The 124,059-nt window shown below is 41.5% G+C and overlaps 7 protein-coding genes across 15 annotated transcripts; 3 read left to right on the plus strand and 4 right to left on the minus strand.

The window, feature by feature from the left end:
• The first annotated feature begins 28,766 nt into the window (after window positions 1-28,766).
• Window positions 28,767-43,037, plus strand: mapk13 (mitogen-activated protein kinase 13). Its single transcript, XM_080468934.1, has 12 exons — window positions 28,767-29,000; window positions 31,030-31,159; window positions 31,248-31,306; window positions 32,246-32,351; window positions 34,239-34,268; window positions 35,798-35,845; window positions 38,312-38,426; window positions 39,038-39,109; window positions 39,615-39,694; window positions 40,874-40,952; window positions 41,254-41,427; window positions 41,586-43,037. The coding sequence occupies exons 1-12, from the start codon at window positions 28,789-28,791 to the stop codon at window positions 41,669-41,671; spliced, it is 1,191 nt and encodes a 396-aa protein (XP_080325060.1). The 5' UTR covers window positions 28,767-28,788; the 3' UTR covers window positions 41,672-43,037.
• A 1,339-nt stretch (window positions 43,038-44,376) lies between these two features.
• Window positions 44,377-54,762, plus strand: brpf3b (bromodomain and PHD finger containing, 3b). Its single transcript, XM_080470314.1, has 13 exons — window positions 44,377-44,697; window positions 45,748-47,342; window positions 47,596-47,752; window positions 47,836-47,967; window positions 48,230-48,358; window positions 48,785-49,097; window positions 50,600-50,884; window positions 51,555-52,142; window positions 52,699-52,780; window positions 52,867-52,955; window positions 53,043-53,137; window positions 53,238-53,392; window positions 53,491-54,762. The coding sequence occupies exons 2-13, from the start codon at window positions 45,772-45,774 to the stop codon at window positions 53,672-53,674; spliced, it is 3,780 nt and encodes a 1,259-aa protein (XP_080326440.1). The 5' UTR covers window positions 44,377-44,697; window positions 45,748-45,771; the 3' UTR covers window positions 53,675-54,762.
• Window positions 54,763-55,846: 1,084 nt separating this feature from the next.
• nr1h5 (nuclear receptor subfamily 1, group H, member 5) lies at window positions 55,847-71,019 on the minus strand. Of its 4 annotated transcripts, none has more exons than XM_080469642.1 (11): window positions 70,896-71,019; window positions 65,824-65,959; window positions 60,181-60,579; window positions 59,956-60,096; window positions 59,738-59,862; window positions 58,587-58,685; window positions 58,412-58,505; window positions 57,985-58,101; window positions 57,714-57,794; window positions 56,536-56,649; window positions 55,847-56,322 (listed from the first exon to the last, which is right to left on the minus strand). In XM_080469642.1, the coding sequence occupies exons 2-11, from the start codon at window positions 65,918-65,920 to the stop codon at window positions 56,120-56,122; spliced, it is 1,470 nt and encodes a 489-aa protein (XP_080325768.1). In that variant the 5' UTR covers window positions 65,921-65,959; window positions 70,896-71,019; the 3' UTR covers window positions 55,847-56,119. The 4 variants fall into 4 exon arrangements, with proteins under 4 accessions (XP_080325768.1, XP_080325771.1, XP_080325769.1 ...); XM_080469645.1 differs by having other exon boundaries at window positions 57,714-57,791; window positions 70,896-70,971; XM_080469643.1 differs by lacking the exon at window positions 70,896-71,019 and having other exon boundaries at window positions 65,824-66,497.
• Window positions 71,020-74,056: 3,037 nt separating this feature from the next.
• On the minus strand, window positions 74,057-80,121 carry slc66a1 (solute carrier family 66 member 1). Of its 2 annotated transcripts, none has more exons than XM_080468601.1 (8): window positions 79,944-80,121; window positions 78,288-78,481; window positions 78,067-78,196; window positions 77,762-77,849; window positions 77,286-77,440; window positions 77,085-77,177; window positions 76,796-76,981; window positions 74,057-74,836 (listed from the first exon to the last, which is right to left on the minus strand). In XM_080468601.1, exons 2-8 carry the CDS (start codon window positions 78,476-78,478, stop codon window positions 74,753-74,755), a joined length of 927 nt encoding a protein of 308 aa, XP_080324727.1. In that variant the 5' UTR covers window positions 78,479-78,481; window positions 79,944-80,121; the 3' UTR covers window positions 74,057-74,752. The 2 variants fall into 2 exon arrangements, with proteins under 2 accessions (XP_080324727.1, XP_080324726.1); XM_080468600.1 differs by lacking the exon at window positions 79,944-80,121 and adding an exon at window positions 79,209-79,314.
• Window positions 80,122-80,902: 781 nt separating this feature from the next.
• trim33 (tripartite motif containing 33) lies at window positions 80,903-106,840 on the minus strand. Of its 4 annotated transcripts, XM_080469127.1 has the most exons (21): window positions 106,230-106,840; window positions 102,191-102,309; window positions 99,112-99,304; window positions 98,012-98,144; window positions 97,349-97,465; window positions 96,765-96,879; window positions 95,417-95,563; window positions 94,296-94,413; window positions 93,794-94,155; window positions 92,248-92,445; window positions 90,421-90,477; window positions 89,993-90,193; window positions 89,231-89,363; window positions 89,067-89,130; window positions 87,968-88,121; window positions 87,042-87,457; window positions 86,770-86,881; window positions 86,613-86,687; window positions 85,557-85,709; window positions 83,501-83,551; window positions 80,903-82,097 (listed from the first exon to the last, which is right to left on the minus strand). In XM_080469127.1, the coding sequence occupies exons 1-21, from the start codon at window positions 106,807-106,809 to the stop codon at window positions 81,864-81,866; spliced, it is 3,732 nt and encodes a 1,243-aa protein (XP_080325253.1). In that variant the 5' UTR covers window positions 106,810-106,840; the 3' UTR covers window positions 80,903-81,863. The 4 variants fall into 4 exon arrangements, with proteins under 4 accessions (XP_080325253.1, XP_080325251.1, XP_080325250.1 ...); XM_080469125.1 differs by lacking the exon at window positions 90,421-90,477 and having other exon boundaries at window positions 106,230-106,839; XM_080469124.1 differs by lacking the exon at window positions 83,501-83,551 and having other exon boundaries at window positions 80,909-82,097; window positions 106,230-106,839.
• Window positions 106,841-108,415: 1,575 nt separating this feature from the next.
• Window positions 108,416-111,478, plus strand: bcas2 (BCAS2 pre-mRNA processing factor). The gene is made up of 7 exons (XM_080469062.1): window positions 108,416-108,599; window positions 109,476-109,568; window positions 109,655-109,725; window positions 110,349-110,510; window positions 110,594-110,644; window positions 110,729-110,809; window positions 110,893-111,478. The coding sequence occupies exons 1-7, from the start codon at window positions 108,507-108,509 to the stop codon at window positions 111,017-111,019; spliced, it is 678 nt and encodes a 225-aa protein (XP_080325188.1). The 5' UTR covers window positions 108,416-108,506; the 3' UTR covers window positions 111,020-111,478.
• otud3 (OTU deubiquitinase 3) lies at window positions 111,382-119,718 on the minus strand. 2 transcript variants are annotated; one of them, XM_080469060.1, is made up of 9 exons: window positions 119,595-119,718; window positions 118,725-118,867; window positions 117,944-118,246; window positions 116,035-116,183; window positions 115,192-115,304; window positions 114,983-115,105; window positions 114,422-114,551; window positions 113,935-114,122; window positions 111,382-113,823 (listed from the first exon to the last, which is right to left on the minus strand). In XM_080469060.1, exons 3-9 carry the CDS (start codon window positions 118,147-118,149, stop codon window positions 113,659-113,661), a joined length of 1,074 nt encoding a protein of 357 aa, XP_080325186.1. In that variant the 5' UTR covers window positions 118,150-118,246; window positions 118,725-118,867; window positions 119,595-119,718; the 3' UTR covers window positions 111,382-113,658. The 2 variants fall into 2 exon arrangements, with proteins under 2 accessions (XP_080325186.1, XP_080325187.1); XM_080469061.1 differs by lacking the exon at window positions 118,725-118,867.
• Between the last annotated feature and the right edge of the window lie 4,341 nt (window positions 119,719-124,059).

Raw genomic sequence — 124,059 nt, forward strand, 5'->3', positions numbered from 1 at the left:
CCTCCTGAAGTGTATAAAGTGATGTAGAAGATGAATGGATGTTTATGTGTGTCGCACAATGTCTGATTTGCATTTGCGTTTTTGGCAGCTATTGTGGACTTTTAACACAGACATAAAAAGTTAGGTCTTGCATATATTGGTAGACTTCACTTTGTTGAGTGAACTGTCTCGCTTGAAATGAAGGGATTTCATCACGGTGGTGGCATACCAGCAACGAGCCAAGATGTAAGAGCACCTCCCTCTTAAAGTTAATGAGAGATAGCACTCCACTGGGTTTCAATTATGATGCGCAAAAAGAAAAAAAACAACCCCAAAACACTTGAGATAAAACAAGTTAATAAATACAGTTTTAAAACAGGCATGTAGCATACTCTACAGCCATATACTGTATGTGCTGGTGTAAACTTGTATCCATAAGCTATTTTAATTGATGAAATATATAAAAATAACACGGCCTATCGAAACCAAATGACAAGTGTAGATTGGCTCCCACCGAGCAAATACTCAGCTATCCAAAAAAACAAACACTCTGTATTTCCTTCCAGCAAACTTTATTTGAGCCCTCCACTTTTCATTGTGATGCATTGAGGCACTGTTTGGAGAGGTGGTGGGAGTGTATGAACCACAACAAAACTCTGGAAATGGCTCAGATGAGCCGGATGCCAGCCTGCGTTCAGTAATTGAGGACTCCGGGTCTGCTCCAACAGCCGTTTCAGCAAGAACTGAAAGACTGAGGCTGGAAGGAAGGAGGAGGAGAGGAGAGGAATTATTTGTTCTGGTTTGTGCTGTGCTGCCGCAGCCGCAGCCACGGCCTGCTGTTACCTGTGTCGCCTTGAAAACCGTAGGGCTGCAGTTGATAGGATGTGGAGACCGGTGTTTATTAAAAATCTGTGGTCATAAATTGATGAGAATCCCGTCGGTGCAGCATGAGGTCACCATATGCTGCGTCCTTATAAGGAAAAGTAATTGGATTTTACATACCGATATGATTTCACAAGTTCATCACTGGCTGCGAGTCGAGTTCCTACAAACTCAACTTGCACTCAAATTGTGTTTTTAAATGATCATACACATAATAGCAGGTAATGTTCAGCGATGTCTGTGGAGACTCCAAATCAGGGGTGTCAAACATAAGGTCCGAGGCTGCAATCTGGCCCCCCAAACAAACGAGTTAGTGGTAAAAAAATGTAAGAAAACATTGATTTTTTTTTTTATAAGAACAAATTTCTCAGGAGTAGCGAACATGACACAACACTGAGACCTGAGCTGAGGCATCAGGTGATGCCACCGTGAAACTAGCCTCAAAGCCATGCTGTCAGGGTGAGTAATGCAACAGCTATAGGACAAGGTTTTTGGACATTTCACTGTATTTTACACCAGAAAGTATCATTAAAATTGCCTTAATGTTGAGATTGGAGTCATTTTCAGTAGTAATTATTGAATTATTCTTAAAATATAGACGTTTTCATCATGTATACTCTGTGCCACAGCAAAGAAAATCTCTACATTTTAAATTTAAATGTTATTATGGCACTATTTAACTGGTTCGGCTCACTGAAGATGAAATTGTTTTTTGACACTGGACCTGTTTTCATCCAAGAGGTTTCATTTGTTATATTGTTCCGTGATGTTTCTCCTCTGGGAAAAGCTTCTGCAGCAGTGGATTCTGTTCATCTTGCTGATGATGAATGTGCTATCGATTAATTTTAATAAACATAATAAAACAGAGTATGATATAATATGTGGACCTCACAAAGTGGCTCGTATCGGATTCTCCAATCCATCCGGGAGCTGTATATCAGCTCCTCGCTAATACTGGGCATTCCCTTTGGAGCTTTGCTCTTGCATCAAATACCTATTTCATTTGCAGTCAAATGAAAGAGGAGACTTTGAAACCCATAATGAAAATAAGATGAAAGATACGTGCAGTCTATAAGATTATGTCACCTCGTAATATCTCCTTGAAACTAATTCTACTGTTGATTGTCCTGGCATGGGTAGATGATTTAGTTTTTTTTGTTTGTTTGTTTTTGTTAAATTCAATTCAATTCAGTTCAACTTTATCTGTATAGCACCAAATACAACACAGTCATTTCTAGGTGCTTGTAACAGAGAAAAACCCAACAAATCCACATGAACAAGCAGATTTATTTGCGACTGTGGAAAGGAAAAACTCCCATCTAACAGGAAGAAACCTTTGCAGAAACCAGACTCAGAGGTGGAGGCTTTCTGCTGACCGGATGGGGTGAGGGGATAGAGGAGAGGAAAGGATAGGATAGACAGAGAGATAGATTGGGTAGGGGGCAAAAAGCAGACCCTGGTTAGGGTAGGGGGAGGTAGAGAGAGAGGTAGAGAGAGAGGTGGGGGGAAGAGAGAGTAGAAGAGAGGAAAGGATAGGACAGATAGATAGATTAGGGGAGGGATATAGACCCTGGTTTGGGTAAGGGGAGGTCGAGAGAGAGATATGTGATTAACAGTTCTTTAAGATATGATTGAGCCTGGTTGTTAAAAGCTTAATAATTTAAAAGGAGGATTTTAAATTCTATTCTAGATTTAACAGGGAGTTAATGAAGAGAGGTTAGTATTGGAGTGATGTGATCGCTGATGCTGGTTCTTGTCAGGACCCTCGCTGCAGCATTTTGAATCAATTGAAGACTTTTTAAGCAGTTATTTAGACACCCTCATAATAGGGAGTTACAATAGTCTACTCCTGAAGTAACAAATCGTGGATTCGTTTTTCAGCATCACTCTGGGTTAATATGTTTCTTATTTTGGAAATATTAGGTTGGTGAAAAAAGGCAGTTCTGCAGATTTGTTTACTGTGGGAGTTCAAGGATCAGTCCTGGTCAAAAATAACTCCCAGGTTCCTCACAGTGGTACTGGATGACAAAGTAATATAATCTAGTGTTCCTATATCTTTAGATAATTTCTCTCTCAGATGTTTTGGGCCAAATATAATAATTTCAGTTTTATCCGAGTTCAGAAGCAGGAAATTACGGCTCATCCAAGCCTTTATGTCTTCAAGACAAGCTTCTAGTTCAGAAAGTTGGTTATTATCGTCAGGTTGCAAAAAGGGAGGAAAGGTCATTTTTCATGTCACTGTTTGTGCAACTCTTGTTTCTTTTTCTTATTTTTTGCACAACTTTGCAAATGTGAGGCCTTGCCCTGGGTTGTTTTCCCTCCATCACTCTTCCTCTGTCACTCTCCTGTCCTCTTCTTTCCTCATCTTGCTCTCAACTCTTTATCTCTGGCAAGATCTCACCCCTCCAGGTCTGTCAACCCCACCACCACCACCACCACCACCACCCTCTGCGCAATCCCCTCCCTCTCCCCGCTTTCCCTTTTCTTTCTCGGTGTGAAATGTGTAGCTCATTAGTTTGCTCGCCACACCGTCTCACGTCAGTCTGTCCTTCACATCTCGCTGCACTGCTAAGAAGTCATTTACGCTGCTGTGTAGCCACCTCACCCCCACCCCTACCCCCACTCCCTTCCCCCTTCCACCACCAAACCCACCATCGCCCTATCCCCTCCCTTGCAACGCTCCCCACCACCAGCCCCCATATGGTTTCATCATCATTTTGCGAAGACATTCCAGCAAAGACATTCCAGCCCCTCCTCATCCTCCTCCGAACACCCTGTAAAACATAAGAATTTGAAGGGTGAGGCTCGAAACTTGAAGGAGGAGGGAGGGGCGAGGGAATCAGGATCATCCCGAGCGTAATGATACAGCACTTTGATAAAGGAGAAAAGGGGAAATGCAGAGAGGGGGGAAGGTATGCAGGAAGGGGTGGGGGGGGGTGTAAAGGGATGGGTGGAGGAGTAAAGCTTAAGCTGCTCCCGAAAATCATGTAAATGCAGAGATAATAAAGGAACTGTTTGGCATTCACGGGAGTGGGTGGCGCTTCAGTGGGGAGAAAGCTCAGTGAGAATGTTGACTAATGCCAACTCGCTCACACTCTCTCTCTCTCTCTCTCTCTCTCTCTCTCTCTCTCTCTCTCTCTCTCTCTCTCTCTCTCTCGCTCTCTCTCTCTCTCTCTCTCTCTCTCTCTCTCTCACCCTCTCCCTCCTGCTTTAGAGCCAGCAGGATGTCTGTTTTTCAATTTTTTTTTAAGGAGGCGGTGGGCACAGGAAGGGAGGAGGGAGGGTTTTAAAATGGAGACACTTTGCATGAAAGTCAGATCTGTGTGCAGCGATGAGCCAAAGTTGTAACATGCTTCAACATTTCACTGTAGTACGAAGAGAACTATCATGTATGACTTATAATCAGACACTTATAGCACTTCTGCTCCACATCTGTTTGCAAATACCAACTTCAAAAGCCCCCTTATGTTGATTAACACTATATAACAAGATGCACACTACATTATTATCATTGTATAACTATATATAATTATGATATACACCCCACTATATAATTAACTCCAATTTTTAGAGATTAAAATGCTGCCAAGTCTGACACCAAAAGGGTTATTTTGCTCTCAATCACTCAAAAGCTTGTGTGTGTTTTACTGAAAGCTGAATTAACAGATTTTCTTTAGACAACCATGTTTGCCTTTCTTTAGTCATGATTCTAACCATCTGATGAATACAGGTTGAACATTCAGTATCTGTTTTAGCTATTTATCACCAACGTATACATGTTCAGCAGTTTATTAGTTTTCTGTTGCTGTGTCTGTTGTATTGGGGATGAGGGTGAGACCGCTGTGAAGACAAACAGAAAAATATCTAAACAGTACTTTTTTTTCAGTGGGGAGGGACAGTGCTCAAATTAGATATTAAGGATGACAATCATCAATGTCTTTTTTTTTCTTGAGATCTTTTATTATTTAAAACTGTATTTTCCAAAAGTGTAGTCTATTCATTATTTGCTATTTTTTCTTGTAAAACATAAAATAGTGCTATTATGCTATTGTTATTGTTATATTTAGTTTCTCTATGCAGAAAATGCATTATTTATATCATCTATTTTTGTTACATTGATTGTCAAAAAGAGATTAAAGTCTTTAGTTACACAACAAAATGTTCTATTCATACAGAAATGGCATACTTTGAATAAAATGAAATCACAAGACATCTTTGAGAATGATTTAAGTTTCTTGAGGCCATGTTTTATTTGGAAATCAAGATACAGTCACGATAGGAAGTCATGAATTAGCTCCATATTACAATGACAAAATCACTTTTGGTGTTCACCTCATTATTCCTGAAGTAATTTAAAACAGCAACATGGAAGATGTCGTAACTATTAGGGACATTGACATCAGCATGAACCCACAGTACCTGTGATACATTTATATTCAGCTGATCTTAATGAGCAAAACAGCTTTCACTACAGTAATACACAGTGGCCCAGCAGCACTACAGTAATACCACTCAAAGTGATCAGTCAAGACAACTGGACTTGGCCTTGGAAGATGTTTCCCTCCATTTTCCTCTTATCTTATAGGTTGCTTAGTCTAAATGTCCTACAAGACTTAAGACCTAGTCCAGTTGACCTGAATCATTTCTGCTTCTGACCTGGACAAATGAGTATATCATTATAGCTCCATCAAAGTGGATGTTGTACCAACTATATTCAATGTCACAGAGTGGGAGGTTGAATCAGGGCTAACGCAAACTTTACTGCCACATTTCAGGGTTCATTCACTCGTGATGTTTTGTAATTCACAAACAGATCCCATGCCTTGTGGCTGTTGTCTCTGAGGTTGTCTGATAAGTGTTGTGCTCTGGTGATACTCAATAATATTACATAATCCCCAGTATAACTCCGTCTAATTTACTCCAGACTAGAGGTCTGATTAAAATCAGATGCAGAGCTCTCAAATTACGAGACAACCAGTACCTTTAACTGTGAAGTGTCTGCACTTGAATGAAAGTAGAAAATAGTATGTGATACAAATACTTAGCAATATGGTGCCTCATTTATACTTGCATAATTCTTTAATGCAACTATTCTAACGTGTTCATCCAATTAAAAATAAGGTTGATTTCTCACTATAATTAACTACACCCAGCTGTAAAACTCGTTTGGACTGCAGTTTTCCAAGGAGAGGTTTTTAACTTGTCATGGGATTTGAATTTGGCTTCATCGACTGTCGAAATCTATGTATAAGTACCACCAGCACAACAGCGTCTGCACTGATCCCTCATCACCAGAGCTCATTGAAGACTGAAGGAGGTGTTCAGGGTCATGTACACAGATCCAAACAAATACAGAAAGTCAGGTGTTGTGATAGATGGGGCCTGTTCAGTGAGGGGGAAACAGGCTGTCTGAGATTTGCTTGAAACTGCTTTTTTTCCAATTTGCTTTACTCGAACTCTAAAACTAGTGTTGACCGAGTATCTGTAGAGACTTTGCACTTTATTTGAATTGATATCACAATTTCTGAAGGCACGCATTTGTGCTGATTACTGGTTTATTGAGCAAACTGATGCTTTATTTCAGATATTTTTTATACAAACAGATTTGATTTCCGTTTGTATTTTTTTCCTGAGTGGTTACTCATTATGAATGCAATGTTCAAATAATCAGAGGATTTTCATGCAACAAGAAAAACATTTGTTTATGTCCTAAGCATGTTGTGTCTCGAGATAATATCTGTAATCAGGATGTAATTTTCCAAGGAGGAATGAGGAGGGGTTGATCGACGCCCCATTGTGTTCAACGCATCCCCATTCTGTTGAATTAAGTGTTGCAGATAAAATCTATCACCTTCTTACAGTGATTAATGCCACTTCACCAGCAGAACAAACAGAGCACATACAACAAATGTTTGTAGAAATCCAAGCAAAGCTGAGCTCCCACCTTTCAGATATCAGAAGTTTAAATTATGTTACCCACAGTAAAATCACAGGGACTTCGATGATGCAGATTTTGATGTTAACAGTTGTTGCTATGCTTGAACAATTAAAAGTAGGGAGGACCTAGAAGCGTTAACTTAGAAAGTGAGAGTTATTTATGAAAATCTTTATTTAAAGGCCTGCAACCATCATACGCGTTACTGTTCTGGTTGTTCACTGTAGCATGTTTGTTCATTACCCTTCTTTAATTTTCTAAGAAATGCCACTCTACTGTAATATTTATGACTTTATCAGTGAAAGTTTTTAGTGATTTTAGAAAGGAGCTTCAAGTCTTTTTACTGAAGGTAGTTTATTCATGGTTGCCTTCAGCTGAACAAAACAAAACCTTTCGAAGTTTGACTTTTGCTGGAAAATCAGATGTATGATGGTCCCATCCGCGACTAAATTGATCACTATGGAATATTGTTTACTGGCCAATCTGCAGCATATTCTAATAATCTCATTTCTCACTTCTCGGGTGAAATCATTAGAGAGAAAATCTTTAAATCCTCAAACAAACAAGAACTGGGCTGAGTGTGGTCGCAATGTATCACCACTTTCAAGATCAGAATTCACCCTCTACCGCTTCTAGTATGACAAATGTGAAGCAAATAAAGATTTAGTCTATTTTTATATGTTTGTTCAGCACAGAGGTGAAATAATTACAAAGAAAAATTTCATTGGAAGACAACAATTATAGTTGAAAAACCTGAAATCTGACAAAAGTAATTTTGTTTTTACATCATGACAGGTTTTGCTTCTATGCCTTCTCCTCCCTTCCTGCAGCTTCATTCTAGGATGAGAATGATTTGTTTAAGATGGAGATTATGTTAAATAAAAATATGTTACACTTTTTTTTTTTAAAAAGGATCAAGTTATTTCATATGTGAACCTGAGAGTACTCATAGCACAATACATAAAAAATATTAAATCCTCTCACATTTATAGAGAGTTTCATTTAGTCCACATGTTGCGTTCATCGTCCAGAAGGATCTCTGACAGAATTCCCCACAAATGATCCTTTTGCATCAATCAAGAATGACTCCTGACGCTGGCTCGACATGGAAAAGGGCATTACTCATCTCTGTTAAAAGCACCTAGAAATGACTGTGCTGTATTTGGTGCTATATAAATAAAGTTTGAATTGAATTGAATTGAATTGAATTGAATTGAATTGAATTGAATTGAATTGAATTGAATTGAATTGAATTACTGACAACAGTGTTTAGATAAACATTTTTTCTGACATGATATTATTTTTAACAGTAAATCCTATCCTATCTATTTCTTTTGGGGGGGGGGGGGGGGGGGGGCTGCAGAAAATGTGTGGTTACAATAGTTACAAGTTTGTTTTGCCATAACTCTTAAACAATAATCACAGTGAATGCGAGTGAAAATCGGATGGTTTAAACTTTCTCCAGACACTAATAAAATAGTCTTTCAGTTTCTGGAGAAATGTATCTGGAGTTGATGGTGATGGTAGTTGGTTGTCAAATGTTGGTGTAGAACTCTTGCATAACTCTAACTAAGTAAAAGAATCCAATTCAGATCAAGCCAAAAACCTGTGCCATGACTTTGACCTGTGTACCAAAGGCATAAACTCTCTAACCGTCTTTCGCTCACTGGAAACTGTGATGCTAGCACAGTCTGGACATCATAAAATATCTTTTTTTATTACACCTTTGCTGATGTGGTCATAACAGAGTTGGTTTATAGCTGCAACACCGACCATTCCATCCTCTGTATCCGTATCTCATCTTTTGTGTTATTGATTTTACAGAGATTTAAGCGCTTGTATTAAGAGAGTTGATTCACCAACCTGACTCACTCCGAGTTGTAGGAAACAGAGGATGGAGCAGTGCTGAAGTGCCGTTACAGCTCATGCTCGTTGTTTGACCTCACACCTTCACACTTTATTCATACGTGACTCACTGTCTGGAGCGAGGAGCATCACTCCTAAATGATGAGGTGCACCTATTAAACGGGATACTTGGTGCATTGCAAAATGTCAAGGGCAAGTTTGCCTTAATGTGAAAATGAACCTGCCTGTGTGCACACATGGTGAAGCTGACATTTTAGTAGAACAAGGTGACCGGTCAACCCCAAATAGCAGCCCTTTCACTCTTTCAGCAGTGCCAGCGTCCAGCCACATGTATGGTTATTTTTATCTTTTGCTCTTTTATGCAATCACTTCTTTTATCAGTCAGCCAAGAAACAACCTTTGGATGCCAACAACACATTACATATTTCACTTGCACACTGGATCTGCAGAGTTCACACGAATTTCCATTTTTCTCAATCCATTGCTGTCTATCATGGGGTGCCTTTTCCTGGCTTCTGACAAGGATACCTTAATGACACCAGGGCTTGTACAATAAAACAATGAGTTACATATATACTACATACCATTTTATGTAGGACATTGTGTACTAGAATTACCTTGACTGTGACAGATGATCGTTACTCTGCTGCCTACCTGCTCAACAAAGAGGAATGTTTATGGCTATTGGTGTGTATGTGTGTGCACTCAATCATGCATGCTTTCTTGCCTCTGTACGTGAGAGTGAGTCATTCAAAGCGACAGTGTGTATTAGAAATGAGAAATCATGAAAGTGGGGAGCACAGTGAGAGAAAAGACTGAGAAAAAAACCAAAAAACTAATGGGAAATCTGTCTTATGTGGAGTGTGTGTGTAAGCAGATTGCTATATTTTATGTAAATCTTAACCTTTCTAGCAGTGCTGGCTATCAGGCTTGTTGACAGCATGGCGCGTATCTGTCCTGTTGACATGACAAGCGGGGAGAGAGGGAGAGGGGGGAAGAGAGAGAGAAAAGACCTGTCACCGCTGACTAATTACACTGCAAGCTAACAGTTGAGTCCTCTGTTTACATTTGGACAGCCAAGGGAGGCCGAGATGAGCATCATTAATCAGATTTTTCTATCGCATACTACCGACACACAGACAGACACGCACTCGCGTGCACACACATGCACACACAAACTCATAAGATTACAAATATCCATCAGTCATGTTTTTGATTTGACATGAAGGACGGTCTTTCTAATTACCAAAGAGTTTGCAGTGATGAATCCCAATAAAGAGCTGGAGCAGATGTGGTTAATCAAAACTCTCTGGGGTTTCTGGGAGCCGACGCCGGGCTGAAAAGCTGCAGTCAAAGTCAATGGGGATACGGGCCATTTCTCCCAAAATCGTTTGCAAAATGTTCCATCAGGCTGCAAAAGATATCATGGGATTGGAGCTGGACACCAAATAAATAGATTTCCCATGGACTCACACGAGCATTAATAGGGGCGTGCAAAGCTGTTGACTACCTTTCTAAAACTAGATTATTTCCAGAAGGATTATTTACTGAATGCGTAGCTGTTTTCATATGAGACACACTGTGTTGTTTGTGAAAGAATAAAGAGGTTCGGAATGTTAGAAAATATGTAAATTGCAGACATTTATCATCTGGTTATAATACTCAAAAACACTCATTCAAAAGGACAGAAAACTGGTTTTGAATTTACACAAATTGAAATAGACCTGAAAATGTTAATGACATGTTTCTTCACTGCTGATTTTCTGAAGGGTAAATCACGTTGTATTTGTTTATTTGGATGTCATTTGTTTTGTTTTTTCCATTTTGTATTCAGACTAAAGAGACAGTGATTTATGAAATGTTGACATAAGCATAAATTGATAACGATCTTGATTTTGAATATCCATTAGGTTGAGGTTGACACAAAAAGGGAAAGAAAAAGAAAATGGGGAAAATGAGGTGGTACGGAGAGGCGGAGTCCTCTGCCTTATCGTTTTAGCCCTGGACCACTGGTCATGGGTGGCTTCAGGTCATCTGGCACTAAAACACTGGGCCTCAGAGAGAGACACATATACACACTTAGACAAGGGTCAGTGGACAGGAGAGAGTGAGGAAGACGAGGATGAGGATGAAATGTGTGAGAAGGGAGATGGAGTGAGTCTGGCTGGGCGCATCTGCTCCGAGGAGAAAGACAGAGGATTGGATCAGGGCCATTCATGACGGTGTGGGGGTGGGGGGATAAAAAAGATAAGATGGGATCTTGTTGGGTCCCATTTGGACTTGCTGATAGTTAGATACAGTGAAGCTACACCACAGAAATAAATAAAAAAAAGATTAGACTTGATTATAGTTCACAGAGAGAAGAATCCAGCATGTTGATGAACACAGTATGAATACAGGTATTTTCAACTGTGAAGTTTGCATTGTATTGCCGTTGTTATTTTAATCAAATTATAATAATTTTACATAAAAGTGCTTGATACATCAACAAAATGTTGAGACCTTACAAACTTTTAGATGAAATACAACTTCAATAGTTCCTTTGAGAGCAACAGACAAGCTAAAACCTGTTGTTTAATAAAAAAGAAACTGCAGACACTCTCAGGCCCATAGCAAGGCTGCCACAGGTCTTTTGTGGTCAGACGGGAGGAGATGAAGAACAATAGAGCCAACTGCAAAAACGGATTAAGTCATTTAATAACACTGACTGAAAGGATCCTGTATAAAACAGAATGTATCAGTCCCAGCGCAGAACCCTGAGGAACTCCATTCCAATAGTTGCTTCATTGCCTGAAATGGAAGGCACCGAAGGACTGAGAAAGAAAGATTGTTTAACAAATAATTAATGTCCTAATTAGTTGTGTATCTATGATGTTATGGACATAATAAAATGCTTGTAGTTTAGAGTGATAAATTGTGTGGCAGTCGGGTATCTCACTGACAGAGGTTCAGGTAGAGGTTCAAAATGAAAATATCTCCCAAAAAAAGCTCTGGATTAAGCTGCCATGACTAAAACCAGGAGAACATAAGGTGAATGTGTGTGTGTTCAGGTCAGGAGTGTCACAGTATGGGAGAATGAGCCCCCACATAACAGATGTTGAACCACCTTGAGTCCCCACAGTCTCAAAAGGAATCTTCCTGACCACCACTGTTTTCCAGCTGTTGCAACCTCCCCTGACGAAGAGACCTCCCCCCCTGTACGCTTTGAAAACCACTGAGTCCGTTTCAAGTTTAAGTTTCACGTCACGTTTGAGTTCAGGGTTAAGTTTGGCCAAGAATCAAGCCATGAGAACATTGAATGAAACCAACGTCTAACCATTAAAATAATGCAATTCCCAGTTGTGTGTGCGGGTGTGTGGGTTTGCGTCTGCGTGTTGACAGGTTGCAGGTCTTCTGGGCCACTGAGCCGGACAGACAAGACGCATCATTGTCACCTCACGGCTGGTCTGACAGGCAGTCAGGACAGCCATGACAGGCGTAAGTAACACGTTTTAGCCGGGACGCTAACACACTCTGACATATGCTCTCTAACACACAGGCTGCCCACTCACCACTTACAGTTTGTACACTAATTATAGGCATCGTGCAGTGTTTTCAGTGAAATGCCAGTGATTTGGATGAAACTTGTTGGAACGATGCTGCGCGCACATTTGTCAGTGATGTACAGACAGTTTGGTGCAGCGGAACTGTTTCCGTGTTTCCTCCTCCGAAGACCCAGTGAATATAATGAACTCATAAAGCCATTTACTGAAATGACAAATGAAGAATTTGGAGTAGAAATGTATTACAAGCCATTGATTTCTCTTAATCAAATTTCAGTTTATGAAAAAACAAAAGCAAAGAAACAAAACAACTACACACTGATGTTGATGAACACATTCAACAAGCATAATGAGAGCTAATGGGCTCCATCGTCATGCAAATGCAGGCCAGTTAAATCAAGGAAATCCACACTCGCATATTGTCATTTACGGTTTTGTGTATCATCAATCTATGACTTTTAAAATATGCTTGGAGTAATAATGTCTCACTCATGCCCTCTTTCCTCGACCTGCCTTGTCCACTCATTGTGTTTTAGATGGTTCTCACATTGAGCAGGAAAGCTGACGGCGACTCGAACTGAGTGAACGTGTAATTTATGAGTCCAGAATAACCCAGCCATCATTCTGTGAATGATTGATTGACGCGTGCATAGAAATAAATTCACAAAAATGCCAACAGAATTAAATTGGACCAGCAATAAAAGGTACCAAGTAACTATGAGGATGGGCTGCTTTCTCTCTTTAGGATTTGACATCTGAGACAAATGGGGTTGTTCGGCCTTTAAATAGTCATTTATTAGACGGTTCATCTCCATTCAGAGCCTCAGCCACACGGTGTTCTGTGCACTATAGCCATTTTTTCCCCTGTGATATCTGAATTATCTTTCACTGCTGTGTAAGCATTACTCATACAAAAGCTGTTGGCATTGAACTTTTCTGCAAACCATGGAGACATATCAGTGTTTCTGAACCTGAAATGGATCAAAGCTGCAGTTCTAAGTGCCAGCAACTACATATCAGCTCTTAATCATCGTCATGACATTTCACAAAATTGTTGTGCCTTGGAAGATTGGTCAGGTTCACATGATTAAAGTAAATTTCAAATCAAGGCATTCTTCATTGTAAGAACGGCAGTCTTGGGTGAAAACAACAATCACTTCTTCAGTGTAAAATCTCAGTTCTATGAACATCTGAATTTTTTAAAACACACAGTAAACAGTACATTTATAATGAATAACTTCAGATAAACTGTGCAATCAAACATCTGATCTACCTGTTGACACGACACTGACTGATACATGACTGGAAGAGCAATACAAGTACAGTGGTGCAGTGGTTAGTGCTACTGCCTCACAGATTAAATTAGTCTGATTCTGGGCTTGGGAGCCGTTCTTAGAGTTTGCATGTTTTCCTTGTGGTTTTCTTTGGATTTTCTTTCTTCATGTTTTGTTGAGTTGGTGTGTCTAAACAGACCAAAAGAGTGTGATTATCTGCCCCTCTGTATTTGCCTTGACCACATTGCATCAAACCTTTCACTTAATTCCTGCTGGGATTGGCCCCAGCCCCCATTTCAGTAGAAGATCAAGGGATGATACAACACAAGACGAGGCCTTATGTTCTGTTTGTCGTGTATCATGACTTCCATTTGATTCAGTCAAAATGCCATGCTGTTTTTCCATAAAACAGTTGTCCAAACCATTAAATACTCAATTGTTTTCAATTACTTAGCACTTTCTTCACTGCTTCAGCGATCCCAAAGCACTTCACATTAGTCATTTTCACCCAGTTACACAGCGAGTGGGATGGCAGACAAAACCGACAACCCACCAACTGAGCCACAGCTGGCCCTTGTTGTAAGACATATTTGAAAAACATGAGTCTATATAATGAAAAACACTGACAATTTGATAACATACAAATGGCTTCAAGTGATAACAGCTGCATGCATAAGGGACATACAACACATAAACACATCAGTGGCCAAACATGATGTGGGAGCACAAAGTTCTATATGAGGTTCATTGATAAAATAGGGAAATTAACCTCATGCTGCTGCATGCTGCTGTTTCAAGGCTGCAAAACAAAAATCCTTTCTTGTTCTTGAGTTGAAGATTTGTGAGACTAAATTAGTTCACAGCTGTACAGCTGTTACAATTACAGAACTGCAACACTGGTGCTTTTTCATTGACTTTGAATTTTACTCAACTTGCTTTGGGCCGACAAAGACAAAACCACTCCTTTAAACAGATATAGGTTTTAATTTACAAAACCATTCATCTATCTGAGGATCATGTGTGATCCTAAATGACTGTCTTAAATGAAACAGACTTAAATGGTCTTAAAGATACAAGATATACCTTTTCGATTTCAGACATTCTATAACTGTCTATAAGTATAACTGAGAGTTGTGAAAATGCTTAGCCAACAAGAACGAGGCTGCTGCCAGAAACGCAGCATGGCAGATATTGTTCTGACACTGTCTGTGTCTCCTCTGATAAACACAACATGACCATTAAAATAAGACAAAATCAGCAGGAAATCCTTCCTGTTACTCGTAGCTGTTTGACAGCTAAAGCATCGTCTGTCAATATGGAGACAACTCCAGATAGGCGTGATTATGACAGCCAATATAATGATTACAGAATCTGTCTTTTAGACTACAACTTGAGTGTCAGTTTTGTAGCTTCGGCCATGTTTTCTGCAGTTAATTGAGCAACTGAAGGATTTACTTGTAGATTGTTGTCTTGTTTGAACCATGTCTGAGGATGTCACTGTTTGTACTTCTTTTACTTTATCAAGAAATCAATGGGGGTATCATACTGACTCATAACTTCTAATTTGTCCCAAACTAAAAGTATTCAATATAGAATGCCTGAACTCTGACCAAAGTCAAACTTATCCAGAAGTCTTTGAGTTTAGAGGAACGTTGCAGTCTAGTTTCACTTCAACATCAGCCATTTCTGTCTTTCTCTCACATTGAAAATTGCAACCGTTTCTTCTCCCCCATTACTTCTCCTTGGAAATCTGTCTAACCCGGCAGGTTATGTTCAGATTACAGTTTATCCAGGATTCAGCAGCTGCTTTCCTGATGTGAGAAGACAGACTAATACTCCGTTTTAGCATCGCTCCATTGGGTACCAGGGCAATTTAGGATTGATTTTAAAATTCTTTATTGATCAGCAGGAGCAGCTCTTTTCTCCTCGAGCCAGCCTAATAACATCAAATTGTTCTGCTGTTGCTTCAATAAAATGGCCATTTAAATCTGTGTTGAATATAGATACAGAGACACTTTGCAGAGAGGTACAACTGTCTTATTATGTCCCTTCACTCACATCGTTGTGTAACCTGTGTCACTATTTGGGTCATCTTTCACTCAAATGAGTACACTAGGCTTGTTAATGTTCATTATTACCTCCTTTTCCCCTCAGCCTCACGCTCATGAATGAAAAGTCAATGTTCTGAATACTTTATAAGGCCGAAGTTGGGTCATTATGCTGAGGGTCACCCAAGTAACAGCTTCCTATAGCCCATAATTACGGTACGCTCCAGATATGCTGCAATTACTTGCCATGTATTCCATTAGAACTGGCTGGCTTTGTTCGGGAGGCAGCCAGCAGACAAACAGTGGTAAAGCTGAAGTCTGTCATGAGCTAGCCAGTGAACCTCATTAATGAGTGGGTGAGATGAAACATGGCATAGAGACTCGTATGCCTCCAAGGCTCTGTAAAGTGGCACCACGGGGACTTCTGGTGCAGCACGAGGAGCCCTCATTGTTTGGGCAATGCGTCAGGTTTTAGCTGGTAAGCCATTGATTGCACTGTTTGTGTGCATGCGCATGCATTATCCATCTGTTAGCAAAGGTTAATCTGCAGAAAAACAAATGCAACATCTGCAAGGCTTGGAGAGTTACTCCCGCTAATGTATTATTCTCCTCATGCTCATTAGAGGCTGATGTGCACTGACCTGTTGCTGGGTCAGATGGGAGGAGAGTCAGGTGGCCAGCTGAGTGGAATGGACACATTTACCATCCACGATGCGGCGACTGAACATTACAGATGATGCGAGTGATTATCCTCAATGGCTTGGCCAAATCCAAATCCTGATGAATGCTATTGCAGCTCATTGTCTTCTGGAGTCAACTGCCAAACAGCATATCGGCCTCAACAACTGTGCATTGGCAACACACTTTCAGATATTGTGCATTCACTATATTGTGCAGACGTCTGCCCTCTGGCCAATCAGTCACAGTTCTATGATTTCATGATACGCAATTATTGATGATAGAAATTTTATTGTATAAGTTTGAGGAGAACAAACTTGTCCCTGTGATCCTGCAATTGGCACGGTCATGCAAATAGAGTGCACAGATAGAGGATGTGCCAAAGACATAGTATGTGTCATTTGGTGCGTCTGTCTGACACAATCCTCAATTAGTAGATCAACTTCTGCATGACTGCACCCAATATCACGTTTTTATACCTGGAAATCTTCAGTTGATCAGTCCCGTTGTGTTTCTAGAATTGCTTCCTATAAGGAGGAAAAGCTTCAGAATAACAAAAACAGAACGTTGTGGATTTGCCTTATAACTCAGATGCATAGACAAATTTACTGGAATATATATTAATCCAGGGATGTACACGGTATGGTGACGGGTGAAAATCAGAGTGCCAGAAGAGTCTTCAAGATAAAATGTGTCACTTGTGAGAAATTAGGACATTAACTGTAAAATATTTATTTGCCCACCAGGTTCACACAGGGGTATAACTTTCTTTCTTTCCACTTTAGTCTGTATTATGTGGTGAATCATTTCAGGTGATCGGGATTAATACGCAGATGTAGAAAAGTTATTCTGATCATTAGCCCGCAATATTTTTGAGTTCCAGCTACATGTGGAAGATGTCAAGAGTGTCATAAAAATGTACTGTGATGTAAAGCACATGGTGAACTGAGGCGTAATATTAATAAATCTGCAGTACAAATTTCAGGATTGGTATTGCAAAAGGATATTTCCTTAAATGTGAACTTCTAAATCATATATGAATACTTTGTTGCACCAATACAAAGGCAAATATTTTGAGTTCTAATTACTTACTGTAGTATGTTATAATGTAATTATATACTGGTCCGGCCCACTTGAGATCAAATTGAACTGTGCGTGGCCCCTGAAGTATAGAGTTTGACACCCCTGCATTAATCTACGCCAGTAGTATTGAACCTGTGGGCCAAAACCAGCCCAGTGAGATGCCATGCAAAAACTCTCATGCAGAAGCAACATGATTTTAGTTTGAGGAGAAAAATGTAATTTCAGGTCTTTCAAAGCTTTGTAAAAACTTAGGGGGAAAAAAGGAACAAATAAAGTAATTAGTAGCATTTTGGGATGAAATAATAGTCAAAGAAATAATTGAGCTGCAAATAAAATACCTATTTTTTCTGTTAATTTTACTGTATTATGGCATGTTGTTAAAATTTAACAAATATTTATTTTAACTTGTTCATGTTTTCTGATAATATTCATGATGCTATCATTTTATTGGTTCCCCCTTTATTGTACCCCTTGTCTATTGCCTACCTCTTCCACCGACGTCTTTTTTCTGAAAACCAAGCTTTCATAAATAGTAATGTAAATAAACTTATTGACATAAAGTGTGATTCTATTATAGCCAGAAAACTATAATCTCTCTCATGTTATGAAGTTCAAAAGGCATGAAGCAGCCTTTCATAAAATGATTAGAATATCCATACATTTTTTTCCAAGTATGAATATAATGCAAGGGTTGTGTGGCTTAAAGGAAAAAAAGCAACAACAACAAAAAAAACAATGGAGTTCTAGTACAATATGTTCTTCATTAACTTCAGTTTTGTGCTTGGTGGCGCCAAAACTCAAATAGAGAATTTAATCGATACATTTATAGCATAACCTCGCATGAAAACAGATAATACAATCATATAATCAATTGCTTATTCTGATTTAACCATAATTAAAAAAATATTTTTTTAAATATCTGAATAAGGCGTGTGACTGACATGCATTGTGGTCTGTTTATAACCTTCCACCTGCTTTAATGACTTTTTTATGTGAATAAAGCCGTTCCTACCTCTCTGTTTTCTAATGTCAAGATAGCCTCCATGTCTGACTTGTCCTGTTCTATTGGGAATGTGAAAAATGTGAAAAATGTTAATGTCACGCTCTGCCAACTGAGGCCCGTGGGACAAAATATGTAAATTCTTGAGAAGTCTTTGGGCACCCATTAATATCATTATCATCTGCCAGCATCCCATTTCCATACCAGTGAGTGGTGGGTTGGGGAACTATAAGAACGATGTCAGCATAGCGTGCGACGAAGACGATTGTCACGGACAGTGAGGAAGCTCAGAAGTGACACCTTCTAATTTAAACTGTTGCCTTTCTCTGTTCACAGTGAAGGACACGCATGTCCACGTGTGTGTGTGTGTGTGTGTGTGTGTGTGTGTGTGTGTGTGTGTGTGTGTGTGTGTGTGTGTGTGTGTGTGTGTGTGTGTGTGTGTGTGTGTGTGTGTGTGTGTGTGTGTGTGTGTGTGTGTGTGTGTGTGTGCGTGTGTGTGTGTGTGTGTGTGTGTGTGTGTGTGTGTGTTTGGAGTTCGGATGCTGAGTGTATGGGTGTTCGTGGCAGCCTTCCCCTCCAGGAGGTCACTTTGGAATGGAATAGATTTTTCTAGATCTCAGCCTCGGCTGTAGGGAAGGTCACTTCATTAATCACAGCTAAATGCCACTGTCTGCCCGTCTCCCTTCTTAACCAAGTAACACCCACAGATAACATCATTGATTGATACTAATAATTAATTCTCCTTCGGTACAGAACGACACAGAGTATCATCCAGTGGGGAACCTTTAATTACTATGTAAAGACTCATTAGGTTAATGCCATCGTGAGCTCCGGTGGCATGGGGGGGCAAATGGATGTCTTCCTCACGCCGTGGCCTTTTGCGATGATTTCCCCTCTCGCTCTCCTCCTGCCTCTTCCTGTCTTTCTATCTGTGCGGTAGCCTACTTTATGTGCTGATTCAGTGTTGGGAAATGTCAAGTCACATTTTGCCGGATGGGATTTTGGCAGATGGGGGTGAAGCACATGATGTTTGGTAGTGAGCTGGGCTGCAAAAGACACGCAGGCTCAGTCTGTTTGACTTGGAGACCGCGCGGCATTGCATACGAACACGGCTGTGTTTGTGTCAGGGCGGCTCTCATGTACGCCACCGGTGGTGCAAGCGCATCTGCATCACAAGCAAGAACATAGGACATGCCATGTTATTTTGCCATCTGCAAATCTACGCTGCATGAAAGGAGCTGATGCAAAACACCCACAGGCTCAGGGTTTCTGAAATAATACTCTGTGGCATGTTCACATAAATAAATGTGTCATCTACTACTATCTCATTCAGTCCCGTTGTTTCTGTTGGCGATAATTAAAGCAGAGTCATGATTCAATCCATGAAAGCTTTTATGTTTGCTCCTCAAACCAGTCAAGGTCTTTCCTGGGACTCAGAGAGAAGAAACATTTACTCTCCAGATTTATCCTGAACAAATAAAACATGAGGGTGCTCAGCATTCACAGTGAAATTCTCGGCAACATCTATGAAATAAAACTGATGGGCAAAGATAGGTTTATAGACAAGTCAGGATTTGAAGAATAAACAACCCAGGCGTGACTTTGGTGTTTGTTTGTTTTTTAGGAGATTTAAAGGGTAAGAACACACAGCAAGCTAAAAACAAAGCCACACTGCGCCCCAATCTGATTCAATGGCCTAAATGCACCATTCAGCTCGTCCTGTGGCTCACTGCAAGGCATTAGCTCCATCTGGTGGGCTATATTTAGAAAACTGAGAGCAACAACACAGAGCTGCATCCTGTACATGGCATCCTGTCGCAGTTCCACATCCACCACTTTGTCCCACACGGCCAAACCGAAGTGGATTTGGAGCGGTGGCAGGTTTTATGAGTGGGTGACGGCGCCAATCTGTTACATCTATCAGAGCCATTTGAAAACAGGCTTAAAGCTTTGAGGAAAACGTGATGCTGCCTTCTATGAAAATGGGATTATTTCATTGTCTAAAGCATGGATGGAGATTATTCTATCTTGCGTTTGCTGTCGTCATCTCACTGTATTCAGTGTTGATGTGTGGGTGATAATAAGTCTGCATAAGTATGTAATCATTTAACTTAATCCACTTTGCATATTGTGAGTGACAAATGGCACGAGCGCTATTTGATTATAGTCTGAAGAACTTTGAATGGAGGCTGATTACCTTTTAGCATTTGACATGTCACAGCCAATGAGTCTGACTTTTGGTCTCAGCAGTGTATGATTTAGTCCTCCTGCCATACATTTCCCCCATTTGTCCTCCCATGGTGTCATTAATTCAGGAGAGCTTAATCAAAATCCTCTGTGTGGTGTCTCACTCTGAAAATATCTCTGAAATCTGGCATTTTGCTGACATTTACTCAGAGAGAGTGACAGCAGCCCACTCCGAGCAGTTGACGGGAACTATTTTTGGAGATGACCTCAAAAGATTGACAAAGTGCAAATAAATAGAGAAGAGCAAATGGATTTATGATCAATATTGGCAGGAGCAGACATACAACAGATGTCTGTCAAATTTGGTTCCTCAATTTTGGATGTATTAGCCAGCAGGCAGCATGTAAAGCAATTACTTAGAACAATGCGAAGTATGCACCTCACCTATAATGCGCCTCTATGGTCGGGTGAATCTAATCAGTCAAACGCACATCTTCAGACTCCACAGGAGGACAAAGGGACGATGCGTCTGCCAGATTGTGCTCAAAGTTTCAGGCCTCCGGTTAAGGTGGCTTTCAAGGTGAGCGAAACTTTCCGCTCATTTGGTTCATTTTACAGTTTGACTATTAAATGAAATATGTTCCAGGCGCTAAATTGTCCTTTAAAGCTCGTTGGTCCCAGGCAGTTGGTAAATTATTCTGTTAAAAGTCGGCTTTATAGCAGTGATGCCTCTGAAAGTTTGTTTAAAGGTGCTATTTTTTGCACTGTTGTCCAAGGTCCAAGGTTGTGACCTCAAATAGATCCTTTTCAGGGCTTCATTAAAAAACTGAAAAGAAAAACTCAACCTGTTAGACAAACAATCAAAATGTGGTTAGTATGTGTACTTATAGTTACAGAGGGACCAAGTTACAATTTGGGGTTCAAAAATACAGCGAATAATGAAACACCTAGTTTCTTCAAAGTAGCCGAGAAACTGATTTGTACTTTTGGTTTACGCGCCTCTTCTATTGTAATGCAACACTCGCTGGATTACCTAAAACCACAGAATGGTAAAGCTGAGTACTCACCCACACGTAAGAAAGAGAACATATAACACCTGTTTTAGCATTTCTACAGAACATTTTCCAAACTGCACTTTCAGATCAACAAATTCTGCTTCATCAAATGTTCCTTTATGAAACACAGAAAGACTGATGAAGATGTTTTTTGGTTTTATGCACAAGAAATGTGGATATGTGCCAGGCATCATCTGTTACCTTTTTTTTTTTTTTTAAGTAGCCTAAAACATTTTTATTTAGTGTAAGATTCCCTGCAAGTTGTTGTCTTGCTTTTTTTGTATTCATCTCATATTTAATTGTTTTATTTTAATGTTATCTATTTTGAACTTGATTTTAAATTTGTTGTGGTAAAGTTTTGTTGTCACGCTCTATCTCTGTTTGACTTCTTAATATATCTTAATGGAATTCAAAATGCTAAATGCTACGGTTTACTTTGTGGGAGTCAGAAGATTTTACTTTTACAAATTTGCTCTATGCTTGATTTCATCACTTGAATTTACTTTGAATGGCATTGCCCTCACATTCAGTTCTAAAATAGGTGTTTCAATAAGATAAAAAAGTATTCCTTTCTCACTTGAAGGTGAAAACCGTTGTCAGCACTCCTGCCTCACAGCAACAAGAGCTGTGCTCACTTTCTGTGTAGCGCTTGTTCGTTCCACCTGTTCCAGCATGAGTTTTACCAAGTTTCATCCCAAAAAAACTGGCTAATTTGATAGGTAACTCTGCGGGCTACACGGATGCTGTATAAGATAAAAAGAAAACTGACTGAAATTTTGAGAGCAGTTGGTAGGTTAATGCTGCTGACATCAGTGTTTTCCTATTTAACGGCGTAACACCATATTAAAGCAATTATTTTTCATTATGCATTTTTGCACATTCACTCTAATCATCTAATTTCCAACTGTATATCAACTAGGAAAAGTTTATTTAAATCCATATTTCGATGATTTCGATGATTCATATTTCCATATTGATGGATTCAGGAAGAATCCTTAGTTTCCACTAAAAATAAAACAGTTACGCCACTCACTCATCATGTCAAAAAGCTTCACTGCTACTTTACTAAAGCGGCAAAAATACACCGTGCATAAACTTATTTTGGTCTTAAGGAGCATGCAGAGGGACATCAGATGTTTTGGTACAAATGGTTGCGGAATTACAAAGTCCTGGTTAGAAATACGGTGAATGAGTATCACTAATAAAGTGCTTTTCTGATTCAGTGGCCCCCAAAACACTTTACATTGTGACAACCGTCCATTCTCTCCATCCAACCACTGGGAGTGATTTGGGGTTCAGATATTGCTGAAGGACACATGGAGGTTCAAACCTGCAACCTTCTGATTGAGAGACGACCTGTTCTACTGAGTCATAGACGCTGCAGCAGCCTGCAAAGGTTTTCTTGTATTGATAATATAAGCATTGTGACCTTTAACATGTCAAGAAGCAGTAAATCAAAGTGACACAACTGTATTTTAATTTGGATGTGAAGTTGGATGTGTTGATGGGGTGTGTTACACAAATAAAGCTCTGATTTGATTAGTGGTCTAACACCCTCACTAATATGGAACAGTTTGAATTTTGGGGAATGAAGTCTGAAATAGTATTCATACAGTACAAAATAGGAAGTTAGACTGACAGACTAAACAGACCACATAGAAAGGTCAAGAATGTGTATCTTTCTCCTCCAGGAAAGAGAAAGGACACCCGCCACATGGAAAAGGAGCCCCAACTTAAAGGAAACGGTTACACAGAGAAAAGGCAGAGTCAGAAATTCTTTTTCAGAACCTGAAGAAAAACCATACCAACAGCTGAAAGAGGAGTAAATGCGTCCAGGTCATCGGATGGTGCCTGAGGAAAGAGAGAGAAGAGCAGCACAGGCACACAGCCAATACTGAGCCCAGCACTCAGCGGCAGATAATAAAGACCAGAGGTTTTTATTGAGTTTAGAGTATTCTTAACAGCAGGATACGCATCAAATTTACCCACTGACCTCAACCCTTTAAAAGTACAGTGGGTTATATTTTGAAGGGGGAAAAAATAGTAATAAAAGAATAACAACAGTGAGAACATCTTTGAATTGAAATATTTCCAGCCTGCCAGGTGTATAAATCCAGCATTTAAAGGCAAATTAAAAAGTAAACAACCAAGGCTAGAGCTTTTGGGATTTACTGACTAAAAAAATCAATAAAACTGGTATTGAAAATATTCGTACTGGATCTTGAAAGTCTACCATCATATAGAAATAATAGAAAACTGCTTCTTTTGGCTTCTTTTTTTAAACTGCAGAGTATCAAGAAATAGTGATTGTATTAAACTGATGTTAATAACACCAAACACTGCAGGAAATTGAAAGTCCTATCATTTCTGCTGAAAAAAAGAACCTGCATGCTTCAACAAAATCTGAACGTACATACAGTAAACTACTGGAATACAGGATGTTTTGGGTCAATATCTTGCCGTTGAATGAACGGTGCTGCAGAAAGCTGTGGCAGCCATTTTGGTTCAGGGTTCCTCTCACTTTGCACAAGTCACCGACTCGGGATCCAGAAAAACAGCCCAGGACCTTCACACTTCTTCCTCCATGATTGACAGTTGACGTGACCCACTGTGAAACCTTCCTTTCTTCTACTGAGCGGCGTACAAAGACCCAGTGTATGATACCTTCTTCCAGTCTTCAGTAGTCCGATGGCGGCGTTTCGTAGCGAGACGAGCTTCTTTGTCTCATTCTGATGTCTTAGCAATGACTTTTCTGCTGCAACTTGTCCTATCAAACCTGCAGCTCCAACTCTTCTCTCTACAGTTGAAACTAAAACCATATGACCATTGTGCTGTGCTTTAGCTGTTGATGCACAGACACCTGTCTTCTGATTCCGTTTCCGAGTGTCTTTTGATGGCGATGGAAACTGTATTCAATGAACCCTTCGTCCAACTGAACATTCCCGGCATGGCTTGAAAATTGTTGTTCACAGTCGCGCCCCATCCAGTCTGACTGAGTTTGAGCTACTTTGCAAAGAAGGATTGAGAAAAAAATCAGTCTCTAGATGTGCAAACCTGAGGGAGAAATACAGTCCCGCGAAAGACTTGTGATTGCAGCTAAAGGTGACTCTATAAAGTATTGACTGAGCGGGGATACTGTTGCAGGTCACTGTTTATCAGCTTGCTTATTGAAAACGCCAGCAACAGGCATGTTCTAGTTAAAAACGTTATTCTGAACTGGATCCCACAAGTCAACGCATCATAATTAAGATGTTAGTCAATGCATTTCTGTCACTTATCGTTCACTCAAACACACAGTATGTGCAGGGATCCTCGTTTTGTTTCTATTGTACCATCTGTGTTGACGAAAACGATAAAACCGTAAATCTAAAAGCTGTAGAGAGTGAAGAGTCGGAAAGATCAGCGACCTGCTGCCGCTGAATTGTTCACATTCATAGTTTGTGTGAAAATCTCTTCAGCAGTGGGATGGATGTTATATAAATGCCTTATTTTGTGTGTTTGTGCTTCATTTCAGGATGCTGGTCCTGTTGATCTGTTTCTGCAGCACACCATTTGATAGCATTTTTAATTTCCAGTATTCACACTGATATGAAGACCCACTGTCTTATATAAAGAATTGAATGTAGTTAAAACGGTTTAATTAAAGTAGTTAGTGGCGTTATGAAACTCTCAATGTTTGTTTCCATACTAAAAACAGGCTTGATGTTGGTTTGAAAGAAAGAAAACTCAGCAGCTGAGGAACTGATATTGATCTCTGACCCTCTCAACCCTCACAGATATATTATGGCCATTTTGTGCTATCCAGCACAAACACAACAACAGTCCCATCATCCCTCTTTATTTTGGATGCTGCCTCTGAAATCTGAGAGGCTGTTGACTCATCAAAAGCTAGCACTGCAGATCAATACCCCCAAATCTGAAACATTCATTATTTTATTACTGTATAATCAGCTAATTACATTTCCTCTGCTCTGTTATTGCACCATCATTTGTCTACTTTATGGGTTCATTTATTCCCCTGACGTGGTTTAAAAGCATTTCATTTTTCTTTTTTTTTTATTCATCTCTGTGGGTTCTGTTGGTATTGAAAGAATATCACAAATACAAACTGCTCTAAATGAGCCATCTGTGAGGTGAACGTGCAAATAAAAGTAAAGATTTGTGGAGATGTTCTAATAGTTACCGTTCCACAGAAATTCGGGGTTCATGACGTGAACAATTCCTGAAAGAGAGAAAGGTTTAGTGACGAGAAAAACACTTAACATCACACTGATAATGTATTTTATTCATGGTCGTGGAGCTGTGGGGTTGTGTCCTTGCGACACTATAGTTTTCAGCCGCGTAGTGAAAACTATGGAGGTTTATTGTATCATACATTCTGAGAACATCCATCAGGCCATATAAAGTATTCATAACAGGTCATAAATGTTCTCCATTATACTTAACAACTTATGTATAATAAGGTGCATAAAGGATTGTAGGAGGTGGATGACAAAGTGACAGCAGTGTTATGTAGAGACATCTAAAGTGCTGGTTTGTCATTATATCACTTAAAACTACTTGAGCCGCCCGTTGGGGTAGTGGTTCGTATTACTTCATGAGAATGTTGTGGGTTGAGTCCCGGCTGAGAATTTCAATGGTAATGAAATTAAGCAGGTTTCTTGTACAACTGAACAGTTTCTGGGTGTTTTAGGACCTTTTTTGCACAACATTGTTTTGCTGCCATTGCTCAAGCAACAAGATAACAAAAATAAATAACAAAATAACAAAATAGATAGATAGATAGATAGATAGATAGATAGATAGATAGATAGATAGATAGATAGATAGATAGATAGATAGATAGATAGATAGATAGATAGATAGATAGATAGATAGATAGATAGATAGATAGATAAAATAAAATAAAAATATTCTGTGTGGGGTTTACATGTCCTGCAGTGTGGATTGTCTCTTGTTTCCTCCATCAGACCAAAATTATTTGAAGCTTATCGGAGATACTAAATTTCCATGGTGAGAATGGATGAAAAATCCACTAATAAATGAGTAAATTGTGCAAATGAGTTTGTGTCTTTTATACTATTTGTAACACTTTACTTGTAGCCATTAACTTTTCATGGCACCTGATTATTCTACAATAGTGTTATATAGCTGCTAATAACTTTGCAGTGGTATCGCTTTAATTCAATTCAGTTCAACTTCATTTCCATAACACCAGATATAACACAGTAATTTCTAGGTGCTTCAATTAGAGTTCAGTTTCTGATTGTTGCTGGACCAACACATTATTTTTGTTCTCTATTAAAACATTTTAGTGTTGATTTTGATTTAACACTGTGTTATATCAAATGTTACCGCAATCTTATAAATAGAATTTATAACTTGATATACAACCCAGAACTTCTATAACTGTTAATATGGTACAGAGGTTTGACAATTTATAAATCATAATAGAACACCATATATCCATCAGCAATAATGCTTGCTATAAGTTGTCATTTTTAGTTATGAACATTTATAACCCGTTTTGTAAATAATTATTATAAAGCATCATACAACAGTGTTTCTTGAAAAAGGAGAAAGAAAATCTACAAAAAGTCGAGCAATGAACAAAAACCTGGCAGATCATCCAAAACAAAACAATGTTTGTTCGTGGAGAGCTTTATAAACAGCGTGAATCATTTTGACCAAAAGAAGAGAGTTTCAGAGATGGTGGATCATAGAGCTGTTCTCCAAATCTCCAGAGATCCTGAGCACAATCTCGTCCTTCATGTGAGTGTGAATGTCCTGCTGCAGGCTGCCATGATTCATAAACTCCTGGTGATGTACAGTAATTATTCATGACAAGTGTGGGTGGGAGAAGATCCACTCACTCTGACATGTTTCAACAGGCAAACCATCAGTTTCCTTCACTGGAACCAGAAGATTTACTTATTTTCCTGATGTAACTTTTGATCAGTCATGTTCGTCCTACATGAGGCCACATGCTAATTCCTCTGCCAACTGAGAAGAAAGAGTGACTGTATTTAACTGGGAGTAGGATTTTGTGGTTCATAAAGTCCACCAGAGGATTGCAAAGGAAGTGGATGAATTACTTTCAAAATGGAGTTTCATTTTATTAACATAAAACTTTAAAGGCAAAAAATTAAAAATCTTTTTTGGGCAGTTTCACATGCTATTTGCCATCCAGGGAAAGAAAAAAAAAAAGAAATATAAATGAAAAATAACATGTATGGGTCTATACTTCACTTTCATGTTTTCCCCAGATTCATGATTTAATGACATGGCAATGTAACGTTTAGCATAAGTAATGATTTCCCCTCCCCCATAGAACAGAAAATGAAAGGGTAAACAAATTGTTCATATTTGTACAGTCATAAGTAAATTAAATCCAATAAATCAACCTACATAAATACATAAAGGGGCCACACACGAGTTTCATGTTCTTTCTTTGCATGCATGGGTTTTAAATATCTACTCCCACTGTCCAAAAACACATACTTAAATCGACATGGCGATTCTGAACTGTTGATATTTGTGAATGTGTGCAACTGTCTGTTTGCTCTCATTGTTACGCTCCCATTTGAATCCATCCATCCATCCTTCTTGACCGCTTTATCCTGTTCAGGGTCGCAGAGCGATGGATCCAATCCCAGCTGACTATGGGCGAGGGCAGGATACAACCGGACAGATTGCCAGTCCATCGCAGGGCAAACACACGAAGACACACAACCACACTCAGTCACGTACACACCAGTGGGCAATTTAGGGTCACCAATTAACTTCACATGCATGTTTTTAGACTGTGGTAGGAAACCCAGGATCTCACGGGGAGAACATACTAACTCCTCAAAGGAAGGCCCGGCTGGTCTTTGAACTTGTGATTTTAATGAAACATGATTTTGTTGCTGTGAGGCCAGAGCTCTAATCACTGCTGCACCATGTGGCCCATTTCAATAAAAATAAGAGTATATCTTTTTTAAGTTAAATATTTTAATCTCAACATTCTGATCCCAAATTATATAATAGTAATATTATTAATATTATTATTATTCCTATTATTATTATTATTATTATTATTATTATTATTATTATTATAGATAGATAGATGGATGGATGGATGGATGGATGGATGGATGGATGGATGGATGGATGGATGGATGGATGGATCGATAGATAGATAGATTCAGGCGAGTCCCTCCCACACAGTCGGATCTTACTTTGAAACGTCAGACCGGAAGCTGCTCTCGGGGTGTACTATGTGTCAGTCAGAGGAGCAGGATTTTTGTTTTGCTTTACCTTCCGATCAAGTGAAAGGTTCACCGGAGGACGGAGGAGAAGTTTTCCACCTCTCCACCATGGAGGCTAGGGCTAATTTCTCCCGAGAGGAGATCAACAGCACGGTGTGGGAAGTCCCGGAGAAATACACGAGGCTCAAACAGATCGGAACCGGAGCGTACGGCTCGGTGTGGTGAGTGTTATTGTCACTGTGTGTGTGTGTGTGTGTGTGTGTGTGTGTGTGTGTGTGTGTGTGTGTGTGTGTGTGTGTGTGTGTGTGTGTGTGTGTGTGTGTGTGTGTGTGTGTGTGTGTGTGTGTGTGTGAGCGAGAGACAGTAAATAAAACGTCTAATGTAAATAAGTGAGCGCACCTGACGTCACATTGCTTACATGTGTCGCCTGTTGGCGCGGTCACCACTCTTGTCATAACACGTACCTGTCCTCCACCCAGTGTCTGCATCGTAACAGTGTCTGCGGGAGGTTGGCAGCGTTAAAGATGGCCACGTTCTCCCCTCACATCTCCACGCAGATACACACTGTGGGGTCCTGCTCATCATCATGTTGTCATGGGTGCCATTGCCTGTGCTGTGCATCTTCAGATAAATATCTACATCAGCATAGTTATCAAGTCAAATAATAAAGTTATGTAAATAGTTTTGAGCAGGTGTCTTTGCAAAGGAGAAATGCCACTTCAGCTTGACATTTACTGAAGCCGATGTTCTGATTAAACTGGTGTTGATCCCAACATCGAAGAGGGAAACAGTGTTTAGGTCATCATGAGGCCCTTTCGCTCTGCTTGGTCGGCCCTCAGGGTGTTACTGGCAAAATGCTCAATGAAATGGAAATTGCTGTTATTATTGGCTTTATTACATCTTAAATGGTCACATTTTTCAGATTATTGACCATTATTACATCATTGGTTGGGTCTAGCAGAGCGTGCAGTTGTTACCTCACAAAGTTGGTGTTTAAAAAAAAAAACTTTTTTTTAATCTACTTATGTACGGAGCTCGAAATTTTGAAGTATGTGAACAATACTACGCAAAGCAACATTTACTTATAAAAATATTGTTAAAAAAAACAACATATATATACTTTCATCAAGAAATAACTGTTATTGAGCAAAATTCAAGTAAATGTATGTCTCAGCCCTCAATAGTGGTGCTAAGTTTTCATGTGGCCCTTTGGGAAAATGAGTTACTCACCCTTGGTTTAGATCATCTAAACCTCGCGTATTGTGTTATTCTAACTACTTATAGAAAAGAACCCAAGACTCTTATTTTGGCATAAACTAGTATCATGGTTGTGTTCAGATAAAAGTGTCTCCTTAGTGCCTGAATGTAAATGTGAATGTGATGCTCTCAGGTGGGCATCCTACTGTATTATACTGGAGTGCATCATCCTTGTGATATCGACTGAGTCTATAAGCATTAATATGAGTTTGACTTTTAGTCGCCTCCCATTAGGTTTGACTGGGCAGAAAGATTATATCTCCCGACTGGTTGGGCTCAGGAACACTACCAACGAGCTGGAGGAAGTCTTAGGAGATATGAGATGAATGTATGAAGCGATGAGCAGGCAGTAAACTCCTGCACTCAGAGTTCCAGTTATTATCCTGCTAACCATGCTTTATAACCAATGTTTAATAATGATTGCAGGGAGTTATCATGAATCCAGACTCAATGTGGCTGACCGTTAAAGTAAAAGCTTGGATCGGTGTTTACTGTGATTTTATAGACGTGCTCATCTCTACAAACAGTTGATGTAGAGTTTGAATACAGATAATCGGCTGCCTGATGCACTGTATTCCTTGTGAATGCGTTTCTGGCACAGAGCGGTTGCTGATTGTCATATCCTGCATCCTGCACCAGTGCGATGTGTGTAAACTGTGTCGGTGGATGCGTCTCCAAATAGCCCAACAAGCTTCTCCTCCCACGATTTGCTGCCCTGCAGATCACCGCCAAACATCACGAGCTGCCAAACGTTTGCATGTTGATGCTCGGTAAACCACAGTGCAGCACTCATTTAGAGAGCGAGCCCCGGGTGGAGTCCCCCCAACCGAGCGCAGCTTTCCTGTTGTCGCTCTGAGTGAGAGTGAAAGCTCAAAATGGATCCCTCCCCCCCACACACACACACTTCAGGACAGTGAAATCATAGTGAAAGCAGAAGGTGCGTTGCAGGCTCTGTGCAGAGTTAATGACCCGCTACACCATCTTTCACCACAGCTCTTCAATAAATGAGAAGACTAAAGAGAAAGTGGCCCTCAAGAAGCTCCACAGGCCCTTCCAGTCAGAAATATTTGCCAAGAGGGCTTACAGAGAGCTCCGACTACTCAAACACATGAAGCATGAAAACGTAAGTGGATTGAACTCGATGGACGTCCACTCTCTGTGTTCATAACCTCCTGTAGATAGTCTAACTTCGTCATATTTGAATTTTCCAGGTCATCGGACTTCTCGATGTGTTTACAGCTGCCACCAGCCTGGATGACTTCCAGGACTTGTGAGTATTGTTTAACATATTAGCAAACCCCCCCGAGGCTGAGGGCTCTACACTGTGTGAACACTACTCACTTATGGAAAGACGCACGACAGCAGAACCTTCTGGAAACAAGTTTATTTATTTTTTTGCCCTCCATTTTCTGGTAATACTTTCACATTTCCTTGTGAAATTCTGTAAGGAAAAGTGTGAACGTCCTGTTTTTCCCGTCTCGTGGGAAGTACAGACACGCCGGTCTGGAAGTCCACCTCCAGAAACACTCAGGGCTCACTGTTAAGTGTCTGAGCGGGCATTAATGGGCCTAAAAGCCTACAAGCCAAGTGATCAATAATAGCCTCAGACAGGAAGGAGTAAGCATCACTTAATGCTATTAATAATGTAAATAACGTCTGACTCAACAGAATGGTGAAGATTCAGCAGGAACTGTTCAGCAATTTGTTTCCATCAAAGGTTCAATGTGCAAAAAAAAAAAAGTTGAAACAAACATACTGTCAATATTCAGGTTGATTGAAGGAAGTGTTTTAGTGAATGAGCAAGTTTATTACTATTGAGCTGTTCATCGGGAGTGGTGTATTGATGGACGCATAAACATACGCAAACACCCTGCGACACTTTAGTTGCTGCAATGTCTGAGAGCAAACTCATTTCCGTATATTTGCTGTGAGTGGAAAGGTCCTCTTCCTGTTTTAATTGGCCTTTTCCGTCGTAAATTGTGCTGAAATCCAGCGCTGCAAATGGAGCAGAGAAAACACACGCCATCCTACAGATGCACTTTTATTGAAGTTGATGTGAAAAATATTAAAATACAACTTCTTTGACAATTATTTGATACAAATCGGACAAATAGGGACGTCCTGTAGAGAAAATTGCGGATATTTCTTGTTTTTGTCGCAATAAGGGACTGACTGCCTGCCTCTATATGCCCCGCCCCTCTTTTCACAGCTACCTGGTGATGCCTTACATGTTTACCGACCTGTCGAAGGTCCGTGGTCATCTCTCAGAGGACAAAGTGCAGTTTCTCGTCTACCAGATGCTCTGTGGACTCAGGGTGAGCTGCGGGAAATGATCTGATTTGCCAAATTCCGTCAGTGTGTCATAAGATATCCACATTTGAGGGCATTATGTGGAATAAATTACAAGCGAGATCTTTTTAATCCTCATAAACTCCATTCAAAGTAGTACAATGAATTTATCAGCTGCTTTTTGTCAGAAAAGTTGGGACATGATACACAGTCCAGCATACAGTCTGTAAATGTTTTCAGAGTGATGAGACTGTCAGACTTTTTGGAGAATTGTCACTGATCATTAGTCTTTGTTTGCAGATTATTTTGCTTCATTATGCTGCAGTAGTTTTCTATTGGTATAAGGCGTAGACTGCAGGCAGGCCAGTTCAGCTCCCACACGCTACGACTGTGAAGATAGCATGGAAGCAATTTGTGGTTTGGAGTAATCTTATTGAAATATGAAGCTCCATGTCTGACAGCGAGCACATGTTTTAAAACCTTGTCATACTTATTCGCCTTAATAGTGACTTTACAGAGCGTAGGTCAGGGCTGTCACTCTTTTCAGTTCAGGGGCCCACATACAGCGCAATTTCATCTTCAGTGGACCGGACTGGTAAAATAGTGCCACAATAACCTTTTAGATTTAAACTTTAAATGTTGTTTATTTGTTGTGGAACAGACTCTGCATTTTGAAAAAGTCTATAATCTTCCAAATATGAACAATTTGTACCAAAAATTACTGCAATCTCAACATAACGCCAATTTTAATGATGTGAATTGTCCCAAAAACATCTATAATTGTTGCATTTTGCAGCCTTCCGCTTGCATGTTTTAACAAACTCACGAGTTTGATAGCAACGCGGCTGCCAGCTTTTATTGCAGCATCACAGGCGTCTCCGCTTGAGACGCGCTGCTGCATTGCGTCCACTACTCCTCAGAAAGTTGTGTTAAAACTCCGAGGTTTTTTTTGTAACGTTTACTATTTGCTTAGTGGTCCGTGGGCCTCATTGCCGCCTCCTGCGGGCCAGTTTTGGCCCGTGGACCTTAAGTTTGACACGCTAGATATAGCTTCTTAATTACCCAAACAAAACAGTACAATATCCTCCACAGAACGGCTATTAAAAGCAGAATATGGTTGAGTTTTAGGACACAAAGTGATACCTTTGACTCCCCTGCCATAAGTCACTTGTACCCCTACACCCCAAAAAATTTTCAGCAGAATTCATGGTTTGCAAACAAAACGTAATATTTTCAATCATCTGAGCAATTTCTGATTCAGACCTTCTTCTACATTATCTAAATCATTTGATTATGATGGATAGATAGTAGTATTTCCTTGTATACATAAAGAAACATATTATTTTTCCATTGATTGGTAAAACTCCAGTAAGTGTAAAATGAAGTATTCTGTACAGTCGGGTTTTCATTTCCCAGCCTTTTGTTGCTCCTATCCTGAGTTCTCTGAGAAGTGTAGTGTAGTTTATTTTTGCGCTTATTGCCATTGTGCACGCCGTCCCCACCTTTCAGGGAAATGTTAGTGATGTACTTATTAAAGTCTTATTAAAACACAGCCATCACATAATCGTAATGTAACTTAATAACATTTTATGTGTCCATGCAAGTCAAGATGTAGCACTGTACACTGATAACAGGACTCAGATTAGATTTCCTATAAGTATAGAGGTGCTGAAAAGTTTGAGAGATTCTAAAAACATTGATTAATGCCTGTCGTAAAAAAAAGCAACCTAATAAGACTTACAGTAAAGGTGAAAGGTTCATTACTAATCTCAAAACTTACTTTTTAATTAAGTTCCATTTATTGGTGTTGTCAGGGAAGCTCATTATATTAATAAAGCTATCAGAATAGACAGATTAATGTTGAATACATGCAGTAAAAGTGTCTTCTGCCTGCTGTGTTGCTCTCTTTGCAGTATATTCACAAGGCTGGAATCATCCACAGGGTAAGTACAAGTTCACTAACCAGCGCTGCCGAGTTAAAAATAGCTCTAAGTTGGGCGTGGAGTTTGTTCTCGCTCAAGCATTATTAGAAAAGTGTCTTTTGTGAAATACTTTGGCCAGATGTGCACCTTCCTGCACTCCTGGCATGTTTTTTTAATTCATCACCGGTAACGAATCAGACGGCGCCCTGCCCCAACAGGTACGATGAGTTGACTCCTCGGCTGTACGACAACTTGTCTGGAGCTGTTAGGCCACACCTTTTTTCCTCCACAGCCAAGACCTGTAGAGCAGGGAAAGTAAGGTCACACCTGCACTGGTAAACCTCCGTTCCGTTGGCTGTTCCTGGTTGAATCAGTTTGCCTCGGAAATGATCTCAGTTCTCGATCTTACGCCCATGTGTCACACGTGCAGTAAGATTTATACTGTTTAGTGTCGAAGGCTGACCCGTGTGCACGCTGGAGCCTCGTTCATATTCTTATGGCCGGTGAGAAGAATCAGAACCACAATTCAAGAGAATTTGTGATTTTGAGGATAATAGTTCATCAAACAGCAGTGATTTGAAAATAATGTATACGTATTTGATAAATCCTACAATAATACTAAATACGACATGGAAAATATTCAGCTAATATTTCATTTAGTGCGATAAACTATCATTAAAAAATTCTCATCCTTTTACAAGACGTGACAAACCTGAAATTTGAATCCAAAAATTGCAATTTCAGTTCACCGCGTGGTTTACACCTTACAAATCACGGTGGATTCTTATTCCACTATTTACATCTTCAAAGGCATAAAACATTTGATCACATGTAGCTAGAACTCAAATACTAACTAGACTATAGCAGGTTAGTTCGTATTATGATCTGAATAACACATCTCTTCATCTGTGTACTAATCCTGATCACCTGAACTGATTCACCTCCTAATACCCACTAAAGTGTGCCCCTGGTGGTCAAATAAATATAATGCAGGTAGTGTCATAATTTTTGTTGCAGGCCTGATTGGACCCTGACAGGCCTGTACTAGGCCGCGGGCCATAGGTTTGATACCCCCGATATAAATGATCAATAATCAATCAGATATGGGTGCTGTCCTTATTGGGTGGTTGGTTTGTTATGTGTCAGCATAAAGCAATGTAACAAAAGTACATATTGCAAAAAAGGAGCTAATGGTTTCTAATATGTTTTCATGTATTGATTGTTACTGTGTCTTCAGCCTAGAAAACAATGTTACTCTGCTTATCAGTGTGATAGGAGAGACATTGTTACCACTCCCTGACAGCGGGCCTCTTATCACACGTCATGCCACAGTATTTATTCAGCAGATTTTCAGCAGGGTGTTTTATTGAATCCCTGTTCAGAACCGCCTGAGCGCTCGTGCTTTAAGACAAACGGCTGGACCATGGTAAACCACAGGAATTACAAGCACTAAAGCTCCTACTGTGCTTACTGGGACACAATCACTGGAACTTCTTGTTAATTACTGTGTGCACTCAAGTAACCGTGACTCAATTCATTTTCCTCGCCAGGATCTTAAGCCTGGAAACTTGGCCGTTAATCAAGACTGCGAACTGAAGGTACACAGTTCTGAGGATTGCACAGATAAACACGACACCACTGAAATAATGGAGAAACTGTTGTACTAAATATGTAATTGGAGTATTTCCTGATTTTATCTGAAGGAGGACCTGTTGTGCTTTTCTGTCCCGTCTGTTGTTTCAAAGTGAAACAATAGGAATGAGGAAGGAAGCGTGTGTGGAAGAGGTCAGGTTGCCCTGAATACAAAGTTTACTTTATGTCATTGTGGTGATACTGTCTAATATAGCAGCTCCGGACAATGAGGCTGGTGTCAAATGACAAGCACTCGTAGCTGCAAGTTGTCCCTGGAGTGTTACGGCACGTTCATATTTCCCAGTTTGATCCGGACCAGAGTTCTCTTCAGGTACTTTCAGGGAAAGTCCTCTTCTTATGGGTTTCTTTGAACGCTCCGCTGAGCTCTGATCCGGATCAAATAAGAGAACGCCGGTCTCCTGGAAAACGTCGATCTCGCTCCTCATGCAAGCGGACTTTCCAGCGGATGGGGTGAGAGGACATGATGCAGAGTGCAATGCATTCTGGGTAGTAAACAAACAAAGCTTAATACACGAATCAGAAGAAGCAGATGCAGAAAGAAAAAGTTGGAAAATATCGGGCGGGCAGACGTAGAGTAGTGAGGAAGAAGTAGTGAGGAAGAAGTAGAGAGAAAGGTGCTCATTGGCTTCTGGTCTGAAGACTAGATATCGTGTTTGTTTGTGGCTCCCCATTAGCCACGAGGTAATTAGCCTTAGTCACCACGGGCTTAAGCAGCAAGATTTCCGCTTTTGTTCCGGATATTTGCTGTGTTTCTTCTTTTCTTCCTCTACGGTCAGTGTTTGTTTCGGGCGACAGCGCCCCCAATCGAGCAGCTGTTGTAATAGCATGATGTTTTCCAGGCTGTTTCTTCTGCTCTCAAAATGCAGCGAGAACACAAACTGAAACTCATTTTGCCAATAAAGCCATAAGTTATTACATGAATGAGTATCATTTTATTTATAAATCCTTTCAAAGTGTAATAACTGTAGCCAGAATTGTAACAATATACAATATATAGAGCTTTTTTTTCCCCACAGGTTTTGCGCAGTCCTCTTTTCAAAAATAGGCAAGGCAAATTCATTTCTATCGCACCGTTCATACACAAGGGGACAAAGTACACAACGTTTACAGTGCTATACAAAGAAATGCACTCAGACAATTCGGATTATGAAATACATTAAAAATGTACCAATTAAGAACAGTATAATGAAGTGAAAACTTCATTATGATGAAATAAGTAAAAATATATTCCGCAGGTGAGGAGCGAAGGAACTAAAAGCTGCTTCACCTTGTTTCTTCTGATTCTGGGAACACTTAGTACAACGCAGGGGTCTGCAACCTGCAGCTCTTTCAGAAAATCCTATGTAAATAAACATTTTGCTTCCATTTTCTTATTTTGTTTGCAGACCACATTATTTTACCAAAAATAATCAAATCTCCAGGCTAAAAGAAAAGAAAACGCTAAAGAAGGCAGAACGGCCAGAAATGTAAAAAAAATAAAAATGTCCAAAACTACTAAAACAAACCGCTGCTAAATTAACTAAAATCACTAAAAACCGTCAAAGGTTAAAACTGTTCTAACATTAGGAAATGCACAGCAGCTATAAATTGCTAAAATGGCTAAAATATTCAAAATGGCGATTAAAATAAAATAATTCAACTGTATCTAAATTGTAGCTTTAAAGCATCATGAGTGCTAGTTATTAGTATGGAAATACATTTTTTAATTACCATGTTTTGCAGCTCCAGATCAATTTTATTGGGATAAAAAAATTGCAAAAGCGGCTCTTTTGGTCATAAAGGTTGCAGTCTCCTGGTATAGTGGATGGCATAGTCCTCATGTTCATTTATTTAAGATACATAGAATATCATCCTCCATTCTGGTTGTAATTTTTTATTTTTTTGCTATGGTAATACATTATTGGCAAGATCTTATATTACTCTCTTTACAACATAGAGAATTATTACGTGACTGGCAGTTATTAGACCTTTGGTTCGTGTAGATGGTGCTCGTCATGGAGCCTACGTTCAGGAGAAGTAACATCGCACTTGTTAAAGAGATTTACACACATTTCAGTCTGATCTTAGAACTCGAAGAAGCCACCGATTCCAACAGCCCGGCCAATTATTAACCAGAAAACATGATGTACTTCATGCTTTCTGTTTTGATCAAAAGAGAGAGTTTTTTTGTTGTTGTTTTTTTTTCAAAATGAAGGAAAGAATGATCAGAGGTATTTCTGAGGTTATTTTGCTCTCAGTTTACTGGTGTGGAAGATGGAACCTGTGAGAAACTGAATCTTGAAAAGTTAACAGGTCCTCTTGATGGTAAAGCACAGGGTATTTTGACTGTTAAGCATGTAAATCACAGTGTGTGCGTGTCACACGCAGAGCTCGTGTTGTGGGTGGTGATCACAGTGTTGCTGCTCTCACAGATCCTGGACTTCGGGCTGGCTCGCAGCACCGACGCGGAGATGACGGGCTACGTGGTGACCCGTTGGTACCGGGCGCCTGAGGTCATTCTGAACTGGATGCACTACACCCAGACTGGCAAGACAATTGTCGCTGTTACTAACCCTTCACCTCCGTCCTCGCCGTCGTCTTGAGTGCTGAGTGGGCCTGTCGGTGCCGTGACCGTCTCGTGTCTGTCGTGTGAAAACGTCAACTGCAGCTTGTGGATCAGCAAGTTTTATCGCGCTGCTTTCTCAAATGCAAGAGTGTCATTCTGAAACATAAATCAGTTGGTTTTTTTCCCCCTGTTATCTGCTCGCAGTTGACGCAGATGAGTCTGACAGCAGCCCCGATAGTTTTGAGACTCCATGACAGAATTGTCGGCGCAATGAAGCCGTTTTTTTTTTTTCAGGATTTATGTTATTTTTTTTAGGAGATAGTGATGTTTGATTTTGTGAGCAGCCCTCTACAGAGTGGGATGACGCACACAGAGCAACACTGGCAGGTTAATGCCCTGCACAGAATACTGTTATTCATCAAATACCCCCCCCCCCCCCCCCCCCCCCCCAGTCTGAACCGCACAACAGATCTCTGCCGTTAATGGGAACCTCACACAAATGGCACCTTCCTCATTTCCACCGCCTAACTTGAAACACTCTCAGCAATATGGATTCCCACTGACGTCTCTTCTCTTTTGGTGATTTTTCTAGTGGACATCTGGTCTGTGGGCTGCATCATGGCAGAAATGATCAATGGAAAAACCCTTTTCAAAGGGAAAGACTGTATCCTTTCATCTGACTCGGACATTTCCTCAACTTGTCAATAATGAATAGTGACCGTCGGTGCACAAAGACGGAAATGTGTGATTATAAAAATGAAGCCATCGAGCTTTATTGATACTTTATCACAGCATTGCAATCATAAATGAGATTGAAAGCCACTTGATTAAACAGTGATCGCTTTATGTGGCGACGGGCTCCATAAATCAGCCACAAAAAGGAAATTAGAGAGAATTACATGAAGCACGTTTCCCTATACTATATCATATTCTGCATGTTTTATATGAGCTTTCATGTTCTTTTCTCTACCTGATACACTCGGGTGATTCATGCGTTTCACCAGCAAGTGAAATTGTCAAAAGTTTCATCAAGCGGCGTCCATTTTTCTCTTCATTATTCTGCTTTCTGTGTTTGCTTGGAGACCTTGTTTTCCACTGCCTTTGTGTGGGCGTGTGCCACTGAAGCGCCGGGACGTGTTCAAAAGGCCTTGACTCAACGTCACGACCAGACATGGACCAGCTGACCCAGATCATGAAGGTGACCGGAGTACCTGGACCAGAGTTTATACAGAAGCTGGACAGTCCAGAGGTAAAAACACTTATATACTGTTGAAAAGGAGTATAGTAACTTGCATTTATTTTAGATTTATAGCATATCAACTAAATATTTTAGTTTAATCCTTCACGAGTCATAATCATCATTTCCACAGTTAATATGTCAGGAGTGTAGAAAACAATAAAAGTCAATTATCTTCACATTCTTTTGAAATTCACTTGTATGTCAAGAGCAAGTTAGTTTTGATTATTTACCCACTTCAGACCTTAAATCAGGGGTGTCCAACACATTTTAATTCAGAGGTCACAAACACTCCCAATTTCATCTTAACTGGACCGGACTGGTAAAATAGAGACATGATAACCTTTAAATTTAAACGTTGAAGGTTTTTCTTTGTTGTAGCGCAGAGTACACGTGATGAAAATAGCAATATTGTTGTGAAACCAAACAATCACGACAGTCTCTACAAAAAAAGTCAATTTGAATGTTATGAAATGTGAAATGCCCCCCCCCCCCCCCCCCCCCCCCCCCAAAAAAAATATTAAACTACAAGTTTTCTATCTTTCGTGGCAGCATCACCGATATGTCAGCTCAGGTCTCAGTGTTGTTAATCTTTACAAATCTGCTTTAAAAACAAAGAATCAATGTTTTCTTTGAGATTTTAACAAGAACACGTTTGACACCGCTGATTTAAAATGATTTAAAGTGACATGTGTCAAGATTTTCCCAAGACTTTACTAATATTTATGAAAAAAAAAAAAAAAAGCTGAAGTTTCAGTTTTGACTGCATGTTTCATCCTACAGTAAAGACATGCGAACTGTAATTGGAAGAGTATGTCTGTCCTGGCGGTGGCGCTAGAGAGAATTCGGCGTATCAAGAAAAATGTTTGTTGTTTATCCAGAAAATTTGGTTAAAATTCCCAAGTTTCAATCCTTGTTTTCCTGCTGCATTTGGTCTAAATCAGCAGATCCAGGCTGTTTTTCTTTTGAACAAACTTGAACTATTCTACGACAAATGTGAGACATGAACAAATCCCGTGCTTAATTTTTCCAATAATATTAAACCGCACTGTGAAATATTAATTCTGTGTTTCAGTCTATATTTTTTTAGAATGAATTAATCGTTTGTCTCCAAATGAGAATACATATCTCATTAATGTCCTTAGTTGTTTTAATCACCTGCTTTCATTCTTTATTTATTTTCAAAAACAGGCCAAGAATTATGTCAAGGCCCTTCCTCGCTTTCCCAGAAAAGACTTCTCCACGTTGTTTCCCCGAGCCAGTGAGCAGTGTAAGTTTGACATCCTTTTTTATCTCCTTTGTCAGGCTCAGCATTTCCTCAGTGTTGTTTTATCACTTTTTGAAAACATATTGTCTTTACTGAAGGCTTCACAACGCGCTGCACTGAAAGCAGAAGCACACAGTCGACATCAGACTGTTGTTTGCCGTCACTTCCATGACTTCTTCTTTTTCCTGAAATATGTTTACTTCTCTGCCCTCGTTTTTGTTGTTTAAATGAAAATGACTTAAATCGCCACGGAAAAACTATAAACGTGCCTCAGTTTGGAAAAAGCACTCTGTGCCGTGTGCAGGCATCGACCTGCTGGAGAAGATGCTGGTTCTGGACGGAGACGAGAGGCTGACGGCCGAGCTGGCTCTGGAGCACTCGTACTTTGACGGCCTGCGAGACCCGGACGACTTTCCCGAGCCGACGCCGTACGACGACAGCCACGACAACGCCACGCTGTCCCTGGAGGAGTGGAAGCGTAAGTGAGCGATCAGTAGCCGTCTTGTACATCCACGGATTTGAAAACTTGAGAACAAAAGATTCGGCTACTTCGCCGAATTAAACGCGCAGGTAAATTGATGAATCACTTGAGTGTGTTTACCGGCTTTACCCACACTTTCCCCATTTCACACACAGGATTATGTTTCAAAGAGGTGAAAAGCTTCGTGCCATTCCCGCGGCGGGACTCCAAGAGGAAGAACACTCTGACTATGTCTCCGTGATCTGATAGAAACTACTGATACAGCCAATGGTGCCCTTGTATATTCCTTCCCCAGATTCCTTCAACTTCTCATACATGTAGAGTGTCGATCAGTGTGCAGAGGAGTGAAGATGTTTAAAACTGCCCCGTCATCGTTTTTATTTTGAAAGTAATGTGAGTAAAATTGTTTCCCAAATGTAGATGTTTTTTATGTTGGACATTCCCGATCAGTGATTTGTGACGCACTTTTACTGTGATATTGTTTTGCAATGAAATAATAAAAGCAGGTGTGTGTGTGTGAAGTGAATTTGGTTGTTTTGTTTGTGGGAGATTCAACTCAAATGTTGTGGTCATATTGTCACGTCGAGTTAAGATCAGTTCAGGATGAAGGTGGAAACATCTCGTCAGACCCATGCGGTGTGTGTGTGTGTGGTTTTCCCTCCGAAGGCCAGAATAGATGAGCAGCTCCAGTGTGAATGTGCACCGTGTCACCAGCGCCTGCTGCAATGTGCACCCACAACATGCTGAAAGCAGCTTTTTATTTATGCCTCCCACTTGGATCACTTTGTAGAGCCACACTTAACAACTCTAACATTTATCACGCTGCGTACAGTCATTTACATCTGCAACCCAACTGCTTCTGGCTTTAATAAGGATTTTGTTGAGCCCTTTAGGCAGTGTGTATCATCATAATAAATATATCTGCAGACTTTGATCACCTATAGTCTCCACATCACCCGCCAGCCTCGCCCGGTCACATCTGGAGGGAAGAAACATCCGAGCCACGCTGCCCCACTAAACTTATTCTGAAATAACTGGCACGTCTGGGACCTGCAGCCGGACCCTGAACCTCCTGACCATCTCAGTCAGCTCAGGATCTCTTGAGGCCTCTGCTGTTCAGCTGCTCGTCCATGACTGCACCTTCAACACAAACCATGTTGTCAAGCTGCCGATGTGATGACTGGTGAGCCTGAGAGTGCAACAGCATGCAGTATGTGATGATGATGTGAAGTTACTTGTAGTACTACTTGGTGTTAGGGTATTTTACCTTTTTGTTTTGATTTTTTTGTGATTTTGACTTTTTGTTTCTTTTTTTTTTTTCCATGATTTTTTTTGTGCTTTTGACTATTATCACCAGATATCATGTAATGCTTTGGTGGCTGTTTGGTGTGACGTGGGGTGGAGTAAAAGCAGTCTGGACTGAGGTGGAGGCAGCATGGATCTGCTCCATCATCTGAGTTCACCGCGAGCTGTCACTGACCCTAGTAAGGAGCTGGCGCGCGAAAACCGTAGCCAGGTGACGTCAGAGGATACGTATCAATATTCGGTGATCAAATGAGGCGGACGTGAAGAACTCCCATTTCAAAATAAAATGCATCATACGATGTAAAAAACGGAAATGCCGCTTTAAGCGTGAATTTTAAGTATAAAATCTGATTAACCCATTTAGAGTCATTCGATTGCTTTATATTTATATGTATACGAACACCCACACACACAATGGAGAGTTGAAAAATAATAAAATAAATAAAATTAGTAAATATACCAGGCCGGTGGCAAATATAAGCACATGGAAGAATCGAATCTGCAGAAAAACACAACAAAAAACTATTTAAAAAGAAGAGTCTGTTGGCCACATAAAAGATCTCTTCAATAAAGAAATTAATATAATTAATATTAACTGTTGATGATTATTTAGTTTATTGAAATCTTGTCCATTTTGTTAAGAACTAAATGTTTAGATAATCTCATAAAAAAAATTGTTTTCATAAAAACTTTAGACATACTCAACGTTTGAAACTTAGGAACATTTTGTGACTGAATCGCGCATATTACTATAGTTTTAAAAAACAATATAGAGACAAGAAACTACTTTACATTCTTTTAGCAGCAAGTCAAAAAGGTCATTCCCAGAAAATGGCTCAAGCCTGAAAAAACAACAAACGAGCATTGGATCAACATTGTGCATGACATCTACATCATAGAAAAAAATTGATCTTGGCTGAAATTGCAAATGGATTCATTTTATAGAATTTGGTCAAAATGGACACAATATGTTTAGCCTATAAGAGCTGATTTTGTGTAATGTCGATATAAATACTGTTAATTGCTACTGTTGATAATTCTATGTAAACCAAAAGGGTACCCCAACTCACTCTACTGTTCGTTTGTTCCCAGTTCAATCGTGTCAAAATCGAAGATCAAAATCACGACTTTTTTGAAAGAAAATCTGTAACTACTTGTTTCTTCAATAATATTTTTTAAAAAACTATATAGACATCAATATTTTATCATGGGAAAAATACTGATTTATGTTTTGATTATCTATCTATTCTCTTATGTCAATGTGTCTGCTGAATAGAATAGAAATACTTTATTAATCATAGAAGGAAATTATTTGTAGTATTGCTCCACACAGAATAGAATTTCAAATATCTATAAGACAGAATAGAAATGTAATAAGTGATATTCAAGGGATCAGGGTGGGCTAAATGGCGAATACTCATTGAAAAATGTATTGGAAACAGAAAATAGTAAAATAAACAATTTACAACTAATAAACACAAGACTAATGGAGTAATTTGATAACTATAAGGGTAATAAAACAAGCTCCAACACCAAAATGTGCTTTTATTATAGTATGACCTTAACTTGACAGATTTGATTATTTTGAAATCCTCACCGGATGTCGCGTGTTTCTACTTCGGCTAACATCGTTAGCACTTCGGACTCCAAACATCCAGCCAACTAGCCGAAGGAGGCTAATATCTCTCCTTCTCACTAAACTGGGTCGACAATAAGCCTTTTTTCAGGTTTTTTTTTTAATGCAGAATAACCACAGTTATTTTCGATACGCCTCAGGTATTCACCGCTGGCCTCCTTCACGCCGTGCTGATAAAAAACAGTGTTATTATAGAAGGAAATGAGCTGTGGCTGGTTAGCAGCGGCTTTTAGCTCCGGGAGGCGCCAGGCGGTGGAACCATTACTGTAAAGCGGCTTCACACCGCCGGCTGTCGACCTTTCCCCGTCACACAGCCGCCAGGACAGGTAAGAAATCCCCCATTTCTCACCCAGCTGTTCTGACATGACTATCGAGGGGCTTTGAACTTCTCCTAGCGGTTTGTCATATTGTGAATCTTGCTGAAAACGATAAATCAGCGAAGTCTCTGCTCCTTTCGGTACTTTAATGTCAGAATATCGTCACATTGCTGTGTTGAATCCATCCGGATCCGACAGGGTAAAATCGCCACAAGAATAGCAGAAAACTTCTGCGAAGGGTAAATGAGCAGAAGAGCTTTTAGCTCTGTTTTAAAACTGTAAATATGGCTGACACTTCACTCCCGAAATAAGGACACTGATCTGTTGAGGTGAGGCTATTCTCGAAGCTGATTGGCTGTTGGGCGTGTCAGTCAAAGTCCCCTTGAAAGCTGATTGGACGGCGCTGTTGTGTTATGGCTAGCTCAGATAGTGGCTGCCAATACTTTATGAGATAACGTCGAGAATAATCTACAGATCATTTGCTTACTTTTTTTTTCTGTCAGTGTGTGTTATTAACAGTGAAGGTTAAACGTGTGCTCAATAACAGATCAGCTGTCAATACTTTGTCTTCGTGCGTTAGCTGCTTTGGTTGCTCTGTAGTAGAGGAGTGTGAAGGAATGTTGACACCACAGGTGATCCAGACATGACACAATAACACTGCACTTTTAATTGAAATACTCTCAAAGCGGAGCATGTTGCTCAAAGTGGTGTAATTATAATCATTATTATAACTGAAAAAATAATCTTGAAGCAATGAAGGATGACTAAGTTAGGACAGTTACTATTGATTATTCTCTTAGAGCCACTTAATTTTCTAATAATTTGGCTATACATTCAAAAGACAAGGCACATCCCTTACAGGTCACCAGTCCATCACCGTCTAAACGCATAGAAACGGACAATCACATGTTATCTTTGGTCACACATTCACACCTATGAGCAATTTAGGGTTCTCTAATTAATCTCACGTGCATGATTTTGGACTGTGGGCGGACTTTCTGTGACATTAACCTATGTTTACACAAATATTATTTCTTTATTTTACTGTTTTATCTACAGGAGGGAAAGTGTGATCCTTGGCCTATGAGAAAGCCACGTCGAAAAGGCCAGGTGGCCGGAGGAGGCGGAGGCAGAGTAGAAGATAGAGATGTCAAGAAGTCGAAGTCGAAGACGAAGTCTAATGGGACAGTTGGTGGGCGTGGGGGTGCCCGCCAGCGATCTCCGTCCCCTTACAGCCTCAAAGCATCTCCAACCAGAGAGACTCTGTCCTACGCCCAAGCCCAGAAGGTGGTGGAGGTGGAGCTAGAGGGTCGGCTTCACCGGATATCTATTCTGGAGCCTCTTGAGGTCATCACAGACGATGAAATGATGGCTCAGGACATTAGTGAGTGTAACAGCAACAAAGAGAACAGCGAGCAGTCATCACCTCCTGCCAGCAGTGCCCCGACAGCCCGTAAAGTTGTCACGCCCCGTGGCCGCAGGAAAGACTCTAAAACCTCCACCACCAAGACGCCGCCGCCTCCCAAGAACAATTGCCCCAATTCTCACCCACAGTCACCTGAAAAAATAACCACATCACACCATAACCACATGACCCTCCCCGAACCGAAGTTCCGTGTACAAGAAACCTTCAAGCCCCTGGAGGCGGCTCCCCTCCCTGCAGCCTACTATCGTTACATTGAGCGCTCGCCTGAGGAGCAGGAGGCCGAGGCGGAGTATGACATGGATGAAGAGGACACCGTCTGGCTGGAGATGATCAATGCTGGCCGGACTTCCGAGGGCTACTCGGTTATTTCGCCGGACACCTTCGAGCTGTTGGTGGACCGGCTGGAGGAGGAAGCGTACCGAGAATCCCGCTCCCGCGCCCCTTCTCAAAGCACTATCGACGACGATGCCTTCTGCTGCGTGTGCCTGGATGACGAGTGCCTCAACAGCAACGTGATCCTCTTCTGTGACTCCTGCAACCTGGCGGTGCACCAGGAGTGTTACGGAGTCCCTTACATCCCCGAAGGCCAGTGGCTGTGCCGCTGCTGCCTCCAGTCCCCTCAGAAACCTGTAGACTGCGTCCTCTGTCCAAACCGTGGCGGGGCTTTTAAGCAAACGTGTGATGGCCGCTGGGCCCATGTGGTCTGCGCTATCTGGATTCCTGAAGTCTGCTTCGCCAACACAGTGTTCCTGGAGCCCGTGGAGGGGGTCGATAACATTCCCCCCGCCCGCTGGAAACTAACCTGCTACCTGTGCAAGCAGAAGGGCCGCGGAGCGTCCATCCAGTGCCACAAAGCGAACTGTTACACTGCGTTTCATGTCACGTGCGCTCAGCGTGCTGGTCTGTTCATGAAGATAGACCCTGTGCGGGAAACAAATACCAACGGGACCACTTTCTCCGTTAAAAAGACAGCATTCTGTGAGGCTCACTCTCCGCCGGGACAGGACGCCCTGTCGGATGAGGAGGGCGAAGGGCGAGTGGTCGGCAGCAGAGGGAGGGCAAGTCGAGGGCGAAGTGCCTACACGGAAGGTCCGACCACGCCAAAGAAAGGCCGGAAATCTGACGGTGATGCTAAGACAGATAAAAAGAAAGGGAAGAAGAATACTGACTCTACACCGCAAAACGCTGCTTCACCAGAAGTGACGGTTCCCCAGATCCCCACAAGCAGGTCAGATCGTCGTTTATTCTGAAGAATGTGGATTTTGTGTTCCGTAAAAGAAAAATGTATCTTTTGTCATTGATGCATTTTATTAGATTGTCTCTGCAGATTGCAGTTTTATGAACAAGGCAGAGGTTTGGGTATACTAGCATATCATAGTCAACACGAGTGTATTATCACAACAGGTTTTTACTGAAGACGTCCCAACAGATGCCTGTCATGTTGACACGAGCATTAACCTGCGTCTTACTTCGTCATACAGGCTGAATATCATCTGTAAGGGAATCATTCTCCAAAGGAAAAACCAATTCATGCAGAGGCTCCATAGCTATTGGTTACTGAAGCGTCAGTCCAGAAATGGTGTGCCGCTGGTTCGGCATTTACACTCGAACAACCAGTCCCAAAGGAATACTGAACAGGTGAGCGCTGCTCTTTTAAAAACAAAGTCGGCTTTTCTCAAATACCCTTCTAACACCATTTTAAAATGTGATGAATTCTGTAGCCTGAGGTGGACGAGAAAATCTCTGCGGCAAGAGAAGCACTAAGATATTGGCAGAAACTTCGGCACGATCTGGAGAAAGCCCGGCTGCTGGTGGAGCTTATCAGGAAGAGGGAGAAGCTCAAGAGAGAGCAGGTAACGTACAGCAGGAAACTAGATTTCCATAGCACACTTAAGAAAAGACTGAATACAATCATTTAAGGCCAGCAGTATGTAGATGTTCTCATGTATCCATATGAAAACTTAAAGGTGATGATAACCTTTGTCGTACATGAAGCTGCTTTAATGGGACTTCAACACTGTGTTTGTGTGTGTCGCCACTCTTGACATTGGCTTCATGCACCCTTCAGACGCAGCTTCACCCTAGCATAACACACATATACTGTGACATCTACAGGTCAAAGTTCACCAGGCCGCTCTGGAGATGCAGTTGACCCCGATGTTGATGCTGCTCCGCTCGACTCTGGACCAGCTGCAGGAGAAGGACACGGCTCACATCTTCGCACAGCCAGTGGACATCAAGGAGGTTAGACATTTGTAGCGGGTCGCTATTGTGACGTTGACTCCAGATACACTCAATGGAGTCAGGATCCAGGTTCTGGAAATAGTGTGTGTGGATAGGTGCATATAAATGGTGCCATCATATTTAAATATCATGGATACTTTTTTCCTGCCTCACTGAAAAACTCACACAGTTTGGTTTCCAATTTCTCCTAATGGAGATTTCTTTTATCGCTTCAAATCATACATTGTAACATAACATGAGTTTAATGAGCCCCCGGCTGCATGTTGTTTTAAAGTTGTAACAGATTTATTAAACTGAATAGTCAACTAGAAGTGGTGCTTTGGTTACATTATACAGCACTACAAATACCATGAGGTTCATCTCAGTATAATACACGTTGAGATGGTTGTATTTCACTCCCTGGTATCTGCTGGTTCTCGTCTGCAGGTCCCAGACTACCTGGAGTTCATCAGCCAGCCGATGGACTTTTCCACTATGTCCTCCAAGCTGGAAAACCACACCTACCGCTCAGTGGCTGACATGGAGGCCGACTTCAACCTGATGGTGTCAAACTGCCTCCTCTATAACTCCAAGGACACGCTCTTCCACCGGGCGGCGCTGCGCCTCCGAGACCTCGGGGGCGCCGTCCTGCGTCACGCTCAGCGACAAGCCACCAACACGGGGCTGGACCTGGACACCGGCATGCACCTTTTGGAGTCGCCTCAGAAGAGAGACTTCTACAGCTGCACCTGGGAGGACGGTGAGTCGCAGAGGTCGTCTTTATTATTTTGCATTGCAGAACAGCAGGAGAAGCTCATCTATTTCAGCAGATGAAGCAGGGCCTCATTAAAGAGAGACAAAGCAAGAACAATGTGCATCTATTAGAACTGCTGATTACTTTCCTGTGCTGCTGCGTATCGCATACAGAGTGAAGAAACAGTGAAACCCACAGAGCTTCTCTTGTAAAATAATCTCCACTGCACTGCCTCATAGACTTCAATTGATGTGACCAATTTTTTACGGTCAACTAACTAATCTCCCTTACTTCGGTGTGGTTGTTAAGCAATACTTCCAGTAGAGGGCGGTGCAATTTAGTGCCGGAAAATAGAGCTGATGATTTTCCCAAATATTCTTTATAGCTTATTTTTCCTGCTGCCCAGGCGACGCAGTGCTGTAGATTAGCTTTCGTCCTCACAAAAGAGATACTTCTGGTCTCTTCTATTGTATTCTTGCTTCGCTGGTCGCACACGAGCTGTACTGCACGACACTGCCCCGCCGTCACCCGCAGTTTGCTTCACATCCATAAACTGCAGTGATACAGAGCAAATTCCTCAAAGGCCTCGCCTGCTTACTCAGCTGACTGGATCGGATGACTTCTTATTACATGTGGAAGCACACATGACTCTCGTCACTTCATGTGTGACAGTTTCATCCTTCAGTCAGAAGGAATTCGATACACCTGACAAGTTCACCACCCAGTCACAGCTGCTTGTCTCAAGTCAGTTCATGTAAAGATGATGAGCATTGACGCTGACCAGGAACAATGTTTGGTTCCACTTGTCACAGAGGCTTTTAAGTAAACACCCGTGTGCTTGAATGTGAGGGTTCACACGCCACATGAACTGACTTTATTCCAAATTCATCTATTCTCATCTCCAATTGAGGCTGCGCCTCTGTTGCACCTTTCATTTGTCCTCCAGTGAAGATTAGTGTCGTCATTCCGTTTAGCTCATTGACATCAGAAGCATGCAGAATGATAAACAACAGTGTTAATTATTGTGCCTTCCTCTGTAAGAGATTACTAGAATACTAAAAGATAACTATCCTAGACACGCCTTTTAATATTTTTTTCCCCCCATTTTTTTCCGTGCGTAACTCGTCCCGCGCCGTTAGGAGCATGTACACAAAAAGCACATCAAAACGTGTGGAAAAATGTGGAATAGTGTTCTATGAGTTTTAAGAATGATCCGTAAACCGGTTCCGCCCAAAAATTCTAAAAATTGTCCGGTCAAAGCAAATGAAGGAGCAGTAACAGTGGAGATGTTTAACACTGTTTATGAACGTTGTTGATCTCCATGTTACACCAGTGGTGTGAGCGGCGATAAACTGACATCTGCTACGTCACACAGCTCTGCCCAAGTTGAGAAGACGCTCGTTGATATAATAGTGGTGGTTCTTGTTCTTCTCGTCATGAGTTGGAAGCGTTTGTGTCCTCAGTGTGAGACTCACCCCCCCCCCCCCCCCCCCCCCCGCTGTGTTCAGTTGACAGTGTGCTGGACCCAAACAACCGGCTTCACATGTCGGTGGAGGAACAGCTGAAGGAGCTGCTGGAAAAGATGGACTTTGTCTCCTCCATGCGCTGCAGCGGCGCCCGGACTCGCCGTATCCGCCTGCTCCGTCGTGAGATCAACAGCGTCCGCTACAGGCAGGGCCAACACCACCGCCACAGCCTCTTCAACGGACACCTCAAAGAAGGCGAGGAGGACGAGGAGGAGGACGAGGAGAAAGACGCCCGGGCAGGCAACGGCCTCCCGTCTTCGGACAAAGGTGGGCTGAGATGAAGCACCGAGCTGTGTCACAGTATGAAATTGCCAAATGCATGAAGCTTTAAAAGGCACTTTTGTCAATGAGACCAGTTATGAATCTGAGCTAACAGAACATTGTCCTCAGGTAATTGAGCCAGGGTCCCCCCCACGCACCAACCCCAACCACCCCACTGTCTCCAGTCTAGTAAGTAGGGGCCCACAGAGTCTCGTTAGCCATGGCTGCCTCACAACTCCTCTCTCCAAGTGCACTCTGTGTCCGTACCTCTTCTCTGCATCACTGTCATGGACTCACCTCTCTCTCTCTCCATTGGCCACGTACAGTCATGCCATGTCATCCCACTACTGACGACAGGCTAGCCCAGTCACACGGCAGCAGAGCGCCGGCGACCCGGCTCATAACAGTCTGCCATGCCACCATGTTGCCGGTGTACAGTTGTGAGAGCGAAGTTATTGATTCACTTGTCTTGATAAGGTCCTCCATGTCGACAGAGTACCTCAACTCCCTCTGGGCTGTGGTTTAGTGTCGGGAGTGAGATGTAATTCATTACACAGTGACCCCATTCTCCAGTGTGAACACTGCACCGCCACGTCACTCTGCATACTAAATGGACATTCAGTCAAGAGGGCAGTGTTGATAGAAGATCAATGTAATGTGTCTTGTCATCTTTCAGAGGACAAATCCACTTCCCCGCCAACACTGGAACGCACGGGACCGGCTCCTCCTCCACGACTCGGGGACGCACCTCTGGAGCCCCCCACCCTGCGGCCGATCACGGGGGGGCCGCAGTCCACCGGCTGGCCCTGCAAGCGCCTCAAGATGGACTGCGAGCTTTCAAACGGCGCCACAGAGAACAGTAATTGCACTAAAGCACCGGAGCGGTCCGCCACGCCGCCTCCGACTTTGCACAGCGAAGGGCAGGTGGTGACCAACGGCCTCCCAGAGCCAAGCGGCCCCCCTCGGCCCACCACCGGGGGGGTGGGACGACGAACCTCTGTGTTGTTCAAGAAGGCAAAAAACGGAGCGAAGCTGTTCAGAGAAAGAGAGAATCCCCTGCTGAACGGGAAGGGGCCGAAGGACGACAACACGAGCAATGGGCCGACAAAACCCGTCTCTACAGCCAGCACCCCATCCAGCACACCGTCAAGCACTCCATCAAAGACCCCCCAGAAGGTCCCGGGACCCCCCAGCCTCAACAGCATTAGAGACATGTGCTCCGACAGCGAGCTGGAGAAGACGCCAACCCATGCACTGGAAAGTGGTGAGAAGCCTTGAAACTGAGGGACTGATTTTCAGAGTGTGTGCCTGGCCCTTTAAGAGGCAACGCGCAAAGGTCACTATCCCAGCCGCCCGTGTTAAAAAAAAAAAATTGAATTTTTCTTTTGACGGATTTTCGACTCAGCGTTGAGAGCACGTACACAAAAAGTACATCAACATTTGCATACAACCTGGGAACAGTTTGCCGTGACTTTTGGTAACTACTCGCCAACCGTTCCCACAGAAAAACTGAAAAATTGTCCAGTCAAAGCTGAGAGGATTTAGGTGTAAAACACAAAATGGAGGGGATAGTAGTCGACAGCGAGCATCAGGCACACAAAATATTTCATCTGAAATTTTGTAGTTGAATATTGTTGTTGTTAACTGCTCCCGAAAAAATAAAGAGAGCCGGCCACTGAGGGATCTTCTGTTTATCTATGAACCGACTGTACCACAGTAACTAAATCCTGTAGTGTTCTTTTCACTGGCTGAGACCAGAACAAAGATTTTCTTCTGTTCAAGCCTTCGACTTCAGTCTAATTCCTCTCTTGTACTTTCAGGACTCACCAACGGCTTCAGCAAGCACAAAGACGACGGGTCCGACTCGGAGTACAAACCTTGTCCAGTCCTCCGCAAAGAAATGTGAGACCTGTTGTGTGAGTTGTGTGGATTCGGTGATGTTACACTGATGATAACCTCCCACCCTCCACCCTCTTCCCATCTTACAGCAACTCTCCACCTAAACGAAGCCTCGGTAAGCCCGCGCTGTCCAAAGTTCCGCTGTTGGAGATCGTCAACGGAGACTCGGATTACACAGGTACTTTTCTTGAGTACACCTTTTGTTTAAATTCACTTTGCTGGTGCTTCTTGTTCATGTTGAGATTTTCTTTTGGGTTTTTTTCAGGCAACGGCAGCCACACATCTGAGGACGAGACCGAGCTGGAGTCGCTGGACTTGGTGTGGGCGAAGTGTCGGGGTTATCCCTCCTATCCCGCTCTGGTAAACAGCTGAGGCGCTTTTCTCTGCTCCCAGCTGGCGGTACATGTTTTGGCTCCTGCGTTGAAATGTGTGTGTGTGTGTGTGTGTGTGTGTGCTTCAGATTATTGACCCTGAGATGCCAGAGGAGGGCCTGCTGCACAACGGCGTGCCCATCCCCGTCCCGCCCAAAGACGTGCTGCGGCTGGGCGAGCAGCGGCAGGAGGAGGCCAACGAGCGGCTGTACCTGGTGCTCTTCTTCGACAACAAGCGGACGTGGTGAGCAGCGAGCACCGTTGTCGCCATTGTCAGTATGTTGGGATTCCCCGAGTCCTGCTCGAACCCTCTAACAGTCTGACTCTCTGCCGCCGCCGCAGGCAGTGGCTCCCCCGGGAGAAGGTGACGCCTCTGGGCGTGGACGACACGGCCGACAAGCTGCGCGTGATGGAGGCCCGGAAGTCCAGCATCCGGAAGTCTGTCCAGGTGGCGTACGACCGCGCCATGATCCACCAGAGCCGAGTGAGCCACAACCACGGCTTCGTCACCTCCAACTACCTGTAGGGGGCAGCTGCGAGCCCCCCACTATGCATTTCTCATTGGTCTTAAAGCAGCAGGTGGATCCAGCGCCCCCTGCGGTGGTCCGGGGACTCCGGACTGCAGTTCCATACCAAACCACTAAGCGGGCGGCGCACGAAGCCGCGGACGATTTCCAGATTAGAATGAAGTTACCTTTAAGTCCCACGTTGCTGCAGCTGCCAGACGTTAATCCCCCCCACACACACACACACACACACACACACACACACACACACACACACACCCCAACCACATTCAGGGAAGTGAGGAGGCGTCTGCTTCCTCCGACCGTATGTCTGGATGAAACCTAAAAAGATCTCCCGTCTCTATTTTCTCTAATGCTACTGCCAAGGAATCCAAACGTCACAAAAAGAGATTTGACATATTTATATGAACTGCAGAAGACTAATGAATGGATCACTGCCATCTTTTATACAATAGCTTTTTACTTTTTAATCTTTTACAAAGACACTTGTATAGTACGAAGGCACACGTGTACATATGTATGTGTAGGATCAAACCCTTTTTAAATTGCGTATTTCAATCAGCCCAGACGGGCCGGAGCAAGGCTGTATTTTGAAGATTTCCCGACTTGCTTGCGGTGGACTTTGAGCTTGTTTTTAATGTCATCGTATCGTGACGTGTGGATGTGTGTGTGTGTGTGTATGTGTGTGTACATTGAGAGCATACAACACAATGAGTCGTTGTTCTTTATATTTGAATTCTCTTTTTGATACAGAAATAATTTATTTATGGAAAACAGAACTATAGAAATAAAGATTATATATTGGTTAAAGGTGAGCGTGAAATCGTATTTAAAGCAAAAGAAGCAAAGTCCACGTTTTCTCCGATGATTTCACACCGGTTGATTTTACTTCAACGCCAGCGCTCAGTCATCTCCCTCCAGAAGATTCTTATTTATTGTGGAGAGCCCCGATCTATCAGATGAATTGATACACCTTCATAAGCTTGTACTACCTGTATATTTTACTGCTCACCAAATATTTTGTCTGTAACCAATATTTCCTCATTTTGGGAAATAAATGATCTATTAAAAATGTTTAAGATCTTTGAACACGGTGACTCCTTTCTCACTTTCAAGATCAGCTTTTGTTTTTTAGTTTTTTTATTTGATAACAGCCTACATATTATTAAAACAGGTCCATTTTCATACAGTCTAAAAAAATATTTAATCTCTACAAATATCAGCTTTTTTTGCATTTTTACAGCTCCGTTTAGTAGTCATATTGACTTCACCCACAGCAGATTTTAAAAATAGTTTTTTTTAACTTATTTAAATAACTAAATATACTTTAATAATCCTCTTGGGGAAACTTTATGCATTTATGTATTATATTTCTAGGAGGCAGTGTGCAGCCAGAGTAGTGGGGGGGGTCGGGGGTCATGCTCAGGATTGATAACCCCGTCGGCTGTGGAAATCGAACCAGCGATAAGAAGTTCTTTGCTCCAACCTCTAACCCAGGGGTCTGCAACCTGCTGCTCCGAAGCTGCTCTTTGGCCCGTGGCGAAGGCTCTATGAAGGTTTCACCAAATTATACTGATAAAACCTTAGAAACTGACTCGGATTTCTAAAAGAAAAAAAGCTTACAAATTGGGAAAACAGCTAAAATGACAAAATGATGTAAAAGATACTGACAAAGCAGGTTGACGCCTCTAAAATCAGGTACAAAAACTGCTGGAAGTAAAATGAAAGGTTTACCAGCCTACCGCCAGTCAGTCCTCCACAGTCCACCTTTTGTCACAGATACTTTTCCTTGATATGGTGTAAACTTACTGTAATTTTTTTGGAATGATTAACTCCATCAGAACCTAGATATCTTCTGTCACTGTAACCATATTTTCATTATTAGCATCTAATCTGGAACTTTCGACTCAGACTAGTTTTTCTAATTTGTTTAATTGACGATAAATACTAGCGAATCCTCCTGTAATAAAAGAACCTGCCTCAGAAAATCCTCAAATGTTTGATTATTCAAATAACAAAAAGAAAGTAAATGTTCATATTGTAGTTTTGCCGTCTTTCATCACTCACAGTATATATATATATATATTTTTTTAAGTAAACCTTTCAGGATCTAATCATCATCAAGCGTTTCGGGACATTGCAATATTTCCAGTGAGTAAATTCTCTTTCCAGACGTTCTGCATGTGTCTTTTATTTTACTCAGCAAAGTGAAAAGTAGAGTAAGTGTGCATGTTAGTGGTATACAACAAAGTATAAAAAGTCCTATAAAAACGTCCCTGGTCAAACTAATTACAGCAGCCAACGAGCACATTTCAGTCCGTTCACATGGTGCAAGAGCAGCGCCGCAGAGGACAAACAGGATTTCTGCGTTCAGATTCCAAGTCGGAGGCTGTTGATCCACCAGCAGAGTCTTTTGCAGTAAAGTCACATCTTCTGCTCTTTCATCAGCGTCCGGACTGCTGTCGTATCAGGAGGAGGTAGTTGTGCCGGAGGGTCCGCAGCTCAGTCAGTCTGCCCAGCAGGTGGCCGAAGCGACGCGGACCCCCCCTGGGGGCCCCCGCCTGCGCGCCACACACCCGGGACAGCAGCTCCAGGATCAGCTCCTGCATCTTCTCCACACAGCCGGCCACCTGCAGGGAGGCTCGGTCTGCAGGTCAGGAGCACAAACGGGTCACAGCATGAAAACGCAAGCATGTGGCGGTCAGTGACCTTTGACCCCTCGGGCAGGAAAACTTCCATGAAATGAGACATGCGATTTATTCATTTAGAAACTGAAGACTCTGATCTTCTTGTAGTTCGTCGTCCTCATTAATGTCCGAGCAAACAAGCACAGAGTGCGAGGTCGGCGGTTGGTTCTGACCTGAGCAGAGGAGCGCGGTGGCAGTGAGCAGAGTGTATTCGGCCTCGGTCACCCGCAGCGCCACCATGCTGTGGAAGAAGTTGAGCACCGGTCCGAGGAGATCCTCACTGTTTTCTGTTCACGACAGGAAGTGAAGAAAAAAATAAACTGCTGCTGAGACACTTCATCCCCACATACTGTTTTTTCTCTTCATGCCTGCATAAGCTGAGAATTCCCTCATTGTCACAAAACGATGTAGAAACTGGAACCTGGCACACGCAAGGGAAGGGAGTGTACACATTTTTGATTTCACACAAATGTTTGGCTAAAAACGTGTGTTGTCACACAATCTCATGCTCTGATTTACATAAGTGATGCACACTGGTTCAGGTATTGAAGTGTATTTAAGGGTGAATCCTAAGATTTCTCACATTATCGCTGCTGAACCGAGAAAAACAGACCCTGCAAATTACCTTGCATATTCGGTTTGTTTGCACTATTCAACACCAGTCTACTCATTTTTATTTATCTATTTATCTTCTATCTTTGGTGTGCCTAAATGCTCTTTTTTATTATTATCAATTATAATTTCATATAGTGTGTTATTTTATTTGCTACTTTCATAATGTGTGTTCTAGATTTTTAATTCTATTCTTCCATCCCATGAAAACTGTTGTTTTTGTTTTGGTGCGGAACATGTACTTAAAACATTTCACCGGACATAATACTATGTACAGTTGTTGTTTATGACAAATAAAGTACTTGTCTTGACTTGACATCATAAGATATGATGAACACCCGTTGGAATCTAGTAGTAGTCTTTATTTTCTAACATTTTTCTAACTCCTGCTCTAATATTTAATATGATTTCCCTACATTTATTTTCTTTTATCATGATTTCCTCCCAAAACTTGAAAGGGAAAAATCATGGTGGGAAAAGGCTTCGGACTCCCAGAGTTCTCAGAGAAAGGCCCGAGGCACATTTTGAGAACCACTGAGTGGCTCTATAATCCATCTCAACAGATGTGTGGCAACTTTCAACCACAACAGTTGTTGTTTTCGTGTATCTTAGAAAAGGTCGTCATATTTAAGAATGAAAGAAATGACATTTGCAGATTTTTGATTTTTTTTTTACTACTGTTATGTCAAATCCCACCTGAACAGTTACCACATGAAGAATCGTGAATACGTGAACTCACCAGAGCTGATGTGGATGTTTTCTTTTGACTCGACGTTTCTGAGCCAGTTGTGTGTCGCCGTGCTGAAAAGCTGCAGAGCTGCTAGACCAGAGAAACAGTGGTTTTACTGGCCGATCAGTGTGTGTGTGTGTGTGTGTGTGTGTGTGTGTGTGTGTGTGTGTGTGTGTGTGTGTGTGTGTGTGTGTGTGTGTGTGTGTGTGTGTGTGTGTGTGTGTGTGTGTGTGTGTGTGTGTGTGTGTGTGTGTGTGTGTGTGTGTGTGTGTGCTCTCACCTGGACTGGGGCTGGACGGGTTGTTGGAGAACTGCTGCGCCGCGAGCAGGAACATGACCTCCAGAGACGAGACGGACAAAAGAGAGCACTGATCGGAGAAGTGCAGGAGGTCGAAGCCTGTGAGGAGGAGGAGGAGGAGGAGGAGGAGGAGGAGGAGATGTGAAGAAGTGTTGAGAGAAGCTGGAAGCCCGGAGGAAACCCAGGGGGACTGTGGGATTTTTGACAGGCTCCAAACTGAAGGACGTCACTACCAACTGTAACTTTTAGTTCATCAAGCCTGGAGGCTTTAAAAACCTCTTCATTAAGCATTTAATAATCGTGAACTTCAAGCTCATCTTATCTCCTCTCCGAATGAGTTCACGTATCCCGACACACACAAAGCAGAACAACAGATAAACACGTATTGCAGATTTCCACTTCATCCCACCTGGAACCGTCCTGGCGAACGTCAGCAGTCGCTGCATGTGTGAGGAAAGGTCGGACAGGTCTTCACCTCCGTCTGCACACGGCCACTCCATCACCTGAACACACCAGCACAACGTGAGCAACCCGATAACGCAACATGGCGACCTGTCTGCCCCGCGGCCCACCCCGCGGCCCACCCTGCAGCTGCTCCCATCCTGAGCTCTGTAGAGCCGGTGAGCCTCCACCATCCGGTCCACCACGTACTTCTGCTCTCCAGTCAAACTGGACGACAAAGCCTGCGACACCACAAAGGGGTTAAAACGATCTCAACAACAGCTTTATCGTGTGTGTGTGAGTGTGTGTGTGTGTGTGTGTGTGTGTGTGTGTGTGTGTGTGTGTGTGTGTGTGTGTGTGTGTGTGTGTGTGTGTGTGTGTGTGTGTGTGTGTGTGTGTGTGAAGGTAGAGCTGACGGAGTCAGGTGAGGAACAAACGGGATCCTGTGGAGGGTTTCATTTAGTTCAGACAGCAAACTAAGTCCCTCAATGTGCTTTTGAGTTAAAAAAGAAAAAAAACTTCCTGGATCTTTTCAACATATTTTCAAGGGTTTTTTGACATATGAATGAGAACCAATGTAAATATAAATGTGTTTTTTGTTAGTGTGAACCTTCTTAGAAACTAGTTGAAATTGTTCTGTGATGAGATTTAAAAGTGAAACAAACATTTCGATTTTGAGATTCTTTTAAAGTACTAATATTGTGTGTTGACTCAGTGAATTCTATTGACAAAAACTTTGCTTTTCTTTCTTCTCCAGTCCAAAATCAACTGAAACAATCTGTTCTTTGTTTGAATTTAAAAAAAAATGAATTCAAAATGTCATTTGTTAATGGGAAACCTCAGAAAAAAAGAATAACTTTTCTAGTCACCATTACAGACTGAATTATAAAATATTCAGTATCTGAATCAAACATGACTTCTTTTAAAGTGAAGATGATCCAGGTCACTCCCAGGACTTCTGAAGTTAAACCTGCTTAACAAAGCAAAGATGAAAACTAAGAAGTGTCGTGAAGTCGCAGCTTCAGTGTTTTGCAATGTTTTAAATGAAGGATCTTAAATCCCCGTTATTTTCTTTTAAGGCCGTCATTTTCTCGTACATCTCCCTGGAGAGCGCTCCAGTCCAACACAGTTTAGGCTCATTAACTGAAACCAGGATCAGATTATTAAATGCTAATTGTCATTTTCCAAAATGTGCTCAACCTCCTGAAACGTCCGATCAGACTGATGAGATGAGAAACTAATGAAACTTGTTGAAGCGGCGGTCTGACGGGCGTCAGTCTGGCCGTGTGCTGACCTGTGCAGGTAACCTGCTGGTTGAGCTGACTTTTCTACTTTCTGCGCTCTCGTCCTCCTCCGGCGCTCTGCCTTTACCTCCCTTCCTCAGCCGCTTGGACTGGCACTGGACCTCCGTCAGAAGGCCTGAAGGGGGGGAAGAAACAGACGCCTTTAAGAAGTGAACTGCGGCGTGTTGCGGTTGGGTCGTGGGTCCGTGTTTGGAGCGGGCGTCTGTACATTCAGCCAGCATGCCCACAGCGCGGCACTTCCTCAGTCTGCAGTCCTGACACTTCCTCCTCATGTACATGTCCATCTCGCAGCCGCCGCCGCTCTTGCAGTGATACACGGCCTTCTTAGTCACGCTGCGCCGGAAGAAACCTGCAGAGCGAGGAAGTGAGACGCCCGGTGAGGTGGAATGAGGAACCGCGTGAAAAGGAATGCGGGATGAGAAAGTGACGGGACCTTTGCAGCCCTCACAGGTGAGAGCGTTGTAGTGATACCCCGACGCTTTATCCCCACACACCACGCACAGCTCGTCCTGACCTCTGATCTTCCCCCCCGACCCCAGGCGTGACCTCCGTCCGAGAGGCAGCCCCACGGGGCCGAATCCCTGAGCCAGACCGCCGCAGAGCGGATCGGGGCCGGGGTCGCAGGGCGCCTCCAGGTAGTGGTGGCTGTAGTGGTACGACGGGTGGCAGAGCTGCGAGGAGGAAGAGGAGGAGGACGGGGAGGGGGAGGTGGAGGGAGGGGATCCATACAGGGAGAAGGGCAGGTTTGCAGGGCTGTACTGCTGTTGGCTGTAAGGGAGCAGCTGGAGGTCCGGGTCCTGCAGAGGGTAGCACAGAGGGTCGGCCAGCATGTCTGAGGCAGAACAAAGATGGAGAGAGAAAACAAAGGATGAACAGCTTTTAACTCACTGTGTTTCTACAATGGATCTGAAGCTTTAGAGAAACATGGTGGTTTCAATATCTCAAGTGTTAAATATTCAAATGTAGAGTGTCACTCCTGAAAGCACTTTTTCAAAAATCCACTTCTCAATCACTCGTTCACGTGACTGAAGGTTAGAATCTGGAGGAAAGAAATGAAAAGAAAATACTTTCCAGGGAAAATTACCTGAAGCACTGATGACTGCAAACTGAATGACTAAAAGAGCCGTTCTGCCACTATCCACTAAATAAAACATGTTGAACCTTTAAATCAGGGAACATGACTGATAAAGTTCTAGAGAAAACTATAATCTCAGAAACTTGTTTTATCACCTTTTTTACATTTTCACCATATTTTAGGCATCTTATCTGTTTGTTTCAGCTTTTGACTTTTGCTATTTAAAACCATTCAGTTTGGTTCTTTTAGCATTTCTGAGCAATTTGAGCATTTCTATTTATGCTGCTCGAGCTATTTTGACTCTTTTATATATTTATGTCATTTTTCCTTTTTCGCATTTTCTCGCTTTTGAGCTGCTTTTAGCAACTTTGGCTGTTTTAGATTCTAATTTGACTTTGTTTCATTTGGTTTTGTCTGTTTTTCCCTTTTTAGCCATCTTAGGTGTTTTAGTTTTCCCGCCTGTTTTGTTCCTCGCTGTTTAAGCCATTTGAGAAATGAGTTCTTTTATTGTAAAGATTTTTATAGAAAGAAAAAGGAAAGTTTCAAGGAGCTGCTATGAATCGACAAGGGGGCCAGATGTCGCAGAGCCCTGTTCTAATGTTACTCCATAGAGATGTTTGACCATGTTGTTGCTGTTTCTTTCTTTCTTTCTTTCTTTCTTTCTTTCTTTCTTTCTTTCTTTCTTTCTTTCTTTCTTTCTTTCTTTTGCAGTGTTGCTGTAACACATTAGCTGAGCAGTCAGCATTGTGACGGTCACTCATTAATTCAGCTGTAGTTGGTAAAGCTGGAGGAAGGTGGTGGTGCACACATGTTTAAGTTAATAAATCTTTATTTAAGTCACCTATTTGCTCCAATGTGAGCCGTGCAATTTGCTGCGTGAGTGAATTAATTCAGAATTACTGAGGTGGATTAAGTCCAATAAATACTCATTAATATCAAACCTACATTCTGGGACTGTGGGAGGAAACCTCCGTCAGGTCATGAGTTTAGGTGAAGGTGGGGATGTAGACTGGACTCAGAGATGTTTATTGTCATCCTATAAGCTCACCTTAACCCTGATCAGAAAACTGTTGCTCCCTGCTGGAGTTCCATGTGACGGTGGCAAAACTGCAAAGAGCAGAGACACCACCCTACAGTACCCAACATATGATGCCCTCCTTTACCATGACTGTGTCTTGACACCCTGCCCATGAAGATCACGAACAAAAGGAGGAGGGAAACACGACCTTAGTGAGTCCTGACACAAGTGTTTTCTTTGACGTAGATCCAGGATCTTTACAGAAAGCTTGGAGAGAGGCTGACTGCACCCGCATCACTGATGACGCATCACATCATCAATGAACCTTTGGAAAGACGCTGGTCAAAGTCAAACAGCATCACGGGGATGTGACTTTACGGGAATCGTGTGACTTCACTGGTTTCATCGCTCTTCAGGGACTCAATAAAAAGTCGAGAGAGTTCACTTGTTCTGTGAACGAGAAGAACAGGATGCAGCTGAGAGCTTCCTGTGCCATTTAGACTCTTGACTTTTTTCTAACTCTTAACTGGATGTTCCTTTTTTTTTTTTTTTTTTTGTTACAATCCACAGTGATTAGTCCGATTTGGGACTGCCTGAACCATCTCAAAGTGTGGATCAGAGGCTTGTGTTTCTGCAACTCCTGTCCCCGCTGAGAAAACATATGCGATCACTCCCAGCCTTTCAAAGTGCAGCTGTGCGACTGGAACCGCTGAGGGAGCTGCGCCGCTCTGATTGGTCGACGAGGCCACCCAACTACCAGGAGACTCAGCAAGGCTGGAGATGAGAGGCAGAGTGTGGTTCATGAAGATGGAGACAAGAAAATCCACCTGAAGTCTCGCAATAATGGGAAATATTTCGCATTTGCAAAATGATGGTTGAAGCGTGAAGTTTGAACAGGAATGCACTGACAACATGTACTGACAACATGCACTGACAACATGCACTGACAACATGTACTGACAACATGTACTGACAACATGTACTGACAACATGCACTGACAACATGCACTGACAACATGTACTGACAACATGCACTGACAGTCACAGACTGATACTAAAAGGCTCCAGGGTTCCAAAACAAGAGGTCGATTGATACTTCTGTCAGATCTTTACACTCAATAAGAAGATAGAAACATCTTGCAAAGCACGTTCAGCCTTCAAAAATCATCAACTTGGTACTTGTTTCTTAATTTGATATTATTGATCAAAACTAAAAAAAATCTTGTTCTTCCATCTGTTAATGTAAATGAATTAATAATGAAAAATCTCATCAGGCTTCTAATGAGTAGCACAGCGCTTCTCTAACGTCTGGATTTCACAGTAAAAAAAACCACATCATTTTCACAGTAAAGACACTGAATGAGTAATGGTTTAACAACATAACAATAACAATGCCTGCTTGGTAAAATCAGAATTTAGAACCACTGAGGAGTTTTAAGATGGTTGGAAATGGAGCACAAATCATTTGAGTGTCAGCGTGATAATGTTAGTGGTTTGGAGTTTGCATGTTTGCCCAAGCGAGTGTGAGTTTTATCCATAAACGTGGGAGTGTGAGTGATTGTGGTTATGCGGGTTTGTGCTGTGATGCAGGATTCGCCCTGCCTTCGCTCACAGTCAGATGAGATCGGCTTCATCGGCCCTAATTTGGAAAAGCAGTATATAAGATGAATGGATGGAACCTAATCTGAATGCTGATCCTTCACTCAGCTCTGTGTATATCACTGTTTCCACTTATCAGTCATCAATCTGCACTGATAGAGGATTCAGGAAAGGATGACAGGTTTTAAGTGCATATTATAGACGGTTTTGATGATAAATGACAAGTTGAAGGCTGCTGCCCTTTAAATTTTAACGGACCGCTGTCGTGGCTTTGATCACTTTAAGGACTTTTCATTTACCCTCCTTACTCCTTCATTTACTCTGCTGTCTTTATTTCCTCACCAGATGTTTCCTGTCTTTACCAGACCGTGCTGTTGATTGGGTTTTTTTTCTGTGGGGGGAGGGGGGGGGGGGGGGTGTTCTTGCTTTCTCGTCATGTGAGAGAGCTGCAGCTTGCACTGTTTGTAAACCATTTGCAACGCTGTCTAAACACTCGTCAGCCTCCCTTCCATCCCACGCACGCCAGTGAGGAGACAAACATCAGGAGCAAACTGCCCCCCGTGGCTCCAGGGCTGAGAGGACGACAGAGACAGCCGGGGGGGGGGGCATTTTAATGACGCTCAGTAGAAATCACGCCGACTGAGAGGCCCTCAATCAAATTTCGAAAGATTTATTGGTTCTACAAGGTCATTTCAACCTCATTTGAACAATTAGAATCCCTCCATAATGGCTACATTACTGTATTATATTATGTCCTATTATAATACTTGTGATTAAGTCAAATGGCCCAGACAGAAGCTGTTTTGCTGAAATGGTTAAAAAAACAAAAAAACAAAAAACAAACGTGATCTAAAGATGTAGATTATTTAATCAGAAGCGACCTGCATCACCCAAACCTCCTTTACAAGCATACTGGCCGACTTCAGTGTACTCCAACAGGTTTAAACTGTACTTTATTGGAGGGCTTGTTAATTTCTCGCACAAATCTTTAACTTTGTTTTCAACCCTTTTATCACAAATATCAGACTTCCCCTATCTTAACTTCTTTTGACCGTTTTTGACTCTTAAAGATTCAGAGAAGTTTTTCTTTTTTAACTTTCCATTACGTTAAGGGGTTGAATTCATTCATTTACAAAAGTATTGCACCTTTACATCTACTAAAGTAAAAACTTGAGCCAACTGTCCACATGGGTTACTCCTTTCTTTAAATTACAAGCCGTCAGTTCTCATATAGCCCTGTAGATGAAGTGAGGATGACATATTAGAGGCCGTGACAATGATCTAAGATGACTTTTTCTCTTTTCCTTTTTCTAAAGAGCCGGCTGAACCTCCTCAAGAATACTTTTATCCCTGTCAGAAACTTGTAAAGGACGGTGAATAAAAGCTTTGCGTCCATTCAGATGAGACCTTCCTGCATGCAGAGCGCTGCAGCATTTAATAAATCACTTTTTACCCTTCAAGCGTTTGAAACTTTATCTCCATGTTGAGACGGAACAGGAGGAACCTCTCGTCTAAAGTTGATATCTCCTCCAAAAGGTTTCTTCATATTTTGTCATAGGAAAGTGTGTAAGAGTGCATGAATGAGTGACTGGAATTGGGAATTGTTTTCCAGTAATGGCAAACAGTCCACTAACCTTCCAAGGTAAACTGGATTTAAACAGAGCTCGTGTTATTTGTTTCTCTCAAGCAAAAGAGTCACATTCCTGCGGTTTTCCCAGAGTTACAAAATCAATTCTTTAATGACATTACCTTCAAACTACTGTTATCTTCAGATAAACTTCTGTTTGCATTGTTCGGACAAAAAACAAATAAATAAATCATGCAAAAGTTCAATCAAATGAAGAGTTGAGAGCATAGATCCATTCATCAGTCTCTGTTCAACTTCCAGCTGAGTGAGTTTACTACCTGGGCAGGTCGCTGGTCCATCGCCGGACCAACACTGAGACGCAAATGAATTACACACACTCATCTTCATCTCTTTGAGCAGTTTAGAGTCGCACACAGGAGGGCATGAAAAACTCCTCATGAGCTTGGACTCCAACCAGATATGTTGTTAGTTTGAGGTGGGTGTTAAGCGCTACACCATCATGTGTAGATAAGGCCTGACATAAGACGAGAAAGATGTAATAATAATTAAAAAAAAAGACATTTCTTCACACATTTGCGTCTAACCAGGCCTGAACGTTAAAATTGTCACCCACATTAATTTAAAGGTCATTTTAGAAGTGTTCCCAGCAGATACCTTATTTACAGATTATCATCAGCTTGTTTTGATAGGACCATATGAGCCCTTCTTTGAACGATTGAATCAAAGAACAGAAGTAGAAGTGGAAGTGAAGAACTCAGCAGCTGTAAAGTTGAATGTCAAGAAGTAAGAGACTGACCGTAATGCTGGAGCGGCTCTGAGGAGCAGTAACCATCTGACGGGGAGAGAAACCCTCCTGATGAGAAGCTCATCTCTAACTCGGTCCACTCCCTCATCTGGACGGAAAGTGGTGTTTCCAGCGAGTAACACGGGATCTGAAAAGACAGAGAGGATTCACAGGGATATGAGGAGATCTGGGAAGTGTGGAGGCATTCCTCAATCCCCCGGATGGGTCCAGGTCTCTGAGCTGTGCAGGGTGATATCCCGGCCTATTTTTAAAAAGCAGAGAGGAAGAGTGCAGCTCTGTGATGGATGGCGTGCTGGAGGAGGTCTTAAACGTCCCAGAGGGAAGGATCGGGGGGGGGGGGGGCGTTCAGAGTAAAAAGAAAGTAGGGACACCCAGGAAGGACATGGACGGGGACTGCTCTGTTTGTCCAAACAGCTGGATGTGGCCTGCACGTCATGCATCAGAAGCAGGCAGGGAGAGAGGCTCCCCTCACCATGTGCAGCAGCTGGACTCAGCAAGGGAAAACAAAATCAAAACAAAAGATGTGGCGTCTCCTGATGAACTTCATGCAGTCCTGCTACTTGCATTGGATATTCACTCGTCCATGCATCAGTCCATGTTTGTCCTCCAGACCTTGGGAGTGTGTTTACTCTGCCTTTTGTTTACCACTGCTCTGTTTGTGCTGCAGTTAATATTGGACAGCAGTTAGATTTAAGGGTCTCTCGGACCCCCGCCTCCCCCACAAACACACACACACACACACACACACACACACACACACACACACACACACACACACACACACACACACACACACACACCGCTAACGGGGGCCGGGGCAGAGCGAACGGAGTCAAGGCCCGCTCCGCCCAGAGGAGACAGCAACGTGACCCCTACATAGGGCCTGTAAATCTCCGAGCAAGGCCGCTTGACACGCAGCATGCTTGCTGAGGATTGATGGCCTCCTCCAGCCCGCCCGTCACCCCCGTCCACTGCCTCATTATGAGTGACCGGTGCAGAGGAGAGAGTTCAGGGAGAGACGATCGTCCTCATCCCGATCAATCTCAGTGAGAAATGAAAGAGGAATTCGTCCGCTGGCTACACGGTGTCTCTCCTTTGAAGAGTGTGTGTCCAAAGGGTACGTTTGTACATGTGTGACCACAGTGACAACAGAGCTTCGAGATAAATTGAACTTGAGGGGAAAGTACAAACCCCCACGACAAGCAAATAAATAAGAGCGAGCAAAAACAAACAAAAAAAAAAGGATTTAGAAAGATGAACATTAGGTGCTAAAGATCTAAAGAAAAAAAAAAAAGATGTGTTTGTACAGCGGTTTAGTGGATCAATGTGAGGTTATCATTGGTTCAAGTCTGGGCTTTCCTGTTATGTTCTCACTTTACGTGAAAATTCAAAGAAAGGTTGAGCTCTAAACTGTTTATATGTGTGAATGTGTGTCTGTGTTTCAGTGTGTAACCGGCCTTCACTCCTAATCAGCTCGAACCCACCGCAACCCTAAAACTAATGAAGGGGCATCGGTTGACACAACGACTTTCATCCAAATGTTTCGAGATCAATTGTTGTGTATTTTTAAACAATGGATAACAATGGATTACAAATAAAGTTTCCTCATTACTTGAACCCGATACCAGACCTGCCCTGATCCACATTTATAATCTTATAGCGTCACTTTTGTTTTTTGCTTCTTTAAAACTAACTTGTACACATTAATTCACTAATACAGATGCTTTTTTTCTCTTAAATCTATTTGGAGACTTTTTGGGGTAATTTTGTATGAAAAAACATAAAACCAATGTATGTTTAAAGTCTAAATAAAGCAGAGCTGTCTCGTCTGGCACGGTGAGAGTCAAACTCACATGATTCATTCTAAACTCACACTGATGGCCTCACTGGCGCTGCATCCGGTCCGATTCTGGGTTTCCTGTAAATGGTAATGAATGTGATCGCTAACAAGTCTGAGACGCTGTGAAAGTGTACGTGACAGTGTAGGTCTTTCATTTTTCCTTTTTATCGATCGTTACGTTTGAAGTGATATTGCTTTAAATTTGGAAACAGAAAGGTTTTTTTATTTGCATGCAAAAATACATTTTATGGGCAAAAGCGAAAGAAACAGCTACTGATACCACAAATGTTTTAATTTGTACTCAGTTTCCCATAAAAACAAATAAACAAAACTCAAGTGAAGCTACAAATTACGCAAAAACTACATTTTAACCTCATTTATTGACACTGTAGTTTTATTTGAGTTGTCTGTATAAAACACCTAATTTGCAATTCCCATGCAAACAATGGAATTATTGGAAATACAAACATACATTAAAAAAAACAATTTACACATCAAATTTGATTTGTGGCTATACTCTGTAGTGAACTGTTTATTTCAAAGTTACACTAAAATGTAGATAAGTATACGCACCAAATTTGATTATTTGTTGCAAAATTGTGACTTTTAAAAAGGACAATAAACCAATGTGGACTAATATCCACTAAAACTCACTCAGAAAGAAAGAAAATATATATTTTTGTTATGCTACTCAAACAAACTGCAGGAAACACCTTAAGTATCTTGCAACCTCCAAAAAATGTGTGCAGCTATTTATAGAAGTATCATTTGTAAAACGATTGGTAAACGTTGGTCTCCAGGATCAGGCCTCTCACATGCTGACTTATTACTGCAGTATCATCAGTGTGTCAGAGTCTGGCAGCAGTGGAGGAGTCACAGTCATTTCTCTGTCAACAGGAGCACTTCCCATCCCGGCGCATGTGTCGCAACAGGCCATAATGATCATAATCCATCCCTCTAACTGCCCCCGACCTCGGAGGAGTGGGAAGTGACGGAGAGCGACTCTAAATGATGGCGACAGTATCGGAGAGCGCGCAAATGTCACCATGGATCTTGTGGAGGTGTCGCTGGGTTGGGACACATTGTTGAACACGGGCCCAGCTATGAAGGCTCGGGCCCATGGGAACAGAGGGGGAGGAGGAGGAGGAGGAGGAGGAGGAGGAAGAGGGTGAGATTCACACCAGACATAGTTAGAGTTGGACCCTGGAGCCAAACCACGATGAAACTCAAAGCACAACTACTTCATTGTATTTTCTACATCTGATGACTTTTTACTTTTACTTTCCAGTCTTAGTCAGTGAGTTTACAGACTGTGAAACACACACACACACACACACACACACACACACATACACACACACACACACACACACACACACACACACACACACACACACACACACACACACACACACACACACACACACACACACACACACACACACACAAGCAGAGGCATTGATGAACTTGTTTTTCACTGTAAATAAACTTTTAACTGAGAAGGGAAACTCAAAGCCTTCATGAATATTTTATAATGAAGAAAAATCCTTTCACATTGAGACTGTTGGCGATTGTTTACAATTGTCTAAACTCTTGAGGTTTAAGTTATGGTCTATTTCACAGCTTTTTATCTGTTCTCATAATTGTTATTGCATTAGGTTTGACTTTTCTAGAATGTCTCCACTATAGCCAAATGCCTTAAAAGTGTCTCAAATAATATAAATCCACCTCTAAAACCTCTAAAACCTCTAAAACCTGCCTTAGAGGTTTCCAAAAGAATTTCTCTTATAGTCGTTGCATTATTTATAAACTCCCTCTAACAGCATGGCTTTGAGCTTGATAGTAACGAAGTATCTAACTTTCATGGCAGCGTCACTGAAATCTCAGCTCGGGTGTCAGTGTCGTGTTGTGTCCGCTGATCTTAAGACATTTGTTAAAAAAATCATAGTTTTCTTTGAAATTTGTAACATTTGTTTGTTGTTTTGGCCGGATTGGAGCCTCTTGCAGGCCGGTTTTGGCCCACGGGGCTTATGTTTGACACCCTTGCTCTATAGAATTTATGCAGCCTTCAGGATACAGATTTTAACAACTCATTCATATTATGGCTTGGCTGCTATTAATGTCGCTTCCTCATGTAGTTTTATTCAGAATATTGCGGGTAAAGTCTTTGCTTCCTTCAGCGGAATGGACTGAACCCTGCAGCAGCCTGATATTTGGATGTTTGACACTTTAATCTAGGATCAGGATCATCTCTGGGATTAAACTGGCCCATCAGACGGAGTTTAGGAATCGTGGATTAAATAAGTCTAATTAAAATACCATTTCTATCTTAAAAGTGTTGATTCAGTACATTTTCTTATTTTTTTAACACAGACATTTGTACTTCTACTTGAATAAAAGATGTAAGTTTGGTCACAGGACTTGGTCAGTGTGTTTTCCTGGATTGGCTTCACCTGCTTGAGGCTTGATGAATCCAAGATTCTCTCTCTCTCTCTCTCTCTCTCTCTCTCTCTCTCTCCCACCTTGGTTTTTTTTGGTTTTGAGTTGATTATAATGACTTTAGCCTTAGTTTCCTCTGACACATACTTTGTGTTCTATGTGTAGTATTTTCAATAAATTCTTTATTTGAAAGCCGGTTCCTGTGTCGACCTCCCTCCAACCAGCTGGACATAAAGCTCGCTCACCAACTCTAGTGAAATTTGTATTTTTGTTCTGGGGAAATGGATATCAAGAAACCCCTCATTAGTCCTGGATCACTGACAGGACGAGCCATGAGATAAGTTGAGCACATCGTAAATCCCGCACTCTGCATGTGGTGGACTCGTGTCTTTATCAGACAGCTGCTGGCTGGTAGCTGCGGCTCGATAACGGCCCGCTCTGTTTACTCATCCTCAGGGTTTTTCTATGTGAGAGTGTGTGAGCGAGGATGGATGCGTATTGGACTATCACAATAAGGAATGTGAATTGTCAATTGTTTAAGTTATGTCTACTTAAAGCATTTGTTTGAGAACATTTCCCATTTGGCGTGGAGGTCACTGGGAGGTTGCATTTTCACATTGCATTCTTTTTAGTTTGCCAAAAATATACTGGATTCTTCAGGGCAACGCCACAATGAAACTGAAACTACAGCAGATGAACCTCAATCAAACCTACAAAGTGACTCAGTGATTCTAAAAGCAGCTTTACGTTGTGTTTCATTTGTCTTAATGGCTTTTCGACTCACCTGATCTCCTCGTTGTCTGGAGAGTCCCAGCGTCTGCTCTCTGAGTTCAGCTTTCACTTTTTGTCCAGGTTACAGCAGCCCCGCATCTAATCTATCTCTCTCTCACTCACACGCACGCACGCACGCACGCACGCACACACGCACACACGCACACACACACACACACACACACACACACACACACACACACACACACACACACACACACACACACACACACACACACACACACACACACACACACACACACACACACACACACACACACACACACACACAGAGCAAACAGAGCTTGTGAAATGTGTGTTTTAGATGTGCATGCAGGAATCTGAGCAGAGATCCTCTTTTCCTGTGAACCTGGACAATATTGAGGAAAAAACCCAGATTCTTGATAGTTGAGATGAACAAACAAACCAGTTTGATTTTGAGTTGGTCCTGTATATTAATACTGTAATAACCAATGAATAACGACTCTTAGTAGAAGTGTGTGGAGGCTATGTTCTAACAAAGTGTGTCAGGTTGAGAGTTTGCAGAAAGGTAAAGTGGAAATGCAGAAAGTCTCCTGCTGCAAAATGCAGCAAAATGCTCACTTTGATGACGTTTCATTTGGTTCTTCAAGTCGGCCAAAAGACGTGAACTCCTGTCTGCTGCAGGGTTTCTATTCAGGCTGATGTTGGCGTGTGTCTGATGCCTTCAACAGGCGTGTTCTCATACATTCACTCTCAGAACATAGATTTGATGCTGATGCGATGTCGAGCTCCAGATCTCTGATCTCCTGGCTCAGCTCTCTGTGTTATCTGACGTTTGCTTTTTAAATCAGTGTGACCCTCGAGGAACAAAAGGTACTTTATTGTCAAAACCGATCATTTGTTTTGTTTTTTGCTTTGCAAGGTCACATAGTGGTTTTGGTTTGCAGGCCATACGTTTGATGTACCTGACCTCAGGTGAGGTTTCTCCATGTATCCCATCGATCTATACGGATCATAGCTGGAGGCAGAGTCCACTCTGCACATGTCACCAGTCCTTCACAGGGCAAACACAGAGACAAATGGAAAAGATTCAAGTAATTAATTAATCTAGAACAATTCCTTGACCCGGGGGAGTAAACTGAGAGAAAATACACAGACAGACCCCAAGTCCAGATTACAAGTGAGAACTTCTATCTGTGAGCTTAAGAGTACTGACCACTACACCATGCAGAAATAGCCATTTTCCCCCCTTTGGGGGCTTTTCTGGCTGGACAAAGGATTCGAACGGACAAAAACTGAGTCACGAAAGAGCCTCCATCTTGTTTCTGGACTCATCTCATTAAGAAATTCCCAGTATATAGTGTTTATAAACAGCCTCTTGTTCATCCTGGTGATGGATGGATGAGCCCTATCGCTGCTGGCTCTTCCTGCTCACTCCCCAGCGCTGCTTAACAATCTCCCTGCCACTGTTTCACAAGCACACACTGCATCACCCCTAAACACACACACACACACACACACACACACACACACACACACACACACACACACACACACACACACACACACACACACACACACACACACACACACACACACCGAACCCTCAATATTTCTCCCTCTGACCTCACATCCTCAGTGGGTGGGCCCTTACTGTTGGAGGAGGGAGTGTGTGTGTGTGTGCGTGTGTGTGTGTGTGTGTGTGTGTGTGTGTGTGTGTGTGTGTGTGTGTGTGTGTGTGTGTGTGTGTGTGTGTGTGTGTGTGTGTGTGTGTGTGTGTGTGTGTGTGTGTGAGGGAGGAGGAGGAGGAGGAGGAGGAGGGTGCATCAGAGAGGTCAGCACGAATCTGCTAATGAAGAAAAACAACACGGGCTGTGGAGGCCTCCCAGGCGCAGGTCAAGCGAAGCCTCGGAGGGGGGCCGGGGTCAGCGCTGAAGCCAAGAGGAGACCCTGACCTCTGCTGGCCCGAACGAGAAGGTGGGAGGCGGTGAGAGGAAAAGCTTCCACTCGCTAGGAAATCAGATTCATGAAACACAACACAGAAAAACAAAGAGCTCAAGATGGTTTGTGGACTGTCTGTATTTTTTAAATCTTTTCCTTAACTTAACTTACTCTTTAAAGAAAGACTCATCTGGAGGATGTGGAAACTTCAAGTGGGCACGGGAGACAAATCAAACTTGGGATCAGAGGGATTGCTTTTCCCAGAATTATTGTCATTATTTTGTTTATGTGAGTCTGTAGTTACAGGGTAACAGAATACTACCCCAAATTGTTTTCATCATAACACTTTAAATGTAGTGTCATCTGGGAAAACGCTCTGACAGTCATTACCTGTTGATTCAGGAGTACAACTGGGCTCCGGTGACTGGGTAATGCATGAAACCACATCAGACAGTCCCTCCTGGAATCCATTGGACCTTGTCTGCATAGTAGGATTATCTCGTCATGTCGGCCAACCATCGCAATCTCCAGGAAAAATGTGACGAGTTCAGCAATTTTGCAAAGCAAACTGGTCTGAACATCAACCAGAGGAAGACCCAGGCGGTGTATGTCGATGCCTCAACAGCAGCCCCAATCATAATCAATGGAGAGGAACTGAGGGGCATTGAAGATTTCACATACCTTGGAATGTTTATAAGTTGTGACAACGGTGTTCAGAAAGACATCGAGGTCTGGTTAACAAACGTTTCTGTCTTTTAGAAGAGCTGCCTCCATATATTCTGCAACCTTTGCCGGACAAACAAGATCACAAATGAGAAACTGCATAAGAAGATCCTGACCGTGTGAATTTTTCTCTTGAAATTAAGAATCCCATGCTGCAATGGTTTGGTCATGTCTGGACTGGTTTGGACTCTGAAGGAGGACCAGAGGCTGGAAGCCACCTGGTGAAGGACTGTGATGAGAGAGAGGAGTCTGTACTTCTGATTAAAATCATCCAACTACCTTTTGCTCCCAACAATTCAGCAACAATTCAAATGTGAGAAAAGGAAGTGGTTGAAGCGGTGGGGAGGCTTTTCCTCCCACTGAACTCCAAAGTGACCCAGTTCTGCTGCGACGGAAACAATTTCCACCTGAACAAAGGTTGTGTTGTTCGTTCAGCTTGTGAGTATCAGAGGATTTAGCTCAACGTTTAATTTTTAGGTACGTGAGCTTGGTGCTGCTCAGCTGGATTGCTTGACATGGAGACATTTTACTGCCGACACATGAAAACACCATTTAATGGAGGTTTTTTTTTACATTTATGATAAAACTCCCCACAAAAAAAAAAAAGAAAAAAGGAAAACTTAAGTCATGTAAAACATACATTTATTCGTCAAACTGATTTTTCTTGAAGACTGACATTTGAAGCGGAGTTAAACAATTACAGGAAATGTTTTGTGTTTATTTTCTACAGTACAGTGGCCCATCAAACGGGATTAACAACGTTTGGTGTCATATTGTGCAACGCAGCGGAGACGAGGAGGTGGGAATGAAACCGGCCGTGTCACCAGCGCCATCAAAACAGGTACAAATCAATATCCCTCTAAAAAGCACAAAACTTAAAATTCTCCGTTATGGCACTTAACGTAACCACTAGAAATACGATCCGATGAGGCTCTGTGCAATATCCAACGATTAAAAGTGTTTGGCAACTTAAAGCAGCACAGTGATTTCTGATCGCTCCAGCAACTTTCTGACATTAAAACAAGTCTAAAAACGGTTCCCTTTAAAACATGCGATTAAGAACACAGTGAATCCTCGAAACTCGGGAGAAAGCAAACTTTTCTGTCGTTTTAACGTGACAGGTAAAAACACATTGTGACCAAAATGGATGGCTTGAAAATAAATAATATAAAATGAAAGTACATTCCGGTATTGATGTGTGTAAAATGTGATCTTCAGAGGTTTTTAGGTTCTCAGCAGCGGCGCCGTTTCATCCAGGTCGGCTTGTTGTGCCGGAGCTTTGCGGTACATGACAAACTGCAGCGAGATCTGAACAACAGCGTTAAGAGAAACAAGAGAAAGTGGAGGCGAGAGTCAGTTAACAAGAGAAAGTACAAAACCATGAAGAGAAGCAGCAGAGAATATATTCCTACAGAAATCTGCTGCTACATTATGGATTAAAAAGAAAGAAATAAGTAAGGCTTTGGGTCAATTGATCCTTTTGGAAAATGTATTCATATCCTTGCATGTTGTAACTCCAGTCGAAGCATGTTATCTGTTACACACACACTTTTTCTACATCCGATCAGCTTTGAGTGAAAATGTGTGCAGGCAGAGTCATTTTTGTCTACAAATGTACGTATAATTAAGAATCACAACGTTCTGCGACATTAAAAATTAGGCTTCATGTTTACAAATTTCCAGAAAGTTCTAATCCCACCGTGCTGGTGGATTGAGTCCCTATACAATACTAATCCCACCGTGCTGGTGGATTGAGTCCCTGTACAATACTAATCCCACCGTGCTGGTGGATTGAGTCCCTGTGCAATATCCTTTCTCTCTCTTGTGGCCACTGGTTGTTTCTCCTAAACCTCACCACTAGGTGCCACTCCATCTCAAAGACAGCAAAGTAAATCCCTCACGGGGAGAAATGTAGAATTTAGAGACTCCACTCTTGTCTTTACAGTTCAAATAAAGCTGTTGTCAGAAGTTGTTCAGCTTTGTCTCATTATTTTTCAGTCCTCTGTTTAAAGGGAGGTGGCTGCTCCAAAGCATTGCCCCGCTCACCACACACAAAACAAAGTGTAAAACATATTGATCTATTACATTTAACTGTGTTTCCTAGAGTCTTAATTAACCAGAAAGTGAGTCAGTAGATTCCTGAATGGTTGAGGGGTTTTTGTTTGTGTCCAGTTGGATCAGGAGGCAAACAACAGCCACTGGGTCCATGAGCAGGGCAGTCGACAGTGAGCGGAGAGGAGAGTTAGACTAGAAATGTTTTCCTCATTTTAGGAGGAAAAACTGTCAACAGCTTCAATCAGAACGGGTGTTTTTGTCAGCCGAGCCATGAAAAGGGAAAAACCTCCAACCACCATTAAGGTTTATGCATAGAGTTTCTCAGTTTTCTACTTTAAAGCAGTGAGCTGCTGCTACATATTTTCCTAGTGAATACTTGAAGTTTCTTAACAGTCATTTTTATTTTGTTCCTTGGCAGTCATTTTCAATCTCTAGTTCATAATTGTGCCTATTTTTTCCCCATGTTATCCATCATCCCAACTCTTTATGTCCTTGGGGTTGTCGATTTGACACTTCAATGCAAAAATACACGAAAAATGTTCAAAAAAATGCGCTTATTTTGTATTTCTATAATTAGAATAGATTTAGAATGTTCTAGATATATTTTTATAGAAGGCAATAAATGTAATTTCTAACAAGATTCGACAGAAGCTTACTTCAGCTGTCAAGTAAATTCTTAAAATAATCTATTTAAACTTTCAAAAACAAAGTTACAATAAAACCAACATTTTTTGAAAATGAAAATGGAGCCACAGAGTAGAGGCTTCTCCTCTGATGTCAATGGAATGATGGGAAGGAAATAATAGCATAATTGGTAGGAGGAGCGTACCAAAGGCTGTAATTACATATTTAGGAATAAAGAGAAAAAAAGATGTGTACCGACATGATATTTGGCTTGTTTCTAAAATGATTATTTTTTTCTTGTACTGCTCAAACACTGAAGTGGTCCTCTAATGAGACGATGGTATATCACCAGAGTTCCCCAGCTCAGACTGAAACTCCAGGAACCAGACGGCAGGACAAAACAACTTCCCTGCACGTGTTCGGGCCTTTTGATAGTCACGAGACCCCCAACCCATCCGACAAACTGTTTTCTTCTGCAGCGCAGCATTGTCTAAAATGTAACATGTACATGGGATGAAGGAGAGCCCTGGGGCCCAGCAGCAGCAGCAGCAGCAGCAGCCGACACGTTTTCTCTCTTTCAAAGGATACGATGAGGTCCAGGGTGAGCGTGCCCAGGCTGCCGATCAGCCAGGGCAGGTGATGGAGCATGTAGCTGGACTCAGCCTGGCCCTGGTCCGGGTTCTTCAGCAGGACACTCAGACCATACGTCGTGTTTCCCAGGATGACCAGTGCAAACAGGAAGTATGACACTCCCTCTGTGGACTTCCTTTTAAACTGTAGAGGAGAAACCAGATGAAGTTCGAAGTGCAGGATCGTCTTTTCGGTGAAGATGATCGATATGTGGCGACTTTCTAGAATAAACTACATTTATACTCACATTAGTGTACATCTGTGGAAGTCTGGAACAAAGATAAAGCACCGACGACACCGACCCGATGGAGAAACCGATAATCTCTTTGGGAGTAAAAGCCTGCAGCGACAGGGGGGAAAAGAATAATTTACAGTGATTCAAATGAGGGGAAACATCTGTACATTAACTCATTCATATCAAACAAACAATTGAAAGAGTCAGACTCACCCTTACAGAGCTCCCTTCAGAAACCGAGAGCAGCGAGCGACTTCTGACCTCTGAGGTAAACACTTCCTGTTGGGAGGCCGTCCAGGGGAGCTGGACAAGTCCTGTGGTGCAGCCGAGGACGCAGGCTACACCCGCCACATGTAAAACCCTCCTGCCTGGTGAAGACATTCCAGCTGGGTTTACCATCAGCATCGCAGAGCACACCACGGATCATTACAACCGTTACTGTGTCAGAAGTCACAGACGTGGGGATTAAACCACCACAGCAAAATGAGCCACGTGATGACATCTGCTAGTGGTCAAAGACGTTACACACTTCCTCCTGATGTACCACTTCTGTATTAATGTGCATCAGCACTAATAAAAGATGCTTGAGACATTACAATGCCAAAAAAAAAAAAAGAAAAGAAAAGATGCACACGTTTCAATGCAGAGTATTAAAATAAATAAATAATATAGCAAATGGAAACACTCACTTTCAGCAACTCTGTTCTTTAGCTTGTAGTACGTATACATGGCCAGCATCAGCAAGTCCGCAAAGACATAATAAATTGCTGTATATGTCTGCATAGGAGGGAAAAAGATATGAGACAAGTCAGGAATAAACAAATGAAAAATCTAATTCAATGACTGTATTCAATTTACTCAAAGTGATAATTCCATATCACCGCCTATCAAAGTATCTTGTTTGCAATAAAATGCACATTTGACATACTGTTATTGCAATATGATCGAGTAAAACAACTTGACACAGAAGCTACACTTCCCAACAACAAGTTACCTGAAGTGGAAGCTGATCAGCCAAAAAGGAGCCCACCAGGTTGCAGGAGTCGCCCCCCAGCCACAGCAGAAGAAACCAAATAGAGAGGGCACTGTCCATATTGCCTGTTTTGCATGAGCTGTAGTACTGCCTGTGATCAGAAGGAACACACAGACAGAAAGCAGGTTTGTCAACTATTATCAGTTCATCTGTCCTGTGCGGACACAAAGACAAGAACCTACGGAAGTGAGGACACCATGAAGCAGAGGATCGACAGGAGGCCAAGGTAGATGCTGGCCATGTCTCTGGCATCCTGCGCACATTCCCCGAGCCCGTCCCAGACCCACTGGGTCCCGTTGGGACACAAGGAGGTGAAGTTTCCCTGAGTGGACCATCCAAAGGCCCCGCGAGACAGGACTCCCTCCGTCAGCATGATCTGTGGTGGGGAGAAGTCGATTGAACATCAACTGCATCACATTATAATGAGACAAACTGGAAGAACAAAAAAAACTGAATTGAAGTGTTTTTAATTACACTGAGGAACAATCTAAGCTAACTTCACATTAGAAACACTGATCTCCATCTGAGGCTGATTTCAGGTCAATGGGGTCAAAGGTCATAGGAAACAGAAAGCCAGTTTAAAAACAGTCTGCTACAGTAAAACATGTGGGGTTGAATAAAGTTCCAGAGTATCCAGTCACATGTCCAAAAACCAGGTATTTACTGTGTTTAACTTAAGTGTAGTCAACAATAAAGAAACCGAGCCGAATTGTTTGTTAGCTTACTGGTGTTTTGGATCAACTGGTTTCCTTGTTAAGTGGTGCCCAACTTTCTATCGCGTTAGTAGTTGCCGCTCGTAACAGCAGCTGTTAAAAACAGACTCACAAAAGAACGACACTTCGAAACTTGATCGTAAATGCGGTGGAACGGCATTCGCCAGGACAGCTACCAATTTCTTTCAGGCTGGAATGGTCGGCTGTAACTGGAGGCAACACTGGACGCTCGAGGAAGTCGGTCACCAGTTAACAGAGAATCTAGTCAATCCAAAACACCGACGAGCCCATCGCGACAACAGTAACATCTTAATATATAGCGTTTATAACCGGACGTCTAAAAAACGAGCAGAGTGTAAGCGGATAAAGATATTTAAAGAGTTGTCCTGCCTGTGTGGCCGCTGACATGCCGACGACGTCCTTCCAAGAACAACAACAAGCCCCGAAACTGCGGTACGGAAACAGATGATAAACAAAGCTCCGTGTGAGCCGCGCGCTGATTGGTCAATTCTTGAAACGTCACAGCGTCGGGCCGGTCACGTTCAGCGCATCACTCCGTATTTTACTCGATTACGTCCAACAGAATACATTTATTTCAAGCGTCCTGTGCCATATTTGATCACTGATCTCTAACAAACATATTTATATGTGATTTATAATGCTGGCAGCAGGCATCACTCTGTCACACAGCATGTGTTCACACAGCTCAGATGTTTTGCTTTATGCTGCACATCTGCACTCGAGAGGTGACTTAAAGGTGCTCCCACATTTCACATGGTCTCATCACATATCAACAATCCATGTTAAACTGGATTACGTGGCCGCACACGGTAATCCAGTCGTTAGTCCGACGCTGCGTGGCCTCTTACATTCTTTGAGGCAACTTTGCATTTTAGAGATAAGCTGTGAAAAACAATACACAAGTCCATCAAAGGTAATCAAACAGGCTTGTACATTAATGTCTCTGTGTAAACTTTATAGCCACAGACTTTATTAGCAATAACACTCCCATCACGTGTTGGTTATGTGTAAACATTGAAAGGATTGCACAGATTAAGAACTTCAATGTTAGTTAAAAGGTGGTATTTCTCCGCCTGATATTAGATCAAGTAAATCCAAACCTACCTGAGAAGGACTGAATCAGAAACCGAATAAAAGAAAACGAGAGGAATGCATAAGCTGCTTCCTGAAAGTGTCGTCAGCTGACATGCTGACAGACTGCAGACTCGGCATCTTTCTTCACCGACGTCAGCTTGTCCGGTTGTATTTTCACATTTGCTCCCATTTTCCAGCAGCATCACGTGCTTGTGGCAGACTAGTTCAGACTGGCGCAGTCTGAAGGTTTGATCACAACATGAACCTACTATCAACATACCTGCCACCTGGACTGACTCCTTTCATGGCTTCAATGCATTTTGAAAATTTTAAATATATCTGTGACAAAGAGCGAACATTTCACCTTACTGCTGGATCTCAGTTTTTCCTTACACGATCCATACTTTATATGACAAAAATTGAAGACTTTTGAAATTGGAATCTATATGGGGCAGCAGGTAGTGGTTAACTCTGGTCTCTTTGGGGAGTTAGCATGTTCTCAAGGTAATCAGTCCAGAAACATTTGTGACTCAAAATGTCCTGGAAGAGCGATTGTCAGTTGGATAAAGCAGATGGAAGACTTGTGGATCACATATACGTAGAAAAATGTCTTAATTTCATACTGAACAATCAATATAATCATTACTTTGCTTTGTTACTTCATAACATCTTCTGCACAGCTTCATTGCTCAATATATTAACGGCTTTTTAGAATTGATGTGTAAGCTATTGGATTAATTATTACACAATTTCAACATTATTGAATCATAGAGAATAGGACTCCATACGTGAAAACTTCCTCCTTGTTGGCGTGCATGTGAGAAGCAAGCAGAGATTCCAAATTACTTTAAAAATCATTTGTCTTGCGGACTTGCTTATTTTATCTTTGTTTGGCATGTTTGAACAGGATAGAAAGTTACTGGGTTAAAGTCTGATTATGTGTCATGTCTACATGGGACAGCTTTCACAAAATGAGCCCATTTATTCTTCGACACAGAACCTCTGGAGTGTTTTATTCCACCAAAAAGTATGAATGTGGATCTGCTTTCACGAAGCAATGGAGAAAAAAAAACCTTAAGTCACATCAGAGGGGCAGAAGAAATCTGAACGATAAAAACTTTTCAATGCACATCATCATCTCATATATAATTTATGTACCTCTGTTAACTCAGCCTGATGAAGAAGCACTTTCACATTTTTGACCACCTTGTAGACATCTGGCTTCTGGCTGAGAGGCTCGGAGCATCACAGCTTAGTGACACATTGACGTTGCATCACCTGTGCTGCTCCCGCTGCACCTCCGGGTTACACTTGTGGATTATTTACAGGAAATGGTGTGTTCGTTCTCCACATGGAAGCAACAGTTCTGAGAAGGACTTGTTAGCTCTTACAGTCAAACGCCACACAAGCATATTTTCTGCGTTATATTTCAAGAACAAGTTTTATTGATGACGAACCCAAACATCTATACTGTAGGAATACCTTCGAGGGCCTAGATTCTCTTATTTACATTACATTTCCACAAATTCATACAAATACTTGGTAGGTTTCATGTCAAAGTATAGAGATCTTACATTGAACAGAACTGGAGGACTTGGATGGTTTAGAAAGAAATTCTCACAACCATTCTAACAATGAAAATGAATGATAGAAAAGAAATGACCAATCGCTAACTACTTCAAAACAAGTCCTACATCAAAAGCTGTACAAGCCGTTTCAATGTCCGTGGTTTCAGGAAGGAATGTCGCTCTTCTGTGCGTCGGTGAGACTTCTGAGAAAAGCGGGCGAGTTGTGTGGTTGACGCTCATTCTTTCAGAGGGAAGAATGACTTAGAGCAGTTTGTACTGAAAGCTTCTTTCTTTTCATCCGTCACATCCAAAGAAAAGAGAAGGGTGGGGTGTGAGGAAGACAGTTTTTCCCACTTTCTCTGGTGTCTTTTGTGGCCGGCTCTCACTTGATGTGGACCACCTTTTCATCAGCTTTCAACCGCTTGCGCCTGGGCTGTATGAAGTCGTCCTCGGAGTCCTCCGTCTCCTCGTCCTGTTTCTCCGGCTCTTTCGTGGGCTCCGGCTCGGGCTCGGGCTCGGGCGTCTCGGGGAAGCTCTGGCCGGGGAACATCTCCTGCAACTTCTCCTCAAAGAACAGGCTCACTGCTTTGCCGGATATGGCCATCTCTGATCCCACCTGTCAGAGGAGGAGGGAGAGGAGGAAGAGGGGGTAAGGGAAGAGGGGCGTGAGGGGCGATGTGGAAGAACAAGGTGTGAGAGAACCATTGAGCGGGAAGGATGAATGGGTTTGAAGCAGGGAGGAGGAAGAGGAGAGTGAGGAGACAAATTAGATGTGGTTAAGACTTCTGGTGGCAGGGTGGCCCCGGCTCAACCTTGCTGTACAGAGCAGAGATATCCTGCCGCCCCGTCCCACTGTGGCTCCATGAAGCATTTCCACTAATCACTCAGGGTCCAATATCTCACTGGGGCTGCTTCCTTTCCTACAAAACTCACAAGCTGATTATCAACCAGTTCAAAGATGGAAACCTTTTATTAAACCTCTGACACCTCTCCGTAGAGACCAGATAAAAAGGACTGATGACCAAAGAGACAATATGAATGCAATGTACAGTGTAGTTTATAGTGTCGCCGTAGTGAACATCCATCAGTCTGACAGATATAACGGCATGACTTTCACTCTTCACACAGCCCTGCATACAGTCGACACATATTTGAATATAGATTAGAGCGTACATTTTCACCGCCCTGCAAAACATAATTGAGCAGATGAGGGGCTGCGTTAACCAGAGGAGGAGAAATCCCTGAATGGCAAAAGTTACTCTGGATATATGTAGACTTTGTTGTTACGTTTCATTATTATCGCTTCCAATTGTAATCCAAACTTTGTTTATGAATATCAATTATATCATGTATGTATTCCTCCTTATAACTGCATGTTCTATTTGACAGACATGTGTTTTTTTCCAGCTATAATACAAATAACAGAAATACTCTTACAGTGTATGTTCACCCACCAGTTTCATAAATCAATCTTTAGATTTGCATGTGCTCTGCTTGTTTATCTCATGCTATGGTGCAGTGTGCATCAAGTGTCTATTAAATCAATAAGCCTTCAAGTAACACTGCCTGCCTTCTTTTAACGGTCAGAAAATGTCTGTAGGTGAAGGCATCTGAGAAGTCATGAGGTTTGTTTTGAACCGCTCATTTTAAAACAGAAAATATACACGTCACATCATGTTTTCAAAGAATACTGATGTAGTCACACTCAAACACATGAGCTGAAGGCCCTGCTGAGACTTTCCAGACCTTCAGGCTCCCTGCGATCCATCACACAGCTCCGACTGCTTCCCATTAAGATTAATGAAAGACGCTGAGAAGTGAGATCCTTCTTCAGCCGAGCGACAAAAGAACTATAAATCACCTCTACAGCCTTTTTAATAGATAATCTTTAATGGTTAATAGTGTGTGACTGCTCACGCTTGCTGATGAATCGTCTGCGCTGAGATAAAGGGCAAAAACATTTCTTGGAGCCTCAGTGGGATGAGACAGGACATTTCCGCTCTTTTTGAAACGGCTTACCTGCGTATTAATCTGTTTCTCCTCATCATAAACCTGGATTATTCGAGACATCTAAAGAGGGGCAATAACATTACAACACAGAAAGTGAAGCAGCAGGGGGGAAGAAAAGAGTTCACAGCACAGGCAGGTTAGATAACAACAGATCAGAAATCTGTTTGCAGCCTACTGTGCTCAAATCACCGAAGCCAGAGTGCAGATATTACCAGCAAGTGAAGGCCACGCAGGATACCGCAAAGGCTAATATAAGTCACATTAGATTATATTCATTTCTGAGTTACTGTGCAAATACTCATTTTTAAAGACTCATTTGTATTAAACGTCACCAGCTACATAACAGTCTGTACCATTCAAATTCGGAAAACAATGAATCTCGTCTTTACATTTAATGTAATCACACAATGTGTCAGTGAACAAAGTGATGAATCATCAAACTGGAAAACACTTTTCTGCATTTCCTAGGGTGAAGTTTTTCACTAAACAAGCCCCAAATAATACCGGCTGTGTGTTGTATGGAATGAGCCAGTTTTCTACATTGATACTCAGCTGCTCCTCTTCTTCAAAATGCTTTAAGAATAATCACTAGCTATCATCACACTGTAATGAATGAGTGTTGACGTTGTTGTGGGTACAAGGAAGTTTGAGTTTCATGATAAAGTTGGAGGTCATTGGAATTATTGGAGGATTTATTGTGAGGAAACCCACCAGTGGTGGCCGAGGGAAAGAGGCCTGCATGTTTTAAACTCTGCTCTACTCCTACACGCCTCAGTATAATGAGACAATAGTTCGCAGGCTTTCTGCACAGCTGCATGATGATAATTCATTCATGAGAGTCAGGTGTGTTGCAGCAGAGATAAAACATGCATGACCGCAGCCCTCCAGGAGCTGAAATCCCCACCGCAGACATCTGGTGTACTTGAGACTTATCTGGCACATCATTGTGTTTCAATACAGAAAAACGATACATGGTGTCATAAACAATTTCACACAAAGCAGCGACCCACTCCCAAAAAGCAACCAAAATAAAAGCATTCATTGCGCTACAAGAGACACTGTTCTCATCAGAGGCATCCACTGAAAAACAAGACTGGTGGTCATTATGAAACAGTGTTAATGTAGTTCAGACGGCGTTGTAGCAGCCAGCGTGAGAAAGCACAGTGACAGCTTTCCACTCCGTTCTCCAGCAGCCAGTGTTAGTCTGGACACTGAAGCACCACTTCCTTCTCCAATCTCAGGCCATCTTTAATACCCGCTACACACTGCGTGATCTCCAGCCATCCCAGACGGAAGACAACCATCGTGGCGATATCGTTTGTCTTGGCTCTAAATCGGTGGTCCTATATTGCTCTGCGAGACGAGTTCAAGGACGGCTGTTATTATAGACAACCTGTGATAAAATTCTGGCAGTGTCAGAAATTCATGGTGATCATGACTGCTGCTGTGAATACGTCAACTAACTAACCAATAGAAACGCAGTATGAAATGAGGTACTGATCAGTGTGACACTGGCGCTAAACCCACATAGATGCTTTGCAGTCACAATAACAAAACAGATAAAAAGAAGTATGTGGGATTTTAACATAACTTTTGGGGGATTTCTCTCCTAACACATAAATGCCACAAGGCCGAGGGCTCCCTTCATATTTTGCTAGTTTCTCCTTCGTGAATGGATGGAGCCGGCTTATGACGTCTTATCATTGCACGATCACACTGGCTCACGTACGTCGTAGGCTGCGATTCAGCTTGTGTTTTCATCGTGCAGTCTGCACACAGCAAACTTTATGTCGGGGCTGATGTTTATTAGACTCACGTTGTACAGCATATAGCTAGCTGTGAACTGAGAAGATTATTGAAATCACAGTGTGTAGCAGGCTTTAAAAGAGGTTCGACTCATAATCTGTTGTCTAAAATCATTCAGGAGAGAAAATGGTCAAACTACATTTTGTGATTCGGCAGGTCCCAATTCAAGCTTCACACTACATCAGTCTAACCCGCTGAGCATGCACATCTCAAAGCAGATGCCATTCCCCAAAGCAGGCTGAGGACTCATGCTGCTCACCTCATTGTACTTTGCACAGTTGTGGAAGACCAGGCGCATATCAGACACAAAGTCCTGGATGGACTGATAGTACTGCGGGCTCCGCAGCTGCAGCTTCTTCTTCACCTTCTTCAGGTCCATGGGCTGCTTGATGATCTTGTAGTAGTTGGGCACCTTAATTCAACAGAAATGAGTTATATAATATCCGTAATGGTTCCATACGCATATGAAATGTTTTGTTTTTACGAGGAGAACTGATCTTTTAGTTTAAAACTGCGTTTTCACGTCTCGTTTTTTGCGGATTTATAGAGTTTCTTTTAGGTGTTGATGTCGTGATTCATTTTTGTTGCATTTCATGCAGTCACAATCACACGTGGTGGGTAGTATCAGTTCAGGACAAGATATTGTACAATATGCTTTTTGTCCACTGCTGTCTTCTTCAAAAGAGCAAAAGTATAAAAAAAGACTCTCCAAGATAAGGATTCATAACAGAGATTTTGCAAGTATAAACATGTTTAAATATTCATGATTTCATTTTCATGAAACTCTGGTTGGTTTTGTTATCTGCCATTTTGCACCTGTTAAATTCTAAATAATTGTCTTCATTTCACGTGTTGCACTTGCTGGAATGTTTAGAAAAATGCAGATACCAAAAACAATGCTGTTATCACACTTTTGAGACCATACATAATAATGCAAGCACACAAGCAAACCTTTGGATTAATATTACATATTGTATTGAATAATTCAGAAATACTGTTCCTCATTCATTCCATATGCTCAGGAGTTACACTGCATATGCTTATTAAGAGCTAAATAAATAGACTGTTCATTAACTGATTTGAAATTTATCATTATCATTATACATCACTTTTGCGTTTAGAGGTTTATATATGCAGGTTTATAAGGTGCAAGGAGAAATCGAAGGTTTGCACTAACAGGAAAAAAAAAACCAACAAGTACAAATCCACTGGGATCTTTGTAAAGAGGAAAATGAGAGAGCGGAATAGGCCGTCTTTATGGTGAGAGTAGTTAATGTGTCGTCACATTAGGTGTGAATCTTACAAAGCCACTTACAGAGGAGGGGACCGGCTCCCTGAACCCAACGCTGAGCTCATGGCAGAAGACGTACAGCAGCAGTCGTTCACATTTCTGCAGACAGAGGAAGAGAGCGCATTAGGTGCCTCGGAGTAATAACAGAAACGCTCTCTGAGGATGTGGATGCCGGACTGACCCTTTGGTCCTCAGGCCTGAGGGGTTGCTCTCCTTTGATTTTCTTGCTGTCGTCACAATATTCTATTTCGGGTTCGGTGAGACTCCGGCAAAATGTGCAGAGAAAATCCCCCCTGAGAGGCAAGAAGCACACGGAGGACATTACGTCAGTGTTATGATAAGTCAAGTTTAAAATTAAACATTGTCAACAAGCAGACTTTAACATTCTTGCATATTAAAACAATCGTAGGGTTTAATCTCATTGAAACACATATCGACTCCCTGATCACTTACTTTGGAAAGATTTTGATGGTGGGCACATGACATTTCATGTGGAACACTTTGGGACAGCGGTCGCAGCAGAGGAGGTCACCACCGTTGATACAGACGGCGCACCAGTCCTCATTGGGGTCGTCCTCCTTCCCACCGACTCCTCCCGTTGCAGCAGATGTCCCAGAGCTCTGAGTGTCCATGCTCAAGTTTCCATTAGTGAGCGGAGCATCTACCGTGCCACTGGTCTTCTCAGTGGATGTTGAGGTAGTGGAGGTCAAAGTGGTAGTGGAAGAAGACGGCGTGGATCCGTTTAGACCCGAACATGAAGATTCTGCCCAGGGCTCAGTTTTGATCCGCTCTCCCAAAGCCCTGGCAGCATCCTGGCCTGCAGATACGGCTCCTAACATGGGCAGCAGGCTTTCTTCTGGATTGCTCATCTATGGAGAGACACCCAAATATTACCATGGGGTTATCTAACAAATGAACATTTTCTGGGCAATGGTTTTTGGCAGATGTGGTGCAATGTATAACAACACTTTGCAAAATAAGTGAAGATTTTTTTCATCTCTTAAAAATGGTGTGCATCAACGATTTCAGTTTTTTACAATACTGCATTCTCTCCCACCTGGCTCAAACTTTGGGACGGGAGTGTGTAGTACATTAATATAGTCACAAACTGAACTGCCACATCATTTTTGGTAAAATCATAATTAACCCAATATTTCAATGATTTCATCATCTGACCAAATCCTATGAGCTGAGCCTCATTGATTTTTGCTCCCATAATATCCATAAAGGTAAGGAGCCCTTTTGACATTGTGACATGATAACAAATGGCTCAATACAGCTCAGATAACCAGATGCCAAAGGTCAGTATGATGTCACCACTTTTACAAACCACAAAGGCTTTTTCCCCCCTCCCTTAAGTAGATATAAAGGTTTCATACCATGCAGGCACTCCTCCCAGAATCTTTGCTCCGCTCTGTCTTCAGTGAAGACCCCGGACAGTTGTAACTGTCGTCTGTCCCGGGCTCCTGCTTCACCCTCACCTGGTCCACAGCACCTCCACCTCCCTGCCCCGACCGTCCTGCAGAGCTACAGCTGAAAAGCACACACACAAACCTTTAATAAGATCCCATCACTTAAATATTTCATAATCAAACCTTATTTACATGCAGCAAAGGCACTAGAACTACTCGAGATTCAAAACAAATCGTTAAAAAAATGCTGGACTTTCTGCACCATTCTGTGTTGGCTCAAAACTATTCTGAAGCTGTGACAGTGCTGCTGACTGTAGCAGCTTTAATCGCAGCTGTTTAACCCCCCCCCCATGTCTGCTGAGAAAAATAACAGTTTCTCTTGAAACATTGCCAAAAGAAATGATACAACTTCATTAAGTTCCCATTCCTAAATAAATATCGGTATCATTACTGAGGTTGGGTGTAAAAAAGAAAAAACACAGCAAAATAAACGTGCTGAATTTTGGAGAGCACAAACATCTCTCGGGGAATGTTTTTGTTTCAGATTATGTGCAGCTACACTGGCTGGGTTTATTACTACACTCAGCAACGATACATAATAGGAACACACAGTGCAGATAGTGCATTAGTATTTGGTGTATTCACAAGTATTTTTGTCATCGACTTTAAGTTGAGTTAGAATGGATTCTAGAATATTACACAAACCAACTGAAACTGCGCACGATTCATTTGCGCAAAAAAAAAAAAAAGAAAAAAAAAAAAGAGGACGATAGAAGTAATTTCTCCGACATGGACATCAGAATTACTATCCTGCAGGATTATGATGACATGTCACACAGGGAACTGGTTCATTTGGCTGAATGATGGCACAAGGCTCACTCCTGTGGTCTTATGTTGCTTCCATTAGTACAGAAATCTGAAAATGCCAGCGCACCGATTCCACTGAAAGCCATACATGCTAAAACAACCAGAGAAGCACCACCGAGTTCTTTTCAATTGTAATGGCTTTGGTGTGTTATTGTTTGCAATAAATACAGAGTGTTAAAATAGCCTCGTGGTTGCTCACCTGCCCCTGCTGCCTGTGCTGGATGTGCTGGAGGGTCGTGCTGGCGTGTGGGCACTGGACAAACCTGCAGAAAGAAATAATCCAGTCACTTATGATTGCTGTTGTTCCGTGCCTTCATGCACCTTAACATTCAACAAAAACAGCGACGGGAACCTCTGGGTTACCTGAAGAACCCGGAGAGTGTGTGGATAGTCCAGGTGAGGCGTTCACGTCCACCGAGCCCAGCTGATGCTGCGTGCTCGCTGTGATGTAACGAGAAAGGAGGTGTCCAAGGTTGCTGGAGCCCGCATCTTCCAACTAATGATGACAAAAGCAGAGGGAGGTTAAACATGAATAGAGAAATCAAGCAAAAAAAAATTGGGGGGAAAAAGACACAACAGTAAATAAAATCTGTCAGCTCTTTTGTGTTACGTCAAATTCTCAGATATTTCATGACAGCACATTTTACACACGCTTTTACATTCACATACGCCGCTTAAAAGTTTTGCAGGTTTCTATTCATTTTCAGATTGATTTGTTTTAAGAAAGTGGAGGTTTTTGATGAGCTACACTGATGAAAAGCTGCGATTTACCAGTTACACCTGCGACTACATTCATAATTTTACACCAGGCTGTTCTTTAAAATGTTCTTCTGAGATTTATCTAATCCTGTCATGTCTTTCCTTTGAGTGTGGGGGAAACCACAGTTTGAATCACAGTTGCCTCAGGAAGAGCGCCAGGTAGAAAAACAGCTAAGCTGCGATGGCTTGCTGCAGAGACACCTGTATAAAGGAGCAGCTGAATAGAACACTTACTACTATTTTTCTACATTATTAATCAGGGTTACTAACGCTGGCTTTTCCATGGCATTCATATATTCAGAATAAGTAATAAATAACTTTTTTTTCTTTCATATCATTTGAAAACAACATGGTGAAACTTTGCACCTGAATGGGTGGGATCTCAGGTAGGCAGGGCAGGTTCTCAGGATTGGTGACGGAGGGGATGAGCTCGATGGGGCCTATGATTGGACTGGCGGGGCCACGGTGGGCGTGAGCCCCGGCCATGCTGGCACTGGTGGGACTCGTTGGGTTGGCATTATGGAGGGACGCCACTGGGAAGGGGCCTGCGTGCCCCGGGTTGGAATGCTGCATGGAAAAAGAGAAAGATAAGAATGGAGGAAAATGAGATCACAGAATGAGAGGAAAACATAATGGAAGGAAGAAAGAAAAAGGAATGGGGGAAAGGTGAGAAAACAAAAACGATGAGGGAAGCCTCTTGAAAAGAGACAACATGGGGGCATTGTCATGCATTTGATTGACCACACATGCTGCACAAGACACATAAATGACAAAGTAGAAAAAAAGTGCCAAACCCCTGATTGTAGTAAGAAACGAAACCTTTGGTGGCTCATCTCAGATTCTATAGACATCTGGACACAAAGAAAAAGGGGCTGGATATAGTGCAAGTCTCTACCTAGTCTCACATGCAAGCAGTAAATTGATATTATCATACTGTAACTGCAAAAGAGTGTTTGAGCAAGCAGAGAACGTCAGGTGTATAGATACATTGGTGAGGCAGTTCTGAGCAGACCCGTATGCATCACGGACAGAGAAGTTTAACATACCCTCACATACAACATTTATCCAATTTAATGTATTTGTTTTCTTTTCGGTTTCCTCTTGGTTACTCAGAGTTTAACCTGCTTATCAAATGAAAGGATTAACATGTTATCTGGCATCATTCTGTGGTTTTGTCTGACATGTCGGTATAGCGATATCCTTCAGTTTGTTTTTAGTTAAAAACCACCACCATCGCAACTCAGGTCAAACTCCAGGAACCACAAAGTAACCCTTCTCAGGATTCATCTGAATACGGAAGTGAAAGGGATTATGAGGGGTGACAGACACTGCTCTTTTAGAAGGACTAAGCAAGACACTGTTAGTAGATTACAACCACACACCTCTCAAAACAGCAGAAAACAATGGAGCAGAATGTACACCTTCATCATCTTCACACTCATTTGTATTTGGCTGACAGATGCAAATAAAAAATCTAATCTTGTGGAAGATACTTTCATTTTCAATGTAATTTGATCAGTAATGCAAAAACACAGACGCTCAGAACTTCATATACCAGCGTTCATAAGCGCAGGTTTCATGAAGGTTTATCTGTTAAATCAGCTTCACCTCCATGGTAACTGACCAACATAAATATTGAGTAAGACTTTTAAGTTTGGGTGTTTCTCTCTAAAAAAGAAGAATGGTAGTGAATCAAACATGTCTTTACTCAATGGCTAAAAATAAGCCGATACAGATATTTACCAATAGTCAATATACTCAATAAAAGTGGCTTGAGAAGACTGTTATATGTAGAACTACAGAAATAAAATTATATTGAATTCTGCTATGTTTAAAAGAGCTACGGTTTGAAAAGTGGATGATAAAAAAGAAAAAGAATAAAACATTTAAAATTTGGACTTGAATGTCACAGGACAAACAAAATTCTTATGTCTGTTAGTAATTCAACATTAATATGTGTAAAGACAGAAAAACAATATGCATGCAACATACTGAAGAAACTGTCTTTTGCTTTGTTAGCAAAGACATTTGGTTGCTTCAGACCAGCTTCGTCCTCTGTATCTATACAGTTACTGCTGTTTTCCACCAACTGACATTTTTGGTTACAGACATTCTTTAAAAAAAAAAAAAAAAAAAAAAGAGGACAACGTGGAAAAGGTAAATAAAAACAGGATGCAATGATTCGCAAAGCCTGAACCCATTTACAGTATAAAAGAAATGACATATCAAGTTAAACTATATTGACTAGAAATACTGAGCTGCTATTTTCATAAAACGGTCCAATCCCAACCTAAATGAATCAGGTCAAGTGGACTTTGTCTTATGTCTTGGAAGATGTTTGGCTCCTTATCAGTTCACGCTGGAGCAGTTGCCCCCATTCCGAGATGTTTCCTACTTGGACAAAACACTACCATGCTTTTGTAACCAACATTGGACGTCACATCTGTGTTCTACTGAAAAATACAAAGAGGTTTATGAGATTTGCAAATCACTGCATCCTGTTTTTATTGACACTTTACACATCATTCATACCTTTTAGGATCATTACAGGGTGTGAGTGATTAACAGTTTGTTAACCAGTTGTCTACCATGTAGTGGAAGCAGCGTGTGTTTGGACTGACCTGTCTTTGTAGCTGTGGCTGCATCATGGGGGGAAACGGCTGCCCGTTATGCCTCGGCTGAGCTGAGGGCAATCGATTCTGTGGCGGACCGGGCAGACGCATGTGATGGGAGGAGGGGAACATGGGGGGGCCGGGAACCCCGTTCATACCCCCAGGCCCTCGTGGTAGCTGCTGCATACTGATGAGTCTTGGAGGCTGCTGGAAAACACAAAGGAAACACAGCACAAATTCATACCCGGGACAATCCACTTTATAAACAGCTGGGAGTCAAAACAATCAGTATCACTGCCTACTGATTGTATTCCTTTGTAAGCCATTTCACACTGCAATTTATTTGTATGTCTGTCCTGACTTAGAAAAACATCATGAATGAAGTGACACTGATGTTCATGATGACACCGAGATCAGAGTATGAACTCGATGTAAACAAAGCAATCAGTTTATAATTCACTGTTTATGATCTACCGCTTTTTGTTTGACAAAATCTAATCAAGGCAGTGTGAAATAGGTTGACTTGCAGTTATTTGTTGTCAAAAAAACAATAAACCACAGTTTAACAGCTCCCCTGTGACAGCTTTACATAAATAAGGCAACCACCTTTTCAGTGTAATGATCAAATCGGCTGAGTGACGATACTTGATGTGACTAACAAGTAAAGAAGCTGCATCAGCAGTGGTAGAATGACAAAATCACTTGTTTTCACTGAATAAAACAACACTGCTACTAATACCACCCAAGAGCAAAACAGAGCGCCACCGGAAGTCCTTCCTTCACGTGGCAATATGACTGTATAACTTCTATATTTAAACAGTATTTACTGTGTATGGGTTCATTTAATATTTTGTGTGCTTATACAAGGCATTGCAAAGCCTGTACATATTAATCTCTAGTATAACTTACTATAGGATAAAAATGAAGTATTTGATGTTTACCTTTCACTTCTATTTATTCTGTGTGTTCTATTCTTTTTGTAGCAATGCTTTCAGGAATTCATTATTGAAGTACTTCTATTCTATTGTCGATCCAGTTGCTTAATGTTTCCAGCTTTAGGACAAAATGTCAAGTTATTCCCATCAAGCCCACCTTGAGCTTTCACATTATTTGAACGAGAAACTGTGATATTAGCTTCTGACCTCTATAGTCAATCAGGTTATCCTCATCTTTGAGTGACATTTTTTGCCAAACTCAATAAAAACTCTACAGGCCATAGTAAGAAACTATGCTAATGAGCATGAGACAGACAGACAACCTGCAAACACCATGATGCCAAAGATAGTTTATAAATACACAGAAAATGTTTCCAAATTTTGTTTTCAGGGGAAATTTGAGCTAAAATCTTTTACTAAAACTCAAAATCCTAAAAATAATTATAGCAAAATGAAGTCCATTTTTAAGGCAAGTGATTAAATAATTTAACACTAGTTACACGTAGAGCTTAATTTAGGAAAAACATTTGTATTAGAAGGGATGCCTTTCAACAGACTGCCGGAGCACAAACTGCGCAGTGCTTCTGCAGTTGGTAGATGTTCTCAGGTGTTCTCCATACCTGTTGCTGAGTCATGGACGGACCGGCCTGTCTGGCATGCTGTTGGGACATTTGTGAAGCGATGCGCATCTGCTGCTGAATTTGCTGCTGGTGCTGGTGCTGGTGCTGTTGTTGGTGCTGCTGCTGCTGCTGCTGCTGCTGCTGCTGCTGCTGCTGCTGCTGCTGATGCTGCTGCTGATGCTGCTGATGCTGATGCTTTTGTGCATAGGCTGCCTGCTGCATGTGTTGCAGCCGGAGCTGGGCCAGGTTGATTTGTCCCGGGTGTTTTCCAGGATGACCTTGTCCTGGTGGCATCGCTGGCCCTCCAACCATCATATTGCCCGGCTGTGCAGGTGGTGGCGGTTTCTCCACAACCAAATTACCTGCAGTAAAAATAGGATAGAGACCAGTGAGCTGATATCTGTAAAAGTGCACATGCAGCAGTGAATGCAACATTAACAGTATTGTTCAGAACTTATTTCGAATATACGTCACATGAAATATAATGATCAATTTCTCTTACCTAAATTGACAACATTTTTGGCCCAGAATGTGGGGTCACAAAAGAAGCGCACCACTCCATTGGCCTGTGGTGCCGGCTCCAGCCGAGCTTTAAAGAGCTGGCGAAGTTGGAACAAGATCTGGAAAGTTGCACACGGAGAGAAAAACTTTTTCATTACTGAGCCCAAATATAAAAATAACAAAGGCTAAATTTTCACTATTCAATTATCTCATTTAGTAACTGTCTTGTGACAACTGGACAAACCTACCAAAGTAGAAAGAAAAAAAGATAGTTCTGTCACTGCATCAGAATATCTAATTAAGTCCACACATTACTCAAATGTTGAACTGTGGCCTGGAAACTCATCAGGTCTGTTAAAAGCAGAAAGCAATGGAAACAGCTTTCAGCAGCACAGAGACATTCTTCTATTATATCAGACCCTCAATGCAGCAATCTACGTAAGCTCGTTGTGGGAGTTAACATTGTCATTACCATGTTGAAAAGGGAATGTTTCTCTCTGCCCTGAAACTGAAAGTCGAGGATGAAAACTGCCTGTGTAATCCTGCACGGACCAAGAAGCTTTGATTCATATTTCACACTTTAAACCTACTCTTCTGCCCCCTAAAAGTTAAAAAAATAAAAATATTGCAAATGCCACACGTTCTGTGAAGTTGCTTCTTAGCACCATTATTATTTTAATGAAATTTCAGCTACAACTAAAAGGTCCAATTTGTTTAAAACTCAGAACTGTGTTGTTGTACCTTGATATGTGCCAGCGTTGAATATGAAAATGAAACTGTTTTAATGGTTTTAGCTCAAAACAGCCTACATATCTTCATTATATCTAAAAATAATGGTTAAACATTGTGTGTATTTCAATGCAACTAATTAAATAAGGTCCTTTCCACAAAATGTGTCTGTCTCAGCTCGTGGCTGTAGTCTTAAAAACTCTCTGACTGAATATTCCCTACATTGATTAGTTTAATGAAGCTGTGAGAAACAAGTAAAATAGTGATATATCGATGTGATATATATAGCGTACAACCCATTGTTAAGCTGTTTATCACGTGACCTCAGTTTTTCTTGCACATCATATTCATCATCAAAGTGTGGAGCATCTGGACAGCCGATGAGAGACATACCAGCCTCTTGCTGTAGAGGAGCGCTGTGCTGCTGCCAGTACTGATGGCCCAGTGGCAGAAGTTGAGCACATGCTGGATCTGCTGGGCCAGCTGGGTGGTGTCCTTGTGCTGATTTACAAGCCTCAGACTGCGCTCTTTGGTCACACTCTGGATGGAAAGCAAAATTGTGTTTGTCAAGACCCAACCTTAAAATCCTTGCAGTATAGATGAGTCTTGATCAAGCCCTACCTTAGGCTAACATGAACAAGTACTAGGTTAGATCTTCAGTTGTGGTTATAAATATTTAGGGGAAACGAGGCGAGGCAACGCAAACAATAAAATACGTAAACACAAGAGTATGTGATGTCATATACATGAAAGTTTGTGCAAATCGCAGCGCAGCCTTGTGAGAGAGATCATTGTAATTAAAACTAATGTCCATGCATGGTGTGTCACTACATTAGTATTAGCGATGGGTACAGATACCAACCGAATTCCGTCAGTACTGTCGAGTACCGGTTCACGTAAAATCAAACGGTGCCATGTTTCAGTACCTAAACGCATCCTTTTGACTGTGATGGAGTGGAAGAGGAGGTGATTTTCCAGGCCGGATTTGAACCCAGCATTGCACAAATAGGAGCATAATGACACCCGCAGCCGCACGTTCTGTCAACAAAGCAAGCGTGGCTGATAGAAAACGCTCCAAAGTATGGCTCCGCTTTTCAAAATACAATGCAGATTATGCTCGCCGCAACATTTGTGATGTGCAAAGCCAGCGGAGGAAATAGTTTGAATATGAGGAAGCAGCTGCTTAAACACAAGATTTTTGCCAATGCTAAATAGTGCACAATTTTCAACAGCCTCAGCTCTACCATCACATATATGCCATCACAATATTTCCAGAGGGGAAAGGAAAGAAATGAGTATGTGCAGCTGGATATTAATTTGTGCATTATAAAGCAAAAACACTGGGTAGTTCTAGTTAAGGGTAATCATGTTGAAGTAACTTGTGAAACAAGTGCGATGTTAAAATACCAACAGTTGGATGTTGTTTTGATATATTTGTTAAAGTTTATATATTGAGAAATAAATATGTAAAATTTTAAAATTATGAGACTTTATTATTAAACGAATGAACATTTATTACCACATAAACCCACACAAAAGTACCAAAAATTGATACAGTTGAGCACCGTACAGATTCCCAGGTACCGGGCATTGATACCGTTAAAATGTGAAAAGAACCCATCCCTAATTGTATACAATATACAAAAGTGATGGTGACATAGCGAAGAAACATGATCTTTTCTCCTTCATATTGAAGCACACACTTCAGTTCTTGGCAGGGCTTTTCTGAGTGTTCACTCACCTCTAACTGCTGAAGCAAGGATTTGCCTTTTTTGTTGATTTCATTTATCAGCGTAAACACAGCGATTTTGATCTCATGCTCCACTTTTCTGTGTGTTTCATTCAGCTCTTTTAACCTGGAATAAAAAGGAAAAGACAATAACATTGAAACATGAGCCACCAGTACACAATTCTATAGTAACCGAATGCAGATCGACTGGTCATCTGCTCTGAGGTCTATTACATTGCCAGGAACACTTCCCCAGCCACGGTTTCAAAACATAGTAATCAATTTCAGGAATTGTGAAAATAAAGTTTTGTTGCTGCCTTTAGTTTAGAAAATAATATATATTTTTTTTAATTTGAGATCCACTGAGACCGTGAAAGGGTCAGTTATATGAAAGTTACATATTCGAAAACAACAAAATTTCTCTCTCTCAAATTGAAAGTCAACTTTTAACATAACATTCATTTTAAAAACTGAGCTATGTTTTGACTTGTCTCTTCCGTAATTTGAAAAGTTATCCAAAACGTGAGTAATGTGAGCCGTCACACATTTGCATCAACCGTTAACCCGGGGAAAAATGTGGTCCTGACAAAAAGTACCTTGTTTGCACTTGAGAAACGGAATAATGGACATAGTTTTTCTTCTCTTGCAGCTTAGCAATACTGGTCTCAATGACATCCTTGTGGTTCTGGAAAGCCTCCTCCAGAAACTGGTATCTGGAAGGACAACACTAAGTTAGAAACAATTTTACAATTGACACACCAAAAAAAACCAAAACATTTTTTTTAAATAAGTAAAAAATAAATCAAGTTTCTTTGTTTAAAGAAAAAATGAATTGGTAAGGCTCAAACAAGTCAGGTGCCAATCATATCCTTCAGATACGGCCTCATGAAAAATGCATAATTCATCTTGGAAGTCCTTCAAAAGATCAATATGAAAAATCATCAAGCTCCAAAATTCATGATAAAAAATACAACCTGACAAGTGTTTTCAATGTTTTACATGTACAAGCCGATTGATTACGTATACTGAAATGAGCTGAAACCAACGACTGACGGTTAAAAGGTTTGTTGTGGAAATCCCGTGCCAATATATTAAAGTTCAGGCAAACTGTAATTGATAACCTATAACATGAGATATCAGTACAGAATCAAAACAAAAAACGGAATCATTCTAAATATTGGTGCAAAACGCAGCTGTACCCTCAGAACCAAGAGCAGGGACTGGGCAATAGTGTAATAAGTGCATATATACTAAGATACCTGTGCTCCTTGTGCTCCAGAAGTTGACAGTCCCTGCAGGTCAACGTGTCACACGTCTCACAGAAAAGTTTCAAAGGCTCCTTTTTGTGGATGGGACAGAAAACTGGCCTTTGTCCTGACACGCTAGTCGACTCTGTAGACAAAGAAGGAAGGACGAAAAACCCCAAGACTAATTAAAGCGGCAGGAAAATTCATTACCTTTTCATTTATGTAGGTTATGTCTTCAGACACCAGGAGCCTCAGTTTGACAGAAATGCATGATTTTTCTCCCATTAGAGGCCATTATAAGTGATGGAATTATCCCCACATGTGTAATATCGCCCCCCCTCACTTAGATGAGAGCAGGCAGAGGACAGGAAGGACAGCTAATAAAATCCAAAACATTCAAATTATTACAAAGTTGTACATAAGTTTTCATCAGCAAGGCCTCCCTCTGTCATATAATAAGTCTTTGAAGCCAAAACGATAAATGCCCTTAGAGAAGATAATGTTTGTGCAACGGGAAAATTGGAGTGGAAATCTTATTTTCAAAGGCAAATTGTGGATCATGTTGGATTTAGGTCAGAGGTGTCAGCGGCTCATTTTTAGGTCTCAATGAGACGAACAACTGAAGTTCGGGGATCTCTCTATGACATTCCTGTGGGCCATTGTGGCCGCTTTAGACTTTCTCTGTGGCGCTAGAGAGCAAATTGTGACACTCTGGAGGTTAATCCTTATATTTTAATACATTTTTCACCGGCCATGATAAGTGTACCAATTTTAGTGAGGATTTCATCAGGTTTAGTGGGTCAAATTTGGGTTCATTTACACTTAAATATAAATCAAAAAAACAAACAAATGCTCAAATACTAATAGGGTCCTTGCCTCCGGGCAAAGCCTCCTCCAGGCAAGGCCTTCTCTAGAGTAGGCCTTGCCTTTCGGGCTTGGTCCCCAAGGCCTCGCCTGAAGGCAAGGACCCTAATTATGCAAAAGGCCTGAAGCAGGACAGTCGCTACAATCTCTGAAAGTGTCATAAAAGCTACACAATGTAATTCCTCATTTACTTCATTTCAACCAGAATTAGTGTATTATAGGTGGCATGCAGTTTCAGTTTGACTGACCAGAAGTGGTTCCTCCATTGTGGGGGTCCCCGGTCTTATCAGACGCAGCGTCTTGATCTTCCTTTGTTCGGATTTTGTGGTCCTTGGTAACTTTGACCCTCTGGTGGGCCTCAACACAGGTCTTGCACAGCCATTCTACACATTCAACACAGTAGGCGATGGTTCCTGCGTTGTCGTCGCAACTTGTGCACACCTTGGAAGGATGATATATAGCATTAACAGAACGCAACACACTCAGATAAGACCTCAAAATTCAGAACTGACTTGCCTTTGAAAGAAAATGTTGCCTTGCCAAAGTCTTTCATCCATCATAAATAATTATATAAATGATTTCTAATGTAATAAGCACAAACTACTAAGGTTGATTATCAATGAGGAGAAACAAAGATCTCTGGATGAAGTAAACTCCATTTGGCAGACAGAAAAATACTCAACTTGAATTCTTGACTGGTAATGCAATTTATTTTCCTCAATTAGTTCCCCAACTAAAAGAAACAGCACTGTTGTTTCACAGCAGGAACATTCCTCATCCCAGCCTAAGTTTGGGGGCCTTTTGGTGCAGTTTGTGTGTTCTCCTTGTCCATGCATGGGTTTTCTCCAGATGTTCGAATATCACATTCAAATCTATTGTGCCCAGATAAACCAACGCCAGAGATACACTGAAGAGAAGCACGATGTGACGTATATAACCCCCTAGACATTTGCAGGGAGGATTTAACCTAATTAAAAACAACTGAATACCAAAAGATAAACCTGGAAAATAGTAATCAAGGCAACATTTAAATAAAGAAGTACAAAATAAATAAAGAAATTACAAATACATAATTAATAGCAGTGATAATGAGTGTGCATTTACATTAGTGTTTGTATACAGTAGGACCTAATATGGATCTTTGTGAAGAGAAGGATTGAGTGTTCTGCCTATTTTTTTTATTATACAGATTTTTTTTAAAGTTAAAAGAGAATCCATTTTAGTGAATCATTTGGAGATTCTTTCTAAGTGAGGGTTGGCCACAGACTACTGTGTGACAGAAATAAGTTAGTATCAAAGGCAAACAGTGCAGGGAACATGGAAGATGCGGCTACAGCCAGGTCATTGACATAGATAAGTAAAAGCAATGGCCTTAATATAGATACCTGTGGGACTCCACATAACCCCCCCATGGATGTCAGGCTATGGCCTCGTTTACATGACAATGTTTCAAGTGAAAACGCATTGTTGTTTCTGAAAAGTTACCGTATTTTCCGGACTATTGCGTGCACCTGAATATAAGCCACACCCGCAAAATGTAAACAGAAAAAAAAAAAAAAGTACATATATAGGCTGCACTTGACTATAAGCCGCAGGTGTCCACGTTGTAACAGGTCAGGAATTTCACTGCAGGAATACGGAGATTGCTCATATTTTCAACAATTCACACAAATCAGTCTCTGGAGGGAGAGGGAGGGAGAGGGAGAGGGAGAGGGAGAGGGAGAGAGAGAGAGAGAGAGAGAGAGAGAGAGAGAGAGAGACTGCACACGCACAGTATAGAGGAGAGCCAGGGAAAGCGAGAAAGAGGAGAATTTGATATTTTACCTGCAAGTCTTTCCTCCAGTTTAGTTTTAGCAGTTTGTTAGCTGTTGGCAACCTGCTGTTTTGCTGCAGAATTACTTCTGTGGTCGTTAAATTCGGCTTTTCAAAGTAAAGCTAATGACTTTCATTTTTGTCAATCAGCCTTCAGGTAACTTTTAAAGTGAAACTTTCTGCCTTAACATTTTTCCACTCAGTATTGTGCTGCCCTGGAGTCACGGTGCTGCACCCAGAGACGCTGCACATGCTGCTGCTCCGGTAAGGGAGTTAAAAAAAAAAAAAAAAAAACGGAAGTAAACAAAACTACGTTAATTCCGTAAAAAATATTTTTTAACGAATTAAACGTTTCAAATGAACTAATTACATTAATGAGTAATTTCTGACAGCACTAATCTGAACGCATCACTCACGGCCGTCAGCTGCTAGATTTCCAGACCACGGAAAGCAGCACAAGACGAGGTCACAAAGAGCAGAAATATCACTTTTAGGGCAGGTTTTGGAGAAACAGAAGCGTTCAAAACAGCATGTATCTACATACGGAAGTAGAATCTAGTGGCATGAAGCCCTTTAACCCGTAAAAATCCATAAATTAGTCGCGTCTTTTATAAGCCGCAGGGCTCAAACCGTGTGAAATTACGGTACACGGAAATGGCAGAAATGCTGTAAGAGATGTAGTTTTCATGTTGAGCCACCAGTGGCTGCTGTTGTAAGTTTTTGCAATGATCACATGCATGTGCGTACAGAGAACAATCCACTCTGAACATTAACAATGCAATAATACGGACATTTGTATGGACAGGCGACAAAATGATTGTGTCATTGTCTTGTAAACCAACACCTAAAACTAAACTTTTGCATTTTCACTTGAAAACGGCATGTAAACGGGGCCTCCGTGGGTAAAAGTATTTGCTTGTCTTTCTGTGTTGTGCCTGTGATGGATGGATTGATGACATGTAGAGAGTGTACACAGGTACATCACTTACACCTTTGAGTAGCAAGCAGTGCATTGCTTGCCACGAGACGGTGTTTCCTATTATTATATGGGAGAAAATCTCTATCATTATTCGTAACAGATTTTCTTTTTTTTTAACTACTAAATGAAAGATCTAACCTACTGAATAAGCTGAGCCAAAGATATCATCAAAGAAGGTGGTAGGTAGTAGGCTGTCTAGATACACAATTTAAGAAATTTTTTTAAGAAAAACTGAAAGAAGTTTATCAGTGACAAGAGTTATTTTGCAGACAATCATATGGCACATGATAAAAACTGCTGTTCCAATATGAAATTGTTACATCAAGAGGTTGTTAAAAGAATGACTGTTCCTTTGATGCTACAGTCTTAGCTATTTCTAGCCAGATACTTCCCAAGGCAGAAATGGTAAAGAATTCTTCAAAACACTCTTCAAATCCCGATGTTGTGGTATTATTAGTAGAGAAGGAAAAGGAGGCGTGTCCCCCATCACCTATCAATTAAGCTTTAGCGCCAAAGGGCCAATTGTTTCCACATACCTTTGAAGCTTTGTCGTCAGATTTGCTGGTTGCCTCTGTGGTATCTTTCACGAAGTAGTTGTCAATAATGTCACTTTGTTTGTAGTCCTGGTGGCAAACCGAACACCGCATAACATTCACTAGAGGAAAAAATACAGAGCAAAGGGAAAGAAAGCCGAGGGGTTAAACAAGAGAATACAATTCTGTCGACATTGTTTCATTAATTACTCTCTCCATCGACAAACAAGCAACATAAAGGATTACCTGTCTTTAGAAGCACTTTAACTCACAGGAATAATGGATAACCTTCAGCAGATTTTCATGATTTATTTCTTTAAAATCCTGTTATCGGTAAACTCTTGGCCCGATGGGGCAGTTACGCTTACTCATGGAGACTAATTGATTTCACAAGATTCAATTTAATCATCCCTGGAATTTTTATTAAAATATTAAATCACATGGCCAAACAACAGAGACTGGTCCACCTAATCACTTCATTTAGCTTGGTTAATGCAATTACTGCAATAATGACAGACGCCAAGTAATTAGAAGAGCGCATTAACTTTCCCGCCTATTTTTCAAGGTTTAATATCAGTCACAAGATTAAACTTCACGTGAATGTTTTAAATTGGGTCAGTATAATATGGTTGCACCTCCTCCACCTTGTAAACCAATAAATTCCCACCCCCTCCCCACCAGCCCGCTGAGTTAAGAACCGGTATGAGCTGGATTGAGCCGGTCTACACCGGCTTGAGCAGCACACAGCCGGTTTGTGTGAGCTCCAGCTGCATGGATCCCCCATGTGATTGGCTGCAAACACAGCTGGACTGAGATTGTGTAGAGGAACCCACCAAACACCCACACACAGACACAGACACAGACACACACGCGCATGCACACACACACTCACTCACAGCTGTCACTTTGAACTAGGGCAGTTCAAGCTCTGCCATATGTCTACATGTCATTAAAAAACACATACACAATTAAAAGCATATTTCAAAACAGGATTGGGGGTCTGATTGCTCACAATCATTAGTTCCTCTACTAAATATTAAGAAAAAAAAAATTATATATATATATATATATATATATATAAGTCTGGAAGCAAAACTGCAGTGGCCTGTTTTGTTTGCATCACCAACAAGTTATAAGAGATCTGGCTCATATTTTTGTCACTTTAACCAAGTTACTATGTATGAGGCAGAACAACCTGTCACCAAATGTTAAACCAGATGAGATAAGGCCGATCATGCAGAGGTGAGAGGTGTTACAGCTCAGCGAGCCTTGAGGAGTGATTTAATTTGAGGGTTAGCTTTGGGAACCCTGCAACGGGATTGGAGGATGATACACAGACCTGCAAATAATTTGCTTCGTAGGCATGCATTCCCCCCCCCCCCCCACAAACTGAGTTATACGATACAATAAAATAGCATCAGTGCAGATCACTGAACAATTTATTGAGCAGAGATTAAAAAGAAGAAGTAGAGGGAGGATGAATGCATAAATGAACAATACAGTTATTAGGAAGTAAGTAAGTTGTTTCCGTTGGGCGCTTCATTGACCCTTTGTGTTCACCTGGCTTTTACATCTCATCTTTTTATTGTGCATGACTTTGAAATAAATAGCAATTAAGGGTAATAGTGAATCTTTTAAGATGCCTATTTTACATTTCTCTTAATTTGTTAATGCCAAACCATTTATTGCTATCTACCAATTAACCTCACAAATCTGTGAACCCTACAGACAAGTGTCTCGCTACAGGTTCAGTATCAGTGTCGTACAAAATGCGTATTCTTACTGTATCATGAAAACAAAGCAGCACTTGTTACAACTACCACATTTTTCATTAAAACTAAGGTATGCAAGGGTGGATGTGAGAGGATTTGTCCGGGGCTTCTGTGGAGATTGTCAAGTCTTTAGCAGAGGAAAATGAACTGTTGCAAGTCTATTTTCTGTCACATTCAAGGATTATTAATAATCACAAGTTATGGCAATATGTCATAAGCCAAACTCCCATTTACCAGCTGAAGCAGGAGGTCAAATTCTATCAATGAATGTCTAGGGTTAAGCATGTTGTCAGAGCCAGGCAGACATAATTTGTAAGCCATTATTAAAAGTCAGGGTAAAATCTTTTTGCAAATCTGGTAACCAAACATTTTTTTTTGCAGGATTGACCTGTTAAGGAGTTTAAATAATTAATCACTTTCTAAGATGTTAGTAGCTTTCAGAAAGTAAGAACTGAAATTCATCTCGATTAACAACGAGATGAAATATTTTCAGACTTTTTTTTAGGCTTTTTCAAGATTTGTTTCAGGATTGACTCCAACATCCAGATCGTGAAACCAAAAAAACATTTGAAGAGAAATCCTTTTCCTCTGTCAATCTGTCTAATTGTCTGTTATCGATTTTTAGGTGTATTTTTCTTTCGATTTGGTTTAGGGCATCATAATCCACAGTAACCCAAACAGCAGTACTTTGTGGTGTCAGGCAGTTCCAGATATCCATGTGAGACCATGTGATTGAATCCAATACTAATGTAACTCCTGAAAACAAAATTTTGTGATTTACAATTCTCCCCTGAGACAATGACTACTAAAATGATATTAGACTTGGTGGCAGGTACCATATGGAGGTAAAACCGTGTGTGTAGCAACTAAAAGGAGAACATGGAGTAACATGAGATGTTACCACGAGACAGTCTCCTCTGACTTCCTCACCTTAAATCTGAAATGCTACACTTGTTTAGGGTTGAGTGCCAAGGCTGCACATACATGCTGCGGTTACACTTTCTGATTTAATAAAATGCCTTATTAGTTTTCATTTTTGCAGAACTTCAAAGAGGTACAGAAATCAGCCCAGACGAGAGCATTTTCTGCCAGCCTACTGCACAAAATGTCAACAAGTACAGTTAAAGTTAATGTTTACCTGCTGGTGTAACCTTGAACGTAAACATTGATGGTTCTTCTGAATCGAGTATTCTAAATAAGCATTGAAGCGAAAATATGTTGCTTACAAATGAATGCATATTATCAGAGTGGAGTGTTTAGTGTTTTCCATAAAAACATGTGGCAGAGGTGGTATGGTTTTACCGCTCTTAAAAGCTTGAACTATTTTTGTATTGACTCGTAAGAGATTCTGCCTCATACCAAGATTATCCAAAAATGTAGGAGCATCATGAAATCAAAGGGAAAAAAATTTAAATCAACATACTACATTCTCATTACACTTGTACACATTGTGATCACACATCATTTTCTAGAAATGACAGTTGGCAAAGAAGAACAAATAATGTTAAATTTTTTTGAGGCTTTGCAAGCACTTTTGCCAGAGAAACAAATACAACATTTGCAAGATGGTGCAATTGTAATCTTTCTGCATCTCGAGAACCTATGCGAGCCCTTGCAATGTTTCCCAGGAATCCATATTTACATCCATGTGCAATGAAGAATATGTAAACATGTGTACCTGTAATATCCAAGTGATACATGTAAAATATAACACCTGGCTGAAATTCACTATTTTTGACAAGATGTCGGTGCTACACTATATACTATCAGTTCGACTAGTACAGGACTTATTTGACATCTGTCTGAGATCGAGCTGCAATCGGATAATTATCAAAACGATATGCAAATGTAAAATTATCGCACTTCTGTATCGAAGCTAAACCGAAAAGAAAAGGGCCCATGCTGTCGACATGACATACGGGAATACAGCTGATGGCTCATCATGTAAGTGATTACTGATCGGGTCAGAAAATGAATTGCTTAGGCTCCAATTGCCTGCTGCTGCCAGTTTGTGTCTGTTACGGTGTCTTCTTCTCCCATGACGTGCAGTTTAATCTGACCACAAGCTTCTTCTGTGCAATGCCATAGTCTGAAATCTAACTCCCCGGCCTGCAGGCATCAGCGTTTCGAGGCGTTAAGTCTCAGGTGCATCATCCAGCTGTCACCGTATTAACAGCTGCTAGCGGTTTATGTCAACAAATTACAGATGACAGAGCAGAGGCCTGCTCTCTGCTGCATCTTCCTTCCTATCCGTGAACCGAACGACTCACCTATGTGCGTGTCCGCCTGCCCGTGTGGCCCGGTCACCTGTAAGCTCAACTGTCGCTCCGGTTGCGGGATACATTTTAGGCAAAAAGAGTGTAGACAAGGCAGAAGTTTTGGTTCACAGTCTGGGATCTGAAGACTTTGTTTACACACTGCGCACGTATCCAGCAGATTAATGGGAGTGGATGCCGGCGTGGCCGCGGGAGCCGTGGGAGGGGGGGACATTTCAGTTTGGAGTCCGCCAACGGGGGCCTCGCCGGCGGGGACGACTTCTGCTGCTGGCTCCGCATCGGTGCTGCTAGTCTCAACCGGGCTAACGGCCGTGCTAACGTTCTCGTTGGCTTCCCCAGGAGCACCAACCACCGCTCCGCTGCCGTTGCTAACGTCTCCTCCTCCACTAGTGGGTGTCGGTGCCTCGTTAACGATGTCGCGGGGCTCGGTCTCCTCGTCTTCCTTAGCTTTCGCCTCTAAAACATTTTCTGGATTCTCTGTTTTCGTCTCTGACTTCTCGTTTTCCGGCGCTGAAGGCACAGAGTCCGAATTAGTAGACGGTTCCATATCCTCCTCGCCTTTGTTGTCCGCCATCTTCCTTCCTCTTTGAAGCCCTACTGCACGTACTGCGTAACTTCTCGAACTAGGAAAACGTCATGTACGTCTTGACGTCATACGTGCTAATTTTTCTACAAAATCGAAATAATAATAATAATAATAATAATAATAATAATAATAATAATGGTAATTCAGCCTTAGACTTTTTAGGGACGAGAGTTGCAAATTGATGTCAAGCTACATACTCTATGTGCAACACATCAGTTTTTTTCTATGTATATTGCACTGTCCCTGATAAATAAATAAATTGAATAATAATAATATTCACAGTGGAGAGATGTGATGCAGGTTTTCTTTAAATTACTAACAAGCTCTTTCATAAGCTCTAAAGCTCTTTGATAACTTCCAAAGCTCCAAAAGTTAAAGAAATGTATCTTTGAAATCAGATCATACTGGTGCTACAGTATGAATTAACTAACAACACATGTTGACCCTGTGTAACGCTTCAAATTAATCCATGCATTTGTTGCTGCGAGATTGAACTGTTCTTCATTTATTCATTTATTTATGTTTATATATTTATTCATTCATTGAGTGGTTTGTTTGTTTGTTTGTCTGTTTGTTTTCAACATTTGAATCAAATCACAGGCCACAAAGGAGCAGAAATAAAAACCCTAAACAGAAAAGAAAGAAACACAAAACCAACAAACCAAAAAAAAAGGGTTAGGGTTATGTAGTAAGTAATTTGAAATCTTGATGTGTTTCCACATGCCTGAAAAAAGGAGTAAGATGACGTTTAAGCTTGGCTAATGCCACCTCTTGACTCTGGATACTTGCTAAAATGAACAAATATGTAATATCAAAAATTTCTCTTGTTATTTCATGTATCAATTAATTATACATTAAGTTGTCATTCTAATGTATGCCAATGAGTACAAGAATAGATCTAAAACTGTAGCTTATACATTACATTTCTTAATGGGCAGTTTCATGTTGTTAATATATCAATGTATAGAAGGCTATGTGTACATAGACCATAGGTGAAGATAAGGTACTCAATAACATTGTATGGATTAATACAAGTTGACTTTATATAGTATCTACACACACACACACACACACACACACACACACACACACACACACACACACACACACACACACACACACACACACACACACACACACACACACACACACACACACACACACACACACACACACGCATCCTACTGTTATGCAGTTATGTACATGGCCTCATACACACCCACATATTCATATACATTTGTTGCTTAAAGAGGCTCCTCTGGATTCCTGTACTGATTCGGTACGCTCTTGTATCTTTTTTTTTTTTTTTAACCCACACTGAACCTGTACACTTTCAAAATGTTCTTTGGGTTTTGCGGATGCAACTTGCCATAAAATGTAAGTTATCCTTTTACCTGAACCCTCCGTCACTTTGTAGTTATTTTCTGACTGTAGTTTTTTTCACAATCAGCTGCAATTTATTTTAACAGCCACAAATTTAGTATTCAAATTAAAAGTTACTAAAAAAAATAGAATGTAAACAGGTATGGACTGAATAATCGATGAGGTCTCAGTTTACACTCCGCTCCACTAGATGGGGCCAAAACAAGAAATAACCCAACGACTTCCGGAAAGTCTTCTGCATGCTGATTCCTCAATCAAGGGGGGAAAGAGATAATTCAGTCAATCATATTTACTGATTAACAATGGCTGGAACGGCTTCGGTAGCCGGTGAGGTATTTGTGGATGCGTTACCGTATTTTGACCAAGGCTACGATGCGACAGGAGTCCGAGAAGCGGTGAGTTTTTCCACGCACTGCCGCAGCGTGTTAGCTTAGCATGCTACATGATGCGTACAGTAGTTTTAAAACTATACACTGTAATTCATTGTTACCTGTGTCAATAATCACACTTCACTGTTTTAATAAAGGGTGTATCTGTTGTACTTGGGCTCGCATTTCAGCTATGATGTTTGACAATGATGCGGGCACGCTTAACTATACAACCACCAGGCAACAAAGCTTGGAGATCTTAGTGGAAAGCGAAACATCTAATTCAGCCTTAGACTTTCTACATTTTGACACAGATTTTGTTGCGTCACTCCTATTTTTCTTTGCAGTGTAAATGTATTGAACATAACAGAAAAAAACAGTCTTGTCCTTTTCATGCACGGCAGAATTCGAAACGGTAGATAAAACTCGAGAACAAATTACATGAGAAACAGTTAGTTAAGGCACCTATTGGATGTGCTGACACATTGCTTAAACTGTGAGGTTTTTAGTCCAAAAGTAGATGATTTCAATACAATAACGCATGAAGTTTTATTTTGTTCTCACAAACTTCCAGATTAAATTTCAGTAAGGGGAAAGCGCTCCTGTGAGATTTTTGCAGGATTAGTGAGTTCATAACTTCATCTGACAGCAAAGAACATATATTCATAAGAGGTTAATGACTTTGCTCTGTCTCCTTCAGTTTATTTCTTAAAGCTGCATAAGTTCCTCTGAACTATTCACAGGCTGTGTGGTACTTTTTGAATTTACCAGTGAGAGACCCATTCACAGTTTATGACCAGATCTCACTTGGTCTTTTCTGCATGTTCATCTCTATTGTCAAACCTGTGAGTGAAAGTTAAAGCCACAGGGAAAACATATTCATCCCTTTTTTATTCCCTATAGGCTGCAGCATTGGTTGAAGAGGAGACCAGGAGGTACCGGCCTACAAAGAACTACCTCAGCTACCTGCCCACACCAGACTTTTCTACTTTTGAGGTGATAAACTCCACCAGAGCTCTGAAAACCGGTCATGTTTGTGTTCTGGTCAAACAGATATAACAGTAGTTTTTTCTGCCCTTTAGACAGAGATTATGAGGAACGAATTCGAGCGGTTGGCGGCTCGGCAGCCTATGGATCTCCTGAGCATGAAGAGGTAAATCCTCACTGATGGTGGTTTGGTTGCTGAGAGATGAACTACAATAGTTTGTCAGGGTGATGTAGAGAGTAGCCCCAGGGGCTCTAGATGTTAAACAAGGATGCTTATATCCCACTTGTTCAGACGGATTAAATGAAATCTTCAAACTTAGAAAAATCCGAAATCGGATAATTAAGATGCAGTTAGAACAGGGAATAGGAAGATATAACTATGCATAATCTGCATGACCGTGAAATTTGATGCCACGTTCCCTGATGACATTTGGAAGCATGCATAAATGAAAGGGCTCAAGATGGATCCTTGAGACACAAAACATTTTATTTTATGGACTCGCGTGTCCACAGTTATCATAGATGTTCTGTGTGAGAAAGGAGTGAAACCATTTGAAGAGTTAGTACCAGAGAGGGGTCAACCAGGCACTCATTATAGATAAAAACAAGTAAATACTGTCTAAGAGATTGAGGCGGGTTATTGTGCATCTGTTAGAACACATTGAAGGAAATGTAGGTTTTCTGGATGATTCTTCAGATTTCAGCACAAGATAAAATGCTTTAAACTGTTCTTTAAGTGGATCATGATGTGAGAATTAATAATAATACTTTCTCTGTTACTTGTTACAGATATGAGCTTCCGGCACCATCATCGGGACAGAAGAACGACATTACAGCGTGGCAGGAGTGCGTGAACAATTCCATGGCCCAGCTGGAGCATCAGGCAGTCCGCATAGAAAACCTGGAGGTCATGTCGCAGTATGGAACCAACGCATGGAAAGTCTACAATGAGTATGTACCAGCAGCCCGTTCTCACACTCACTGAGATATTAGTCTGAAAGCTTCTAATGCACCGTCCTCCCTTTCCTTCTCAGTAACTTGGCCTTCATGATCGAGATCGCTCAAAAGGAACTTCACAAATTCAGGTGATAGATCAATGAAAATGTTTAAGTTGCTCAAAGAAACACTCCGGCTGGTTCTACACTTGTAACTGAACTGTTGGTCCACAGGAAGCAGATTCAGGATTTGAACTGGCAGCGTAAGAACGACCAGCTGGCAGGAGGAGCCAAACTGCGAGAGCTGGAGTCCAAGTATGTCGGTTTGAATCATCACGTCACACAGGAGTCGTTCAGGTTGAGGTCTGAACCCAACGCTTGCCTTTGTTCCCCTGCAGCTGGGTGTCTCTGGTCAGTAAGAACTACGAGATCGAGCGGGCCATCGTCCAGCTGGAGAACGAAGTCACTCAGCTCCGACAGCAGCAGGGAGACGAGAACAAGGAGAACATCCGACAGGACTTCTGAACGTCAGACATTATCCCTCAGACATATTGGCTCCATCTTCTTCTCACTGGACCGGGAGGCTTTGTGAAGGAGGGGAAGTTTCATCTGTACCGCTCGGTAAACTCTGCAACAACAACACATTTCACCAGACTTGGCAAATGTTGTGCCGTCCTGCTTTAATATGTAATTTATGCTGGAAGGCAGGGAACGACCTGTAGAGGTAACAGACGACTGTGTAACGAAGTGTAAATAGTCACGTCAAGTCTGGAAATGATAGACTGACTTCAGTTAACTATTTTCTACATTTTAATAAAATGAACTTTTCTACTGACTGGATGTCCTATTTTTCTTGTTTGTCATCTCTGATGTAACACATTGACATTGAGACAAGGATTCGTAATTTATTTTGAAGCTCAAATTGAGCTCACACTTTGGCACAATTTGATCTTAATTGGCCCAGAACAATAAAACTAAAAGGCCAACACAAGTGTATTTATTTCAAGTGATGTGCTGCATCCTGTCCACAAGACAAATTAAGTATTTTTTTAAATGATCATTTCAGTTAATTTCTTTGAATTTTACACTTATCAATATTATCCAGTGTCACGTCAGGCTGATTTTTATCCCACAGGTGATCTATTTAATGTTCCTGTCAAACAGAATGAAAAATCAGCTTTCTAGTAAATAAGGTCATGTAGGGTTAGGGTTAACTGGAGCTCTTGTTGGCACCTGCAATACTGGCAATGTAGCACAAAGTTTCTCAGTTAATCTGAATCAAGATCGAAAAACCAAAATCCTGTGAATCAATCAATTCTGTTGAACTTCACCAAAAATCAAAAACACCAAAATGAGTAAGAGACCCATTTTTATGGATCCTTCTAGTGGTAAGTGACATGATTTCTCTTCTTAAATGCAGAGCAAACCCATCAGATACACATTTTCATTGCATCGTTTGCCAGCACTCATCGGTTTGTATGATCTTCCTGTGTATGCTTTATTGGGTGGTTCCTGTTATTTCCCACACTCTAAAAATAGACTGGTCCTTGGCATTCTCTGCCTTCATCCAGTCAGATGGCAATGGCTCCAGGCCACTTCAAACCTTAACTGGTTGAGGTAGAAAACCATGTTGGAACAACTGTTTAAACCTGGAAAAGAAACACACGAGAGGCTGATGGGAACATCAGGAGTTACAAAGGTATCTAAGACTTACCAGTCTACCCGATGACAAATTGTCCACAAATGGAGATAATCAAGTTCTGAGGTATTCTCCGAAAACATGGGCGCCCATCCAGAGTCTCTAATTTCCATGGGGTGAAAGGAAGAAAAAAAATAACCCCAAAGGGACATTGGAAAATTGTGAAAAACCGTGAAAGCGCTTGTCACCCAGGCGTTGTACACCCTCCACCAGTCCGTCACAGAGCAAACAAAGAGACAGCCACACACACACACTCACACTGACTATGGGAGGACACCAGAGGACTCAAAGAAAACCCATGAAGACACAGGGAGGACATGTAAATTCCAAACCGGTATTCTCGCTGTGAGCTGACAAGAGTTCACAGAGCAGCCGACACCTGAAAATAAAAAATGCTGACTTTGATCCTCCATATTAAATTGTGTTTAACCACCATATCTGCTTTCTCATGATCAACTTTCCCTACAAACACAGGATGATATCATGAAGGCCGCTTCATTGCAAAATGATGCTCCACAGCTCGAGTAGAGCAGTTTAGGGGGAAAACGGTTGAATCCAACGTCTGTAACAGGTTGAATCTGCTAAAGCATCAAATACTACCTTGAAGGGTGAAAGTACAACCTGGCTTTCAGGAAAAATTCTGGTGGCAGGACCACTGAGAGCCATTTACGGCAGATATCCTGTAAAAATGACTGAAGAGGCAAATCCAGGGTTGAACTGACTTTGTTTTGCAAATATTTTCTGGCTAAGAAAACACGTGAAATGCGAGCACATTACTTTTTAAAACTTTCAAATTAGATGCAAATCCTCTGGCAAATTCATATTCAATTATAAACTTTTTCCACACATAGTTGATTTAAAAAGCCTATAACCATGAAGATTTCACCACAGATGGAGGAAAAAAAAAGTCTAAAATCTGAACACACCATTTCAGTAAATGCTCATTTATTGGTATTTATTGCCACATTCCTTACACAGTGTGCATAACAATCATTTCTCTGCCACTCGTACGGAACTTCCTCTGAGAAATTAAAACAAAATAATCTGAATGAACTCAATCAAAAAGCCTGGCTGCACAAGATTATCTGCATCGTTGTCGGTGAAAGCCTGATATCCGGCATAAAAAGGGGGCGTCGGAGACCGGGGTCTGCAAAGTTTCTACGTACATGGACACCAACCAGGAATTGCACTAAATGAAAACCCAAACAGAAATACTGATAGTCACTCCTGCCTTGTGATTTTTTTTTTTTTTTACAACTTTCACTCGTCTCACTCACACGAGTTTGCAGGCACTGTCATACCTTTTGCAAAGAAACTAGAGGATCTCTTTAGGAAAACGTATCCGCTGTGACTGGTTCAGATCTGACTAAGTGCAAAACGCCGCGGGCAGCATCAGCCGCTGGTAGCATCAGCCGCTGGTAGCAAGGATAGCAGGAAGGATTATTTTTTTGGGCCATGCTTCAGTCTATATGCTGAGAGTGTTGAGGGCTGGCACTAAAGTGACAGCCTCTGGCAGGTTCTGGTTCTGGTCCTGGTTTCCTTTGCTCTGGAGGAATTTCTGCCGATGCCTCTCCTCCTGGCGTTTCTTCTTCTCTTGCCGCTGCTGCTCTTTCCTCTGCTTGTTGGATACCTGGAAAGATGGAGGGGAAAAAAAACAAACAAAAACATGCATAAAAGGATGCTTTCTCGTGAGTTTTTATGTTTTCAGGTGTTGCCAGAAAAGTCTGATCATTGACTTCACCTTAAGTTTCTGTAAATTGCTGCCCTCTGCTGGCCTCTTGTGTTCACTGCAGTCTGTGGCTTCAGCTCTGCAGGCTGAGCAGGATCCTGAGGCACACTGACCCTGGCAGGGCTTCCCGAGCGCGGAGCCAACAAGCCATTCGGCATTAATTGTTGCCGCGCTGAGCTGGAGGAGGTTCTCCTCATCGCCTGAAACAGGAAAAACAGAATAAGTCTGCAACGTCCAGAACTGTGTGGTTCAGCCGCGTCACAATCGTTGCAGCTCAGGGGCCACATACTTCTTCATTGGATCTTATTTGTAATTTAGCAAAGGACTTTTATTAAAAAAATACAAATGCATTCAGGGCTTCGTTACAACTCGGAATAGAAACAGAGACTCTAGCAGAAGAGACAATTATGAGAGCAGCATGTCTACGGCGTCTGTAATTGAGTTGACTCCAGAAAGTCTAATTGTTCCAGCAGCTAATGAGCAAAGTGTCACTCCTGACCCTGGATTCCTCGGTTCTTGATGGAGCTCAGGATCACGTTGTCCTCCTCCGACGCTGTGGGGGAAGAGTTCTTCTCTCGGTCTCTCTGACCATCCCCGAACTCACGCTGCAGGCCATGTGAATTGAGACTCTGGGAACAGTGAGGATTTTTTATTTAAATCAACAGAATGTTATAAATACCATAAAGATATTTTATGTGTGTATTATACTATAAGCTGGTGAATTTGGTGATTCTAACTTTCAGTCTGATGTTACTACAACAAAAGAGACAGTAGCTGCAGATACACCACAGTAAACAATGACTGAAACTCTGATAAATACTGAAACACTGAGGACGATGTGGATTTCATCATCTCCACTCAACGCACAAGAAAACTATTTCCTGAATCTTTTAAAATGCCAGAATTTGCAAGTTAAGAGTTGGAAAAGAGAGCGGCGGCACTCACTCATAGATCAGTCAATCTAGTAGTACAAGCCAGAGAGCCAACTAAAATTAATGTGACAAAAAAAGTCACATGTTAACAAATGTTGCGTTTGTGGCACATGAGGCATATTACACACCTCTATGCGGAGCTGAGCGGGACTCTCAGAATTATCACCGATCCGTCGGACGCTGTCGTAGTGGTCTCCGTAGCGGTAGGCGATGTGCAGCTCTCGGCACACTTGCTTCTCTGCCCCATTGATCTGCAGAGCAAAACACAAGACATAAACACGCAACAGGCCCACAACCCTGTGGAATGAGATCGGAAGGCGTCTGCCGCCGTGCCCACCTCCCACAGTGGCGTGTTCAGCTGGTGGATGACCACCTTCACCTGCTGACTGCGGGCGAAAGCCACGATAGCGTCGTTCCCGGCAAACGTTCCGGGCTGAGAGAGGTTGGACACTAGGTGAAAGAAGCAAAGGCCGTCACCGACTGCAAGAGGTTCTTTCTTATTATTTTACAAACTCAAAATGTTTCTGATGCCAACGCCAAGTTAGCCTCACATGAGCAAACGGTCTTCCTCTTTTTTTTTTTTTAAATACAAGTTGGAAACGTCCGTCTCCTCTGGTCCATCCCTCATCCTTTGCCTCTTCTGAAGCATCGTTTCACCAGGTCATTAAATTGCTTGCAATGCACCTTGTAGAAGCAGCCGCACGCGTTGGCTAGTTTGACTTTATCAAAGTGCATGATGAAAAATAAAACAATTTCAACATTGATTTTTGACTTCTTTCTCCTCGTGCATGAGGATTTTCTACTTTTATTTGTTTCTTCAGTGGCCCTAATACTTTTCCATTCCTGATCTATGAGCAGTGACCACCAGGGGTCAGCACACAGCTGCTGCACAGCGACAGCAACAGGTCTTGGTGAAGAGTAGCTCTGATTTCGGTCATTGCATTTGATCTGAGGAGTTTGCATGTTTTCTCTGTGCCTGAGCAGATTTTCTCCACAGTATTTTAATGTTAATTGGTGACTCTAAATTCTGAGTATGTGTCTGTCTCCCTGTGTTTACACAGTGAGGACCAGAGTGTCCCTGCCTTCGCCCATTGTTCCAGACTGTTTAATCACGGTCTTTCAATGCATTACTTCTGGTATAAATTCAAGGTTACTGAGTTACCAAGTATTGTTTTCTTACAGTGCTGTGCAAAAGGCACATCGTCCTCCACAAACGGTTCAAAGTCCTGCCGGTGGGACATCATGTACTGAACGGTCTCCTGGCGGAGCCTCAGGTGTCCCCGGGAGTGGCCCTCCAACTGATCACCCAGCGCTCTGAACAGACAGTTCCTGCAGGAGGCAGACACACGGAGTCATATGGCACATGACTGTGGACCCTCAATCCGGCTGAATTACATTCTAAATGCTCCCACCTGACACCTGAAATCACAACAAGCTGCAGAAGGTTAGGTTAAATGACGGGATCAGATGAGGAAAGGCACGCTGTGACAACATGCACTGGATTTTATACTCGCCACTTTCATTGCGTACCATGAGAGTGAATTGCTTAATGATGATCTTTTTTCAGCTTCATCTGCAAGTTGGCACACAACTAATCAGTCCTTTACCCTCACCAGATGGTGTGTAGTGGCAACATATATTCAATTATCCCACAAAAACGTTATTTCTTTGAAGACAGGGTTCACATTTGTTCGTCGGTTAATTAATTTGGACCAAACCTGTGGGGAAACGTCACCTGTCAATGTGTTCACACTAACATTTTGCGTATTTGTTTAATGGAAAGATAACGATATGGAGACATTGCATGCAATGGACCAAATGCCTGCCAAAGACTCCAACCCACTCTGCCAAACCACCGAGCAAATTGTAAATAAATATTGATTCTTCAACAAATTTCTTAAGCGTAGTGAACACAACACTGAGACCCGAGCTGAGATAACGGTGACGCTGCCATGAAAAATTCCTCAAAGCCATGCAGCCAGGATGAGTTTGTAAAAACAAGCATAATGGAATGGCTATCGGAGACATCTAATTGACGTTTCACTGCGTTTTGCACCAGAAGGTTTCAATAAGATCTGTTTTGTATTGAAATTGTTGTCCTTTTCTGCAGTAATTGTTTGGTTTTGACATTTTCATCACGCAGAGTCTGCACCTCAACAAAAACATAAAAGTTTAAATTTGAAGCTTATTATGACACTATTTTTCTGGTCTGACCCACTCAAGATGAAGTTGTGCTGCATGCGGAACCTGATCGAAATTGGCTGAGGGTGCATTTATGTGTGTGTGTATGTGCAGAGAACTACTTTTTCAAACATTTTACAGCATCATCATGTTCTTTTTTTAATGTTATCAATGTCTGTACCCTTTTAAAAACTTTGTATTTGAAATATGTTTCTAGCCTTCAGTTTATAAATCAAATAAGCTAAAGAGTAGCAGGAGGACCAGACACTGATCCTTTGATCTCAGGTTAAAAAAAACTTAATTCATAATAGAATTATATGTTGTTAACATCAATATTCTGTTAAAAAATGACTATGTGAGCTCTGAGTGAAATGACTGCAGCATGTATTAGAAGCTATATGATGCCACTGGAAGTAAAGGGTGAGTCCAAAAAGAGGAACAAAAGAAGCAGATTCATTGGCCTGACATATCAGCCGTAAGACTGGTAAACACATTTGAACATAACTGTGCATAGTTCTCCTGACCCAGACCAATAGAAAAGCAGTATAGAAGATGGAAGGTTGAAAATGGGAGAAGTATAACATGATACACAGTCTACTACTTTGAATGACTCTATACAATCATATCGTCACTTTATGAAAGATGAGGACGACGAGGGTACGACACCTTACATCCACCATGATCCTTTAAAACTTACTTTATGAAGCATTATGAAATCATTATTAGAAAAATAAACCTGCATTACAAAATATAATCTAAAGTATCCTAAAGACACAACTCCACATCTCTATGACCTCTGCTGGCCAGCAATTAAAATCTATGATAGACAAAAAGAGAACTGTATGTAATTTAATTAGATTACTAAAGTAATGCAGACAGAATAATAAGTCCGGTTGTGTGTCTCTTACCCGTCTCCGGGGACTTCCCTCAGCTTGAGTCCCAGAGCCTGCAGCTGATTGGAGAAACTGGCAAACTCGGCGACCTCATCGCCATCCTGCGGGCGGTTCTTGCGGTCTTTAACGATGGCCCGCCGCGCTGCGCGCTCATCTCTCTTGCGTTCCAGTTCACCCTTTTTATTGCTTCGAACAGGTTTCGGTGTCTGTTTTCGAGACATTCTGGCTGCGACTGCTTCCGCCCGCTAAGAACACCCAAGTATGTTTTCTTCTGGCAACGAGCTGGCGCCTCATCAAACGCTGCCACTCATCTGCACCCTTGTTAAAATAAGACAGAGAGAGAGAGAGAAAAGAAGGAGATTCCAGAAATAAGTGAAGACATTTAAAATCCAAACAATAATTTGTGTTTAACTGATAAGCCACATTTATTCCATCAACCAGTCTCTGGACATCTTGAATCTCCAAAACATCCCAATACAGTTTGCTGTCTGGTTTATTTGAAAGAAACTGCCACTGCGATAAGAACCTCCAGGGAGCCCAGCTTTAATCATCATAATTCAAGTAAAGAGGATAATTTCTTGCTAATTTAATTCCTGTGAAAAAGCGACCATTTAAAAAGAGATAGATACACACTTACTCACATTAAGTTAAATAATCCCCATTGCTACTGAGGGCAATGTTGACCAAATCAAATATCAAAGATGAATACATTGAAAGTTGTCTAATAACATCCTTTTATGAATGCGGACAGATGCTTTCACAATATGCCACACATTCCCAAATCAGAGATACCTACTCTTATATTCCTGGAGGTCACTTGCCGACTCTAAATTCATCCCAGACTGTGACTGGGAAGTGTTTGTTTCTTGTGTAAGCCCAGTGATGGACTGGTGACCTGTTCAGTGTGCTCCCTGGCTTCAGCACCCTGTGATCCTGAATCTGGCAAAACAGTATAAAAGAAGGAAGGATGTCGAACAATACAATCAGCATCAAAACGCTTAATGCTGCATTCATGTGACATTAGGATGATCTGAAGAACATGTTCTCCCCTGGGTAAATTCTTGTGATCCTTGTGAAGTTAATAAAGAAGTCAGACAGTCAACAGTAATATCGGGACACAAGCTGCAGCGTTGTTCTCAGACATACTGCATCATAGCAGTAAACATTGAGTGAAAACTCGAGAAATGACGAAAAAGTAATGCGTTGAACGCATAATTCCTCAAACTACTAAAGTTACTTAAAAATATAAAGAGGGAGTGGTGGTGTCTTTTCATCCACGTGGAGTCACTTATAGAGAATGGATTAGTGAGCAACTGATGATGATTCTGAGGAATAATAAAACCCACGAAACAACATAATCTGTGGCGCTGACTTACTTACTATCGTGGAGAAACGCTATTGTTCGAACAAAAATACACGTGACCGCTCTCTAAAGAAATGTAGATGTTTAAAAAAGACACGAATGAGTGGATATGCACAGATTGGTGGTTGTAAAGAGAACTGTTCACTAATTTAGACAAGTACGATCGGCGTCATGTTAGCTCGGTGGCTAGCAGCTAGCTCACTCTTCGGCGTTGTTACATAACAAACCTTTTCTTCACGATGGAGTTTCCGCCACACAGTGACACACTGGGGAACATAAAGCCGGTAATGTGCTGATACTTACTCTTTTTATGGCGTGTGTGTTCCGTTTCTTTATATTTGGTCTCACTAAAGTAGAGTTTGTCCGTTTTGTTTACAACTGGAGTTCCGCTTACGTATATACAGGTACGTTACAGGATACGGAAGCCGATGTGGTACAAATTAGAAATGCGATTTAAAATGGGGCTCTAATTTCAAGTTGAGACAAATCTCGGTTTGGGATGCGACTGGGTGGTGTGAATTGGAAATATCTGCTCGGTGTGTAGAAAGAAGTATGTAACATTTTAAAATATCTCTTATTTCAATAAAAAAAAGGAGCTGAAAACAAAAACCTGAATGCTTTATAATCACACCGGCGCAATGGTTAGTCTGCACAAAAAGAACAAAGATATGTATTCTATTTGACATAAAACTGAGGAAGCAGGGTGATTATAAAATGTGATTATTGATTATTGGAGAAGAGGTAGGATTAAAAATGTTTACTCCTTTTCAGTCATTGACAACTAGATATATGCGTTATATGTTTATTTCTTTGAGTATGTATTTAAATAGAGATGGATAGAGAAGAAGAGAAAGTTAAGGTGTTTGATACTGAGACGCAAAAAAGTGGCCTCAAAGTATAACGTTGTATTACAAAGAAAGACGAAGCGATAACGCAAATGTCTTTCCTGAACCTGAAAATGCAATACACATGCAGCTGATGCACAAAAAAAACAGAACACGCGTCCACCAATGTAGGTTGGTGTATAGTTTATTATAGGCCTTGGCGTGTGATAGCACTGTGGGAACAGATGCAGTGGCCTGAAGGCTATCCATGCATTTGTGCACGTGTAGCAATCCTTGTCAGTCACCTGAGAGGAGGAGGGGAGCGGTCAGTGTAACTATAGGACAATATATCATCTATACTGTATCTACTGTAGATGTGCATAATGTATGTTTGTGTCTGCGTGTGGGCCTGATTTCAACAATATTGTGAGGACCCAAATGTTTATACAGACATGTAATTGCAACCTGCTTCTCAACATAGTGCTATTATTCATTGAATTTCACTATAATTTCATTATTCATTGAATTTCAAAGTGAAAGCACATGATGACGGGAGCATGACAAAAACGTTTTATTATGAAAATACTTTAATCCTTATTGCTTTTTTTAATGTTTTAGTGTCATAGGCACTTTAAGGTAGAGTTAGGGCTAGTAATGGTAAATAAGTCTCCAGGAATTTAATATAAGTTAATGTAAAGTCCCCTAAAGTCATTGAGACATCACTATGTGTGTCTCAACCAACATTAAATCACTATGCTATAAGAATCCCTTTTCACTTGATGTCAGGGAACAATTGTGCACCAGCATTACAGTACGTCACAGTCAATTTCAGCTGATTTCACAATGCTATATTTATGACTAGATACTTCTTTATTAGATAAACGTACCATCGTTGTTTAAGGGCTTTTTGACATGATACATGATTGTTTATATACTTTAGATGCCACCTGAACTCAGTCATGAGCGATAGTAAGTGCACCCCAGATGGGACAAAGGTATGGTTCCACCCTGGAACAGTAAACCGCAGAGCAAACACAGATAAACCCAAATAAACACAAAATTTCAGACACTATAATTTAAACATATGTAGATACAGCAAATTAACTTGATATGTATGTCTTTGGAGTGTGGATGGAAACTACAGAAAACCCACTCTGGGGGTGATGGGGAAATATGCAAACTCCAAATGGGAACCAAACCAAGGCTATTTTCATGTTATCAAAGGTATATTATCAAATGCATTCTTAAATAATTGAAACAAATGATTGAAAATCTATGACTTTTTCTAAAAACTGTGATGTTTGAAAAGAAAATATTCATGTTATAGTGACAATTATAACACTCAAAGATATCCACACTGAGAAGCCAATTTATTTATTTTTTTAACTTTTCACCCTTTGGGTTCTGCTCTTGTGGTTGCTATCAAAGAGTTTGCTGTCAGCATGCCAAGATCTAAAAAGCTCTCTAAGATCTTCAGAACAATGTTTGTGGGTCCCTTTGAGCCTGGCAGGGGATTTACGGGCTTAAATTAATTAATCTGCGAGTAGTGCAGATTTCCAGGAACTGCTGTTTTGGCCATGGACTGCCCATTCTTGCAAACTCCGTACAAGACCAGGTTTTTAGTGCAAAATTATTCTCCTACCCTCCTCGACATGTACATCCTCTGAACATATGGCTTACTGCATATTCAATAGCAAACCAGAGTCCCTCCTTCTATCCCACAATGACATGATGGAGAGCAAATGGTATCCTAATCCTAATTAGGAGCCTGAACCACCCCAGCTTTGATGTGTAAACAGATGAGCGCCTACATTTTCACAAAACCAAACAATTACCACTGAAAAGTCCTACAATATCAACACAAAGCCAATTTTAATGGAACCTACTGGTGTAAAATACTACAGTATTTTCTCCAAATGTCAGTGGTATTTTACACCAATGTCCGAAAAGCGTCTCTTTTAACTGTTGCATTATGCACGTTTTTACAAACTCAACTTGACAGCATGACTTTGAGGCTGATGCTAGTTTGCAATCTTACAGGGGAGAATCACTGATATCTTAACTCGGGTCTCATTGTTGTGTCGTGTCCAATAATCTTAAGAATTTTGTTTGAAAATAAATGTTTTTTCTTTGTTTTTTCTAAATTTTCACAATTGGTGGTTTGCCATGCCTCATTAAAGCCTCCTGCGAGCCAGTTTTTTCTCATGGATTTTGTGTTTGACACCCTTGATTTCGACATACTCCATCTGACACCAAAGCAGATTATTTGCACTAAAGCTGTACCCTTTGATTAGAATTTTTGTGATGTGATGAGTTGAGAGCCATAATTGCATTTTCAATATGACAATTTTACTGTTTACTCAAAGAAAAGTCTAAAATTGAATACAAACTATCAACCTCCTTTATAAATGTTAATAGATAAGGAGGGGGCTGAGTTATTTTTAGTCCAATTAGAAGCAGAGCAGTTTCAAAGGGGAGCACTTATTTTCGCACATGGTTGTAAGAATATAAAACCAAGACTGGCTTCTCTTTTGTTTTGTGTAATCCAAGTTCAATTTAGATTGCTATCTGTATATGTGTTATTTACATATATTTTTCTAATTCTCTGGAACTGCATCCTAACTCTGAGTGCACTGACTGGTCTTCCCTTTCTGCAGTAATAAAGACACAGGAAGCCTCAGTTGCATTCGTGACCTCATTATTTTCTCACCAGTCATAGTGTAAGACCAATGAAACTCCTGAAAGTATATTTCTGCTGAAAAAGATTGTTATTTTATTTTTCTTGTTATTATTTGCCTTGCCTTTTTTGCTGGAGTTTAATTTTCCAGCGGGCAATTAGATTGGTTGGCTGCTTTTATGGCTGAAAAATGTTCCCAACTTGCTTTCAACCTTGCAGCAGCACTCTTAATCGTGATCCTTCAAAGTTTAAAGTCCTTATTTTTGTCCTATTAAATGTTTACATTGCCACCATTCTACCCCCTGTAGATTTTAATTAGAGCCGGCTACTCTGATGCCCAGCTTGGCTGTGCTACCTCACGGGGGGAGGTTGAAATGAAGTAACACTCGCAAGTGCGCCTGTGGGTGACAACAGCAGATGTTTTCCACTCCTGCTATACCAGAGATGAGGAGTGCTGTTGGAACAGCCATTATTTTTGTTCAAATGGTTCCAATTAATAGTTAATTGAACATACACATGGAATCGGATGATCAATGAAGCAGTTTGGGAAGTGTATTCTCGGAGGGATTGGGAATGGTGTTGATGCTGGTGGATACAGGCTGATGGGTGGTTGCTGTCCATGGTGCTGAATCAATGACTAACTCAGCATCACTGAAGTTTAGAAGATTACAGCAATGTTTCACATTTCTTTGTCTATTTTCTGCTATTATATACTATCGTTCTTACTTAATTTCTCAATATTTCAAATTGGCTATTCGGTTTGTTAATTTGCACATCTATGGCTTTGTTAAATTCAGGGTGAAGGAGTGCTGGAGATGATCACTGCAAACTGTGGGCGAAGGCAGGGTACAACCAGAAAAGGTCAACATGAGATGGATAGTCACACACAGACTAACAATTTCGAGTAATTTTCGGATTATGAAGGGGGGAAAAAAACAGAGCACAGGGAAAACAAGGGCCCAGACTTGATCCACAACATTCTCGGACACCACTTTATTATTCTTTGTAACTGTAACAAAGTGTAATGTCTGGGAAATTTAATTTGGAGTTTCTGTTTGTCAATTTACAAGCAACTTGAGTCAGATGAAACCAACTTGCAGAGCATATTTTACATTTTGTGACACTATAGACACCCTGCATGATTTAATAAACAAAAAACATAAATGCATGGTCAAAGCTTGTGTGTGTTGAGGGGGAGGGGGGTTAAGAAGAGGGTTAAATCATCAAGATGGAGTAAGAGAAGTATCATTCTTGTATCCCGCTCTGG

The sequence above is a fragment of the Lipophrys pholis genome (genome assembly GCF_963383615.2).
Source record: "Lipophrys pholis genome assembly, chromosome: 8".
In the NCBI taxonomy this organism is placed as follows: domain Eukaryota; kingdom Metazoa; phylum Chordata; class Actinopteri; order Blenniiformes; family Blenniidae; genus Lipophrys; species Lipophrys pholis.

Bases quoted from the DNA above. Each gene is read 5' to 3' on its own strand.
- mapk13 (XM_080468934.1), top strand. From the start codon at position 28,789: ATGTGTCAGTCAGAGGAGCAGGATTTTTGTTTTGCTTTACCTTCCGAT. The intron at 38,427-39,037 runs GCAAGACAATTG...TGATTTTTCTAG, and splicing joins GATGCACTACACCCAGACTG to TGGACATCTGGTCTGTGGGC. The intron at 39,110-39,614 runs GTATCCTTTCAT...CGTCACGACCAG, and splicing joins CCTTTTCAAAGGGAAAGACT to ACATGGACCAGCTGACCCAG.
- brpf3b (XM_080470314.1), top strand. From the start codon at position 45,772: ATGAGAAAGCCACGTCGAAAAGGCCAGGTGGCCGGAGGAGGCGGAGGC. The intron at 50,885-51,554 runs GTGGGCTGAGAT...GTCATCTTTCAG, and splicing joins CCTCCCGTCTTCGGACAAAG to AGGACAAATCCACTTCCCCG. The intron at 52,143-52,698 runs GTGAGAAGCCTT...TTGTACTTTCAG, and splicing joins AACCCATGCACTGGAAAGTG to GACTCACCAACGGCTTCAGC.
- nr1h5 (XM_080469642.1), bottom strand. From the start codon at position 65,920: ATGAGGGAGTGGACCGAGTTAGAGATGAGCTTCTCATCAGGAGGGTTT. The intron at 58,686-59,737 runs GTCAGCACACGG...GTGGTGTCGCAG, and splicing joins CCAGCAGGTTACCTGCACAG to GCTTTGTCGTCCAGTTTGAC. The intron at 58,102-58,411 runs GTGGGATGAAGT...TCCTCCTCACAG, and splicing joins GTTCGCCAGGACGGTTCCAG to GCTTCGACCTCCTGCACTTC.
- slc66a1 (XM_080468600.1), bottom strand. The intron at 77,850-78,066 runs GTAACTTGTTGT...CCTCCTATGCAG, and splicing joins CTGATCAGCTTCCACTTCAG to ACATATACAGCAATTTATTA. The intron at 76,982-77,084 runs GTGAGTATAAAT...TCTCCTCTACAG, and splicing joins TTCCACAGATGTACACTAAT to TTTAAAAGGAAGTCCACAGA.
- trim33 (XM_080469127.1), bottom strand. From the start codon at position 106,809: ATGGCGGACAACAAAGGCGAGGAGGATATGGAACCGTCTACTAATTCG. The intron at 98,145-99,111 runs GTCAGTCAAACT...CTTTGTCTACAG, and splicing joins CAATGGAGGAACCACTTCTG to AGTCGACTAGCGTGTCAGGA. The intron at 89,364-89,992 runs GTGCAAAGTTTC...TGTCATCATTAG, and splicing joins CTGAGATCCCACCCATTCAG to TTGGAAGATGCGGGCTCCAG.
- bcas2 (XM_080469062.1), top strand. From the start codon at position 108,507: ATGGCTGGAACGGCTTCGGTAGCCGGTGAGGTATTTGTGGATGCGTTA. The intron at 108,600-109,475 runs GTGAGTTTTTCC...TATTCCCTATAG, and splicing joins CGACAGGAGTCCGAGAAGCG to GCTGCAGCATTGGTTGAAGA. The intron at 110,645-110,728 runs GTGATAGATCAA...GTTGGTCCACAG, and splicing joins AAGGAACTTCACAAATTCAG to GAAGCAGATTCAGGATTTGA.
- otud3 (XM_080469061.1), bottom strand. From the start codon at position 118,149: ATGTCTCGAAAACAGACACCGAAACCTGTTCGAAGCAATAAAAAGGGT. The intron at 115,305-116,034 runs GTAAGAAAACAA...TCTTTCACCTAG, and splicing joins TGTGCCTTTTGCACAGCACT to TGTCCAACCTCTCTCAGCCC. The intron at 115,106-115,191 runs GTGGGCACGGCG...TTTGCTCTGCAG, and splicing joins TGAACACGCCACTGTGGGAG to ATCAATGGGGCAGAGAAGCA.